The 144,179-nt window shown below is 34.3% G+C and overlaps 6 protein-coding genes across 9 annotated transcripts; 5 read left to right on the forward strand and 1 right to left on the reverse strand.

Moving 5' to 3' along the window:
* The first annotated feature begins 10,545 nt into the window (after positions 1-10,545).
* On the forward strand, positions 10,546-16,903 carry LOC114381318 (alcohol dehydrogenase 1-like). Its single transcript, XM_028340537.1, has 10 exons — positions 10,546-10,692; positions 11,559-11,695; positions 12,879-12,925; positions 14,222-14,547; positions 14,881-14,963; positions 15,051-15,126; positions 15,400-15,461; positions 15,637-15,732; positions 15,840-16,001; positions 16,544-16,903. The coding sequence occupies exons 1-10, from the start codon at positions 10,659-10,661 to the stop codon at positions 16,658-16,660; spliced, it is 1,140 nt and encodes a 379-aa protein (XP_028196338.1). The 5' UTR covers positions 10,546-10,658; the 3' UTR covers positions 16,661-16,903.
* A 20,228-nt stretch (positions 16,904-37,131) lies between these two features.
* On the forward strand, positions 37,132-43,788 carry LOC114382215 (probable methyltransferase PMT10). Its single transcript, XM_028341483.1, has 9 exons — positions 37,132-38,074; positions 39,592-39,741; positions 39,815-40,085; positions 40,739-40,849; positions 41,056-41,215; positions 41,791-42,048; positions 42,179-42,301; positions 43,011-43,088; positions 43,169-43,788. Exons 1-9 carry the CDS (start codon positions 37,439-37,441, stop codon positions 43,371-43,373), a joined length of 1,992 nt encoding a protein of 663 aa, XP_028197284.1. The 5' UTR covers positions 37,132-37,438; the 3' UTR covers positions 43,374-43,788.
* Positions 43,789-49,479: 5,691 nt separating this feature from the next.
* On the forward strand, positions 49,480-68,337 carry LOC114381326 (PHD finger protein EHD3-like). 3 transcript variants are annotated; one of them, XM_028340547.1, is made up of 7 exons: positions 49,480-49,658; positions 49,987-50,934; positions 55,738-55,923; positions 56,022-56,354; positions 65,665-65,754; positions 65,936-65,980; positions 66,900-67,050. In XM_028340547.1, exons 2-7 carry the CDS (start codon positions 50,104-50,106, stop codon positions 67,014-67,016), a joined length of 1,602 nt encoding a protein of 533 aa, XP_028196348.1. In that variant the 5' UTR covers positions 49,480-49,658; positions 49,987-50,103; the 3' UTR covers positions 67,017-67,050. The 3 variants fall into 3 exon arrangements, with proteins under 3 accessions (XP_028196348.1, XP_028196349.1, XP_028196347.1); XM_028340548.1 differs by lacking the exon at positions 66,900-67,050 and adding an exon at positions 66,127-66,876; XM_028340546.1 differs by lacking the exon at positions 66,900-67,050 and adding an exon at positions 67,058-68,337 and having other exon boundaries at positions 49,482-49,658.
* Positions 68,338-69,688: 1,351 nt separating this feature from the next.
* On the reverse strand, positions 69,689-78,102 carry LOC114382798 (tetratricopeptide repeat protein 33-like). Of its 2 annotated transcripts, none has more exons than XM_028342416.1 (5): positions 77,829-78,097; positions 76,798-76,936; positions 76,494-76,525; positions 75,624-75,710; positions 69,689-70,185 (listed from the first exon to the last, which is right to left on the reverse strand). In XM_028342416.1, the coding sequence occupies exons 1-5, from the start codon at positions 78,012-78,014 to the stop codon at positions 70,051-70,053; spliced, it is 579 nt and encodes a 192-aa protein (XP_028198217.1). In that variant the 5' UTR covers positions 78,015-78,097; the 3' UTR covers positions 69,689-70,050. The 2 variants fall into 2 exon arrangements, with proteins under 2 accessions (XP_028198217.1, XP_028198218.1); XM_028342417.1 differs by lacking the exon at positions 69,689-70,185 and adding an exon at positions 70,465-74,945 and having other exon boundaries at positions 77,829-78,102.
* A 4,947-nt stretch (positions 78,103-83,049) lies between these two features.
* LOC114382070 (gibberellin 20 oxidase 2-like) lies at positions 83,050-86,713 on the forward strand. The gene is made up of 3 exons (XM_028341301.1): positions 83,050-83,728; positions 84,443-84,764; positions 86,195-86,713. Exons 1-3 carry the CDS (start codon positions 83,196-83,198, stop codon positions 86,465-86,467), a joined length of 1,128 nt encoding a protein of 375 aa, XP_028197102.1. The 5' UTR covers positions 83,050-83,195; the 3' UTR covers positions 86,468-86,713.
* A 50,008-nt stretch (positions 86,714-136,721) lies between these two features.
* Positions 136,722-138,207, forward strand: LOC114381575 (protein MAIN-LIKE 1-like). The gene is made up of 5 exons (XM_028340844.1): positions 136,722-137,036; positions 137,177-137,540; positions 137,649-137,836; positions 137,938-138,071; positions 138,171-138,207. The coding sequence occupies exons 1-5, from the start codon at positions 136,722-136,724 to the stop codon at positions 138,205-138,207; spliced, it is 1,038 nt and encodes a 345-aa protein (XP_028196645.1).
* The last annotated feature ends 5,972 nt before the right edge of the window (positions 138,208-144,179 follow it).

The raw sequence follows: 144,179 nt of genomic DNA on the forward strand, positions 1-144,179 counted from the left end.
CCACAACTTCATAGTCTAACCCTCCCCAACCCACCGAAAGAAATGAATATCTATATCTATGAGTATAATCTAGCACAAGAGGAAAAACAAATGGAATTACTATGTCCACACCTGGAAATACTATGTTCACAGTTGTTGCTAGATGCTTTGCTAAATCAGACAAAGTTTGGAAACTTTGGGCAAAAGTCTAGAAACTTTGGGCAAGGTTGCAAATTCAACAAGTTAACATTTTTTACTCATAATTTCAAATGTAAATTATTCTATATGATATTTTTATGAGTATTTATTCCATACTTTGAAGGGAAAATTACAAATCCACTTAGTGAAAATCTGTAGTTCAACGGAAAGAGAGCTCATGCAACACGATTTTGGAAAACATACATTATACTAGCCCGAAAAAATTGCAAATGCATTGAGATAGCAATCAATATAATAGCAACTCATGTGTAAATCATCCCCCTGTCAAATAACAAGAAAAAAAAATGAGACAAATAATAAGAAAGAAATAAAGAAAACAGAAAACACCATTCAGTTGTTTCTTAAATTAGCACATAGATTCAAAGAAAAAACTACATGCATCACTTTTTTGTTTCTTAAGGGTGAAAAGAAAACAGAAAAAGAAAAAAAAAACAGCTCACAAGATACTGTCACAAGAAGCAAAGAAAAAAGAAAGAAAGAAATCGAGAAATAGAGTAAACCCAAGTGACAATTTCTCTCAGAATTGAAATATATATAGTACTAGCAAATATACTTAAATTACCACTGTTTCTTCTCAATAGCTTTTAAAACACAATATACCCATAGTATAAATTTAGAACTTCAAAGTAAATAAAGAAAAAGCATAATTAACTTGTAAGAGTTTGAGCTTTAAATTTCAATAATACAAGGCTTAATAAAATGAATTTAATTATAATGTAAAAGGTCAACGGATCAAGGCTTAATTAGAATGTCTTTTTTTTCTAAAAATAAAATAAAATTTAAAATAAATTACTAAAAACAGGATTATATATATAAATTAAAATTCATGCATGTGATCAAGGCTTTATCCTTATCCAGGATTATATATATAAATTACTAAAAAGACTCAATTGAAAAAAAATGTTAAAACTTAAAGCTTAATAAGCAATGTATAAACTCTAAGGCCACATTTAAATTTCGCTATCATCCACTAAAAACATAATGAGAAACAACAAAGATTCGAAATCAGTTAGAAAATGAAGGTTGTACTTGGTATAACACTTCATCTGCCACCCAATTTCCAATACCTGAAATATAGCTATGCAAAGATTGAAATTTCAGATCTTTTTATAACGGAATGTAGGCCTGCGCGCGGTCAAGTACTTAGAATGCCAAGAAAAAGAAAATTCAAGTATATAGAAATTGACACAGCACAATTCAGTAAATTGAAGAAAAAGTTTATTTCCCTTATTTTGCACAAGTAGAGGTATTGGAAAGAAAAAAAATAAATAATGATCAGGGAGCCAACCGCTCAACCTTCCACAGCCGTTGTTCATCAGGGTCGTGTACAGACATTTTGAGGCCTAAGACAAAATATTAAATGAGTCTCTTTTTTACAAGAATTTTAAAGAAACTTAGTATATTATATAAAATATTATTTTTTTATTAATCTTCTAGCTTTTTTAACTACAAAATTATTTATCAGAGTTTTATAATCAAGCAATTCTAACACTTCACTTTCAATAGATAAAATAGCTAACTCATTCAATCTATCTTGTAACATTGTTGATTTTAGATATGATTTAAGTCATTTTAATTTTGTAAAACTTCTTTCAACAGTAGCAACTGTTACAGAGATTGTCAATAAAATTTTATATGCAATGTAAACATTTGGAAAAGAATCTAAAGTTTTAATATAACTCAATATTTCTATTGGTTTGCTAATTTCTTCTCTTAAAACTTCTCTTAGTACTTTCAATTCTGACAGAGTATTCATTAAACCTTAAAAACTTTTCAAGATTAATACAATATTTTTTCAATTCATCCTCATCTAAAGCTTTAATTTTTTTGGAATCAAATAAAAAACCAAAAATAGTCTCATATTGTAAAAATTGTTCAAATCGTGTCTCAATAGAATTAATTGATTGATCTAATATGTATAAAAAATACTCAATAAGAAAAAATTCTTTAGGTGAATGTGTGATCTCATTACTAATATTTTCATCAAAATGAGATTTTCTATGAATTTTACGTTTTTCACAAAATTTTGGCTCTATATCCATTTCGATAGCCATTTTTTCTGTGGATTCTAAAGCCAATGCAAACCCGTTTTTCCTATAATTTTACATTTTCTTTTGTAAATAATCAAAATAAAAAAATTAACTAAATATTAAAGAAATCTAAATAAACTAAACTTTAAAATAAATATAGAAAATGATGATCGATGAACAGAACGATAGAACCTAGAATTGAAAACAGACAGAGATTTTGTTGTTTAGATGTTGTGTCAGGCGCAAGGGTCCTACGTGATACGTGTTGTATTGCTACGTACCCAGAGTCATACCCGTGAAATAAATCGTTCCACCAATCCATCGGGATGGAGATGAAAGGCTTCGTACGCGGGACGCCAAGAAGAATGCGGTTTATAGGCGTTCAGAATCCAGACAATGTCAAATTCCGAGAGGTTGAGCCGTGGAGACAAAGTTTGATCAATAGACAATAGGTTTCATTCAAAGGAAGGAGAAGAATAGATTTTTTTTTATGAACAGAAGATGAGGAGATGAAAAAACGTAAAGAATGGAATCAGGAGAGTGAGATACGTTAGTTAGGAAATTGGGATAGATTAAAGGAAAGTTAATAGGGATTTACTTTTTTGGGATAAATAAAATACTTTAAATGACATTAATTGTGATATTGGTTAAGTTTTTAAAAAATGATATTGATTGACTAATTTTTAGGGAAGAAAGAGATTCTAAATTATTTTATTTTGATTAGTTAAAATTTGTTAATAGTTAGTAATAAAAAAATTTTAGGGGCCTAAATTTTTTTTTTTTTTGGGGGGGGGGGGGGGGTAAGGCAAAGGTCTCATTGATCGAATTGATTCCACAGCCCTGGAGACTACTACTCTTGGGGTTTGTCAAAATCTCATTGGTCATGAAGGGAACATTTCTTGTGTAATTGTAGGCATGTCTAGTGGTAGACCCAAGATCCTAAGTCAATGGGGATAAATTATAAAAAAATAAAATCAGTGGGTTCAACTATATAAATGTATATGAAACAAAATACAAAAATATAAGATTTTATTTATAATTTTTAATTTTAAAAAAAATTATTAGTGAATTTAAAAAAAATGAGGAAGAGACTTAGTGCAAGAAGCCTGCTAATCTGCACTTATAAAAGAAGAGAAAAAAAAAGAAACGACACACGAAAATTTCAAGAGAATACAATTCCTTATAAAAGGCAAGGGCTAGAAGAAGGAGAAGTCATTTTTCCCTTCATTTTCTTTCTTATCTTTTTCTCATTTATTAAATATTTCTCTCTTGTAATTGTAAAGTCTCCATGACAATGAGAGGTTAAACCTCCTTTGTTGGAAACTTGGCAGTCAACTACTCTTGATGTAATTTCTCTTCCTATCTATTTAATAATATTACATTTTCTAATAGAACTGGAAAATGATATCTAGATAAAGTCATCACTAGGGATAGATTGATATTTTTTTAGTCTGTTATACATCTTTATTCTTAATGCAATTTATCATTTTAGCTCTACAAAGGGATTTATGAGAGAAAATAGATAAATTAGGTTCTTTCATGCGGAGGACCAAAGTTAGAGTATACTAGTAGATACAGGTGTAAATTGAAATAATTATAAATAGAGAAAAATCATTAACATTACATCAATGAGTAGCTCTAGTAGGCTAAGTTCCCAACATTCTCATCTTCTGAATTTACTTCTACAATATTACTAGGTTATCTAATCTTTTTGTCTTTTAATTTAAATTCCTGTTTAATTTCTCCTTTTGTTTGATTTAATTTTCTGTCAATTTAAATTACTATTTTTCTATAACCTTTCCAAATCATTTTTTTAATCAAATATTCATTTACATAAATACAAACAAAGTTGTTATGGATACGATACTCTGACTTTCATTTTAACTTTACTACTTGAGACGCATTGGTCCACTTGCCAATTCATCAACAACAACTTAAATGAGATTGTTCAAATGAGAAAAAAAAAGTTAATAAACTTTCAAATTGTGCAAGTTATTTAAAATTGAAAAATTGAAGTAAATTACATAAATTGAACCAAGCAAAATCATCCGATTCATGAAAATCCACTCAGTGAGTAACACAATTCCTTCTAAAATGACCCTTAATATATATATATATATATATATATATATATATATATATATATATATATATATTACCTAATTACAGTATCTATATGTTAGATGATGTTGGAAGTATAATCCATTGATTTTAATAGACTTATCCCATTAAGTGAGGAGACAGCATAACAGTAAGGTAGCAAAAATTATTACCTAATTATTAGTATTTTATATAACATCTTTAAGATAAGGCAAAGCTCCACTAGAGCAATAAGCTTGTTTTCTTTAGGATTTAGAACATTTATGTTGGACTAACTTAGTAGCTCATAGAATGCTTTAACTGCAGAGAATCCCTACAATATGCATAATAAAATATACATCGTTGATAAGCAGCAACACAAAAGCTTGAATGAAATTCTAATCAGATAGCAAGAGCCACAAAATCTATACCTGAATTGTCCCCTTGCCCTTGATGCTATCACCCATTTCAAGGCTCAACTCCCCTTTGACCAACTTACAAGAATTGAAAATATTAAAAGTGCAATATACTATGGTGCCATAGAAAAAGAATACAAAGCTCAATAGACAAAAACATCTAGAAACTCAATCCAACTACAACATGAAATAGTATGTAAGTCTGTGACTGTTATCAATTCTATTCTATTGGTCCATTTGACGCAAACAAAAATTGAAAATTGAAAATTTATTTACAAATTATTTCTATTTGATAAAATCAAGACCTCGAAAATGAATAATTTAAGATATTGAATTGCATCTTCTAATAACTGATTTGGATTTTAAAAAAAGAACTAATAAGCCCTAATCCATTCAAGAAACATTCAAAAGCAAAATTTTTCCATCACAAAAGTAAAAACAAAAAACAAAAGATTCAACCATTCAAAGCAAAGCACAATTCACACCCTTGAATGAAACAAACAACTTGAGAAAGCATACAAAAATTCATCCTTGAAACAAACACATTCTAATCCCACAAAGTTAATCAGAGAGTTTAATCTTTGAATGTTTGTTGAAGTAATCTTGAAAACAACCTTGTTTGATTATTTTTTGACATCATCAAAATCATGTATTCATACATTCACATTTTTTCTCTTTTTGATGATGACAATCATGATCAAGTGATTTTTTTTTAGCATCATCAAAACCTACATTATTCACATAAAATAATTAAGATGAGAATTATAAAGTAAACTGAGGGAGTAATTTTATTTTTTGTACAAATATCTTGCGCAAGATAATTTTTTAGACATCTCTAGTGGAGAATTCGGACGGTCATTAATTGGCTATTTTAGAACTAACCAACCCTTCATGTTATTGATGCCCAAATCACAATTAGAAAAGGTGAATGTACGTAAAGAAGCTTCACGTACAAATTCACCTTCGCAACTTAATTTGTCATCGTTGGTGTCTCATTCTTTTCATCATTTTAGACATAGCTAATTAGACATGACTTTACACTAGAAAGGAGAATCAAAGAAATCTCTTGAAGATCAAGCTCTTTGCCAAAACCAGTTTTAAGCTACACCTACAAATTAATTAAACCTTAAACCATGAAATATAAGGGTACGGTACCAACGGGAATGTATCCAGAAATATATCAATGGGGCAAATTTTTTATAATAATTTAAATATCTAATTTTTAATAAATAATTATTTAATAAAAAGTAAATTTATGAAAATATTTGTTATTAATTTTATGTGAAAAACTAAAAGCAAGATTCACTACTAAAAAAATTAAGCAAATTTATTAATTCAATATCCTATTTTTCTTATCATTTGTCTTTATAAATATTTGTTTCGATTTTTTTTCTCATACATATATAAAGAATCTTGAGAGAGGGGATGATCAGATCCCTGTTTGCCTCCCTAAATCCGTCCATGGATACAAAAAGGTAATCTAATCAGAAGCTTTGGTAAAAGAAGACAAATGTATATATAGACACTTGAAATTAGAAAATTTGAATCTTAAAAAAACAACACCCCATTTGAAGACTAATCTATAATATATCCTTTTTGCTAAAATCTGTAAATTAGCAACACTTGGATATCATGCAATGCAAGATTAAAACGCGCGTCGTGAAATTCAATAGCTAGAAAAAGCCATACACCGCCACGTACGTATATATATATTACACTAGAAATTAAGTTCTACTGAACACATCACTTAATTATCCTCTTGACTAAAACAAGTTAAACTACACTTAATTTGAAACGGTGCAATACGTCAAAAATTAAAGCATGCATGAGTCCGAAAGCACAGCTGGAAATTAAGAACCTTACAATTTAAGGAACTTGACATACAAAATGGAATCAAACAAAAACTTGACTGCACTACTCTTAGCTAAAACTAGTCATGCATGCAACAACCAGAAACTGTGCGATGATATATATACGCTTCTTAGATATATATGACAATATGGATTTTTTTTTTTTTATTCTTTTGGTGATATGAATAATTACACTTATTATTTTTAAAACCAGTGAGATTAGTACTAAAATTGTGTAGTATTTTAAGCAACTTTCATGGTCTCGTCGCTTTGGTGAATCACTTGAGCTTGTTTTATTATCGATCATATGATATTCAAATATTCTACTGTCTATTTTTCCGGTAAAATTTCGTTATAAAAATTTGATATAGGAGAAGTCACTTGTAAAACGAAATGCACAATATTTGTACAATTAAAAGAGAGAAAGAAAGAATTTTGAGATATAATAAAAAAAATATAATCGAGAGAGATCATAGATAAATAAAAAAAATGTTGTAGAAATTATTATACTATCTTAATTGATTTTTTTTTTTAAAATATGTCAATTGATATTGTTACTCTAGTATTTCTGCAACACGACATTACTACGTATAAATATTTAATAGAACTATTATAGAAGCTAAGAACGAAAAGAGATATAATTGTAGGCACGGAAGGTACGTATTTGAGGCGTCAATGTGCAATAATAAAAACAAATAAAATAAAGAAATAAAAATAGATGTACGTAATTTCTAAATTAAGTAGATTTAAGCATAATCGTCACTAACCTCGGAGGACGTCTTTGTATATAATTTTGCATTCAGGCGTACAATAATTATCTTATTTTATTACTTCTTTCGTTTTTATTTTTTTATAAAATAAAATTATCTAATTCATCACAATTAAAAAATTGATTAATTTAAATAACAACATTAAATTTATAACTTTTCCAAAGGCCATTCTTGGCATTGATACCCTCTCTTATAATTGTTTACTAGTACAATTTTTCTTTCCCATTTAATTAGAGATATCTTGACTTAAAAATAATTAATATAAGAAACATTATAAATTATCTTATAAAAAAAATTTTAAATTTATATCTTATAAATAAAAAAAGTGCTTAATGTTTGATAAGAGGGATTTGAGTTTGATAAATAGTTAATAAACATTTTCCTATCATGAATAATAAATATTCTTTCTTTCATTTAACGATGTATTAATTGTTATTTTTAGTTTATTAAATGAATTAAAATAAACAAATGGATATAATTTAAATGAAAGTAAATGACAATACATTCAATTTACAATGATCATAGACCAAAATTGGACAGTGATATTTAGTTAGTAATGATTTTAGCTTTTATTTTGTTTGCCAACTCCATGATGGAATAGCCTAGAGACTTTTAAGACAGCCATCGATATGATTTGTATCTTTCACCTTCCCTTGTCGCCCCGTGCTTAAAATTCTTTGTAGGTTTTTATAGGATTAATTGATAATTTCTATGTATTAAACGTCGAAATATGTTATTATTATTTATAAAAAAATATTTTTTTTGCAGAATGAAAAAAAAGAAAGAAATATGTTACTTTTTGCTTTTCAGTTACTTAAACTCTTATTTTTAAAATGTTGTAATGAAATTCTTGAATGCTATTTTTTGCTAACCCATTCAATCAATTTAAAAGCTACAAATTTTTATTTGAAAAAAAGTTATATGTTGACAGTATAAAAAAAATTAGGCAAAATTATAAATTTGGTCCCTCAATTTATCTTTAGTTTCGAATTTGGTCCCTCAGTAATTTCATTCTCAAATTTGGTCTCTTATTTTGTAAAATCGTGCAATGTTGGTCCCTAGGCCACAATGGACGTTGACCGTTAACAAGTGATGTTAACGATCTCGTGTCACATTTTTATTGGATGATGACTGACACGTGTCATGTTCTGATTGGATGTCAACTTTATGAAATATGAAATGAATTGTTGTTTTCATTGATCAATCATAACATGACACGTGTCAGTCATCATTTAATAAGAACGTGACACGTGACCGTTAACATCACTTGTTAACGGTCAACGTCCAATTGTGGCCTGGGGACCAACATTACACGATTTTACAAAATAGGGGACCAAATTTGTGAATTAAATTATTGAGGGACCAAATCCGAAGCTAAAGATAAACTGGGGGACCAAAAATACAATTTTACCAAAAAATTATACAATTATCTAATCACAATATATTATGTAGGATAAGTTTGTTAACTTTTAACATAATCATGTTAAAGTAATTCAAATAATGATTTGTGATTAAATGTAAATACAAAACTATTTAAACCATCAATGCATAAATATTACACTATTTTTATTTACTCTCTTTAAACATACTCTCCTTCTAAATTTTTGTGAAATCACAAAAACACTTAAGAGACAAAATAAACAAAAACTTAACAGAAAAATTATATAGGAAAAAAAATCATAAAAACTAAATTATATTTTTAAAAATGAGAAAATCAAGGTATTATCAAACAGAAGATTTGTGGTATTTAATAAGTATTAAAACCATATTTGGACTTATATTAAACTAGTATTTTAGTCTAATGAACATAATAAATGTTTATTTTTATACATTAAAGTTTATAATAAACAATTATTTTTAAAATATAAATTATATTTTAAATTTATGATAAATAATTTATATTGTGATATAATATTATTTTTAATTATTAATAAATTAATTTTAAAATTATTGAAATTAAATTTAGAAAATAAGGATGAAAATGATAGATAGAAATTATAAATGAATAAGAAAATCAAGTATAAAATATAATTGAGGAGAAATAATTTGAAAAAGAGAGTATTAGAGTAGAAATAAAATTGAACGTTGATTTGTTTGGTTTAAGAAAATAATATTGTAAAATTGTTTTATATTATGAAATAACAAAAATACCAAAGTTGGTCTCACATGAAAGTAGAGATTTAAGAGGATAGAACAGACTTTTTATCCCATTAATATTTTTTTGAAACTGCAAAGATGACTGCATGTTGCAGAATGGGACCACCTCACTCATTTTTATTTCTCCATTGATCATCATTTACCAAAACCTGTCTTCTATCGCAGGTAACAAATACAACCTAAATGTTTTCACTCAGTAATAACTCTTGAGACTACTATCGTTCAAGGATGAAGATTCATATTTATAATATAAGAGTAAATTAAAACACACTTTGTTTAGAGCAAATTTGATTTCTTAATATTTGCTTCCCGGTAAAATAATACATGTTTTATTATTATTGTTATTATTATTATTATTATTATTATTATTATTATTATTATTATTATTATTATTATTTACGATCTTATATATTTTTCCTCCAATTTATATTTTTTAGAATTTATTAGAATACATTGACAAAATAAAGAATTTTATGATTATGTATAATAAATTTATTAATATATATATATATATATATATATATATATATATATATATATATATATATATATGCTAAAGACTTTACTATGATAACTAATATTCTCTCATTTGAGTAAATTCATTTTTTCAGTTTTTAACTTTTTCTCACTTCTTTACTGTGCATTTTGATTTTTATCTCTTTGATCCATGGATTAGTAACATGATATCAGAGTCATAATAGTTAATTTTTTTAATGGATAATCTTTGGTGAGATCTATATATCCTCTGAACTATTTTGTTTTTTCTTAAAAGATACGCTCTCAGTTTTACTCAAAACAATGTAATGCTGATTTTGAATCTTCACATTGATAGTATATATACACTGAATGAATTTAATTTGCATAATTTTTTTTATAACTTTAAATATGCTAAAATACATTCTATCTTATCTATTGAAACTTTACTTAAATTTAAATCGTCCTTCACAATACTTATCCATTTTCATGGCTTGATGGACCAACAATTGTCGCTCGCATAACGCGCATCCCTTTCAATATATAGTGATTTTCCGTACACAAAACTCAAAATTTTTTCCCCACTATAAATAATGGCATAATCTCTAAAGTCCGAATCATCTCATTCTCATCAAGTTATTATCAAATAATTAATTAAATTCCTCGTGGAATCTTGTTGAAGCCATGTCTACAGCTGGTCAGGTCATCAAGTGCAGAGGTGAGACATGCATCATTCTCCATCTCTGCTTAATTTCTTGAATGTTGAATGTGCTTCAGTTGCCATAGTTTGCATTGTCATTTTTTCTTGTACGGCATATCATAATGGCAAATTTATTACTTTATTGTTCATTCTTTTTTATTTCACTCTAATGCTCTAACTTTTTGTTTTATTTTGGTCTTTTATATTTTTTATTTTTTTATACCTAGTCTTTATTGTTGAGCTAATAGTTTGAGGTTAATTTGAGATATTATTACATATAAGAAATTTATATTATCAACTAATTAAAAATTATTTTATATATGATTTTTTTTAAATAATTATTATAAAATTCCAATATTTTTTAATTTTGTAGCAACGTATGATTAAATAATTAATATAAAAAACTACACTGATAATGTATTACAATTAAATTATGTATAATAGTTTTAATATTAGTAAAAAAAATTCTCATAATTGACAAAAAGTTATCTGTTGGAGAATGTACTATAATTTTGAACTGATAAAAAAAGAGAAAAAATGTTAATATTAAACAGAAACTTTTACAGGATCAAATAAAAACAAAACTAATCCTACCTAGCTATAATTATACTGAAAAGGACTCTTTGTTCCTGATATTTCTAAGCATCATTTATATTATGATCAATCAACTTTATTGAAAAACCATTTCAACCATCATTGAAAATTGTCTTTCAAGTTATAAATAAGGCAAAATGATAGCTATAATTTGAAATTAAGAAGTAAAGTAAGAGTTTACTCTTTCTCTGATTTGGAGTTCATTTTTGAAAAGTTTCCAGTTTATTTATTTTATATTTCTTATGGTATATTGGTTGTGCCTTGTTTGTTTTGTGTGAAAATGCATGCAGCTGCGGTGGCATGGGAAGCAGGGAAGCCACTATCGATAGAAACCATAGAAGTGGCACCACCCCAGAAAGGTGAAGTGCGTTTGAAGATCCTCTTCAACTCCCTTTGCCGTACAGATGTTTACTGGTGGGATGCTAAGGTATATAGTATATATATACTAATAATTAACATTTTTACTCAGGACTATCGAGGCAATGCAATAGTGAGAGGGAGGTAAACTTAAAAAGAATTTTTTTATTTAAAAAAAAGTTATATGTTAAACTTTTACGTCAACATATATTATATTTTTATCAATATATGTGTGATTTTTTACTTTATAAAAACCAACAATAAATATTTTTTATTGATAAATCTAAAACATAAATTTTAATTATTTTATCTTTTTTTAATTTAATTACTCTGGTTTTAGTCTCTATGATGAGATGATTAAGATTTAAGACCTAACTCGAATATTCCAATGAGTCTCTTGATCTCTTCTGCAAAACAATCTAAGCAAAACGGAAGCCGTACAAATGTTACATGTACAATTTCAACGAGTCTCTTTCCAAAATAATATAAGACATGTGTCCTATTTGTGTATTTTACCTGCTTTACAAGGAAAGGAAAAGTGACAAGTGTTTTGGGAAATCTCTTGAAATATTTATACATTTTAATACCTTTTATTTATTAAACATCATTTTTCAATTTTTATTTATCATGTCATCATTTATTAGCCAGAAACTAAAATTTTAAAAAAAATTAATAACAAAGACAAAACAAACGAATTTAATAGAACCAAAAGGAAAGCAAGCTATATTACAGCGATTGAAAAATTATCTAAACCTATTATCTTTATTTATTTATTTTCCTCTATGCACATCGATCCCAAAATTAATTTCTCGAAATCAAAGGAGACAATTAATAAAATTGATCTCACTTTTGTTATAAAAAAACTGAAATCTTTTAATACATGGACCCATCTTTTATGGCCAGAGTGATTTAAAAACGCGGCAAATCGACACATGCAAATTTAGTATTGATTTGTACGATACACCCTTCAAAACATCTTTGACCTTTATCAATGGGAAGATTCTTCCTATGTGAGTATTAGGATTCATTCTTTCAAAACTTGATCATGCTTAATTTTAATATAAAATTGAATATTACGATCAATTTAATTTTGAAAAAAAAATATTTTCCTTTATTTTCATAAAAAATAATTTTAAAATAAAATAAAATTTATTCATGCACCAAATCTTACTTCATAAATACTTTGAGTTATGAATCGACTATCGATGTTCCTTGAGGCCTAGCATTCATGCTTTGTCGTTTTTGCTTTACAGGGCCAGACTCCGCTGTTTCCTCGTATCTTAGGCCACGAAGCTTCGGGGTATGTTTTTTTTCTTTTTGAAAGGAGCTTAGGGTATGTTACTTTTGAAAAAAAAATATTTTCAACTGATAATTGATTAAATAACTCTATTTTATGTGGGTACAAACTAGTTCCACTTTAAAACTTATTAAGTAAATTTAATAAAAGAATATTGACACTTGGCAAGGCGATCTATGATGCCTATTAAGAGTCCAACATAATATAAAAATAAAAAATAGAAAAGCACATGATGATAAATGTGTACAAAAGGGTTTCACATCACATAACTAACTGCTAAAATAGATTTTGCAACATTTTTTTTTTAAAACATATGATAAATCTGGAAACCAAATTCAATTCATACTTTTTACCTAATTCATCAAGAGTTCTGGAGTAAGTGATTCGACTTCAACTATAATATAGTGCAGGCCATGATAAAAAATTCACCAGATATCTGTACGATTCAAAGTTCCAATAAATCTAGGAATTTAATTAGAACATTTAAAGTTCAGGTCATAAATTAATGAATTTTATATTAAAAGCATATTTAAAATGATTCGTAATTTATTAATTGTGTAATTTTTTTACTATGATTATATATCAAAATTGAACTTTAAATTTAGACATCCTTTTCTTAAAATTAACAGTAAAAAGATTCCGGAATAGGGAAATTGCACCCCCCCCCCCCCCCCTCCCGCAAAAAAAAAAAACTCCTAAAAGTGTTCATATGATACATAAAAAATTTCTTAACATTTTTCCTTCAAGATTAATTATGGGCTTGATACCTTGAGTATACATTCTACTTTCTCAAATTTCATTTGCTTTTGACAGATTCTCTTGGGTTAAATTCCCTTGATATAAAATGTTTAAAACCCAACAAACCAAATCAATATATAGTTAGATTAAAAAAAAAGTAAAGAAAAAACCATCATCAATCAATGTATAAATATCAGAAAAATAGTTATGCACTCATGGTTTAAAATAGTTTTACACCATCATCCAATTACAATTTATCATGTATGTAAGATTATTGATTTTTATTATAATTACTTTAAAAGTCATATAAATGATAATTTGTGATTGGAAAATAATGTAAAATTATTTTATATTGTTAATGTAATCTTTTTTCTCTACTTTAAAAGTCATATTAATAATGATTTGAGATTGAATAATAATATAAAATTATTTTATATTATTGGTGCATGATCATTAAACTCTATAAATATTGTAAGTAATTTATTTGGTTGTGCTTACATGAGCATAAAGTGCATGCTTTACCCATTAATTTGTGGTCATGTGTTAATGAATGAACTATAGGATTGTGGAGAGCGTGGGCAAGGGTGTGACACATCTGAAACCAGGTGACCATGCTCTCCCAATATTCACTGGGGAGTGTGGTGAATGCACCTATTGCAAGTCTGAAGAGAGCAACCTGTGTGAGCTTCTCAGGATCAACACTGACAGAGGAGTGATGCTCAGTGATGGCAAAACAAGGTTCTCCAAAAATGGACAACCTATTTACCACTTCGTTGGAACCTCCACTTTCAGTGAATACACTGTTCTCCATGAAGGATGTGTCGCCAAGATCAACCCTGCTGCCCCTCTTGACAAAGTTGCTGTTGTCAGTTGTGGATTCTGCACAGGTTTGCTTTATCCTCTTTAGAATCTTAGTCTTTACAAAATGTTACAAACAATCTTGATTACTCTTTTGATTGAAAATAATTATGCAATGATCGTGTAAAGAGTTTTTAGACTATCATCCAATCATAAATCACTTGTATCATCATTGCATGCAAACTTACATAATGTATGGTAAGTTTTTTGTTTTTTACAACAACAAAAAAATACTTAGAAGTTAATACTTAGAATGATTTTTTATTAGTTTACAATTAAAAAAAAAACTCTTTATAATGTGAGTGCATATAAATTGAACACTTCTGCTAATGTATATATTAATTTTGTACACATGCATGCAGGTTTTGGGGCTACTGTGAATGTTGCAAAGCCAAAGCCTAATAATACTGTTGCTGTATTTGGATTAGGAGCTGTTGGTCTTGCTGTATGTTATCCTTCTCGTCTTTTTCCCTCAATAAATTAAGAGACTATAATAATGGCCATAGTTCTTACCTTGTAATTTGCATTTTAGGCCTGTGAAGGGGCAAGGGTTTCTGGTGCATCTAGAATCATCGGGGTTGATTTACTTACCAATCGATTTGAACAAGGTAGATTCAATTAGGACATAACTTAGACGTGATGTCTCAAAGTGTTTGTGATATTATTCTGTTATCTATATTAGAGATTTACCTTGACAATTAGCAAGTTGAATTATTGAGGTAAAACTCCAAAATTAAATAGAGAATAGTACCAAAAACACGTAAGGTATTACACCTGAGTTTTGTTCATTTAATTATTATGCATATTTTAAAAGATTAAATGGTTAATTACATTGCTATGCACTTACTCATGAAAATCTCCATTTCATTGTTTTTGGTCAGCCAAACAATTTGGGGTCACTGATTTTGTGAACCCGAAAGATCACAACAAACCAGTTCAAGAGGTTAGTTCATATCATACAACAATTTAGCTAATTAAGTTCAATTTCCCTATTCATCAAATAGTTCCAGTTTCATGATATTCATTACTTCTATTCAGCTTTCAAATATTCTTTATTTTCAATACAAAGTAATTTAATTAAATCCAAGAGAACTAATAATTCTTTATTTTGCACTAAGGTCATTGCTGAAATGACTAATGGAGGAGTAGATCGTGCTATTGAATGCACAGGAAGCATCCAAGCATCAATCTCGGCATTTGAATGCACTCATGATGTATTTTTCTATAACCCCTGAGCTATTATTATTCTTGTTAATGGCTACATCAGTATGCAATTATTAATCTTATTATTAAATTTGAACTTCAAATGCTTTCTTCTCAGGGTTGGGGTACTGCTGTCCTTGTTAGTGTGCCAAAGAAGGATGCAGAATTCAAAACTCATCCTATGAAGTTCATGGAAGGGAGAACTCTTAAGGGTACCTTCTATGGTCACTATAGACCCCGCACTGACATTCCTGGTGTTGTGGAGAAGTACCTCAACAAGGTGATCACAATGCTAGATTTTATCTTTATATCATTTAAGGACAAAACTTAAATACAGTTCTTTAGAAACTATATTTTTTTTCAATTAGAATTAGAGTTTAATGTGTGTAATAAAAGTTTGCTCTAAAGGATTACACAAATATTCTAAGTAAAACTTTATTTTTAATTGGAGAACAGCACAAACTGCACTGCACTTAAGAATATGTAAGTTTTGTCCTTATGGTTAAATGTGTTTAAGTGCTAATTTCTTGCTTCATTTTTTGATATCGTTAATGACAAAATTTAAATACAGTTCTTTAGAAACCATATTGGTTTCCAATTAAAATCAGAGTTTTAGCTCGGTAATTAGTGTGCTAAAAGTTTGCATAAAAGGGTTACACAAATAACGGAAGTAAAACTTTATTTCTAATTGGACAACAGCACAAACTGCACTTAAGAATCTGTAAGTTTTGTCCTATGGTTAAAAACTTAAATGTATTTAAGTGCTATTTTCTTGCTTAATTTTTTGGTACATCAAGTGACACTGTGTTACTGATAATGCAGGAGCTGGAGCTGGACAAATTTATCACTCACTCTGTCCCATTCTCAGAGATCAACACTGCATTTGATCTTATGCTGAAAGGGGAGGGAATAAGGTGCCTCATCTGCATGGAAGAGTAAATCAATGATGTTCTCTGCTGAACAGTGTTTGCGTGTAATGTGAAAAGAGAATTGAATAAATTTGGCATGTAATTCGGTTATTGGATTCATGCTACATGAGTGTGTAAAGAGGTAATGGGGGTGATGACTTTCTTGGTCATTGTCGTGGCTTTGTGATTTCTATTGCAAATGTTGTCTTGTAACTTTGTTGTATTTTCAGCAATATATGATATATGATATCTATCTTAATTTCTATCTTAAAAATAGAGTGGCATCTCTCACCCTTCTATGTTATATGGTATTGACAGTTTGATTAGTAGTGTGTTTGGTTTAACAGTAGTTGAGGATAAAATTATGGTGAAAGCAATTAATAATTTGTTACTTTAGAAAAGTATGATCTATGAAGAACTGACTTTAATACTATGAACAGTTCTCTGAATACGATACAAACACAAATATCAAAACTATTAATATCCAAAAGATAAGACACCAAGACACTGCATATATATTAATGACCTTCACAAGTAGAATACTTCACAATGCATTCTTTACAAAAGAAAAAAAAATCCCAATAAGATGATTTATACTTCTTAAAACTTAAAATCAATAGTTAAGTTCTATAAAATAAGTCTGAAAAGTGTTTAGCGAAGTGTAGATTGGCTCACTTTCTTAACTTGTGTCCGGGTTATATTTAAAAGGTCTTCGAATTATGTCAAAGAGAGGGATACAAAGTGTGTCCGATAAGTATCATGTTCATGCTAATTCTTCTTTTTTGGGCCATATTGGGCCTTTACTTATGGTTGCGGAAAATTTAATTTTTCAATTTCCAACAGAATATAAATAAGATTTTGTTAATTTTAAATTTAAAAAATATTATTTAATAATATTTATAAATTATCTGTACTTTTGAAAAATAATTTATTTTTTAATCAAATTTAGTACAAGTAATTTTTAATTTTTAAATATAGAAATATATTACTATTATCATTGGGATCTTAAAAAATAAAGTCCTAAACATAAGACTAAGGAATTACTTAAACTTTAATTGGGTCTTGATATCTCTCTTTCGTGTGAATTACTCAACGCATAGCATTTAAAAATTTGAACTTAAAAAATAGAAAACACCGTTATATTTGGATGATAGAGGTATCTAGCAAACCTAAATTGTAAATATAGATGTGTTACAGATCGAGTAATAGACTCTGAAATCTGAACAGATAAAATAGTAAACATTGATTTCTTGGTAGAATTTTTTATTTTAGATTTACGTATATTGTTTTTTTCATTTTTAAAGTGAGTTATTTAATTTGTTTCTGATTTTAATGATATATTTGTTTTTTTATTGAAGAAATGATACTTGATAATTATTAATGGTCTTACTAACTAGTCTCCTTAGGACATTATTAATGAATTAGAAAGAAAAAAATTATTCATCAAATGCATTAAGAATGTTGATTAACATTTTTCATTTGCTATTATTATTGTTATAGAATTTGTTGATTTGTAATATAAGTATAACATTTGTAATATTTAACTTTCTCTTTTTAAATAATTTATATTCTTTAAGAAAATTGATAATATAATTAATAGTATTAAATTTGTTAATAATTTATATTATTTTACTAAAATTATTCTTAAATTTATTGAGACTTATAATTTTTTACTTAATTACTTTTACACCTAATTAATTAATGTATACCAATATTTTTATTCAATCCTTATAAAAGAAAAAAATAAATTTATCTTTTAAATATATAACACTTACTTTAAAAGTAGTAATTAATTAAAAAACAACTTAAAAACAATCTTATAAAAAAATTGAAAAAAAATATTATACTTAGGTACCGAAGAAATATGTGTTTAATGTGTTCCTTATTTATGTGTGGTGACAGATTGATGCAGTACTAGACAGTCTAGTGCTAGTTAATGGGAGGCCGCGTTCAAATTCAAGCACACAATTATTCAGGTGATGTGGGGTCCACAAGCATTATTACATAAGCCAATTATATCTCAATCGGTGCATTGGACGTTTCATCATTTAATCACCACATGGAAAATCTATGGACGTTTCATCTTTTAATCACCACATGGAAAATCTATGGACGTTCCACGGTAGACGGTAGCCCACTTTCTACACTCACGGTGGATTCTAAAGTGAAGTAACTAATTTTGGGGTGTACCCGTGAGGCAATAAAAATAACCGTAGGATATATTAAAAAAATCTTGAATGGCTGAGATTTAAGAAAGGACACTGGATGAGCAAGTTATTTTAATACATTATTTTGTTATTTTATAAAATATTATTTTTTTTCCTTTTCTTTTTCTATCTTCCACCTTTACCATCACCATTTTTCTGCTGTTGCTAGCAATCGCGAGAGACCCAACATCAAATTTCATTCAAATTTTCAAATCAAATTCTAAAACTTAATTCATTCCAAATTTTAGATTTTGAACAAATTACACACTATCAATCTCACAACTAGAACATTACGACTATATATTGCTGAAAGAACCCAACACCGACAAAGATGTGCCACCAATTGACAACTAGATTCTTACTAAGAAAATCACCTTCCTTTCTTCGTATGGAAGATGATTGAATCTCCACATGAGGACAATAAAACACATTAGAAGGTCATATAGAACCAAATAGAAAAAAAAATAAAAATTATACATTATCGGGCAAAAAAAGGACCAAGATTTAGCTCGATCTTTAAAACAGATGTTGAGGAAAAATCTGACTTTACTCAAAATTCCATTAAAAGAGATAGTCAATCACATCCATGGGAAGCAAGTAGAGTGACCACCCTAGTTTGATGATCACTACTATGAAGTTGGATTGAATAAACTACTTAGTCTAGTAAAGCCCTTCATGAGATCAAAGAAGATAAAAAAAACATAAAAAACAAAAGAATATTTTTATTTTTTAATGATTTAATATATTTTTTTTTTCTTTCAGTTTAAAAGCTATTGCTACCGGTCGTTCTAGGGGTAGACAGGTGAGGGAGAGAGTTTTGGACTTCATCCTAGAAGCCTACACTCACTCACTATTTCTTTTGTTTTTGGCATTCATAACTCATGTGGAGAATTTGAATGGTCACTTTATAATTTAAAATCCCTAATCACAAAATAATAGTGTTAAACAAAAAAAAAGAGAATATTAGTTTTTTAAAAGTAACCTTAATAAATAAATGAAAATGAGTAATATTAATAATTAGGTTAAAAAAACTAAAGTGATTATTATGAGGATTGGTGAAAAAGAACAATTAATATTGTATTAAAAATCAAATACGATACTTATTTTGAATATTTTTTCCCAAATGCAATATTTATTTTTGGACGAAGAGAATAAGTAATTTTTCTCCCTACATTCCTAAATATAACATATTTGACTAACTTACATTTATTAAGAAAGTTAGTTATTGTACTAACTAATCTCTCTCCACTTTCATCATGACTTATCCTAGTGAAACCTTATTTTCTAGTCTAACGTGGGCCCAAATTTATGAATTTATATCCAGATATGCTCAACAATATCTCTAGCTCAATTTCAAGGTCAAGTGAAACTCTATTCTTAACTAAGCATAGGTCCATGTTTAAGCAAGAACTGATCATCGCTTAAGTGTGACAAATCTCTCGCTTAAGCATGGGCGCACACAAACTCACCATAAAAAACTATGGCTTAAGTGCAATAGAACTCATGCTCACTACTAAAAAAAGTCTTTTTTACGACGCACATTCTAAGGCAATTCCAAAGAACCGATGTAGAATGTGTGTCAGTGGCATTTTTGTAATTAATGGCAACTTAACAACGACGATCTTCGACACCCGTCTTTGTAGCCAAGTCGCGATGGCATTTTGGTAATTTGAAGACATAATTCTACGGCGGGTGTCAATAGATAACCGTCTTTGTTGATTTTTAAAAAATATAAAATTTGTTTCAATTTGTTTTTGTCGTAAAACGTTAAGTGTTTACCCGCATTCTCCACGATGCCGCGCGAAAAGCTTAGAACCTCAAAGCTGGCATTCGTTGTGTCGTTGCCTGCCTCGCCAGACTGTTGTGCCGTAGCCTGCCCCGCCGTGGTTGCCTGTGTCACAATTGGCTATTTTGCATTGTGTTGTGTGCGCCCCGTCGTGCCCTAGGCTGCTCTGCTGTCCAAAGTAGGTGTGGTGTTTATTATTTCTCACTTTACCCTTGTAGCTAGGTTGATGGAAGTACATGTTTTTTAGTATTAGTTTTGGTTGTTTGCATTGTGTCGTGGTTGTTTTTTAGTGAACTTGGTTATATGATGAAAACATTTTGTTAAGCTGAAAAAATGTCTTACCAATTGATACTATGTGTGGTTGATAATATGATTCTATGATTTTGGTTTCCTAGTTCAAAAGTTTTTAAAAAGAAATAAACAGCTTCTATGTTTCTCATACCAATTGATTTCCTAGTTAAAAACTTATATACTCTATTAGGGTTGACTATGATATCCACTCCCTTTCGTTATCTAAGGGTAGCACTGTAGATTGTTGGAGCAGGATCTACATTGGTCACTCTTTGTGTGAAAAATTGTATTTTGATGCCTTTGTGGCTTTCCAAGCCAAATTGCCTTGCGGGGTAGTTATAGCATCGTGCCCTCTGTGTATTATGAGAGAACAAACTCAAGCTGGTAAATGTGGAACCAATTTCATTTGTAACCATGATGGCATAAAAAAAAGATATAACCATAGTCTGCATCATCATAGGCCAAACCAGGGCTCACACTAATTGGGTGTAATTGACCAGAACCATAGACAAATTTTGTCTCTTTTCAATAGTCTCTATCCTCATAATTTTTCCTGTGCATGAGTCTCTAGCATTTGTTGCACTGCATCTGCATTGAGACAATCCTATAATTGCTTTATTCTAATTACCAATAAATATGGATTTTGTTGATTGATTTTCTTACCTGTTTTACTTTCCTTTTTAACAGGGGTCTTTTAGTGCTTAGAAAGGCCCCATGGGTATTCTAGTAATAATGTTAATAATAGTTATCATTCTTGGGTCTTGGTTGTATGTGTTTTTCTTTGAGTCATTCGGTATGCTTAGACTTATGAAGGGTACTACATGATCTATAAACCCAGCATGTTGTAACACTTAAGGAACAGAGTCTCACAAACTGTATGTTCCTCATTGACCATAATAGTTTCCAATTCATGTACAATGTCAATCATATTGAGGGTTGGCCTCTCTTGTTGGAGCAAAGCATCATTTTCAATGAAATTACTGATGCTCCTTTATTCTACTTCAAATGACAACCTAAGTCCTAAGGATGGCAGGCCATAATTCCACACAATGCATATTTTTCAGAGTCCTACTCCTGCCATTACCAAAATAATACCCCTTTTTCATCCAAGTCAACTCGATTGTATTGTTGTCCATTGGTTCCTTCACTGTGTAAATCTCATATAACAATGAAAATACCTGGTATTAGAGTCTCCCAGTTTAATCCATCTGACCCTGGATTTCTGAAATAACATGCTTTCTTTTTGTCTAATTCATCTCCAGATTCTTCATAGAGTAATGTTGTTTGATCATAGCATTGGATCTGACCCTCAATCATGTTTGTACCAAGCACATCCATTTCACTAAACAACTCTTAAATTTTCGCATCCAAGCCACCAAAAGTCTCCCTACTCCAGCATTTAATCTTGATCTTTAATGCCTTCATTTTGTCTTTGACAACATAAAGTTTCCAACCCTGCACATTCATTTGATTCCAACATATTGCAACCATATTTCTGAAATTAAGGTGTTCAAACTAGTAATTGAAATAACGAAATGGCTTAGGATCGGAGTTTTTAATTTCATTTTTCAACATAACATACCAATGGTCTGAAATGTTCCTTTGCCCAACCCACTGATTTGAAACTCCCCACAAGTATATAAGATCTTCTGACGTCAAAATCTGATCTTTTGAAATGTTCCTTCTTTCGGCACACTGATTTATTTATTTCAAAGAGTCAATGAGTTCACTCTTGTTGTTTCCAAATAATTATGACATTTTAATAAAATTTTTACCAAAAACCATATTTGAATACAGATTAACTGATCTTTCAAAGATCAAATATACAATTTTTTAAGCTCTTAATTTTTATCAGTTTTTAAGCTCCTTTTTAACAGTAATCGAATAAAGCTGGGGAATGTTCAAAAGTTCATAAAACAAACCCGAAAATTTAAACAAGGTTAGACTGTGGCACTTTTTATGGACTTGGTATGCAACATCTTTATAAAGGCTTGAATCTTTATTGACAGAAATAAGGGTTCATGAACAGTTCTTTTAGTTAACTTTTCCATATTCAAAACTTGAAAGCATTGAAAAGAAGATTCAAATTTCAATATACTGAAAGTATCCCTACTCAGTTTGAAAAATTCAATAATCAATATTACATACACAAACATAATAAGTTGTGAATGTATTGAAATATTATTAGTTGATTTTCTTCTGAACAACCAGAATTACTTATTTTATTTTGACTCACTTTCAATAAGTCAATTTTTTAACAAATATGTAGCACTTTACTTCCCATTAGTTATTATTAGTTCACCTGAGTCATCTCTTCCTATCCATTAAGGACTCAAACTTTTTTTGTTGTTCATAAGCTTCCCTAGATTCATACTCCTCTCTTTCACATGTCCCCAGATCATTAAATTTATCTTCCACCTTATTTTGCATCTCATATAGTAAACGTGAATAAACAAGAAGTAGCAACTCATTTCTCTACCTAGCTTCTCCAACCCCTTAAATATATTAACTCCAAAGTGCAAAATATTGTTATAAATATCCTCTCACTCAACACTTGCTTCCATTAACACTTTTCCATTCAAAAAATAACCCTTCGTCCTACGTCACTTAATTTGAAACTTCCACCTATGTACACCACTTATTCTTAAAGTTGATTACATAATAAAAATAACAACCTTTCAAAATCCATTGTTTTTCTTTGCTACAAAGCTAGCTATGAAAGCCTAGCTAGTGACCTAACTGCTCCATTCTCAATTTCACTTGATTTTTTTACAGTAACCAGAAAATTATCTCTCAAACTCAAAAGTTAAGCATATATAATATACTTTATGCCTTGTGTATAGCCCAAAAGCTTGTGTATCTCAAATCATGTACTATGTTCCAATTTTAGGATGAATTTATTAATTAGTCTCACCAAATCAAAACAAATTTGATGTTAGATAAAAAGGTGTTAAATAAGGCACATTTTCTTCCAACTGGTAGAAGAGGAACTATTAAAAGCATATATTTAATAGTATTACCACCAAGTAATTAGTCTATTCGTGGAACTATTAACTATAGGAAGACTACAGTCATAACCTAGACTGGTGCCATTTGATTTGAGGTTTGAAAGTCGATGTTTTCAAGTGCGATATGAATGCATTTATAATTAATAGTAACAAAAACTTTGGGTTGAGAACCCCAAATAATTCGAGAACATTTGGATATATCATCCCTCCTTAGCTGGCAAGGTCCCTACACTCCACCAAAGACAAGTCAACCTACATATCTATCTCTCTTGCACTCTACAACACGTTTGTAATTTTTCCCAACCACTTCCAAAGATTAGTCCTTTTGCCTACAATATTGAACCCATAATATTAAAGATTTTGGTTTACTTTTAGTTGTGTGCTTCACTGTTTTCAGTTGATTATAATGGTTACTTTTCTTGAGTTCATCACGGTATATAAATAGGACAAATAGGATTTAAGGTATCTTTGTCTTTAATTTTACCTTCTGCTAGTATCCAATGGCAGATCTAGGATCTTGAGGTACTGGACATAGTTTCTTTTAATATAAAAATTGCTAGCAGTTTTTCTCACACAAATGAAGATTAAGATATAAATGTTGTCATGTTTATGTACCATATATTTGTTGTGCTTCACAGCAGTGAAAAGCTTTTTTTGCCTTTGCCTGCAATTTTATTGATATTTTCATCCCCTGCTTATGTTTGTGTAGGTGAAGATTGAAGATACTCTTGACAATTTAATTTGTTCCTTGAACGAAGATAATTACCTCCATCTGATTTTAGCTGCCATTATCGCAGTCATCTCTATCATTAATTTTATCTATCTAGGTATGTAACTTAATCCTTCATATATTTGGATTGTTACTTTGTTGTTCATATATTACTATTATTGTCCATTTAAAATATGTGCATTTTTAGTGAACCCTAGTTTCCCATTTGAGATTCCATACCATGATTAATACGGATAGTTTGGATTACTTGTGGTGTGGAATCTTGAATTGTTTGTTTGGACAGTTTGGGGACTGTCATTTTTTACTTCATTCATACTTATAGGTTAAGTATGTTGTGTTAAATTTGATTAAATTTCGATTTATTGTTTATTACTTTGTTCTTCGGGAACATACTTGATTGTGGTCAATTTATTTGACCACTTTCATTTTGTGTACTTAGAGACCATGTGAAATGCTGCCAAAATTTCATCAAATTTCGCATAACATACTTAACTTGTACATATGAATGAAGCAAAAAAGGTTGTTCCTGAATAGGATATGATCTCACCTTCATAAGAAAAAGTGAGAATATCAAGCATACGACATAAAAAAGACCCTCTGATACAACAGAAAACATGAATCGAAGTTGGATTCAAGTACCGCGCATAAGTGACGAGTATGAAAAGGGGGTTGGAGATTTCTTGCAGTTTGCGCAACAACATACACCAGTGTTTGGTGGTAATTATTTTTGTCCATGTGTTAATTGTGTCAATGGAAGGCATCGGTCAATAGATGACATTGGATCACATCTTATTTGTGATGGCTTCAGTCGGAGTTATACAAATTGGATATGGCACGGTGAATTGCCAGACATGTCAACAACTGCCGATACTGAATCACAACATGTCCAAACCGGAGATCGAATGTAAGACATGATACGCGATCTTGGGCAAGAGGGTTTTTTGCATGCTCATGAACCCTATTATGAAGAATTACAAACAGATTCAAAGCTCCCATTGTACTTGGGGTGCACAACCTATACTCGGTTATCTGCGGTGCTAGCTTTGGTGAACTTGAAGGCCATATTTGGATGGAGTGACAAAAGTCTGACAGAGTTGCTTGTGTTATTGAAGAATATGCTACCTAACGAAAACATGTTACCCAAAAGTCAATACGAGGCAAAGAAGATATTATGTCCGGTGGGTATAGAGTACCAGAAAATTCATGCTTCTCGTAATGATTGTATACTCTACAGAAATGAGTTTGCGGAATTGCCCAACATGTGGGGTATCACGATACAAGGTGAACGACGGGGAAAACAATTATGATGTAGGCACAAACAACAATCATCCAACAAAGGTTTGTTGGTACCTTCCCATTATACCAAGGTTTAAGCGATTGTTTGCTAGTGCAGACGACTCGTCAAACCTTAAATGACATGTTTTTGGCAGAATAAATGATGGGTTACTCCGACATGTTGCTGATTCTCCACAATGCAAGACCATTGATCACTTTTATCCTGAATTTGGAGAGGAACCAAGAAACCTACGACTTTCTCTTGCTTCAGATGGCATGAATCCATTTGGTAACTTGAGCACTAGTCATAGTTCATTGCCTGTCATGCTAATGATTTACAACCTTCCTCCTTGGTTGTGCATGAAGCGCAAATACATGATGTTATGTATGATGATAGCGGGTCCAAGACAGCCAGGGAACAATATTGATGTGTATCTGACTCCATTGATTGAAGACTTGCGCAAGTTGTGGGTAGATGGGGTTGATGTGTTTGATGCGAGTGTTGGACAAACCTTCAAGTTACGTGCGATGATATTTTGCACCGTTAATGACTTTCCAACTTATGATAATTTGAGCAGCTACAGTGTCAAAGGACACCAAGCATGTCCAATTTGTGAGAAAAAGACGAGTTTCATGCAGCTTAAACATTGCAAGAAGACAGTATATACAAGGCATCACAAGTTTTTAAAACATTATCACCCGTATCAACGATTGAAGAAAACATTTAATGGAACCCATGAGACTGAAGGTGCCTCGAAACCGTTAGCCGACCATGAAGTGTATGATCGGGTCAAAGACATGGTGCCTCGAAACCGTTACCCGACACAAAGGAAGGATCATGCTGAAAAGAACATTTGGAAGAAAAGGTCGGTATTCTTTGATCTTCCTTATTGGACCAAGCTACATGTTCGACACTGTCTCGATGTAATGCATGTTGAGACGAATGTCTGTGATAGTTTAATTGGCACCCTTTTTAACATCAAAGGCAAGACAAAGGATGGTCTCAAATGTCGTCAGGATTTGGTCGACATGGGTATACGACAGCAGCTGCATCCCCAGCCTCAAGGTCGGCGAACATATTTGCCCCCAGCATGTTACACAATGTCAACCAAGGAGAAAAAACATTTTTGTCATTGTCTGAAAAATGTGAAAGTCCCACAATGATACTCTTCCAATATCAAGAGCCTTGTGTCAATTAGTGATTTAAAGTTGGTTGGGTTGAAATCTCATGATTGTCATGTGTTAATGCAATAACTGTTGCCAGTGGCTGTTCGTGGTATATTGCCTGAGAAAGTTAGGGTTACGATAACCCGATTGTGTTTTTTCTTTAATGCTATCTATAGCAAGGTGATTGACCCAAAACAATTGGATGATTTGGAGAATCAGGCAGCCATTATCCTGTGTGAATTAGAAATGTATTTTCCTCCATCGTTTTTTGACATCATGGTTCACTTAATTGTTCATCTTGTGCATGAGATTCAGTTGTGTGGACCCGTATTTTTACGCTGGATGTATCCTGTTGAACGTTACATGATGGTCTTGAAAGGATATACAAAAAATCAATATCGCCCAGAGGCTAGCATTGTTGAAAGATACGTTGCTAAGGAAACTATTGAGTTCTGTTCAGAATATATACACACCGCTACACCTGTGGGCGTTCCTGAAAGTCGTCATGACAACATCGTTGAAGGTAGGGGCACACAAGGGTTCAATGTTGTAACCATGGATCGCCAACAGCTGTCTCAAGCTCATCTATACGTATTACACAACACAGTAGAGGTCATCCCTTCATAGATGCTCACAAACAACATGTTAGTTGTATTCACCCGAAAATGAACATGATGAGGTTGTTGCAAGAGCATAATAGAACTTTCATACAATGGTTTAGACAAACAATCTTCACCAATCACAGTGCTTCCAAGATATTTAGATTGCTAGCTGTCGGTCCAAATTTTAATGTTCCAACTTGGAAGGGGTATGATATCAATCATTATTCTTTCTACACAAAGTCCCAGGATGATAAAAGTAGTGTGCAGAAAGGCGAGGTCAGTGTGGATGGTGAATCACATTACTTTTCTAGTGCTTCTGACAATAACCCCATTGAAGCATGCATGCCTTACTATGGAGTCATTGAAGATATTTGGGAACTTGATTATGGTGAATTTAGAGTACCTTTCTTCAAATGTAAGTGGGTCAATGGAAATACAAGTGTGTGTAAAGACAAAATGGGATTTACTTTAGTAGACCTTAAAAAGGTAGGTTACAAGGACGACCCATTCATAATGGCAGCGCAAGCTTGACAAGTGTTTTATGTAGAAGATCCCTGCGACTCTAAATGGGCAGTGGTTTTGCAAGGGAGAACAATTTCTACCGATCACCATATTGATGGTTCAACACTTGATGCACCTGACATGTCGCCTTTCTCCAAAGACATGCCTTCAACTATTGATGAAAAATAAGAGGATGATGTATATGTAAATCATACTAATCATGATGAGGGTTTATGGGAGAACATTCCTACGTAATTGTGTAAGCACAACCATATACGTATTACGTAACTGTGTTTTATTTGTGATGCATAAATTCCTAAGTTATTTTTTCAACTTCATGCACCCTATTACATAATTGAATTTGTCTTAACTCAATTTTGTTATTTTCCGCAGCGTGATGGCAACACCCCCAACGTCCCCGCCACATTTAGAAAACCCTCTTAAGGTTACTTCAAAAAGGACTAGACGATCCACCCGGCTCAGAAGGCTGACTACTAGAAGCTTAAATAACCCAACACCAGTTGTGAACATCAATCCTGCTACAGGTAGAGGCTCGGGGCCTTATAAAGAGAAATTTCACAGTTATTTAGGGGTTGTCACAAGGGAAAAAATTCTTATTGTCCACGCGAATTGGAATGTTGTCCCAAACGATCTAAAGAACCTAATATGGGAAGATATTTTGGTAAGTGGTTATAAATTCACGTATGCTTGTGATTTTGTTTTTAAGTTAGTTTTAAAGGAATCATTTACTTACTGTTACATAACACCTTTTGTTGTGCAACGCAAATTTGACATCCCTGAATGTAAGGATGCAAAAAAAAAAAGGTGATGTCAACAATCGCAACTAGATGGAGCCAATTTAAGTCGTCATTCACTTCTAAATTTATCTATGCTGGCAATGAAGGTAAGCAAATATCTGATCCTACGGTGAAGTATAGTCTTCATCCAGCAACATGGGCCAAATTTGCAAAAAGCCGCCAAACCCCTAATTGGCAGGTTTGTGGTAGTTGCCTTATATTCGATAATGGATTCTAACTAGTGTATATATATATTACTACAAGCTTGTTTTTTTTAGGGTATACGGAAGAAGGTGCAGGAAATTCAGAAATTCAATGACTTCCCCCACGTACTGTCTCGTGGGGGTTATGAACTTCTTGAGAACAAACTTATGGATGAGAAGAGGAAGCGTCGAGATCAGCAAGATGAGTTTACTGAAAACCCAACACTCAACCTCGACCCTCTATCCCCAGTGTCGAGACACCTTAAGTGGAAGATGGTCCGCACAAAGTGTTTTGGCCAAATGACCTCTAAAGCGGCACAACAAATTGCAGACAAAATTGTGAGTTCATTCTGCATTGCTTACAATGATTGTCAAATAATCGTTAGCTAACACTCAACTTGATTTTATTGAAATTCAACAAATATATATGCATGCAGGATTCATTAGAGGAACAGGCTACGTAGGGAAGCTTTGTTCCGCATGGGCGTCAGGACATACTGAACACGGCCATAGGCTGACCTGAGCATCCAGGACGTGTTCATGTTGCAAGGACAGGTGTCACAATAAGCCAATACTTTGGCCAAGCGTCATGTGCTTCTACCACGTCCTCACCACCAATCAGCCAACAACAGCTAGCTGAAATCATCGATGGAATTAAGGATGAGATAAGAAAGGAGGTGGAAGAAGAACATAAGCAGCAACAAGAGGCTTGGAGGAGGGCAATTGAAGAACAACACAACCGCAATTTGGAGATAATGAAGCAAGAGTTAAAACAAGCACTTAAAATAGAGTTATCTCATATTGCATCACATCAGTCAGCCCCCATTGAGCCGCCAAAAATGCAAGCTTTAGTTGCACGTGTGACCACAAAGGGTAGCTGTGCTGCACCTGAGGCACAAGGATTACCTAAAGAGCCTTATGATGTTGATGTGGATCTAATGGGGTTGTTCAAAGTTGAAGATGAAATTACTTTGCTAGTGGCCTTGGGAAAAATGTACAACAATTCATCCACCATACACAATGTTCGTTATGCAGATGACGTTGTTAGGGTGAATGTTGTCACATATTACCACCCTGACGCTGAGGTCCCTTTTCCTGCATCAGAGGTTCGGTATCTGAACCAGGCCATTGGCACATTCATCGCATGACCCAGACATCTTGTTAGAAAAGTAACTGATGAGGTTATTTTTTCCCCTATGAATCCCTTGTATTTTTTGTCCAGCATCTTTACATGTACACTAATTGGTGTTATGATAAGTGGTGTTGGTATCCAATAAGCCTCCACTGAAGTCTGTTGAACAGCCAGATAGGGCCAATGTTGTGGCCACAATTGATCCCCTGGGAGAGTTGGTTAAGAAGTTGTATGTCGTTTACCAAAAGTCAATGGAGTTGTCATGGGATAAGGCGAAATTTGGGATACCTAATTCCACAAATGGTTTTTTCATCACACATGTAGATGTAACTGAAATCATGTTAGGTGACAAATGTTTGAACATATCTATACTACAGTTGTGGATGATGTAAGTAAATTCTATATCGTAATGTAAGTCATAATTAATTGTCCACTCTATATTTGGCTAACAATATTGTTTACCGTCTTTCAAAAAGGTTTATGAATGATTGGAGTACAAGCATAGGTTTTGCTCCAGTTTATGGTTTCCTTGAGCCCCAGTCTATATGTTGCACAAAGGACACGCGTCAAGAATGTGAACAGTACATAAAAACGTGGGTCAAGGAATCATATCGAGAAGTCTACTTAGGACCTTACTTGAATCAATAAGTCAATTGATGTGGCTGTTATGAATGTGTTTGCATTTATTTGATGGATGATTTGATTTTGTTGACTTCAGGGCACATTGGCAACTTCTTGTATTGTGTCCACGATAGAATGTTGTAGTATGGTTTTGTTCTGTACGGAGAAAGCCTGATGTTCATATTAAGGCTGCAATTAACAGGTACTTGGGAAGCTTGTAAAATTTAGCATTGGTCATCAGTTGTAGCTTAGCAGTCAAAAGATTACATGTTATATACGTTTTTTGTTATTTTCAAACTTAGTGCAATGAAGAAAATATCCATTACTTTACAAGGCAAGGAGAATGGACTTCCACCTTAATGGATTGAACCAAAGGTATGTTGTAATCCCTGTATTTATGGAAATTTTAAATAACTATCATGTGTAACAAAAAATGACCAAACTTAATTGGGTATTTTCATATTGCATGTAGAGTCATGTACAAGCCGGAGCCTATGAGTGTGGATATTATGTGATGCATTGGATGTGGTGCATCGTCACCAGCGGTTTGAAGAATGAATGGAACAAGGTATGCATACTATTACACTAACTAATGAATTTGTGGAGTATGAAATCGTACCTCAATGCTTCATGTAGTAACCTTATATAGTTTTTTCAAATTTGTAGTGCTTTTCTAATGGAACACCATTAGACAGTGACACCATGACGACACTACGCAAGAAATGGCCAGCCTATTTTCTACAAGTTGGAAAGATGGATGTAAATTAGACAAATTTGGATGACATAGGAACATTATTGTTTCTAACGTAAAATTTGCATTGTTTAAGTTTCATGATTATTTGTGGTCATGACTTTTAATTCGACATCGTTATATAACTGTCTCTAAATTTTACTTCTTTATGTTATTCATTGTGCATTGCTTTGGGGTTGCGTTTTGTATTGGTCCCCATATAGGATCAGTGTTTTTGTTGTGCAACACTAATTGTATGCAGGTCTGCATTAGCCACACTATATATGGTCGTCCCTTTCAAAGTTTGTCTAACAAAAAGACAATAAGGTATGTCATATACTACCTTCTGATAGAGCAAAATTTATCAAATATACAACCATTCTTTCTTATCCAAAAGACATAAAATTATTTAAGTTTAGCTAGATATGTCAAATTTAAATTTTGTCTATACAGTAGTTCAAAACAATTTTGTCTATACAACCATTCTTTGATATGCAAGTTAGGTGGTACTCGTACAATGGAAGTAATGATTACAGTTGGAAAAATAGTTCCAAAGTTACAGGTAGAACATGGATTGGCTATTGATAGAGTTTATACAGGGTCATTTATGACTTGTTTTGTGAATCATTATGTAGTTCTAATTCGCATTATTTCATTTGCTGTTAGGTTTTTCAATTTGTATTATGAAGGATGATCCAGTTATTCTTGAACGATTACATGCTCCAACTAAAGCTCCTCTTTAGAGCAAATTAATTAATCCTTCATTGATTGAACTTTCAATTTAATCTCTTAGTGAAAGAGCTGCAAGGTGAGATTGCAGTAGTATTTTCATGGAACCTTAGGGAAAAATAAATATAAAGTTTAAAACTAACAAAGTAAATCCTAATTTTTATTGTTACAGGGAGAAAGGCATATGAAACTTTTGTTTAGATAAGAAAAGACAATATTTCGATGAGTGGTCAGGGTGAATGTGTGTTTCAAAGTGTTTAGAGGGCATGCACATTTGTTGAAACAACATGACAGTATCTCTCCCACATACTTCGAAAGGAATCATTGACCTCGAAGGCCCTATAACTTTATTGTTACATTCCCTTTAGTTACCTTTTTCATAGTAAATCGTACTTGTAGGTAACAAAGTTCAACAACTAAATTTGTAGAGAAACAAATTAACCTAAAATCAGTGGAAATAGACAACTTGATACAATATGGAAAGCAGTGTATTGTAGGAATCATGTCTCCACTATATCCACCAGTCTTTATCAAAATCATACATAAACCGAGCATAAGCAAGGTAGAAAAGAAGAAATGAAATGGAAAATTAATCATGTAGAAGGTCTGGTAAGATACATGAAAGTGGGTTTGGTTCAGCTGTACCAAGACTTTGTGGGTGTAGTATGTGTCCCCGAAGTTATCCCATCTCAGAGGCACTTATTATCAATTTGGGACATAGGTACCGCAGAGAAATGTGCATGGTGAGTAAAGATCCTCTTCATTTCTATGGTTTCTTGTATAAAGGAAATTTGCTATGAGAAATGGAGATTTCCATTTCCTATGAGAAGTGGGAAGGATTTCTACTGGAGCACGGGGGTGAATAGGGGCACAATGTTTACCTCCCATAACTACATTTTGTAACCCACCCACCCCCCCCCCCCCCCCCCCACACACACACACAAATTAAAATAAAAACTTTCTAATAACTTTGTATTGCCATTAGATGAAGGTCCCACCTGCTTCTAAGAATCCAAGTGCTGGCATGCAAGGGTTTGGGAAAATGACAAAGAAGAATAATCCTATTTCCCCACAAATTCCACAGTATGCAACTAAGTAAAACCACTAAAGAGAACTAGTGGCTTTTCTAATTTTGCTTGCTAATGATTGGCAAAGAGGGCAAAAGCACTCAACCTTGTTCAGTGAAATTTTGATTGATTAAATGATTATATTTCTTATTTTGAAGAAGCCTGTGGCTACAAGGAGAGAGTCATCTATTTTAAAGTAATCAAAGGTACCAGTTAGGTGTAGTTTAAGTTCCACTCTTCCATCCAAGAGAGATTCACTTGGCAATCTACATGTCAAAAGTGAAAGGGACAAGGCAAAACAAATAGTTGGTGGTTACAACTTGCTTTAGCATTTTTCCACTTCTCATTTTGGCATAATGGTTTCCATTTTTTGAATTGTAGTTAACTTTTATTTTCCTTTGACCTCTTCAGATAGAGTCAGTTCAGTGGCAAAAGCATCTATTCTTCAAGGTTCTCAACGTTCTATGCATAAGCCAACACTACAATCCAAATGACCTTTTGGTCCAACAGTATCAACCACGACTAGATCAGTGACTTCCACATCTTCCGGTAACAATTTATCTGACAATATTGGTAAATCTTCTTTTAGTTACTTAAAAAGAAGTTATAAGACAACCTCATGTTTCTCAGTTGTCAAAACACCTTCAAGAATTGCTTCAAGAAATAAAGTTGAACCTGACATTTCTAGTCTTTCAAGCTTGATGTCAGCCACAAAGCTTTCTTCTAGTATTTCACCTGCTAGCTCTATCAGTGACTGGTCTTCATCAAAGTCATCCTTAACAACTTGTATGGCTAAATGTGTGTGTAATAGTTCAAGGTCCAGCAATGATAGCGGGTCAAGCAGAAAGGTTTTATTGAACACTGATATAGATCAAGGTACACATCCTCAGACTCCTTTGAGTGATTCAAGCTTATTAGAAAGGCAACAGGCTTGGCATAGTGGGATTATTAGTCAGAAGGAAAGGACATCACCTGGAGAAAAATATTCATGTCTTCTATTTCGAATATTCATCTCTCCATGGATTGTCTCCCTCTCATTCTCTCTAATTAAGAAGCATGGAAGTGACAATTTTCTAACATATGCATCAAATGAATATGTAGTATCTATTTCTCTTATTGTTCTTCATATAGGAGCATCTTTCAAATTTCAAAATGCATTTGGAATCATTGTTCTGCAATGCAATATTATTGTGCATATGTGGTGTGTATATGATTTTTTATTTGTGTCTTTCCAATTATATATAAGTGGTTAACCAAAACAACATGTTTGGGTATATGCCTTTGGAATTATATGAATTCATTTTAATATGTTTTCATATTGTACTTTGCAGCTTCAAAAAAAGCAAAAAAAAACCTCGTATTCCAAAAAAAAGAAAAAAAATACATCTTACGCCGGTTATGACGTGACCAATGTAGAATGCAAAAAAAAAATTAACATTCTATGCCGGTTTTGCCGTGACCGATGTAGAATGCAACGCATTTTAAGATGATCCTTGTCACGTGACCGTCGTAGAATGTGTTGCATTCTACATCGGTCATGCGTAAAGGACCGACATAGAATGAAGACATATCTAAGACGGTTGTCGAGACACTGGCGTTGAATACTCCGCCTTCTAAGATGGTCTTTGCGATCGTCGTAGAATAGGGGACAACTTTTAACGACATCGACTATGACAACGGTCGTAGATCGATGTAGTAACCCTGTGTTTAACCGATGTAGAATGAATGTTTTCTAGTAGTGGCTTAAGCGTGACTACGACCAACAAAGGAAGAGATTAAGATAGCGTGTCTTGTACTCTAGTAAGAAAGTCGCTTCTTTCATCATAGTAGGTCTACAAACAACAAATAGTGCCCTTTTCTAAGGATCAACGTCTTCAAGATTATGAATTTCATTTATTCTTTATAGGATTTTGATAGATCTTAGAAGAATATTATCTATACAAAAGAATCGCATACAAAGAATACTAAATAAAATTCTTAAATACACTACTTAAATACTATATCAGATCATCTTATAAGTGTATTGTCTGAAAACTTCAAATGCACAAAAACTAATCATGATTTGATAGCTTATAAAATATAAATTCTATCATTTATATTTATTTACATCTAATAAAAATGATTAGGAGTTCTTATTTGTTTTTAAGACTTAAATGTTTTTTATTTATAGAAATTGTAAAGATATGAGTTGGGTCTATGAAATAAATAGGAGAGAAAAATAATTTCTCTCAAGAAAACGTAAATATGTAAATAGTGAACCATTAAAGTTGATTAGTAAAAGTAAATAATTAATGCTATTTAACCTGTGCAAACTTTCACATGATAAAAAAATCATTTAAAATTTATACTTTTTTAAAGAATTTAAAATTACTACCAATAATAGAAGAAATAATTAAAAAAATTTAAATATGTCTTTTTGTTCATCTAATTTAGTGTTTTTATTTTTATTTTTGTATATGCATTTTTTATTTTAATCTTTGTAAAATTTGATTATTTCGTTCTTTGTCTTTAAATTATTTTAAATAATATTTTTTTACTATTTAAAATACTTTAAGGACAAAAAATAAAACAATAACATTTTATAAGACTAAAATAATTTAAAAAAAAAAATAAATTATAAGAAAAAATGTATTTAAGCAAATGAAAAAACCATTTATGAAATAGCAATGCTATTTGTTAGGAACAAAAAACTTATAACGTGGAGCAATACTTTTATTATAAATAATTTTTAATTAAAAAAGCTGTAAAACTTGCTTTGGTGCAATACAAAGAATTCGTGCATCTCTACGTAAAGCATCTCATTCAAATAAGCATTTTCCTTTAAGAAAACAAGGGGTACCGGAGTATAATAATTAACACGAGCGTAGCCGCCGAAGCGTGTGAGTTGGGTGCGGTCTAGGGACACGAGACAGTACAACGCCAAATTTAAAGCAGGCAAAAATGGACCCACGCCCACGCTGTCGGCATGGCCACATAATTACTTTAAAAATGTTCACTACTCTATTTTCAGTTTAAATTATTCATAGTACTATTTTATTACGAACCCTTTATTTTTTTTATATAAAATATAAACTTAATTCTGGAAGTAATAATTAGTATTAATAAATTTAATTTTTAAAATAAGAAAACTCATTTTAGTTTTCGGAGTTATTAAATATAAATCATTTAATTTTTATATTCCTATTTCAAAAATTAAAATAATTTCTAGCTTATAATATTAAAGATAAAAAAATTCAGCAAAAATAAATATTAAAGATCAAAATGACTGTTGTTTGTTGATTTAAAGATTAAAAGGAAATTTTTATAATTTTAGAAAATAAATTAATTTACGTTCATAATATAGAAATTACTAATTAAATGCACCATATCGACAAAAACAAAAGCACCAATATATAAGATTTTCTTAACTATTATTATCTCCAAATTACATCCATTGATCTTTAAAATCAGCATGTACTACAGATTTAAAACAATTTAATGAATATAAAATAAAATATATTTATTTAATTTTGTACTTTCTTAATATTAAATATTTAGAGCAAAACTTACTACCGTGTTGTTTCTATCAAACTCAAATAGAATTATTTACAGTTAAAAAATAATAATGAACATTGACAAATGACAGCAATGGACAGATGAACGTAATTAATAACAGAACAACAATTTTGCCATTCTGAGTTACCAATTCACTCAGAATGAGAGAACCTTTTTTTTCTCAAAGCTCTTCTTTTTCACTCATCCTAGTTGTCACTGTTTCGCGCACCCAACACAACATAACACATCAACACAAGAGGTAAACACACACGTTATCCCCTTCCAACACCAACAACAACAACGACGACTTCGTTCCGGTATCGCATCATTCATTCCCGTCGCTGAATCATCTTCAAAATTCAAAAGCAAGATCCACACACAGTTTCTTCCTCTGTTAATGTTGTTGTCTCTCTCACGCACTCAAAAAGAATGAAGTCTCTAACGACGCTATGGCCTATGGATATTCTGAAAACCTCTTCTTTTGTTAGAATCACCGCCCTGTCACTCTTCTCCCTCACCCTCTTCCTCTTTCTCTTCACGCGCTTCTCTCCCACCTCTTATTCTTCCCTCACCTTCTTCTCCTCCACGCCGGAGCCACCCTCCCGGGAACAAGCACCACCACCACAACCAAATTCTCCTCCTCCTCCTCCGCCGCCGCCTCCACCGTCTCCTCCGCCGCCGGGAGTGAAAATATTCCGCGTGCCGCCGTTACCGCCGGTGGAGAGGATGGGGGTGTTGGACGGTAACGGCGTGATGACGGAGGATTTCAAGGTGGGGGAATTAGATCCCGGTTTCGAGGAAGATTCGCTAAACGACACCGTTTCGAGCGTTTCGAGTAAGGGGGGTGAGCGTGTGAGGGAGAAGGTTGAGAAGTATAAAACGTGTGATGTGAGAACGGTGGATTATGTGCCGTGTTTGGATAACGTGAAAGCGGTGAAGAAATACAAAGAGAGTTTGAGAGGGGAGAAGTACGAGCGGCATTGCAAAGGGATGGGCCTCAAGTGTCTGGTGCCCCGGCCCAAGGGATATCAGAGGCCCATCCCTTGGCCCAAAAGCCGAGATGAGGTACTTTTCCGGATTCCAACTTTGTAAGTTTTTTTTTTTTCTTTTCATTGGTCAATGTTAGTTTGTTTATGATTTTTCTTTTTTTTTTTCCATCAACTATCAAGTCAATATTATTACTTTTTTTTTTGTTAAATTACTCATAATTTTTATCTTTTTATTCCTATAATTTGAAAATTAATTTCTATAGTTTATATTTTAATTTTTTTAAGTCAATCACTTTTGAAATAAAAAAATAAGAATCATATCTTATAAGATTATAAGAACAATTGAGTAATTTAACCTATATTTTTTTTATTTTTTTGTGAATGCTTATTCTTGCTTGTGAAATGAAGGGTTTTTTTTTTCTTTGGGTGGTGAATTTGGGAAGGTTTATTTTTTGTCGTCTTGTTTGGTTGAGTGGCTGGTGAAATGGGTGCTTTCTTTACTTTGTTTGTAATTTTGGTGGCTAGTGGTTTTGAAATGGTTGCTGTTGTCGGTAGCACGCTTGACATGGAAGTTGTGAACACATTCTAGGATAATATTGTGTGTTTTGTTCAAGGAGAATGGTGGTAAGTGGTAACCAATAAGGGGCTAGGTAAGGAATTAAAGTGGGAAAGTGTTACCAATGCACACGCTTGCTGGGATTTTTTTATAAAAAAAAATTGTATATTAGTTTTTAAACCAATGTACTTGTTAGTAGGGAACAAAGCAATCGGACGAAATAAATAAAGAAATAGAGGGGCATAATATTTCATATTCTAATAAGTTGAGTATTGACATGTTTCATTAGAGTATCTTCTAATGAAATTTGAAAAACTGGGTGAATTACATTTTTGGATTTTGTTTTTGCTGAAGGTATTTTTTTCGAATAAGGTACATTCAATTCAAATAAATCATTGATATTCAATATTCATGGGAATAAAAAGAGCCCCACTAGTTACTGGCCGGGCTCTTCTATTGAAAGGAAAAATGTGTGATTTGTTGTGATACTTACTGTATTTTGGACGAGAAGATATATGAGCAGAAGATGAGCAATAACTCTGAAAACAAATTGGTGGGAGGTGATAGACATTTAACTATTAGGGATTGTGGAATTTTTATTTTTTTTAATCTGGACCTTTGTCATCAGGATAATCTAGAAACGAAAATTCTTCATCTGGAGTCTTAAGCACCAATGAGAAGAGTAGATTAGATGATTTTTAGTCATGTGAAATCGAAGACAGGGAGACCAAGAAGGAATTTAGAAAAAAAATGTAAAGTGAGATCTTATGGTAAATAATATTCCTGAGAATTTGGCTTTTGTATAGCCAACTTTATCTAGTGAGATAAGGCTTTTGTTGTTGTTGTTGTTAGTGTCTTAAGCATTTTGAAATTTGATTCATATTTCATTTAGATGCTGGGAGCTGAATCTGATTTTCTGGTCAACTTGCTGGATTTTGATTTTACAAACTCTTGAAATTTAGATTTTGTGTCATTTGACACTTTTCAATTGGTTTGGATTGGGAAGAAAGGGTTTTCTAAGTTATATGCAATTACAGGTTTGGTACAGTAATGTACCCCATACACGTCTAGTCGAGGATAAAGGTGGTCAAAATTGGATATTAATAAAGAGGGATAAATTTGTTTTTCCTGGTGGTGGAACTCAGTTTATACATGGTGCAGATAAATACCTGGATCAGATTTCTGAGGTTAGTCTCTTCAAATTCATTCTGATATTTGTTGCTAAATATACTGCGAGCTAATTTGAAATTGAATGTACAGATGGTTCCTGAAATTGCATTTGGTCACAACACCAGAGTTGCTTTAGACGTTGGCTGTGGAGTGGCAAGTTTTGGTGCCTTTTTGATGCAACGTAATGTGACCACTCTTTCAGTAGCACCAAAAGATGTTCATGAAAATCAGATTCAGTTTGCTCTTGAGCGAGGTGTGCCTGCCATGGTAGCGGTATTTGCTACGCACCGTTTGTTGTTCCCAAGCCAGGCATTTGACCTGATCCATTGTTCAAGATGCAGAATTAATTGGACTCGTGATGGTAGTTCCTCTCTCTGTTTAAACCTTTCATCTCCTAGCTTTTCTATAGTTTTTTTTTTTAAAGTTTGTGTGAAAACATGTAGTGCCTTGTGACTAAAACAATTCTTTGTTTTTTTTCTTTCCGATCAGCAATGTGACAAACAATTTATGTAAGTAATTGAGCTACACTTGGAATGCATTGTTAATAGAATAAAAACTATACTGGGTTAAATATATAAAGTAAAGGAAGACAACTCAAAGCTATTCAGGCACATGGCTACACCACAGTGGCAATGAAAGGTAATGGGGGTGCTTTAGTTTACCTTTCCTTTCTATGAAGGAAAACCAAATTTGAATATATGATTATTTGCTTCTAATGTTGGAGGGTTGAAGCTTAGAAGCTGCTAAGGTTGAAGAACAAAATGTCAAATAGGAGTTTGATTTCTTGTTTAAAGAACTCGTTTCTTGAAAGGATCTCCTGATTGTCTTGCAAAATGAATTGTTGTGCCATGTGAGATGATGACATTGTTCTTTTAACTTTTGAACTTTCTATAGATTTCTTCATATTTTGACAATGTGAATTTAAGAAAAATTAGATACAAATACAATCACAATTATGCTTAAAGGCTTTAGTTCTTTGTACTGATGTTTTGTTTTTATAATGCTTTACTGGAGATGGAATTTTGCTTCTTGAGGCCAACAGGCTCCTGAGGGCGGGTGGCTACTTTGTCTGGGCAGCACAGCCTGTTTACAAACATGAAGAGACCCTTCAAGAACAATGGACAGGTAGCTCATAATTGTTTCTGTATTTACCAAAACAGTTGTTCATCTTTCAATGGGTTGATAGATACTGAATCATTAGGGGTCTACCATTATCTCCTTTTATTCTTTCTGTGATCAATACTCCAACTTCATATGGTATCAAAGGACCTAGATCTTGAGATGAGATATTTAGTTTAAAGTTTAAACCCCATGATCTTTGGACTTAACAGAAATGGAGAACCTGACAGCTAGCATTTGTTGGGAACTTGTACGAAAGGAGGGCTATATTGCTATATGGCGGAAACCTTTGGACAATAGCTGCTACCTTGGTCGAGACATTGATGCGCATCCTCCATTATGTGAGTCCAATGATGATCCCGATAATGTTTGGTATGACCCCCTACATATTGTTTAATTCAGCCATGTTATATATCACTCATTTGTGATCTTCATGATTAATTGAACTAGAAAGCAATGGCTAGGCTAATAAGAGTCATGGCTTTTAAAGATTGATTGTCATCCCAAGAAAGTTCCCTGAAAGTTATAGTGAAGCAATTGTTGCAATTTTGGCCTTCTATATGGATTCGTAATATAATAGATTGGTTTGCCAATTAGAAGTTTACACCTGCATTGGATCACTAATGCATTCTCTTTATTCCATCCAAATTTGTCTTTCCTTTTTTCACACGAGGCTAACATTACAGTTAAAAAGAAAAAAGAAAAACCTGGTTCATTTAATATTTGACAAATTGCATAGAGATTACACCGGATAGAAAGAGCCCACAATGGAAGAGCTAGAACCTTCTTGAAGAACCAAAAACAAAATTCAAGACATGCTTCACAAAATTAGATGGTCTGGAACATCTTGAGTAATAAACTTGATAAAGCTTTAATGTTTAAAATTATACAAACTGTATAAAGTAAACAAATATCAGAACTTGTAATAACCACAAAACATTTTGCAGGTATGTTGGTCTTAAGGCATGCATCACTCCATTACCTAATAATGGATATGGAGCAAATGTTACAGAGTGGCCTTTGCGGCTTCATCAACCACCAGACAGGCTCCATAGCATCCAATTGGATGCCATTATATCCAGAGATGAACTCTTGAGGGCTGACTCAAAATATTGGTTTGAAATAATAGAAAGTTATGTACGGGCTTTCCGTTGGGAGGATTACAACTTGAGAAATGTAATGGACATGAGGGCAGGATTTGGAGGGTATGAGAGTATTACATTTCTTGCTTTCTTTTTCTGTTATATATTACATTTGTCGGTTATTAGGTTTCTGTAGAATGATTGTCTAATGTTGTTGTTATCCGTGTGTGTATTATGTCGTTGATAACTGCAGAGTTGCTGCTGCGCTGCATGATCTCCAGATTGACTGTTGGGTTATGAATGTTGTTCCTGTCAGTGGATTTAATACCTTGCCTGTTATATATGACCGCGGGCTGACAGGAGTTATGCATGATTGGTATGAAAAATTTGCTTGGATATCTGTTGAGTTATTTTTAAATGTGATTGGTGATTTCATACTGTGTGAAGTTGCCATTGTAACCGCATAATAATCTAAGCTGATTGGCAAGTGAAACTCAGAGGGCCTTATTGGTTTCTGGTGTGAGAAAAATGGTCAAGTTCCAGAAAATATGTTCTAGAATATTATTTTCAGAAGAAGCATGTGGAAAATGATTGAAACAATCTTGACTTATATTTACTATTCATTGATATTTTTTTAATCTAGCATGAAAATGAACATATTTTGTCGGGGGTTGGTACCACCCAGTAATTGTTCTCTCCAAACATACATGCTATATGCTTCTTGCTTGATTTTCATTTAGCAAGTTTATATTAAATAGAGGTGATGTGTGAATGTGCTTATTTGTGTTGGTTAAGAGCACACTATATATTAGAATTCAAAGTCAATAACACAATTCATAGCACCTACTTGCCTTATTGCTGCAACCTTGGAGGCATTTGAGCATAATAAGCAACTAAGCACATATTGGCAGAATGAGATCTACACTGGAAGAGATACATGAAAATGAATCTATACCAGTATTTTATTTATTTATTCTACTTTTAAAAATAGATGCCAAATATTTTCATGTCTCTTTTTATTTTCTTAATTTTGACTATGAGTAGGGATCTTATCCTGATGCCTAAAATTCTTTTTACCTTGACAGGTGTGAACCATTTGATACATACCCAAGAACATATGATCTGCTGCACGCTGCAGGTCTTTTCTCTGTTGAGAAAAAGAGGTGTGTGCCATCACACTTTACTTATGCCTCTATAGGCTCATGCCATTATTGGTGTTTGATAAATTATTTCTTTCTTTCAGGCAAAAGTGTAACATCTCAACCATTATGCTTGAGATGGATCGGATGCTAAGACCGGGAGGACGAGTGTATATACGCGACACCACACTTGTTATAGGTGAGCTTCAAGAAATTGCAACTGCATTGGGATGGTCAACTACCATAAATGATGTAGGAGAGGGTCCCTATTCAAGCTGGAAGATATTAAGGTCTGATAAACGGTTCTGAATTGCTCAATTGCGTCAGTAACTTATAGAACACCATATATGGTACTCCCAACTGAAATCTCATTTTGTGCCAGAAATGTTGGCCAAAACTAACCCATAATTTGCCAGAAACGGTAGTCTTAATTACAATGTTGAATCCCAACTAACAGGTTTTCTTCTAAACACTTTAAAGAACTTGCCTTGTATCAATCTCTACAGAATTACTAGATATGTTTAGATGATTTTTTTTTTTTGATAAACAGATATGTTTAGATGATTTTTTTTTTTTATAAACAGATATGTTTAGATGATAATTTTGTCTATTTGATTCTAGTGTGATGTAAGCTTAAGTTATTGTGTAGAATGGACCAAATGCTGCGGGAAATTTGTTTAGTATGTATCAATAAAGCTTCACTTGTAATATGGTCTTTCCCTTACCTCCCATCATCTTCGGGTTGATATCAGTTATGTTTATTGTTGTGACCAGATGGCTGAATGTTCGAAACCATAAGCATTTACTATTAAGAATAATAATGTGCTTTGAATTGTTATAAATTATGTAAATTATAGTAGTATTCTATTTATTGAAATAAATATGGATTTAAAAAGCAATAAATTATTTAACGTAAAAATATTAATAAACTATAATTTATTATGAATAGAATATTATATTACATATTTTGTAATTAATACTAGAACTAGCCATGTAGAAAAAATATATTGTTAATTTAATTAGTTAAATAACATGTAAATTAAAGATTAAGCATTGTGCATCTAAAAGGTTGAGATATCATTAAGGTTAAATAGTCATTTTCGTCCTTAATCAGTACTCTACACACATTCAGGAACAAAAATTACTATTTCCCCAAAATATATTTTAATATTCATCTCCTCCCTTTTTCTAATCGTTGCAAGTATAACATTACAATAAACACTTAAAAAAAAGGAAAAACATAAGTTAAAACAAACATAATATTAATTAATAAGCATGAATTGTTCGTTGCTTCGAAACTTTTATTGTGACAACATTAGGTAATGACAAAATCAAATTAAGCCTCATTTTTTTGTAAGGATTAACATAATTGCATTTTTGTTTGAGTTTCATATTTTGATAATGTACTGTCACATTAAAAATTTCAAAGCAATAGACAGATTATGCTTATTAATCAATATTGTGTTTATTATTATGTTTGTTGTAACTTATGTTTCCTTTCCTATTTTTTTAAGTACTTATTGTAATGTTATGTTTGCAACAATCAAAAAAGGAGAAGATGAAGACTAAATTATATTTTGGGTAAATAGTCATTTTCATTCTTAAATGTGTAGAGCATTGACAAATTTGTTCCTAAATGTGTCACATAGGTCCTTTTATTAATGGTAACGGACAAAAGTTAATAGATGGATGAATTTGTTGCACTTTTTTTTACTTTTGGTGACTAAAATTTGAATTTCCATTTTTCAGAAACAAATTTGTTAACACTCTATATATTCAGGGATGAAAATGATTATTTATCATGTCATTAATTTTCAGTCAAGTGAACATCTTTTTAAGAAATTGGTCAAGTGGTAACTAAGCTAACTATTAAAATAAATAAAAAGGTTGGCTATGCATGTGACCTAAACCATTACTATGAATTGAATAATGAAAAAGTTTGTCACTTAAATTATTATCTAGAACTTAGAGTATCATAATAACAATATTTTTTTTACAAAAACAAGATCACGTAATTTTATTCATAATCATAGCAACAATACACATAATAGCATGATTAAAAAACTAGAAACTAAGAAAAGATGATACAATCCTTGTTAAAGCATGAGCAACATCATTGTTTTATCTTCTTACAAAATTGAAATTAGAGGTCACATTAGATAATATGAGTCTTTTACATTCACCAATGATAATTCAAGTCTCTAACTAGGTTGAAAACAAGTCAGATTGTTCGACAAGAACCTATGACCTAACCTACATTAGGCCTAGATCATGTTAGACCTTTTTAAAAAATAGATTAGGCCAAGACTTTTAATAAAGTCTAAGCCAATCAAAAAATCTTTTAGGCCTAACCGGAAGCCTATTTAAAAAAATTATAAATAATTGTTCATTATTATCATTCTTATTATAATATTAAATATGCTATAATTTGTTAAAATTTTACATTTATTTGTCTTTTTAAATGTTAATCAAGTTGATTTCCATAAAAAGTTAAGTTAAAGTTTATTAAAAACTAAATTTATGTCATATTTAAATGTCTTATTGAAAAATATATTTTTAAATAAAGACCATGAATGTTTTATTAAATCTTAAAAATATGCATTTATCATATAAATAAGTTAGGTTTGTTTCTTATAAAGTTTCACATACATATTTTTAACTTTGTTTTAGTGTTAAGTTATTACAAACTAGGCCCTTAAAACATGCTTGTAGACCATACTAGGCTTTTATATAGGCTAGACTCATATACTTAAAAAAGCCTTTGATATGTAAATAGGTTAAGCTGAGGTCATATACTTTTAACCCAAGCCATGTTTAGGCTCAGGCCTAGTAAAACCTAGCTTGGTTCAGTTTGTTTCAACCCTTATCTCTAACTCGTCTAGAGAATGTTCAACAATCTTGTTCACCACATACTTATTATCACTTCTAAATGCACATTGGACATACCAACTTGAATAACAAATCTTAAAGTTGTGCAAAGAGTCTGAGCTTCACCTTCCATGACTCCAAGACAAGAACTGATAGCATCTGAAAACACATCACTGAAACTTCCCACACTATCTCAAAAGCAAGCACCCATACTTGATATATTCTTGTCAACAAAGAATGAAACATCGATGTTACATATGAGGCTTCCTATAGGAGGAGGAGTCCATCGATCTTAAAGAACCATTTACTGAGATTTATTGATGACTTTGTTAATAATTTGAGCTTTGGACCAATCTTGAAAAAAATATCTCCATGATGAACCATTGCATCATCAATATGAGCTTTTGACTCCCAAAGCAAACTATTTCCACACCCCATGATCTCCAAAGAAGCATAATTTATCTCTGTTTTGAATAGACCTAGAAATTCAAAGCTAGATTAGTAAATCTCTACAAATGCAAGTATTTGATCCATTCCTGGCATCAAAGCCTTACAAAAATTCAATTCAAAACTAGGATTGGAACTTGTTTCCACACAATCCAAATCCCAAAAAGCTAGGTTGATCACTCCTAACATGCATCTAAACGTAAAATTAAAATAAGATTACATTAACTATGATAATTGACCAGAAAACAGAAAATTAAATACTTTCTACTTCAATCACTCAACAAATGTGAAATTTAGCTCATTTGAATTATGAATGATTCAAATAGAACCTCAAGAGGGAGTAATAATGGAGGAAAAGAGAGACAAGAGCGAGTTCAAGATTCTATTTTTGAAATTCACAAATTAGCCAAAAGTTTTTACAAAGGATATTATAAGCTCTTTAAATTGAGTTTAAATTACATTATTTTTGTGTGTCTCAGATGAGTTTTTCTATAACGAAATTACACTTATACACTAAGTACTTTTGCACTTGATCTTCATGCTTTTGAACCTTGTTTGCTAGGGTGATTAGATGACTCGTTGTGGTGAGTTTCTTTTAATTCAAAGGTATTTAGCATTGAAAATGGTCCATGGTAAAGTGTAGCTTCATTGAGGCGAATCTCTAGTTCCAACTAATCAAGAGTCTCATTTCGCTCTGACGAGATCATGTCTACAACTCTTCATTCTTTGATGATCAAAATCAGTTCTTGTAACATCCAAATTTACACAAAAACATCTAAATTTACACAAAATTAGCCCCAATTTTGCCAAACAAGTTTTGTTTTTTAAATTAAATTTTATAACTAAAAGACAACAACTTACAACCACTCCAAACGAGACCTAAGTTGTTGATTCAGTTGCAAAAACATAGTAGATTGTGTTTATTGGTCACGTGACTCACTAATTTCCTTACATCAAGACCATTAGATGATAATAGAATTAACAAATGAGATTAAGTGTAACACAAAATGTTATACTGGTGTAGCTTAATCCCTCATTTAAAATATTTATTTATTATAAATTTTGGTTGTATAAATAAACATTTATTCTATGTAATACATATACTAAAATAAATAAATCCCTCAAGACGAGATAAATGTAAATATCTTGGTAAATGCTTTTTGAGCATGAAGACATTCCTTACCTTCGACGAGAACACTATCCTCTTCTCCTAATTTTACCTATGAAAAAACAAAATTGCTTACAAAAATATACTTAAGAAATGATTGTTACGAAACTTTGATCACTTCGGTCTCCCTAAAAAAAATAGTTTAAATTACATTTTGGTCTTTCTAATTTCTCAAATTCATAATTTTGGTCCACCTAATTTTTAATTGTAATATTTGGTTTCTCTAAATTTATAAATTGGTGATTTTGTAGGGTTGTCAATAAGGGCCACCATGACCCGTTTTGGCCCACCATAAATGGGCCAGTTTGGCCCGCCCCGTTAAGCAAAACGGGCTACCTTTCCTAGCCTGACCCGTTTCAAGCTGGCCCGCGGGCCACCCGTCAGCCCGTCAATTTATTTATTTTTCCAAATTTTGTATTATCCTTTATCGTTGTTGTTGGTAACATCAATTTAGCATTGTCCTTTATCATTGTCGGTAACATCAATTTTGAATCTAACTCTTGTCTCTTTATAATTTTTTATAACTAAAAATAATAATATACTAGTAGTAAGCAATAAAAGAATAAAACCTATCACAAACTTCAATATCTAGAATCTAGATGACCTTATCACCTTGTGTGCCTCTAATCCACATCAACAACATTGGATGCACCCTTGGAAGAAGTTGTCTTTACAATTGAATCTTCATCAAACAAATCATCATCATCTATAAAAAAAGTGAGAAGTGACAAATAATTACCAAAATAATATAAAATAAATAATGAAGTTCTTTACCCTCATTGAAGCCATGCTTCCAATTGCGAGAACAAATAATTGCTTCCACACAATCGGATGAGAGGCAATTTCTATACTTGTTGAGAATGCGAGATCCAATGCTAAATGCAGATTCAAATGCAACAGTTGTAACTGGTATGCTTAGTAAGTCACAAGCCATAATTGAAAGATGTGAAAATCTTGGACTATTAGTTTTCCAACAATCAAGTACATCCATATGTGCTATAAAATGCAAGTTCAATGCCGCTTCTTCCAAATAAGTATCAAGTTGAGATTTTCCACTAACACTAGCAACTTGTTCCTTGTACTCTATTAAATTCTAATGTAACAAATAAAAAAAAGTGATAAACATACATAATAATGAAAAAAAATTAATATTGAATTTTAGTAATTCTTTAAAAACATATATGAATTTTAGAACTTACATCAAAGAGACCAAAGTCCCGACTTGAGGATGACGGCTTAACACTAGAAGAATTTTAGTAATTATTTAAAAACATATATGAATTTTAGTAATTCTTTAAAAATTAATATTGTTTTTTTTAAAAAAAGTACTAGCCCGCGGGCTGGGCCACTGGGCTTGCAGGCTAAACGGGGCGGGCCTAAATGGTTTACGGGTATCAAATTTCAGCCCAACCCAATTATTTTGAAGAACAGGCCGGGCCTGTCCATTGGGCCTGACCCGGTTTGACACCCCTATGATTTTGGTTCCGTGATAAATTATTAAAAAATAATTCTGATTAATAGAATAATTAATTTAATTATAAATTAACTAGAACCATTAATTATTACAAACTTTAATAAAAAAAATTATTAATCCTAAGCATCCACAATATTATGCTTCTCCTTTTCTCCACAAACACATCTTTCATTTTTACTGCGCATGGGACTCCACCAACAATACCATCATGTTAGAGTTAATAATCTTTTATTAATCTTTAATGATTAATAATTTTATAATCATAATTATTAGTTAATAATTTATTAGAAATTAAACTTATTAATTTATAAAACTAGAGAAACAAATATTATAATTAAAAATTAAAAAAATCAAAATCATGCATTTAATAAATTAAGAAGAAAAAATTATAATTTAAAAAAATATCAATTAATAAGAAAGAAAAAAAGAAGAAAAGAAATGACGGCGAAAGAAAGCAAAACGGTTGCATTTCAAAAAAACAAAGAAGGATAAGAAAACCAACTTCTTCTTCCGCTTCTGCTGCTGCTGCTGCTGCTGCTGCTGCTGCTTCAACTTCCCGACAATAATTTCACCGCACTCTCTCTCGTTTCTTCCAATTCGCGTTTCTTAAAAGCCACTTTCTCAAATCTCAGTTACCGTAAGCTCTTCTTCTCCCTCTATTTCCCTTTCGTTTCCCAGTAACTCACTTGTCATGTGGTAAATAAATAAAAAAAAAGCTTTTGGAGTGCTTAGTTTTTTTTTTCGGTTTTGTTTATTTGCTGAATTTTGTGGAACGAAAGGATCTTGTTGTTTTTTTTTTTTTTTGTTTTTGTTGGTTTCTGTTGTGTTTTATTTTTTTAATTTTTTTCTGCTTACACTGCATGCATCTTGATGGTGATGATTGGAGTGAGTTTGCGTGTGTGTATGTGTGTGTGTTTTGAGTTGAAGTGTGCTGGTAACTTTGGTGTTTCTGTTTTGCTTTTCAGTGTTGTTGTGGTTGAAGTTGGTGAGAGACGAATCTTGGGGAATTTTGGATCTGTTTTGCTGTGAAACCCTAATTTCTTTCTTGCCGTTGAGGGTTTGGAAATTGGGGTTCTGTTTAGATGGAAGCTGAGGAGGGAAGTAGCAACGGTGATAACGGTGAAGGGGTTGGGTTGGATTGGAGGTTGGGTTCTCAAGATGGAGATAATGGGGGGAGAATTTTAGGTGGAAATGGTGTTGCGGAGGGCGAAGGAGATCGGGGCTTGAAAGATGGAGCTGTAAATAATGGGGTGGCAATTGAAGCTGAAGAAGTTTGGGGTCTGAAGAAGGAAGCTGTAGATAATGGGGTGGCAGTTGTAGGAGGAGATGGTGTTGTAGAAGGTGAAGAAGTTCGGGGCTTGAAGAATGTAACTGTAAATAATGGGATGGCAATTGAGGGTGGAAATGGTGTTGCTGAAGGCAAAGTTTGGGCCTTGAAGAATGAAGTTATAAATAGTGGAGTGGCAATTGCTGATGGGAATGGTGCTGCTGAAGATGGAGAGGTTTCAGGCTCAAAGAATGATGTTATCGGGGTGGCAATTGCTGATGGGAATGGTTTTGCTGAACATGGAGAAGTTTGGGGATCAAAGAATGAAGCTGTAAGTAATGAGGTGCCATTTGTTGATGGGAATTGTGTTGTTTACAGTGGAGAAGTTCAGGGCTCTAAGAATGGAGCTGTAAATAATGAGGTGGTAATTGCAGATGAGATTGGTGTTACTGAAGGTCAAGAGGATCACTGCTTGCAGAATGGAACTGTGGATAATGTAGTGGCAAATGCAAATGAAGGGAACTCTGGTTCAGTTGAATGTTTTCAAACATATAAGAGGCGCAAGCATGTAAAGTTGAGTTCAGAATTTGAAGTCCAGGAGAACAGCAGAAAACATATGGCAGCTGCAAGTCAACTGTCAGAACAGGTTTTCTCTACTGCTTTTACGACATGTGTGCCTGTGATGGTTCTGTATTGCTACTTGTCACTCTGTATAAGAGATTTCATGTGTTATGTATGTCTTCTTGTGGAATTCTTGGAGGTGCAAGCTGCTAGATTTTTATGTTTATGTAGAAAAGAGGTCAATCAGCTTGCAAGATGCACATGTGCCTCTAACTTGTAGTTATGGAATAATTTACAAGAGTGCTGATATTAATGGGCATTCCTGTTTGGGTTGGAATTGCAATTATTTATATCTTTTTTTCTTGGAAGGCAAAATTATAGTATTATTAATATAGAAAACATACAGTACCAGAGGTACTGAATGAAACAGATACAATGCACTCAAGGTGCCACCTTCCAAAAGCAATCCCAACAAAAAACCCCACTATTAAGGATATAATACAAATTAACCGAAGGACTCCAGAAGATTGGTAGACCACTGGTTAAAAGGAATATTAAAGCCCTTCTCCGTAGCTTTAAGCCAAGACCACGCATGAAATAAAGCATCATCCATCACTTTGTGAGGTTGAAATGGGGTGCCCTTAAACAGCAGGGAATTCCTATGCTGCCAAATAGTATTAGTTAAAGCAATCCACCATACACAACGCCTATTGTGATTCCTCTGTGCCCCAAACCCATCACAGAATTGGATAAAATGTGCAGCAGGGTCATCTGAGAAAACTCCCAAAGTCCGGGTCCAGTTCATGGATTCCCACCACAACCCTATAGTCATTCTGCAATGAAAGAAAAGGTGCCCAGCCTCCTCCTGGTGATTTCCACAAAGAGGACACATAGTATCCTGTAAAGCCACATTTCTCCTAAGCAAACTAGCCCTGGTAGGGAGCCTATCTCTAAACAACCTCCATGAGAACAACTCAGCCCTTGGGGGAATTTTAAGCTTCCATAGAATCTTGAAGTTCCTACTGTGCTGACCAGGTCTGTTGGTAGGTAGCAAGAGGCTATATGCTGACTTAGTAGAGTAGATCCCAGTAGGGTCTGCTTTCCACAACATTGAGTCCTGCAGCTGCTGATGAATAGAAATAGCAGATATATCATTCATGAAAGCTATTGCTTGCTCATTCTCATGATCAAAGAGGTTCCTTCTCCATTTAAGATTCCAATTCCATGTATTCTGATAGAACTTTCCCATTTTAGAGATGGGAAGGTTTTGCTGTATGCTAATAAAAAATAATTGATTGTACTTCTGCTGAAGGCTGCATCCCTGTCCCAGCCATGAGTCTTGCCAGAATCTTACCTTATCCCCACAACCAACCTTCCAGATCATATTCTGGTGAATAATTTGAAATTCAGGATGATGATAAAGGTTTCTAAGGTCCTTCCACCATTGGGAGTGCCATCCTTTATCCCTACCATTCTGCAAATCTGACAATCCTCCATATTTAGAAGTTAGAATTCTGGCCCACAGCTGCTTATGATTGGAGGCTAGGTCCCAGATCCATCTTCCTCTCAAGGCTGCATTAAATTTGGACAGGTCTTTGATTCCCAATCCCCCATCAATTTTTGGAGTGCATATGTCAGCCCATTTGACCCTAGAAATTCTATTATGGTGTTGATTTCCCCCCCACATGAATGTTCTTTGAAGAGACACCAGTTTATCTACTATTCTTTGAGGAATCTTGAAAAAAGATAAAAGATAAATAGGAAGCGCATTGAGGACAGATTTTATCAAGGTGACCTTGCCACCCATAGATAAGTACTTCTGATTCCACTTGGAGAGCTTAGCTTTAAACTTGTTAATCAAAGGCTCCCAAACCGTCCTGCTGGAAGCTTTTACAGCAATAGGCATTCCCAAGTAGTGGAAAGGAATGTCCAGCTGCCTACAATTCAGAAATTGGGCTGCATCATGAGCCCAATTGGTCTGAAAACCGACAACCCCAAACTGGCTTTTTGCATAGTTAATCCTCAAACCTGAAACCATTTCAAAGCCCCTAAGCATGGACTTCAACACAATAATATTATCCCAAGAAGCCTCTCCAACAAAAACTGTGTCATCAGCATATTGCAATATATTTATAGGCACATTTTGCTTCCCAACCAAGAAACTTCTATAGAGGTTTTTATTCAAAGCCTCTCTCATCATGCCAGTAAGGCCCTCAGCCACTATATTAAATAGCATAGGAGCCAAAGGGTCTCCTTGTCTCAGTCCTCTAGATGGGACTAGTTCCTTTGTAGGGCTCCCATTTACTAAAATTGAGATGGTGGCTGATTGAAGGCAAGCAGAAATCCACTTCCTCCATTTAGGACAGAATCCTAGCCTTGCCATCATATAGTCCAAGAAAGACCATGATACTGAATCATAAGCTTTTTCGAAGTCCACTTTGAAAATCATAGCAGGCTTCTTTCTGTGAATAGCTTCATCCACCACTTCATTGAGAATCAGAATTCCATGGAGAATGTGCCTATTTTTTATGAAGGCTGTCTGCCTTTCATCAATTAACTCATCCAGCAGAATCCTCAACCTATTTGCCAAGAGTTTTGCTATTACTTTATACATGCAGCCAATGAGAGAGATGGGCCTGTAATCATTTAGAGTCTGGGGTTGAGATATCTTAGGAATAAGAGCCACAAAAGAGGCATTGCTGCCTCTAGGAAAGCTTCCATGAGCATGGAATTCATCCACAAATCTTCGAAAATCAGGTTTGAGCAGCCCCCAAAACTCCTTGATAAATCTAAAATTAAAACCATCTGGCCCCGGACATTTATCACCAGCACAACTCCAAATAGCATCTCTGATTTCTGAATCAGAGAAAGGGGCAGTCAGCCCCTCTCTTTGATTATGATGAATCATAGGAAAATTGACCCCATCCAGGGTAGGTCTGCGAAAATTCTGTTCAGTGAATCTTTCATGGAAGAAGGTAAGCACTGCATTCTTGACAAGATGAGGCTGCTGAATCCATGCACCATCAATGAAAATTCCAGGAACAGCATTTGAACATCTTCTGAAATTAATCAGCTTGTGAAAATAAGCTGAATTATGATCCCCTTCCTTGATCCATTTGGCCCTAGACTTCTGTCTCATCAAGGATTCATAGGCATTTGCAGTATCCCACAGCTCTTGTTGCAAGGCTCTCTTGTTCTGAACTTCACTTTCAGATAGAGTTCTATGGGAAGCAAGAGTCTCCAAATCAGATAGCTTCTGCTTCAACTGCCGAATCTTATTAGCTTTAATGTCCCCCTTCTCTTTACTCCACTGTTTTATGGAGTTTCTCAAGTTCCTCAGCTTGTTTTTAAGTGCAATTCCACCCCAACCACCCTGCTGATCTGCAGTCCAAGCCTCCTTAACCATAGAGTGGTAGCCTTTTTGATTCAACCACCAATCCACAACCCGAAAAGGCTTAGGGCCCCAGTCCACCATTTTTGTCTTCAAGATGAGTGGGCAGTGATCCGAGAAGTCTCTTTGAAGGACATGCTGTGAGGTATTAGGCCACAAAGATAACCATTGATTTTAGTCATACAGTTGAAAGTATTGACTGTGGAGTGATATTATCCTTCCTTGGTTTTTATAGCTGATTTTACACTGGCTATATTTGAATGAATTTAGTAGTGGTTGTTTCTTTAGTTGCATCCTAAGGCATTTGTTCTAACCTAAGATATCAGGTTTTTGGTGTTTGGTTTCTTACAGTGGCTTCTTAATCTATGGTAGTGAGTATTTGTAGAAGATTTATTAAGTTGAGGGATACATAAGAAACATAAAGCAGAATGCTAATGTTAAAGTAGAACTTTAGAAGAAATACTGAATACTGCTAATATTTATGTTGTAGTGCTCTTAAGTCTTAATTTGTAAATGCTTCAAAGATATGGAGTTACTCAGACACAAACACACATACAATCTTAGTTCAGTAAATGGACTAAATGTTTGTAAGATGCCGTAACTAACCCCACCATGAGCTTCATCTGTTTGTAGGACTCTTGGGTAGGTTATTGCTGGTTAAATTACTGAATTTATGGTAAAAAATGATGAGGACAACATCCACACACGAAAAGAATCTGGATATTGTTTTTCTTCACGTTTTGTAGATACTGTGCTTAAGAGCAGCTATGCCTTTTAAGTTAAAGTTTTATTATGTCCAAAATGGAGTTGCAACTTTAAGCAGTGTATCAGAGTTCAGACACTAGGGAAGGATGTATTTTGGTCGTGGATCGTAATTTACATTTCGATGAAAAGAAAGAACTAATTTGCAAAGTTAATGTTTGGCATTGCTATTATGCTAAGATCAAATCCTCCTGCATGTACATTGTTGAATGAAGATTAATTATGTACATAAATGAAGCTGAGTTGCAACCTTTGTGCTGTATTGTATGTTTATATTAATAATGGTAATACAACATTCAAGGTTAAGGAGAAAATGATACTGATTGTATGTTTTAAGATATAAGATATTTAATTTGAGGAATGGGTTGAGAAAAATACTGATTGCTTATTTTTAGCAGAAATTGTAATTTATATTGAGTAGAATTGACTATTTTTTTCGGGTGGTGGGGGTGTGGGAAGAATGATGGATAATTTTTTTCCCTATTGCTATCTTACATTATAATAATCTTTTACTGCATGTAATTAGTCCAGCCGGTGGGGTTCAATTTTGTCCACTCATTACTTTGCTTACTAGTAACTATTATAGTAGTATTTGTATTTGATGTGTGGGAAGAGAGAAAATTTGGCTGTAATGTGATGATTCTGGTCTTGGCCCATACATGACTTCAAGCACACTAAATACTCTTTCTTGGCTCTTTCTGCAAAGCTGTATTTGAAATTTTCTCATGATTGCAGGCAGTGAAGAAACCATTTGATTTAGCTGTAGGCAACACTTCAAAAGATCATTCACATGACCATTGGGGGAATGTTGTACTAAAGCAATTATATCATTCATTAGGCAATGATAATGGTGGCATGGAGTGGTGTATAAGGGAAGCACTCATGAGCCATCCTAAAATTAGTTGTGCCACTACAATGACGGTTGGTTCTGCAGTTAGAACTACACATATTCTGCGTACATTACTTGCCCTAATTCACTTTTGTTCCTTCTGTTTTACTTTCCTCTTATTTTTCTTCAGGAAACTCTTAATATTGTCAAGGATGGTCAGGAGTGCTCTCCGCAATTAGAAAGTTTGTTTTATAGATTACAGAGTGAAGCTAATGGACATGAAAATGTTGTGAACAATGGATTTTCTAGTGAGTCAAATGGCCATGGTGCAACTGGCAGGTGTCAGCGTGTGTTCCGTGATATCTTAGCCTCTGAGAAGTTCAGTTCATTATGTAAAGTGCTACTTGAAAATTTCCGAGGAATGAAACCTGAAACTGTATTTGACTTTAGTTTGATAAACTCAAGGATGAAAGGGCAAGCTTATGAACAATCCCCTACACTTTTCTTATCAGATTTTCAACAGGTAATTTATAATAATAGCCTCTCTACTGACAATTTTTACATGGCTATATGATTTTTGATTTTACTTGAGAAAATTTGAAAAATTTAAATAACTGAATGTTGTTTACCTTAGTGTCATGATGATGGTGTGCTTGTTCTGGCTTGCTCTTTTTTTTTTTTTTGGTGAAAATCTTGTTCTTTAGATGTAGTAACTAGTAATTCACGAAGACTCAATCAACAATCATGAATATCTTTTGCATCCAATTAACTATTATCTTCCTCAAAGAGATCCTTTCATTGGGAACTAAACAGGTTTATTTTTTAATCATAAAGCACAGTGAAAACAAATCATATATCAATTTAAATAATCCATTGTTAAAGCAAACCCCCTATTTAACGCAGAGAAAGAGTTCCTTGACTGTTTGCACTTTTTAAAGATCTCCCTATTAACGGAATTAGTGTAAAATTGAGAAAGTTAATTTCCCCCCAATTGAGAAAAAACAACGATTGCAGATCAATTTAAGAAGTATTGAGTCAGTTGCTTGAGGAAATGGTAATATATTAAAAATTTGAAAACTTGAGGATTACTAAATATTTTTTTATATTGCTTGATCCCTAAAATTCCAGTGGGTTGACCTGAATTTGGGAGTTTTTCTATTGGATTCATATAGTTCTGGGTTGTTTTTGTCTTTGTTGTTTATCATTGATCTTCGGAGCTACTTGGTGACTAGTTATCTTATGTTTATTTATTAATTTTTTTCAAACTAAAATGGTGCTCGGTATTCACATAAACTATTAAGTTGACCGGGTTAAGTTCTCATGTCTTGCTTCAAGGGTTAGTATCTAAAGAAAATTTTCACTGTTGTTCTCTATTTTAATTGAATGATATGATATATAAAAGTGAGAAGTGATGAGAAGATTCATTCATGATTTCTTGGCCCATATATAGAGTGCACTTGAATTTGATATAATCGGAATATATTGAGATAATTAATGGAGGAGACAAGCCTAGCTAAATAAGGGAAAAACTTAGGATCCTAAAATTATTATCTGATTCAGGAATCAATTATAATAATTCCTATTAACCTGATGTCCTTATCAGAATTCAGAACTGTCCATAGTCTTCATTGCCTAATGATAAGCATCCATAATCTTCATGTCCTCTCAAGTTAGGACTAGATGTTGATCAATCCCAGCTTGGAACTTAAGTTTTCAAAATTGATACTTGGTAAAGCCTTTGCGACAGCAATTTGAAGGTTTGAAAGAGTATAGTTAGTGTTGGGACTCCTTCTTCAATCTTCTTCACAATGAAGTGTCTATCTATCAATCTCCACATGCTTTGTTTGTTGTAAAAAATTGAATTCTTTGCAGTGCTTATTGTTTGCTTGATTGTTACAAAATAACTTTTTTGGTCCTTTGCCTTTGATCTTAAACTCATTAACCTTTTTTGTCACATTCCCTCACACATGCCATGTGCCATTGTTTGGACTTCAGTTTCAGCACTATTGCATGCTACCATTGATGGCTTTTTGCCTCTTCATGTTAATCATATGTGAGATCTAGGGTATGTTAGAGAAACACTAATGGGAGTTGCATAACTCCTTTTTTAAAATAATGAACTATTTCATTCTGAATATCATCAATAGAGTTGTTTTAGTTGCAAGTTACACAAGGAACTGCATCCTCCGCAAAAAACCTTTTGAAATTATACAACATAGCCCCAACAGTTAAGGTGTATTGTGACAGCAACAAATTTAAGTACCCAAAAAGATAAAAAAGCTCAATGTGCGGTGAGTACCAAGGCTAGCACATTCAGCCATATCCAAATCCTTCAAGTGCAATCCCAACGAGGATCAATACCAACATGATCAGCCACATGTTGATGTCTAGCACACTCCTTTTTCCTTTTCCTATCTTTATTCAGCCATATCCAAATCCTTCAAGTGCAATCCCAACGAGGATCAATACCAACATGATCAGCCACATGTTGATGTCTAGCACACTCCTTTTTCCTTTTCCTATCTTTTGTGCATTAGTCTGTTGTTTGATGTACAGCAGCCGTGTGGCAATGAGCCCACCAAAATATATGCTTTGAAGGGTAGAATGCCAGTGGCAATGAAAACAAACCCTCCCTTGCTATCCCATTCTAGAACCAAGGGGTAAAACTGTTAGTATAGAACAATAAGCAGAAGAGAAAGGAATAAGGAGAAAAGAGAGAAGACACAAAGTTTTAACGTCAGCACATAATGTATGTACCTACATCCACGGCTACACTAAGAGAACTTTTTATTACTTGCATGTTTTAAAGCTTACAAGGTGTCTCTATATATAACACTAATGAGACACAAGTTTTACAAACCATGCGATGTGGGACAAAGGAACTAAGACCACAAAACTCTAACAATTCTCCCACTTGGGGTCTAAGTTCCAAACTCTATCAGCTCCTTGTAAGCAATGAGTTCATCGACTCTTTACCTAGTGTAGCGCCTTCGTCTTTAATTATCCTCGAAGGCTAATTGAGGCAATGCAAAGCCTCAGCTTGTCAGTTGTAACAACTTTAGTCAACATATCTGCTGGATTCTTTGATCCTAAGATCTTCAGCAAAGATAAGTCTCCATCATTTATCAACTCCCTGATAAAATGATATCTTAATTGAATATGCTTGCATCTAGAATGGAAGATTGGATTCTTAGCAGGACTTATAGCACTTTGACTGTCACTGAACATTGAAGCATTATCTTGTTCTTTCCCTAATTCAATGAGAAAATTCTTTAGCCAAGCTGCTTCTGAGATAGCTATGTGCTCGGCTTCCGTGGTTGAGAGAGCAACTCTAGGTTGAAGTTTAGACTTCCAACTCACAGCTGTACCTCCCAAAGTAAAAATGTAGCCTGTGGTGCTTTTCTTGGCATCAAAATTTCCTCCCAAGTCTGCATCTGAAAATCCCTGTAAAGTGAGATTGCTTTTTCTGAAGCACAAACACATCCCTGAAGTATCCTTCAGATATCTGAGTATCCACTTTACGCCTTCCCAATGCTCCTTTGTTGGATTTGATAGGAACCTACTGACAACTCCCACTGCATGTGCTATGTCAGGTCTGGTACACACCATAGCATACATCAAACTCCCGACTGCTGATGCATATGGTACTCTTGACATGTAACATTTTTCATGCTGCCAAATCCAATTGATCCCCTCATGCCTACAGCTCCTTCATGCTGCCACAACATAGCTTAGAGAATCCTCTCCTGCTGCCACCATTACATAGGTGCCTACTAGGTGCTCACCACTTGTGCCTGCAGCACCTGTGCGAAGGACACGCCAACATGATCTGGTGACATCCTGAAAGAGAAGAGTTCAATGGCACTGTCCTATACATGTTTGACATCACAGATTGAAGGGACAACTTTTGTGGTGGGGGAGAGAAAAAAATACAAGACAGATCAAAGGTAGATCTAAAGAGGGAAGGCTTTTGCAGTTTTGACTTTTGAGAGATGAAAGGTTAGAGGTGAGTAGCTAGGAGATTGAAATGGTGAGTAATTGGAGTAGTTGGAATTCTGCATGGAAGTTATTTCTTTTGTTGGAATGGGTATAAGTCAATAAAATTGGGAACATTAAGATCTAAATGTTAAAAATGGTGATCATTAAAAAAATTCTACCTTTTCACTTCTACGATAAAATTGTGAATGCTATAAAGTTTTACTGTTAAAAATTGTATATATAGTGAATCAAGTAGCAAGATAATTTCACAACTCAAACCTCAAATTTCATTCATTTTGTTCACTTACACTCTTTTCAATTCCTTTCATTTGATTTTTCCGAATGGATCCTAATCAATTTATTTCTCTTTTAAATTTTATGCAAAATTATCAACCTCTCCACAACCCATTTTAAAAATCTTCCAGTTTTTCAAATTCACAAAGTACCCAAAGATCAGAAATTTTCAATTTTATATGTTGCCAGTTGCATATCAATTTCCCTTGTTTAAATCGCCATAAACTAATCTTGCCATGTTTTATGGCTTTTTTAAGGGTATAAGTAGTGAGCAGTCCATTAATCTTGCCATGTTTTATGGGTTTTATGGGTTGGGTCAATGTTTGAGTCTCAAGTTCCACCATTTCCATCCAAGTTGGCATGGAAAAATTTTATGTCGGGGGAAGGAGAACGGTAAAATGCTCAAAAAATTTAGAGCAAGATTCATCATTAAGGAGGATACACTTTTCATTTAAACATGACCTTGTGTTTGAAAAATGCAATTTTGGGCCTTGACCAAAAGACATAGTTTTTGGTTAAGGATCGAAGATAATCATAATGAGAATTGTGGTAATTTACAAGAGGCAAATGATCCCACAAAAATCTCAACAACATAGATTGAGTAACATCTTAAAAGTTTGCAGGGTGCTACAAACAAGCCGTTCAAAGAACGGAAGATGCCAGCTTTGTTGAGAAAACCATCATAGCATGTGCGTGTAACATTTATGCCCAAGATGAAGGTGGACATCATAGAGGGTCCACTTTTGGATACTGCACTTTGATTGGAGCAAATCTAGTTTACTTAGAGGAGTGAAAATCAGTGTGGTGGTTAGGAGTAACATAGAGGCAGAATATAGCGAATGTCACAATTGATTTGTGCATAGCATCCTGAGCAAGGTGCCTAAAGGCAACTCCAGGGAGAAATTGGATACTGCATTTTTGTTGGAGGAAATCTAGTTACTTGGAAAAGCGAAATAAAAAGTGTGGTGGCTAGGAGTTGAATATAAATGGATGGAACAAGTTAAATATTATAGATTGATAAGTTACACTAGGAGCTGAAATTTCATGACTCCATCAATAAGACTGTATACAGACAACAAACCGGCTTAGGGTCTAACTCAATCCTTCAAAACCAGCTTGTAAGGTGAGGACTGTCCAAGCTTTATAAGCTCTATTTAAGCCATATCTTTAGTTGATGTCGTACTAAACCACCACCCTTGATGTTGTAATTAAGGCAGCCCCCAAAGAGGCCGAAACTAAGGCTGGCTTGGGGTATCCACAATTAAGGCAGCTTTCCAACAATAATTGACAAGCTGCCCATGGAGGATATCTCCAAGAAAGCATGTTTTTTTGAGGGGTGGGGCAGGGGACTGCTAGCATCCATCAATAAATGTTTTGATTTTGTTTTATTTCTGTAAATATTCTATTTTATAGGTTAGAGTGTGAATATTCTACAAATTAGGAAATCAGCTCTATAGGATGCTGTGATTAAGCTAGGAATTTTTTACTTTCCTTTTTTGTAGTAATTTTTATTTATGGTTCATTGTTTCTCCCTGTTCATCCTCTCTGTAACAGGATTTGTATTTGAACTATTACAAAAAACATATTCCCAGTGTCTTTGATATCTATGTCAATTGAAGTGTCTCATTCCTTTAAACTTGATTTTTAAGATTGGATCTACTTGCATATTTGTTGGTTTGAACCTGAGTATTCTAGTTTTCTTCAGTAAACCAAGGATATATTTTCTCTGTGAAATGGAGGGCCTGTTTGATTTCTATTTTCTTGAACAACTTTTTTGTTTTCAAAAACAATCATAAAAATAATTGTTTGAACATTTATTTTTTGCTTGATTGTTATAAAATACTGCTTCTCATAATCTGTTTTAAGAATAGAAAACTAAGGGGCTGTTTACTTATGTTGAAAACCAGAATCAAATATCTTGTATTTGTCGTATATCGTATTTGAAGGCAAGTAATCCAATTTAGAGGAAACAAAATCTCCTCTAATTTATGTGTATTTAATATCTATTTATTGTAGTAAGCCAATATAAACCTTGCTCTGTGTTGTCATTTAAAAACACGGATATAAGAAGCAGAATCAAATATCTTGTATTTGTCGTATATCGTATTTGAAGGCAAGTAATCCAATTTAGAGGAAACAAAATCTCCTCTAATTTATGTGTATTTAATATCTTTTTATTTTAGTAAGCCAATATAAACCTTGCTCTGTGTTGTCATTCAAAAACACAGTTTTCAGTAAATATCCTCTCTCTCTCTCTCTCAACAACTTATACCGTTTTCTGTTTTTATTTTTAAAAAATAGAAAATGATAAAGAAATTTTAGAAAACAAAAAGCATGTCACACCTGAAAGTCATTTTGGGAAAACAAGCTCAAAATTTCCATTTTTGGAAAACCTTGCTTTAGTTGCTTAGATATTTTCATTTTCAATTTTAGAAAACAAGCTCAAAATTTCAGAAATTTTATAGAACACCTGAAAGTCATTTTTGGAAATAATTTTGAAATTTTCATAAGTCCCTTTTATGGTTGTGGTGGAGGTCCCCATTCATTCCCACTAGAGTGCACAAAAGCATGTCACACATGAACTTCTTCTCTATCTCCATCATGTCATGAATTGCCTTCAAGTGCTCCTTGCTCAGCTTCTTCTTGAGGAGAATACACGAGGGACATGGAGTAGCAATGAAGCCCCTCACTTGCAAGATGAGCTTGTTGGAGATGGTGAGACTTGGCATCAAGCTGTGCTTCAGTGGTGGAGGTCTTTGTATGGTGTTTAACAACAGTGGTTTGGTTTGGTTTGCATGGACCGTGGGTTTGATGAGAAGTTGCACTCAATAATAGTAGCCAAGGAAATAGTCCCCACTTAGTCTATTAAGAGACTATATATACATGGATGATGCAGAACCTAAGAACTACGTTCTCTTTCTCTTAATAACAAAGCTTTACCTTCTCTAAGTTCACCTTTTTTCTCTAAATTCTCCCCCTCTAAGTTCAATTAAAGGCATGATATGTAACAGGTTGTCATAGCACTAAGATATACAATGTTGGGTGTGTGACCATGTGCTTTTCTATGGGAAATGGAAATATCAAGATCATTAGTTGATTGTAAATTAGGAACATTTTGTGACTCAATATTTCTTAAACTTGCTGTTGTTAATATTAATGTGAAGAGGATAGTTAGGGATTGTCTTTATGTAATTACAAATATTCTAATTACTGTAATTACATAAAGAAAATTCCCAACTATCCTCTTTAGAATAACTCTAACATATGCAAAACCATTAAGAAGGATTTAGATATCAATAGTTTGTCTATTGACATGATTCACAATAGAAAAAGCTTAGTTATTGTTGAGTGAAATTTTTGAAACATAGATCTAGCTCTGGATTTTCCTTTTATAGGATACACCGAAGTAACACTTGTTTGATCATCTACTAATGTGATGAACCACCTAGCGCTTCACATCTGTAATACAGGATGGCCTCCAAACCTTGAAAAGGGACAAGAAGGTTGATAAGTATGTATAGGTAGCAAGTTTTTTGTGTGTTTAGCTAGTTGACAGAATTCACGAATAAATTTAGATTTTTATGGACAAACAAGGATGGAAACAGCTTTGCAGGATACATGATCATCAATCTAAAATGCCATAACATAACATCATCAAGGGTTTTGACAGAAGCAGACACCCTACTACATGCCATTGGGACAGAAGCAAGTGAGCTGTTCAAGTTTGAATTTATGGTCATTGTGAATTTTCTAATAGATAACAAGCTGCATTACAAATTTGGAACAAAGAGGACAGATTCAAGTGTTAAATCTTCAGAACCTTTGAGAGTCAGAGCAGGAAACAGTGGGTCTGACCCATCTGTAATATGCACTTTATATTTCCCTGGATAAGGGAAAATATAGTTGAAAAAAATGCATAACCAGTCATATAATCCGTGGCAATGGAGTCAATCACTCAGCCACAACTATCTCGGTGAGACTGTGACTTGTTGGGTTTCCAGTCAGCAGTTTGCTGTGAATTTTCCGACTTGTATCCACATTCCTTAATTTGTCCTAGACTCTGGAAAAGGTCACATGATGGTCTCCCTTTCCGTGGTCTACCATCACTTCCCTGATTCTGGTTTACATGAACAGCAAGAGCAGAATCTTCGGCAGCAGAAAGAGGCCCTTGATTTCCCATTATCCCATCATGACTTCTCTTCTGCTTTATTCTCTTCTAATCTCTGCAAAAGTTTCATGGAGGGATGTGTGTTCCATGAATTCTTCCTTGTACTTCATCAAGGTCATTGACTCATTATTGAGGCCTATAACAAAATTGAAGATCTTCTCCTCCATGATTTTATTGTATATTTATTTATCATCTTGGCAGTTCCAACTGTCAGTTTCAAAATGTATCAAGTTGATGCCAGTGCTGAGTAAGGACATTATAATATTCAGTTAAAGAGGTTTCACGTTGCTGGAGGATGTGAAGGATGCTTTTATCTTGAAAAATTTAGGAGTATTCACCTGGTTGAGTGGGTTTCCTTGATGCTGCCCTAGATTTCCTTTGCAGATGAATAGAACCTAGAGTTTTGACCTATTTTCAATTTCATGATGTTGATCAACCTATTCCCAAGTTCCTCGTTGGATTTGGATCAGACTTGGAAGGAGGATCAGCAGTGCTGGTAAGGTAACCACCTTTGCCTTTACCACTGATGAAACGGGAACAGATGGACACCACTGGAGATAATTTTTGCCAGAGTCTTTGCCCAGTGATGAGGATGTCCAAAACATTCAGATTTCATATTAGATCAAGAGACAATGCCCATATTGGAGAGGTGATGTTGGAGTGGCTGCTGGTGTCGGAAGTGATGGCAGGCATAGAGGGGTTCTTTAGTAGTATCTGACAGCACTTTGATACCATAAGGGGTTGTATGATACCATGGAGAGGTGATGTTGGAGAGGCTGCTGGTGTCGAAAGCCATGGCAGGAATTTAGGGTTTCTTTTGTATTTAAGAGCACTTCGATACCATAAAGAATTAAATGAATGAATTCACTTCTCAGTTGTAATCCTAATGGCATTAATGTTAATTTCACACAATATTTTATTAATTTATTTTTTATTTGAAGAACATTTTTTCTTTTCCTGTGGATGGGTGCAGCCACAGGCACTTACTCTAGTATAGTGATACAGTGTATACAATTATACAATACAATACAGGTGGTGAGAAGATTCACCCATGATTTCTTGGCCCAGATTTGCTACACCAAAATCAGATATAATAAGATCATCCGGAGCCTAATTAATGAGAGGAGACAAACCTAGCTAATTTATTAAAAAAAATAGGTCCTAAAATTTTGATGTGCTACAATATTTCCTAAACCGAGTAAGTTATGATAATCCCTATCAACTTGATTGCATCATAACCATCTTATATTATTTGCCTAATCAGAATCATCCATAATCTTCAGTGTTGTTTGAGGGCATTTGTTTAGAGTGCTCGTTAATTTATAGCCTCTGAGCAGGTGACAGGAGAATTAATTTCTTATTTTACATGACACGGTGTTGTTGATATTTCTAGGTTTGGCGAAAGCTTCAAAATACTGGAAATCAGATTGTTGCTATGGCCAGGAGCCTCTCCAACATGTCAAAAGCTTCCTTCTGTGAGCAGGTAAAGAAAACTCTTGTAATTATTTGCTACAGCACTAAGTTCCATAGGCCCTCCCAGAATGAAAAAGAAAAAAAAAGAAAAGTTCCATACTTTTTTCTTTGCTTCTGAATTTTATTCTTTTTTAGCTATGCATTATGTTTTTTCTTGTCTTTTGTTGACCATATCTTTTCCTTATTGTCAGGTGGGAATTTCAGCGCAGAGTTCCTTTGAAGATGAAAAACAAGTGGTAAGAGTATTAAATTTTTGTTTTGATATTTCATGTGCTGATAATGCATATATCTGGATCAAGTTTAATGAATTTGATATTTAGATAAATTTTGCTTTGGTATCAGAGTTAAGAAGGCTTTGATAATTGGATAGTTTTTTTTGCAGATTCCTAATCCTCTCATACCTCTGCCATTATTCTATGCAACATGTTCAAGAGACTATTATTTTTTATCGTAATATCATAAGTTGCAGTTTTTGTATTGTAAGTTACAGTATAAAATAGAATACATGCATATATGCCCTGGTATTTTTGAAAAAAAGAAAAGAATAACTATGTTTCAGTTTTGTTAAAAAAACATGAAATAAAATTAAGAAGCAAACCCTGCTGAGTCTTTTAGCTCAAGTGACAGCAAATCTCTATGGGGACATAATGCAAGGTCCAAATTTTGCTGGGGCTGCTTTTCTTCAACTTCGGCTTGCTCTCTCTCCCCCACTTGGTTGTTGGTATCCTTTTAGTCATTAAGAATAAAGAAACCAAAGTTGCAACCCTTTTTCCCTTTGTGCCTTCTAACTAATTTGACAGTGATCGAAGCTGTCAGTTACATGACAACTAAATGAATGAAGAATGAGTTGTGGTTGTATGGCCAGAGTTTATCCCTTATCAATCCCGTGGTAATAACCCCACCCTATTTGTCTTGGCAATTTCTTAGGTGAAATACTTGTTACATATAATTTTATCTTCATAATTTGATGTGCAAGAATGAAAAGATTAATCCCTATGTATTGAGATTTCCCCCTACCTTTAAAACATTACTTTCCTCTGATTGAGAAATAACGATACAAGAAGTGTAGTTAATTTTTCATCTGGCATCTAAAAATTCGCTGTAATAAGCAGGCAGGGAACTTGTTTGATTTTTAAGAACTATGTATCTTTCTAGGTTTTCCAAGCCTTAACAATCAATTGTGGACATGATTGTTTAAACTGCAAAAGCCCCGTCTTTTATGTTGCTCAATCAGTAGCAAGTGCACTTCATTCAAATGGAAATTTTGCTTGAGATTTGTTAAACTGAGTTGTTTTTATGGTCATGTCAAACAGCTCTGTAACCAGGAATCCATCTCTCACATGAAACCAGAGCAGACAGTAGAATGTGTTGCATTCAAAGTTGGCAACTGTTGGCATTGTGGAGACAAAGCAGATGGGATAGACTGTTTGGTTTGTGATTCATGTGAGGAGATGTATCATCTGTCCTGTATTGAGCCTGCCGTGAAGGAAATACCCCGCAAAAGCTGGTTCTGTGCCAATTGTACTGCTAATGGAATTGGATGTCGACACAAGAATTGTGTGGTGTGTGAACAGTTGAATGTCCTGAAGACCCTGGATGACTTTGTTGGTGAGGAAAACTTCCCTACAAATGAGGAAACACTAAATGAATTGGAAGAGTATTCAAATTGTACTTATGATGGGATTCAAGTTTCCACAGATGGGAGAAACTCATCAAACTGCAAAATTTGTAAAATGGCGGTGGATGGTGAAAAAGTAAAAATCTGTGGTCACTCTTTTTGCCCTAGTAAATACTACCATGTAAGGTGTTTGTCAAGTAAGCAGCTAAAGTCATATGGTAACTGTTGGTATTGCCCTTCTTGTATATGCCAAGTTTGCCTCACTGACAAAGATGATGATAAGATTGTACTCTGTGATGGCTGTGATCATGCATACCACATCTACTGTATGAAACCTCCACAAAATTCTATTCCGAAAGGGAAATGGTTCTGCATAAAATGCGAGGCAGGGATACAGGCAATACGCCAGGCAAGAAAGGCATATGAGAGTAAAAAAGGCAAAGTTGGTCAGAATGATTCAAAGCCAAATGAAGATATTGACAAGAAATGGAACAAAAAGCGAGGACGGGAATCAGACAAAGTTGGTGGAATGATGGACATGCTTATAAATGCTGCAAATACTCTGAATTCTGAAGAGGACATGAATGCAATGCTGATTGACTCAAAGAAAACATTAACATGATGGCGTATGTGCTAACTGCTAATACCTAATGTTTTCTATTTCCTGCATTTGTTTTAGTCTTTAGATAACTGATTTTATTAGGTTGTAAAACTGTGGTAGATTTTGCTGACTTTTGGATACATGCCGTTGGAGAGAAAGGATTAGAGGCCAAAGAGCTAAAAGCATCAATAGAAACTGTGATAAGAGAAGTATGGGATATTTTGCAGGCCAGATACTGATGCAATATATGTGGTTGATATGAAATTTAATTGGCTGCTTTGCTCCCTGCAGAGTATAATATTTTGGATTGTCATGATTATTTGAGCAAATATTTCTTCAAATTAGAATAATATCGATGTCCAATTTTTGGATAATCAAAAGGGATGGTTTTTTATCCGTTTAGATTTCAATGTTTCAGTACCAATTTTGCACAAGCCTTCAACAGCATTCTGCACTTGATTTTTTTTAATCCGTTCAGTGAATGACTCTGCGGGTGTTTGAAAGAGTTTCTTCCATTCTCAATTTAGTTTACAAAAATAAATTGACCTTTCTGTAAGCTTTTTTTCGGCTGATTTCCAAGTTTCCATAAGTTTCACGGTTAAGTTTATGAATACGTTCTCACGAACTTTTTAATTATTTTTAATTTTTATATATTTTACTTTTAACTTTGTTTTCCTAAAGTCATGAGTGGAATCACTTCTGCCTTATGTCTTAATCTTTTATTCCATTTTTTTATTTGACAATTAATTTATTTAAAACGACTTCAATTAAATTAAAAAAATGAAAATGGTGTTTTAAACCACAAACTTCTTTAGTAAAGTCATGGGTCAAAATACGACTTACTCATTTATGTATTTTTTTCCAAAAAATTTACCCTCCCGTAATTTTGAATAAAAACTACCCTTTTGTAAAAAATCCGACCAGGGAAAAATAGTGTTATCGGGGAAAAATGGAGACTTGGGCATAAATTTCTACTCAAAATTTGACAAAATCAAAAGAACTATTTTAAAACAGTACGAATCATTGAATCTGTTAAATCATTAAATTTTTCACTAATTTGTTGAGTCAATTTTTGTCTAGTTTTCTTTGTTCTTAATCGATTTTTCTGGTCAGATCGACGACCCCATCTAGAAATCTAGAAATTGTTATAAAAATTTAACCATCTTCCCCTGGATAGTTTCTTCCACTCTGAATAATTCTATATAAATATAAATAATAGTGAATTATACTATACACACAAAAGCTAGCGTACCACTTGATCTTGTATTAAAAACTATGCATTGCCACTCAACTTTTTCGCACAAATTCACATACACTCCTACAGGTAACACATTTATTGTATTCTTATAGTTTATTTCTTCAAGTTTCCCTCATACAACCCAGAAGAAAAAATGGCACAAGCTTTACACATTCATTTACATACAATCCATAAAAGGATAATGGGCAAAAAAGAACTGACCCTTTTACCATTTTAGGATGCAGTTGGAGGCTATTGCTTCCTGCACTCCCTTTTTGCCTTCCAAAATGGTCAATTCAGAATGTAAAATTACATTCCCAAATGCACTCCCTTTTTTGGCTTCTGGAATGACCAATCTGGAAAGAGTGCAGGAAGCAACTTGGGAAGTGCAGGAAACAGTAGCAGTTGGATTGATTTACGTTATGGGCCAATTTACATAGAAGTTTATTTTACTTTCAGGAACCAGTGCATTTCAGTAATCAGTATTCTCCAGCACAAAGTCTTTCTGCAATTACTAATCTATTGGATCTGCAACAAGTTATCATTATTACACTATCACATTAACATAACTATTACGTGACCTATACATCCTAATCAACTTTGTTGAGCATTGAGCTGCTGAACAGTATACAACATGAAATTTCCTATGTCAACAGAAATTCAGATAATCAAACATTACTAACGTGTTCGGTTGCACGTTGTCGATGTGACTTTCCATCTTTAACCAGAAGCTAATAGTTATAGCTTTCACGTTTTTGGGCAAAATTGACGAGATTCTTAATTTTTGACGAGTTTCCAAACATGCACTACATTGGAACATTAACATAACTTTCACACTTGTTGTGTACATTTACTGGTTTTCATCCTTTTCACCAACCATATAACGATTTTGAGTGGCACTCAGGCCAGATGAGTGAAGTTGCTTTCTCTTCTTAACAAGACGTGATGCAGTTTTCCTATCATCTTGAGCTTCCTCATAATCAGGCTGCACAAAACAATAAACTTTGTTTAGAGTCCATCTGAAAATGGATGGAAAGTTACATCCTTTAGTGATTCGGCTTAAGCTTCAGAAGAAAACGTGCATATACCAGTGGCAAGAACCCAGCTTTCCCAACAATCTCACAAGCCCAAAATTAAAATGTGATAAAAGTTGTCATTTAGTTCTGCTAATTAAAATATTGAAGTTGGGATCAATCAGTGATTTTAGGTTTCCGCAAATACAACCTGCTCTTTCAGACTGAGTGAAGAGAAAAGAGAGAGAAAATGTAGAGAAAGAGAACTGATACTATTAAACCTGAAAGTTAGTTACAGAGTTAGTTACAAGGGAGTATTTATAGGCCTCTAATGCTTCAAACTAAGTTTGTTAATAGACTAACAGCCTGATACTAGTGAGGTGCTATTAGCAAAAGCTAATAGCCCTTGCAAACTGTTTTCACAATTATTCTTACATATACTCTAATACCCCCCCTCAAACTCAAGGGGAAGAGTTTTCAGAGGAAAAACTCTTCACATTGAGTTTGCCACTGAGAACTTCAAATCTTGATGAAGAAAGAGGCTTGGTCAGCACATCTGACCACTGATCCAGAGCTGGGATGTGTCAGACTGAAAGCTGCTTGGCCGGAACCTTTTCCCTAACAAAAAAGATATCGATTTCCATATGTTTCATGCGACTGTGGAACACAGAATTATGAACAATGGATACAACACTTTGATTGTCACAATAAAGAACAAGAGTAGTGAAGGGAACTCGCAATTCTGTTAAAAGAGCTTGAATCCTTGTCAATTTAGTAGAAGTTTGAGTCAAGTTGCGATACTCAGTTTCAGTATTGGACCTCGCTGTGACATTTTGCTTGCAAAACCACCATGATATCAAGTTTGGGCCAAGAAAGATGGCAGCCCCTGAGGTGGAACGCCTATCATCCACATCAGATGCCCAATCAGCATCACATAATGCATAAAAAGCCAAGGGTTTCGCAATAGAAGCAGGCTGAAGTAAACCATGAGACAATGTACCCTTGAGATACCTTAAGATCCTTTTAACCACTACCCAATGAGAGTCTAGAGGACTAGCCATAAATTGACAAACTTTATTAACAGCAAAACTGATTTCAGGTCTAATGAGAGTAGCATATTGCAGAGCATCCACTACTGATCTGTAGAGAGTTGGGTCATGAAACAAATCAGCATCATGTCTGGATAGCTTATAATTAGAAACCATGGAGAGGAAATAGAATATGCTTTAGCCATTTGAGTTTTGTGAAGTAAGTCATGAATATATTTGCTTTGAGTCATTAGTATAGAATTATTAGGAAGGTATTTGATCTCTAGTCCCCAAAAATAATCCAAATGACCCAGTTTCTAAAGAGAGAAGGTAGTGTTTAGTTTGAAAGTTAGTAGCTGAATAAGAAACAAAACTGCTTGTGATGATGATATCATCCACATAGACTAGAAGTTAGACAGTATGCTCCTGATGTGTGTAGATGAACAGAGAATATTTCAACCTGTCAAACCAGTGCCTTGGGGCTTGTTTTAAGCCATAGAGAGCCTTATTAAGCTTGCAGACTAGGGATTTATCTGCAACCTCAAAATCATGAGGCTGTGTCATAAATACTGATTCCTCAAGAAATCTATTAAGAAAAACATTGTTGAAATCAAGCTGAAATAACTCCCACCCTTTAGAAAGAGCAAGAGTGAGAACAACACAAATTGTAACAGACTTGACCACAAGAGAAAATGTCTCATAAGTCAAAACCATGAACATGATGAAAACCCTTAGCAACCAGCCTGGCTTTAAACCTGTTGATAGAACCATCAACATATTCTTTTACTCTGAAAACCCATTTGCACCCAATAGCTTGTCTATTAGAAGGTAGGGGGACTAAGTCCCAAGTTCTGTTTTTCAGTAAAGCATCATACTCTTGTTGCATAGCTGCAAACAAATCTGAATTTTTCCAGGGCCTATTTAACAGTCTTGGGTTCATGAGCAAGAAATAATGAAGGATGGAATCTAGGATTGTGAATTCCAGACTTGGACCTAGTTTCCATAGGATGAGTGTTAACAGGAATTGAAGTTGGTGCTGGAACAGACTCACTGTGAGACCTGGCATTTGATGATTGAGGATGGACAGAAGTAGACTTAGATGAGGGGTTGATTGGAGACAGGAGAAAAACCAGGAGGAATAGAGGGAGCAAAGGGTGAGTGGAAGGGAGACAGTTGAGAAGGTTGGGATGTAGGAATTACAGAGGGGGAGACAGGTTAGGATTAAGGTTGAAATAGGAATCAAGGTTCTGTACTGAGCTAGAAGAAGAGGGAAATGGGTCAGAATAAGGAAACCTCAGCTCATTGAACAAAACATCTTTGAAAATATTAATTTTGCTAGTTGAAGACAAACATTTGTAACCTTTATGAGATGAGGAATACCCCAAAAAACAAACACTCTTGAGAACGAAAATGAAGTTTGAGTATGATAAGGTCTCAATAAGGGAAAGTAGGCACAACCAAAAGTTTTAAGAAATTAGAAATCAAGATCCTTGTTGAAAAGAGTGACAAAAGGAATAACAACGTTAAGGAAAGCAGTAGGAAGTCTATTAATTAGATAGACAACATTAGTAAAAGCTTAGTCCCAAAACTGTAAGGGTTAAGATGCATGATGTAACAAGGTAAGGCCCAGACCAACTATATGCCTGTGTTTCTTTCAACCACACCATTTGATGATGAGTGTGGGGACAAATTAGTCTGTGAGAGATATCATAGAAGGTTAGGAGAGCAGAGAAAGGTCTGTATTCACTACCCCCCAAATCAGATTGAACACTTTTAATTTTAGTATTAAGCTGCAACTCAACCATGGGTTTAAAAGCTTGAAAAACAGAAATAGTTTCAACCTTAGTTTTAATAGGAAATATCCAAGTGTATCTGGAAAAAGCACCAATAAAGGATATATAGTACTTGAAACCAACATAGGAAGTTAAATGAGATGGTCCCCACAAATTTGTGAAAATAACTTCTAGGGGAGAGTACACAGAAGTAGAAGAATGAGATGGTAGTTTGTGTGAGACTTTCCCATACAACAAGAAGCACAAAAATCTGAAATTATTTTATTAGATGAGGAAATATTACAATGGTTGAAGACTAGCTTCATTACATGACTATTGGGATGGCCTAACCTAGCATGCCAAAGGCTAACAGTGCTAGGGGGAGAAACAATAGAAGCTACACTAGAATTTTTATTAACAGTAGGAGCTCTATTAGACAAGCAATTATCTTAAGTAGAAGTTGAGGTTGACAACAGCTAGGGAAAATTATCTTGAAGCTTGATGTTATGAAAAGAATAGAGACTATCAACACCAACAACTCCCTGAAGAAGGACCTTATTGGTCTCTTGAGATTTCACAAGACATAAGTGAAGATGAAATTCAAAGAATACAAAGTTATCTTTAGCAAACTGACTCACACTTAACAAATTTTTAGAAATTGAAGGAACATGTAATAATTTGTGAAGTTTGAAAGTTATGTGAAAGTCATTAGGAGACACAAAAGAGGAGGAACCAGCACTAGAGATACTTAAACCTTCATCATTCCCTATGAAGATTTGGTCAGGTCCATCAAAGTGTGCAAATTGTTTGATATGTCGTGATTCACCAGTCACATGAAGGCTAGCCCTAGAATCTGGAATCTAGGTTGAACTAGCTTGACCATTGCCCTGAGAGGACGAGTTTGTAAGCATAGCACTGGGTTGATTGGATGGTTGAGCAAAAGACTTGGAATTGGGATTAATCCAAGTGTTTGAAGGTCTAGTAGAACCAGACAAATAAGGAATGGGTTGAAGTGTGGCATGATCAAAGAAAGTAAGTGACTCATGAGGTCGAAAGTTCATGTCAGAACAAAAATGACACACATTTGCAGCATGTCCATATTTGAGACAAATTTAACATTGGAAATTGACAAATCGGCCAACACCGCAATTAGAAGGATTTCCATGACCACCATTGTTGTGGCCATACGCTCCCCTAGAGCCACCAGAATCACCAGATTTATATGAATAGGAGTGTGAATAACCTTGAGTATAATTCAAGGATGGAAAACTCAACACTTGAGTGTTTTTGTTGTAGCGAACAAGGCGAGTTTCATGACCGTAAAGTAGAGCTTCAATCTCAGATATGGACGAAATGCGTTTCTTGCTTTCGATAACTGAGATCATCGACGCGTAATCGGACGGGAGACCTTCAAGGAGTGTGTCAACATATTCCTTATGCCGAACTGGAACTCCAACACCGGCAAGTTCATCAACATAGCCTTTGATCTTACGAAGGTATTCATCCATCGATTTACCTTCAAGCGAAACTGCATGCATCGCAGTTCGCAGCTGGCACGCACGAGATTTGGTGTGAAGGCTGAAATGCCCGTGAATCTTCTCCCAAACTTGATAGGAGTGATTTGAGCCAAGAACACGCGAGAGAACAGACTTTGAAAGAGTGGATCGGAGTCAAACAAGAAGCGTTTGGTCCTGAACTTCCCATGCTTCATACTCCGGATTCATGCAATCAACAATTTGATCATCTTCCATGAGATATTGAGGCGGAACAATAGGATTAATGACAAGCCACTGCAGTTTGTGTGATTTGATGATTGGTTCAACATGTCGCCAGTGGAGATAGTTGGAATCGTCGAGCTTCTCGGCGATGGAGTTCGGAAACGAGTGCGAGACGAAACTCTGAGAAGCGGAAGCCATGGATGTTAAAGAAGATCTGGAAAATTGAAAGGGGAGAACTCTATGACAAATTTGCTCTAGATACCATATCAGACTGAGTGAAGAGAAAAGAGAGAGAAAATGTAGAGAAAGAGAACTGATATTATTAAATCTGAAAGTTAGTTACAGAGTTAGTTACAAGGGAATATTTATAGGCCTCTAATCCTTCAAACGAAGTACAAAACAGAATTAACAAATAGGAGCGAAAATCTGTTAATAGACTAACAGCCCTTGCAAACTGTTTTCACAGTTATTCTTACATATACTCTAATATGCTCCAAAGTGTATTTAGCTGCATTTTTTTCTTAAAATTATTTACCACTTTATGAATCCAATTATAATGGAATGCCAATTCTAACTAGTCAATCGTCTGGTTCTTGATGTTGTAAATATAAATACAAGCTCTATACAGGATTATCTAACCTGCGACTGCCAAGCCAGCATCATGAAGACACTAGAAAAAGGAGACTAAGTACTGAATATTATTTTCTGAAAATGAGTGCAAGGTGACTACACGTTCGTATTGGGAGACTAATCTTAATAGTTATAGGTTATAATTATGCTGTCATAATCACAGTTAAAAAGGAAACTAAATTACAAGTAAATAAATCGATACAAATAAAAAGTGAAATAATTAAATATGGAAAGGAAATTATGTGCTCCAACATCGACTAACCTTGAGAGCTAGAGCACGGTCAAAGCTTTCAATAGCATTATCAGGCTCACCAAAATTAAGTTGTGCTCTGCCAAGTGTGACCCATGCCTGGAAGGATCAAGATTGAAATAAATGCATAATTAGAAGACTGTGAAATGAATTAGCATTGCTCTACTTGGCATGACCATTGGTGATTCAAAATAAAACTTTGGCATATTTTTCAGTTTAGACTATATGTCCTACAAATACAATCTGCAAAGGATTTGGTATAAATATAAGCAGTGATCTTATACCAAATTTAACACAGAAATAGCATACAAGCCAACCTAGCATCGAAGAGGGTGAATCAACAAAACATTTGCAGTTCAAGTTAGAGCATTTTCTCTTGTTCACAAGAAAAATATAACAAGGTTCTAGATCTTACAACTTGGAATTGCAATGCTAATTCCTTTACAGCATTGACCACATTCATCACTTACAGGAATAATGTGAGTCGGGTGAAAATGATATTGAATTTCAAATACGTATTCGTACTACTACTAGCTATTTTGGATACACTAAAAAAACAAGGCAAACCAATGATTGTCTCAAATTGCAACCTACATTTGGACATCAAAATGAGGAAGACCAATGTATGCATGAAATAGATTACATATGCACAGGTCAAAGTTTTTCTGAATTTAACAAATTTCTGAAGAGAATCTTTCAAATTCCCCTCACCCATTGTTAAACTATGATTATGTATTTACTTAGACATAATTACAACTTGAAACTACTCAACAAAATTGCAGCACAAAATTAATATACAGAATTATCATGAGTAGGAAGGAATATTGCAGAAGTTACAATGTTAAATTTTACATGGTGAATACAAATATTGTAGTATCATACCTCAGCCCATGATGGGTCCAATTCAGTAGCTCCTGTTATGTAGAGAGCACCATTATCAAATTTCAAGCACTAAACCACTAACAATTTAAGTTATACAACAATCAGCAGCAGCAAAACACAAACAAATAGATTTAGAAATTGGAACAGAACAGTTCTTAATTTGGTACTGAACACAGGGGACTTACTATATTCAAATCACACCTCAGGAAACAATTCAGTTGTTACATTTAGTTTAGTAATTTAAATTATCATCTAATATAGATTAAATAAACATGATTGAGAAGAATAAAGCGCATGGACGCACGAGTAGCAGCCTTTAAAGCATTCCAAGCATCTCCAGTTTCTAGTAAAACTTGGGCCTTTTGTTCATGCACAACTGGAACATCAGGCGCCAACGCAAGAGCAGCTTCCCATTTACCTAGTGCTTCCCGGTACTTCCCATCCTGCAAGAAAGAATATGGAATTAGCCACGCACCGACAGACATACATGACATGGGGAACACACCAAATTTTAATAATTGCACGACAAGAACATGGCATATATGCCTATATATAATTGAAAACTTAGGAAAAGGATAATTTACAATAAATAAATCATATATATGAGTTTCAAGATTACAATAATTTATCTTGTTATATGTCAAATTGTAATGTAGTCAGGGAAAATGAAATTGAGACTTCAAAACAAATCAAATTGATGTCTAGAGGTAAACATATCTAAACTAAATCTCAAAGATTCGGACAGACTAGCACTTGCATAGACTGAGAAAAATCTAGGCAAAATGAGAGTTCTTTTGCTTGATAGTTTCATGACAAAGGGTTGAGATTGTTTTCAACACAAATTCCAAATGTCTTTTATCAAAGTAAGATATTTTTGCCATTCCCTCCACTAAACATAGTTTATCAAGGTTAATACTAAGTCCACATAGAATACCGAAAAGTTATCAAAGTTTTCACGGTTGTTAGCTAGAGAGGACTAATTTGAAAATTTAAAATCCTTTACACTGCAAAAACTTATTAAAAAAATTTAGTAAGACCATAAGGACCCGAGTAATATAATCAACATTATATACATATAAACTTTTAGCACTCAACATTCAGGTTCAGAAAAGCAAAACAAAGCGGAACCACTTTTTCTGCAAAATCATAAATTGAGCAACCCTTGTCTCATTAAATTCATCAATGTTTACAAAATCAATGCAATTGTACTCATATTTACTCACCCCAATTCATAATTCAGTGTTTCCTAAGTCCACCCTTCCCTTCCCCAAAAATAAATAAACAACAGAACCTAAAACAAACCACATGGGTATGTGTAAGAATGAAACATGATACCATAGCAAGCTTGTCTCCTTGAGCTTGAAATTCGTTAGCCAATTGTGTGGCGTCGGGAACATGCGCGCCATCTTCAGCGTCGGTGTTGGAGTGTTGTTGATGATTATGCTCAAAGGGAAGGTCAGTGAAGTGTGACAACGTGGGTAAACAACGTTTCTTCTTCTTGTTCTTCCAAGTCACTTTCATTTTTCACCGCCACTTTTCTCTTCCAACGTTTTTGTTTGTCTGTGTTTGTTATGGCTTCTCTCTTCTCTTCTACCAAATAAACTCTTAATTTTCTTCTTTACACTTTGGGCCTCCGTGTTTGTTTGTAGGGAGTTACTAGGTTATTATTGGGCCATTCTCATTGCTATGGACCCCTATGTCAAGGGATGGATATTTTTCTTATTCCAAAAATATCTTTTCCACATAATTATGATTTGTTGTATAATCACCTATAAAATTCACAAATTTATAACGGAAATGTGTTTTTGTTGTATTATAAAGACAAACAAATTATACAATAAAAATATTTTTATTTTGAATTTTATATGCAAAAACATGTTTTCATCAAAATTTTGTATGCACTCCTGCAATATGACGAAAACACATTTCCGTTCTACGCATATAATGGCTTACAATTAAACCAGTTTTAATTAATTGTTCTTGGTTACTTTGCAACGTACCACATGTACCATTCAGGATATGGACTTCCTGCATTTGAATATAATCTAATGGCTCTCTATAACTGTACACATAAATTATTCAATATTTTTATATAAGTACATGCTTAATATCACAAGGGCTAAGATTTATGTACGTATTCAGAAGACAACTGCAGAGGACCTGATTCATACCATGATAACACAAGGTCTCTCTAGTTAGACTGTTAGTACGTCATATAACTTCTGAAGGATAAAATAATGGCTAGATAGTTAGATATAGAGAGAGAACGCAATCTGTGGTAGGAACAGCTGCAATATGCTCACTCACCAATGCATTCATATTGAATTCATCATTTTTCCTGGTCACTTTAATTTGTTTTACCATCATCTAAATCACAAAGTCTTTTGCAAAACGACCCTTTGTACTTAATGAACATTCCCGCAATTATCATTACATTATTAGAGAGAGAACAAAGTCTTCAAAGTGTAGGACCTAACACGACTCATGTCAAATATGAAACTCTAGGAAAAAAAGAATTTTAATTTTCTTCTCGATCATTATTCGTCATTAGAATTATTTAATTTTATTTTCTTCATTCGTCAAAGAGAATGATTCTCATTAAATATTATTTGATTTTTTTCTCTTCCATTCGTCAAGGAGAATCCTCATCAGATCATTGAGGGTCCTATTGAAAAATGTTATGTAATCTAAGTGTGGAAGAGTGTTAACACTGCATCACACAAGATGAGAGAGAGAAAACGAGCAAATAAAAGTTTAGTAGTTGGACTACATGCTCATCCACCATACCTATTTCAGTCAATGACATTACAATTAACAATGAAGGCATATTTTACGATCTATATAATGATTGTGTTAGGAATTTTATAATTCTTAATTAATTAATTAGTGTGAGTTACATATTATATTCATCATTTATATTAATTATTTATATTTATGGGCTCAATAAAAGTGAACTAATCTGATGAACTTATAAGACTATCATCAGACATTAATATGAGTCTGATAAGCGGAAACCAATTTGGTCCCGTTAGAGAATAATGAGAACTCTAACAGGTTAAAACCTAAAGCAAGGTTGTGATCCCCAATACACTAAAATCAGAAATTATATTCTCCTTCTCCCATCTGACGAAAAATCTAAGGTCCCAAAAGGAAAACGGTGATTTGGTTGAAGAAGAATACACCAACAGTTCATCAGACTCATCAATTCCGCTGCTTATCATGGATCCAGGTATTTTTCACAATCTCTCTTGATAATCTAACGTAATATGTTTCCGGTGATTATTGATATTTTATTAAGATCCCTAAAATTTCAAACAAGTGATATCAGAGTCACCATTATTGTTAGATTATTTTAGAATTAGAGTTATTTGGTTTGTGTTATACCTGTATTTATATTGTTACATGAACTCTAATTTTATTTTGGGATTTTATCTTTGCAATTATAATTATGAATGTAAGTTTGGAAATTTCTTTTTTTCTTTTCGATCACAATATAATAATCATCATATGCGCATTCATGTTTTGCGTTCGAATTCCATGAGAAAAACTATTTTTTTTCTCACTTCAGAATAGTCATCCATTTTTGTTTTTCGTTCACGTGTTTGTTTTTTTTTTTTTATGGCTATTGGTTTTGTTTTCTTATGCATGCCATGACATGATATACATGTGATACATAATCTTTGGCTTTATTATACCATCATAAGAAAACCCCTGTTGTGTATCGTTAAATGCAATTTGGCTTTTGCATTTTATTTTTGTTTTCCTTGTTTTTATTTGTGAATTATGTGTATTAATTGGTGATTCCCATTATGATGTGAACCTGAGTAGGAGCGGATCGCTTGATACAGGCTACGGAGGTTTGGATGACGCCACTTCCGGTGAAGGAAGATAAGTCAGGGTAGACGCCACAAGGATTACCTTGATAAGTCTGAGATTGGTTCAACAAGGAACTCAGAGAGAAACTCTCACCAAATTTTATCAAATGTCAAAAGTTCTCTTATTCAAAACAAAAACCCATACTTATAGTGTAGCTAAACAAAAAGATAAAAATAGACATGGGCCTTTTAAACAGTTTGGGCCAAAATTACAATAAAAATAAATTATAACTAAAAACTTATTTAACTTGGGCCTTCAAATTAGTTTGGGCCTTCAGCAACAATTAATAGTCTTGATAGTGTCTCTGCCTCTGGGCCTTCATCCTTCTCCACTCGGGGGCTTTGTCCTTCTCCACTTGGGCCTTTAGCCTGTATTTGGCCAGTTTCATGATTCTCATCACATTATGTTTTGGTATAAATTCAGAAATTACAAACCCTCAAAATTATTCCTTTTTTTATGTCTGGTAACTTTGATTGAGTTGATTGAAACAATATATTGTCAAAGCAATCTCTATTCCCTAAATTAATTTAATTAAAATTGCATAGATATTAGTATAAAATTATTTATACGAATTGTGCTCAGCCCAAAGGAAGACACAATTTGACCAAATAATTTTGTACTTGTGATAATAAATGTGTGACAATTATAAGGTATTTTCATGTGAATTATAGTCGGTCCAAAGAAAGACTATAATTTGACAGAATTTATTGTCAATATTTGATCATTGCGTTGAGAGTACCAATTACAAATTAATTTCTCTATCAAAAAACTATGAATTAATGTTGTGCTGGGTATCTTGTGATGAGTTTGTTATGTGAACTATTTTGCACATGTCTTGTTTTATATATATATATATATATATATATATATATATATATATATATATATATATATATATATTATAACTTATTGGCTTAGTTGTGAGCATGTAATTATTTTTATTTTTATTATTATTCTGTTCCTGTTGCTAGTGCTGTAGTGCTGCTGCAAATGTATCTGCTCAAGTGAACAATATTCCAATGCTGAATGGGACAAATTTTAAGGTCTGGAAGGAAGCCCTAGAAATTTTTCTCGACTGTATGGATATGGATTTGGCACTGAGAATAGAACGATCCACTTCCACTCCAAAAGCCTCCAATGAGGTATAAATTGAGAGATGAGATCGTTCCAATCGAATGTGCATTATGATCATGAAGCGCTCTATTCCAGAAGCATTTCGGGGCTCTATTTCTGAGGGTGAAAATGCAAAGAAATTTATTGTTGAAATTGAACAGTACTTTGCCAAAAATGAGAAGGCAGAGACGAGTAACCTTTTGGCTAAACTCATCTCCATGAAGTATAAGGGCAAAAGTAATATAAGGGAGTACATAATGGAAATGTCTAACTTGGCATCCAAACTGAAAGCACTTAAGTTAGAGCTTGGTGAAGACCTGCTCGTGCATTTAGTTTTGATCTCACTTCCTGCACACTTTGGGCAATTCAAAGTGAGTTATAACGAAAAATGGTCCCTTAATGAACTTATATCTCACTGTGTGCAAGATGAAGAGGGGCTGCAGAGAGGCAGATCTGAAAGTGCTCATTTAAGCTCCACCACTCAAAATAAGAAAAGAAAGAAAACTAAGGGTATTGTTGAAGGGCCTTCTCAGCAAAAGAAACCAAAGAAGGATGAGGAATTTACCTACTACTTCTGCAAGAAGTCTGGACACATGAAGAAAGAGTGTCCCAAGTATGCCACATGGCATGTAAAGAAAGGTAAATCTCTTGCTTTTATTTGTTTTGAAGTTAATTTAGCTTTTGTACCTAAAGATACATGGTGGGTAGATTTTGGTGCTACTACTCACATAAGTGTAACCATGCAGGGTTGCCTGTGGAGTCGAGTGTCAAGTGATGATGAAAGATTCATATTTGTTGGCGATGATAAAAAGGTTGCGGTGGAGGCTAAGGGACTAAAAGTGAATTTTGGAAAAAATTTGGGACCAAAAACATAATTAACCTTAAACTATTTCTTATCCATGCAGAGAAAACTTTTTGAATCAATCATGGGTTGTTATTGCTCTAAGAAAATTTTGGATATAAAAGAAATCAAACACAAACTTTTTAGTTAAATGAATTATTTCTTCACATGTGAATACAATGAAACCTTATATCACCGCACAAATTATGAGTTCCTTTCATCCTTGTTTTTTACCATGACTCTGAAAATAATATTTTCCTCACACATTTTCACTTTTTTTTATTAAGAGTAAATGATAAATTCAGTTATTGTATTTATATTTTGGTTTGATTTGTCTCTAAAACTATTTTTTTAAAATAAGTTCCTGATATTTTAGGGACAAAATCAATAGTGAAATACAAATTTAGGGATGAAATGGAGTAAAACATGTAATAATGTGATACAAACTACTAAGCTCAAGCCTCAAAATGGGTCATAAATAAGTTCCAACGACGTACCTAATTGGAGCAAAAACAAAATACTTGAAACAAAAAGTTATCCACGTACCTGAAGACGCGTGAGCTGCACGCACCACCCACAAAAGAAAACAACCCACGCATACCCTACGTTGTACAATTGTAGTATTGCACGCTCCATCAATTTGTTTTTTCATTTTCAGTTCTTCATTTTTCTCATTTTAAACCCGATTCCTCTCCAAAGGTTTTCTTGTTTGTTTGTAGTGATTCACAGTCGCATTATATTCCATGTCTCAACTCTACAAATACATGCCACTCCTTGGCCTATGTGCTCTATCTCCACCAAGCTTGTGAAAACTAAGTCCCTTCTTTACTTATTACACCTACAATTTTCATTTCACACACCAACGTGCCATCATGGATTCAGGTTTCTACTTGGTGTCATCACTGAACCACCAAGAAGTAGTCCAAAGCCGTTTCTTCGATCCCTCTTGGCTACAAATGCAACCCCACGTTCCCATGAGCTTTGTTTGGCCCAAAGAGTGCTTAGTGGACGCGAACGAGGAGTTCCACGCTCCAATGGTGGACCTTGGAGGGTTCCTAAGGGGTGATGATGACGAGGCCACAAGCCGAGCCGTTAGGCTCGTGCGCAAGGCGTGCTCGAGCCACGGGTGCTTCCAAGTGATCAACCATGGTGTTGATTCCCGTCTCATCAGGGAAGCATATGATCAAATGGACGCTTTTTTTAAGCTTTCGATTCGTAGAAAAGTGAGTGCTCGAAAGACTCCAGGTTCAGTATGGGGATATTCTGGTGCCCATGCTGATAGGTTCTCCTCCAAATTGCCTTGGAAAGAGACCCTCTCTTTTCCCTTTCATGACAACAATGAGTTAGAGCCGGTTGTTACTAGGTTCTTTAACAACACCTTAGGGGAAGACTTTGAACAAGCTGGGTAAGACTAGTTTGGTTGAATATAATTGTTGGATTTTTTTTTTCAATCCATGGATGTGATTGTTTTTAAATGCACCCACGTATTATTAGAATCTTAATTTATATTTTAACAGAAAAAATGTTAATTAGTATGAAATGATTATTTTCATTATATCCGAACGCTTGCATGGTGCATACACCCGCGCATATATTTTTCTTTTCTTATCACGTCATATACTACCTATTATATTTATATAGCTTGTCTGGTTGTGTGTCACTTCAGGAAAGACTCTTGTTTCATTATCACATTTATATTGAAACTAATTTTTACGGCTTAATCTTTGAGTTGCGATGACGCACAACCAAACATAAACTTATTAATTTTATATATTTTAATTATATATATATTTTACAAAAGGATTCGTGCTTGTAGTGTTGTATTCATAATACATCTTCCTCCCCTTGAAAGATATAAATTTCTAACAGTAATGATTTTCTTAAGAGATTTCTGAGAGAAATTCAAGAAAAACATTTATATTTTCAGAAGCAGTGTATCCCAAACATGAGCTAAAAGTTAATTATTTACATCATGTCATGTACTTTTCGTGTCATATTCTCTTATAAATTGTGGAATGTCATATGCTCTTATAAATTGTGAATATTATAGTACAAACTATATGTAGACTAATTGATCAACTAGTTAAACTAAGTATATATTTTGTTGTGTATTCGACAGAGTGGTATTCCAGAATTATTGTGAAGCCATGAAGCAGTTGGGGATGAAGCTGTTGGAGCTTTTGGCGATTAGCTTGGGAGTGGATAAGTTGCATTATAAGGACTTGTTTGAAGAAGGTTGTTCCGTCATGAGATGCAACTTTTACCCATCATGTCAGCAGCCAAGTCTTGCATTAGGGACTGGACCACATTGTGACCCAACATCTCTCACCATTCTTCACCAAGACCAAGTTGGAGGGCTTGATGTGTTCGCCGACAACACGTGGCAGACCGTTCCACCTCGTCCCGATGCCCTTGTAGTTAACATTGGTGATACTTTCACGGTGCGTAACATTCGTATAAGAGAAATCCAAATAACACATATTTTATTATTAAATAAAATTTCTTAAAAATTCATACAAATTATAGATCTCACATTTTATTCGGTGACTCTCACTCAAAATTTTATAAATTTTAATTAATAATGGAATGTATTAAGATGAAATGTATGTATTAGAAAGTATGTTGCTCATAGCTTTTTAACTTATTGTAACATATGCCTAACAGTTACAATGTTCTTCTATGTTTGCAAATCTTTTTGGCTATCAAATACCGTCGACTGTGGCCTTATTATCTTTTTGCAACGTGACAAACCCATCAATTAAAAGCGCAGATACTTTTGTGCATCAAGTTTGGTTCTCTGTGTTGGATGTCTGACATGATGAGTCTTAATACTGAACTTGCAATGGATTAATAAGAAAATTGTTTTGTCAACATTCAAAAAATTCGTACAAATGGTAAGAGAGTCAAACCTCACGCTCTAGAGCATACTAACTCCATATATATTTTTATATATTTGATACAATTCTTTTTCTTTAACACCTATAATGTGTTATCCTTTTATCCTATATTTTTGGCCAGCAATCTTCATACCCACGGATAAACGTCACTATTATTACGCCATTGTTTTTGTTCCCGGAAACAAGGGGTAGACAGAACAAGAAAGCCATTATTATTTTTCATTTATAACTCTGGAATCAAAAAGCTATGGGTGCCAAAATTATGGTTAGTAAAAGAATTTAATTTTAAGAAACATATATATTGTTTTCACAAAGTCTAGGTTAAGGAACAAACTCAGCGGCAAAAATTAATTATTTTAATATTTGATTAATAATATAAGGTCACCATCAGAAGGAAACGGTTGAGAGTAGAGACTAAAGAAGTTGCAGTTCCAGGTATGTATGGGGAACCCTTAAAATGACAAACTAAGGCCCTTGCAAGTCACGACAAGCAAGAATATGCTCCAATAATCTTGAACAGACACTTTGTATTCCATATATGGAGCTGATGAAAGCAAGTTTTAGATAACATAAGATTCTTCTACCTATAAAAGTTTATTCAATTAATAAGAAATAAACTCATATTTGACAAAAACGTGAGTTTGATTTCGGTTGTTAATATAATAACATTACCTAATTAATGTGTAATTTGTAAGTATTTTTTGAAGTTTGAGATTAGTCCTAATTCTTGGAGAACTTTCACGACTCAACTCACTTAGGGTTCGTTCAGTAGAGAGGAAAGAAATGAAAATAAAGTGATTTATAAAGTTTTAAATTGAAATAAAATGTAAAGTGAGTCACACATAATTTTACTGTTTATTTTTCTTATTTTCTGCTCTCTTTCTGCTCAAATAACTTAAAACTTTTATGCAACATGAGAATCTGGTTAGAAAAGGGTATATCATATCTTAACTTATTTGTTGGTTATTGTTCAGGCATTATCAAATGGGAGATACAAGAGTTGCCTGCACAGGGCAGTGGTTAACAAGTACAAAGAGAGGAGGTCCTTGGCATTCTTTCTGTGCCCCAAAGAGGACAAGGTGGTGAGAGCCCCAGAGGATATTGTGCGTAGGGATGGGACAAAACAGTATCCAGATTTCACATGGTCGAGTTTGCTTGAATTCACACAAAAGTACTACAGAGCCGACGAAGCTACACTGCAGAACTTCACCAAGTGGTTGCTATCCTCCAAACAACAAACCCTTTAGGTTAACCAACAAATAGATTCTGTTCCGCTCCTTTGCTTTTACTAGAGGGTCCAGACGCAGTGCCGCATTAAATTACCCCCTGTTCGTTTCCTACCGTCCAAAACGTGAAAATTTTTATGTAACTTATTCCACTACGTACGGCGTGTTTCAACTTATTGCTAGGAACTTTGTGGTGGATTATATATATAATATCTATGCAACTAACGTTTCTGGTTGACATAATTTAGACACCAATCCTAGAAGATACAAAGAAAATGGTTCAAATGCATTCTAGCTCCCATTTACATATGACCAGTTTTTTTTTTGTTTTTTTTATCATTATATTGGAGTAATTTTCATAAGTCGTGAGTAATTTTCATGGGGGACCGTAATTGCATACATGGTAGACATTTTCTTCCTAACACAATTTATTTCATATTCAAAGACAAATAGAATTCAAACTGTTAAAGACTTAAAGTGATCAACTAAGGCCTTGCAAGTCCCGCATGCAAGAATATGTGTGAATATAATATTGAACACAAACTTGTATTCCATGTGTGGAGGTGATCAATTAGTGTTTTATTTTTCCACTCATAAAAAAAATCATTTGCAACGAGAAATTAATCTTTGTATAGATAGTTTTACATAAAAATATAATAATATTTAATGTTTTAAAACTATATATAAAAAAATTCATTATGTAATAAGTAGGAAAAGTATGTTAGAAAAAAAAATTAAATAACATGTTAATTAAGGGCCTAATCTTGATTTAATAAAATAAAGGGATCTATTGGCAAACATGAGAAGTTAATAAACTTATGTAAAGTTAGTAAACTTCTGATAACTAACTTGATGGAAGTTTATTAATAAAAGACAAAGCGTTCTATCTCTATCATAAGAGTTTTTTCCCTCTAATTAACCATCAAGAACGTGAGAGGAAAAAAAAAGAAAAAAAAAGATAGATTGAGATAAAGAAGATTGAAGAACTTATGTCTTTCATGGATCAAGGTAAGTTCTACTTACTTTCAAATTGTATGAGAGAATCATAAATTCTAAAATCCTTACAATATGTAATAGATTCATTGAATATAAATGTATGGAATCTATAACTAACATGTATTATCAAAGCCATTAGGTTATTGAATTTTTGATTCTCCATTAATGATGTTTCTTCCACACATTGTATGAATCTATTCCAATTGGCAAATTATTCAAATCATTTTTGTTTTCCGTTGTGCATATTATAACTGTTCTCAAGTTTGGAATGCCCTGAATCCAATATCTCTCTCTTATGTACGTCAATTTCATTTCAAAAATTGATCTTAAATTTACTGCAATTTGAAATGGAAATATGCCGAATGCCTTCATATGGTGAATGTAATATATTGTTACCCCATATTAGGATTGCCTTTAAAAATTCGATTTTGGAAATATAAAAAAATTGTTATTCAAAATTGGATCAAGTAAATGAATAGTTACATACTTGTGAAGCAACTTGATTGTAATTGTAGTAATTTGGATTAAATGTATGATAGATTTGTAATCACTAAAGTGGTCAAATCTTTATGTTTTGTTTAATTTTAAATTAGTGAATATTTTATTTCAATAACCCATAGAATGGATGTTAAATTATAGATTATTGGTTTATGGGTTAATTGAAGTTCATTATTATAAGACATTTATGGATCACTGTTCGCATCTTGGTACTACTTGTTTTTGTGGATGTTAAATCTAACCGACAAGTGCACCGGGTCGTCAAGTAAATAATTAAAATGGTATGAACTAAGTATCGAACTCAAGGAACTTGTTTTATTTGGTAAATCATCATTCAGTAAATAGACATTTGTGTAAAGAATTGATTATCATGAAGTAAAAACAAAAGTAATTCTATTTTAATTAAAAGCAGTAATTGTGAGTGAATGTGAAAACAGATATGTAAAAGTGTTGAGTCCTTCTACTGAGATACTTGATGCAATGAGGGTTTTCCTTTATTTGAAATTATTTTTGAGTTCTATGCTGAAGGCACAAATACCAAACCCCGATGTCTCGCGAGTTTGGCCTAATTCAAATTAAACTTCGTTCTCAGATGTCTCTTGTTGAACTTAGCCTAACCGAACAACATTATAATTACAACATATTAAAAAAACTAAATTACTGCACTCCGTGTCCGGTAGTTCGATAACCTAGCCTTGCTCTATCCAATTCTGAGGATGCAGTACATTTTTCAATGCTAAAGCTCCTAACTTTACACACAAATGGGTGATCAAGCCACAAGCATGCATAACATAAGCATAGATAGAAACATTGAACACATAAAATAACTTCAAATAGATAGTAATAATATTTACTGTTAGACATGTGGCCTCAGATATCTTAAGAAGGGGGGTTGAATTAAGATATTACATACTGTTTCCCCAATTAAAAATTCTACTTTGATTCTAATGCAAGTTCCAAGTTCCCTTAAAGATGAATTTCTAAATGATGATTCAAATTAAACAATTTGAATGTAACTATTAAGCAACAATAAATAAAAGAGATTAAGGGAAGAGAAAGTGCAAACACAGTTTTTATACTGGTTCGGCAAAGTCTGTTGCTTACGTTTAGTCCCCAAGAAATCCACTTGGGAGTTCAACTATCTCGTAATCCTTTACACCTTCTGAAACACACAAGGACATCCCTTCCTTTGTGTTCAGATGCCTTACAACAAGAGACTCTCAATCTCTTAGCCCCTTGATCAGAAAGAGAGGAAGAAGAAATGATCTCTCTTGAAAGAGACAGATGTTACAATGAAACACTCAATTCCTTATTGAATGTCACAAGTGTTTGGCCAATGAATGGTGAAGATAAGATGATTTGTATTTGAGAGGATAAGAACTTTGAACTCAGTGAAAAACTCTCTTAATCATTTGAGAGGATAAAAATTTTTGGGCAATCAAAAACTCTCTTAATCTCTTGAGAGGATATAACTTTTTGGGCAATGAAAACTCTCATCATCTTTTGAGAGGATAAGACATTTTTGAACAAGCAAAACTCTCATAATCTTTTGAGAGGATAAAAAATTTTGATCAAGCAAAACTCTCTACCAATTTCGTTCCCAAGTCACTAATTTATAGGCCTTTGATGGCCATTCAAAATTCAAATGAAAAGTTCTGACTGTTGGGAATATTTTTCGAAACTACTCACTGGTAATTGATTACAATCTTGGTGTAATCGATTACACAGTTATTTTTCTTGAACAATTGTGACTCTTAATTTAAAATTTGAATTTCCAACGTTCAGAGTCTCTGGTAATTGATTACAATATGTTGGTAATCGATTACACATTTTTGAAAACCTTTGAAAAGTGTTTGAAATGATTTTCAGAAAGCTTTTGTACTTCTGGTAATCGATTACAGTCTCTGGTAATTGATTACCAGAGAGAAAACTTTAAAATCATTTGTTTTGAAAGAAGAATAACTTGGCCAAATCTTTGTGCTTTCAAATCTAACTTATAAATCTAACTTAAGAATTTATCTAGTCAATCTAACTTGAATATCTTGGATTGCTTGATGCTTACTTGAATTATCCATGAAGACAAATCTTTCTTGAAATCAAAATCTTCTTGAGTTGTCTTGGATTTGCTTGACTATTGGAATCATCTAAATCTTCTTGAATTGTCTTGGATATGCTTTACTATTGGCATCATCAAAATCTTCTTGAAGCCTTGCTTCTACATGTTGGATCAAGTGGCCTCAGAATAATTAAGAAGGGGGGGGGGGGGTTGAATTAATTATTAATGTACCTTGACTAATTAAAACTTATCCTTCTTAATGTTACTAGACTTAATTAGGCTTTAATACTAAGTTATGTAACATAAACAAAAGTAAAGCGTAAAAGTAAAGTGCACAGCGGAAATTAAAAAGTGTAGGGAGGAAGAAAATAAACATAAGAATTTATACTGGTTCAGCAACAACCCGTACCTACATCTAGTCCCCAAGCAACCACCGATTCTTAAGATTTCTTTCAACCTTGTAAAAAACCTTTACAAGCAAAGATCCACAAGGGATGTACCCTCCCTTGTTCTCTTTGAACAACCAAGTGGATGTACCCTCCACTTGAACTGATCCACAAGAGATGTACCCTCTCTTGTTCTCAGGTACAACAACCCAAGTAGATGCACCCTCTACTTGTACCACAAAGGATGTACCCTCCAATGTGTTAAGACAAAGAATTCTCAGATGGTTAGTCCTTTGAATCTTTGTAAGGGGAAACAAAAGATATCTCAGGCGGTTAGTCCTTTGAAATCTTTTGTTTAAGGGAAAGCGAAGAATCAAAAGAATTCTCAGACTGTGTCCTTTTGAATTCTCTTGAAAAGGGAGAAGGGAGACACAAAAGAATTCAGGCGGTTAGTCCTTCGTTCTTTTGGAAAAGGGAGAAGAGAGACACAAAAAGAATTCAGGCGATTAGTCCTTGTTGAATTCTTTTTGGCAAAGAGAGAAGAGAATGAAAAGATATAGCACACTTTTGTTTTCTGCAGAATTGGAAGAACAAGGTTTGGAAAACAGAAAACTTAGAAAGCTTTTTGGGAAAGGAAGAAGAAGAAGAAAGATGAGTAGCAAAGGTTTCATGATTTCTCAAAAGTTGTTCAAGAAATTGTTCAAAAAGTTTTATGAATGCAAGTCAAGGTCTTGCTTTTATAGACTCTTCATGTTTGGTCAAGAAAACCATTGGAAGAGTTACATCTCTTGACCTTTTATTCAAAACTTGTCACTAGTAATCGATTACCATAACCATGTAATCTATTACACAATGCTTTTAATGAAAAGATATGACTCTTCACAATTGAATTTGAATTTCAACGTTCAAATACACTGGTAATTGATTACCAATATATTGTAATCGATTACACCATTTAAAAATCATTTGGAACGTTGCAAATTCAGTTAAAAGCTTTTTGAAATCAAATTTTAACACTGGTAATTGATTACAGGAAATTGGTAATCAATTACTAGAGAGTAAATACTCTGGTAACTTAGAAGAAATTTGAGAAAACTCTTTTGTAAAACAAAACTGTGCTATGCTTGGTTTTAGAAAAATTCTTTTCAATACTTCCCTTGCGAAGTCTTGACTTGTTGCTTCTTGATTTCTTCTCTTGAATCTTGAATTCATCTTCTCTTGAATCTTGATTCTTCTTGATGTCTTTTCTTGAATCTTGAAATCAATCTTGATCTTGAACTTGTTGACTCATTCTTGAAATCATTCTTTTGGGTTCTTTTGGGCTTTTTGTCATCATCAAAACTACTTGACTCATACTTGATTCATCATCATGAAGCTTGCTGCTACACTACATTTACATCAAGTACTCAGTAAAATTTTCCAACAAAGGATTTTAGCCCTCCATTACAAAGGCCCACCTTTCACAAATAGGAGAATGGTTTAAGAGAAAATACCATATTACAAAGCAGTGGGGATGTCTCCTCCACCTCTAAGAACCTAGAAATCACTCCTAGACCTAAAATCTACCCAAAAGTTAGGGCCTTTTTCATCCTTGCTCAACTTTTCCTCTGTTCTTCGTTCTGCACAAAGCTCACGTAGTCTATTCAGACGTCTCTTTTCATTCTTTGCAATTCAGGCTTAAAAAAAGCTTTCTGTCTGCGAAGGCGCGCTTAGCGTGAGTAAGTGAATTTTCGTTTAGCGGCATTCTCGTGCTAAGTGCAGAAAAGACAATAATCTTGCTGAACAAGCTGATACCATGCTGAGCGCGTGACGACATGGCAGATTCTCTTCAATATTCTTCTCACTCGCTAAGTGGCTGATGTCTCACTTCGCGGTTGAGTCTCGCTAAGTGCACGGTCCAGGCTTAGCGAGACAACAACTTTTGCACCTTCAATTTTTTCTCCTTTTTACCTGAAATTGAAGTGAAATTTACATTAAATTCATATGGAAGGCTTCTACTGAGCAAAAATAAAAACTAAACAAGAAATATTTACAATCCTACCAAAAAGAACCATAAATTGGGAGAAATATATACATTTTGGAAAACTTTTCTATACAAAAGTTAGTCGTAAAAGACAACTAACAAACTTCCCCAAATTTACAGTTTTTCTTATCCTCAAGCAAAGAAAGAACATTTTACTTGTCCTCAAGTGACAAACTCACAGTGGTTATTCACAAGGTGTTTGTTCCAAAGAATTCAATCACATGTCATGAATGGCACACAATGTTTCAATCAACCGCTTCTTACAAGACATGCAACTTTTCAAAGATATGAACATGATTATTAAGCATCACAACTGAAATAAGCTTGCAAGAATGACAAGTATCAAGGAAGGATCATCAATCAAAGCCTCACGGTCACTATTTCACTCAAGCACTAGTGTTTAAGCTTTCCATCAATCAACAACCGACATAAGTCTCAATCTTTGCACTTCATCTCATGCCATACAGTCAAAAACACACAAACTGAATCTGAAGGACTTTACTAGGCTTGTAATGAGGTTGGGCTGCAAATAAATCATGGTTTTCTAGGATGCTAAAGCTTAAGTTCTAGGAGAGCATTCATCCTTAGATAAACTCTTTCCTTTTTATTTTCAACTTCAATTACTTGCCTTAGAGAACTTAGCTTCACTTTTTCTTTAGATAATAGCACACACATTTTTATTTTTAATACTTACATTTTTTTATTATAAAAAAGCACTAAAAACAGTAGCTCTTTACTTGCTGCTTATTTTTGCTGTGTGTGCTGTTATTTTCTTACCATTAGAAGCTATTACCAAATAACTCCCCCAAATTTGGGACAAATTTGCTTTGAACCATAATGCTCTCCTACAACCTAAGACAAGGTAGATGGAGATATAATCCATAGGCTCAAGGTTCAATCAATCAAATTTTCAGCTCAATCATGGGTGCAAAGGATATGATATTCATTACAAGGTAAGCTTTTTGGCTAAGTGGCTAATTCACACAAAACATGGCCTTCATCATCTTCAAACTCATGCATTCATTCCATAATCAGAGATTCATGCAAAAATCATTACTTAATGCTAGTCGTTCTTTCACAATTCAAGATCACACACTCATCGGGTTGTGGTTAATGAGTACCTTCACAATCAAACTGTCAAACTAACTAACATTTTCATTTAGGATCCTAATCCATGTTCTTTCTCTTCTAATTACTACATACTTATTCAAAACATATGATTTACGCATTCCAATTCACTCAAATCATGCAATCGATCATCTCAAACCAACAAACACTGATTTTTTTAAAAAAAATCAAAAACATCAACCACTTTATAATATAAAATGTACTGTTCAAACTAGCTTTAAACAAGCTATCATGCATACCAAAAACTAAAATAAAAACTATAACTAAAATTTAAAACCTGAAACATAAATATAAACCAAATTAAAAGTGTACTAAAAATAGAATAATAATAAAAGTGTTCAAATGACAGGAAAGTAGAAGTCTTGTCACTGGTCCTGCGGTGGGTCCTGATCCATGGCCTCATCATCGGTCAAATGCAACACAGGCGTGCCTGCTGGTGATCCTTGTGGGGTGTTCAGCTTTAGCACTGGTGTAGATACTGGTGATGCCTGTGGACTGGCCTCCGCAATCATTGGATCGACCTCTGGATCAGTCTTTGGTACAAATGACTCTGGGGAAGTGGCCTCTGAATCATCTTCCTGAGCAGTAGGGGTAGTCTTCGGATCTGGCTGAGGCTCCTGAGCTGCGAAGGCCTCACCTTCTCCATGAGAAGAAGGATGGACTCTTGGCCAGGCCACCTGCAAAGAAAACTCCTCCATAATTGGTTGATGCTGAGCCAAATTATGTAAACTCTGCATCACCAGGATTTGACCCTGGTGAATGCTCTGCAGCATCGCCATCATGAGGTTTGTGCTCTGTGTGGAGGAACCAGAAGTAGCTAGAACTGGTGGTGTTGAAGGAATAGGAGCTGGTGCAGTAGAAGGCTGGTAAGCAACAGAAGATAGACCTTCAAATCCTCTAGCCCTGACTTTGTGGGTCCCTGAAAAGCTGACCGTGGGGTCGTCCAAGTTCCAACAATTCTTCTTTATGTAAACTAAGTTAATGGCTGGGCTAAGGGACTCAAAAGTCAGAGAATCTGAAGTGACTCCTTGGGCCATGCATTAGATAGTGATAAGGGCTAGAAATCCAATCCTCGAGGAGTTGAATTGAGCCATGAGAGTGATCTGTCCAGAGATGAGGGCTCCAACATTCATGTCCATCTTCATCACTAATCCATAAACCAACCTTGCCTTGTCCAAATTCAGATCAGAAATGTGTGATGTAGGGGCAAGGTTGAAATAAGACAAGACACTCCAAGTATGTGCTAGAGTGGTAAGGTCCTTCCCTAGCAGCTTCCATGGAAGGCCCTCAGCATTTAGAACAAATCCCCTACCACAGATACAAAGTCGGGTAGCCAGCTCCTGAGGGTCTGGTCTCAATCAGCAGAACCTGGAGTAAGCAGGAAGGGTCTCCCCTGGAAGGTGTTGAGGGAATCAACATCAAACTTAATCAAATGCCCTCTGACCCTAACCTGCTTCGGAGACTTATCCTCCGGGTCATAAGTATTAGCATAAAATTCCTTCACGTGAGCCACATCTATGCTCCTCTCCATGAGGTTGGCCAGCATCCTGTGCCAGTTTCTTCTAACCAGTTCTATCCTGAACTCATCAAAATCTGTAACAAAAAGCTTCATGTTCCTTTTCGGAAGGATGTTCTGGCCAAGAACGTTGTCAGTGTAGCTGTTCCAAGCATCCTTAGAAGTAAATCTATGAGTGTTGTAGTGAGGCTGGGGCCTGGAAGTTGTGGCTTTATTTTTCCTAGAGACCATTTGCACAAAAGAAACATAGAAACCAAGTTAAAACAGGTTTTATTTGAAATGAAAAACAGAAAAATAAAACAGAAATTCAGACTGGGCGCTTAGCACGATAGATGCACTTTGTGCGCCTTATGTAAAATTACTCATGCGCTTAGCACGACAGCCACGCGCTTAGCGAGTTGACACAAATCAGAATTTCTTCACAGAATTGGCTTAGCGAGTAGGCTCGCTGAGCCCAATTCCACAACACAAACCAAATTGCGCTTAGCGCAGCCAAGCATGCTTAATGCGACAACACTACTAGTCATAAATGGCTTAGCGAGCAGGCTTGCTAAGCCCAATTCCAACAATTATAGAAATAGAGAGTAAATTGTGCTTAGCGCATAACAAAACATAGAGAAAATCATGAGTGCCTTGGGCTTAGCGAGATTGGCTCGCTTAACCCAGCCTTATTCAGCCAACATGACTGAGTGGCTTAGCAAGCAGGCTCACTTAGCCACGAACACGAAAGCAAATTTTTTTTCTAAGTGTCTGAAACACGCTACTCGCTTAGCGAACAGCCACGCTTAGTGAGTGCATAAACATTCATGCATTCATCAGAAAAGATGAACTCGCTTAGCGGGATAAGGTCGGCTTAGCGAGTTCATCTGGAAATCTAGATATTCATAAAAAAGTGATGAACTCGCTTAGTGCAGCAAGGCGTGCTCAGCGCGTTCATCGTGATTTCCAGAAAAATTGGGGCTTTTTCAGCCCCTCAACTTAGGCCTCTATTAGGCCATCAAATCCTAACCAAATCATGTACATTGTACGAAAACATAGTTCTTAACACTATTCTAACTATCAACTATCCTAACACCATGCAATCAAAACAAAAATCAAAGCTTTAAAGTAATAAACTAAGTTAACTAACCTAAGGTTTAAAACAAAAATAAAAACAAAAGCAAGGTTAAAGGAAGCTTACTTGGATTGCTGAAATTGGATGCAAAGAAGGAAGCAAGGAGAGCAAGCAAAGAATGAGATCACAGTGCAGAGAAAGAGCACAAATGAAATGCCAAAGTGCAGTTTAAAAGCACAAATGAAAATGTAACTACCAAAGGCAGTTATGCCTTATTTTTGGCAGTTTTGAATGCCTCGCTTAGCGTGTCAACTCGCTAAGCGAGCATACATGACGTTTAAATTTCCACACTCACGCACTTAGCGGGCAAACTCGCTTAGCCCAATGCAAAAATTCAAATTTTCCAGAGAAGACTTTGGGCTTAGCGCGAAGAGTCGTGCTTAGCAAGTTCTGCAGCTCTGATTGGCCTGCAACTCTCGCTTAGCGGGCCATGCCCGCACTTAGCGAATAAACATGCTCCTTAAATGCAGTAGTGGGCCTTGCTTAGCACGGATGGCTCGCTTAGGGAAATTCAAAAGAATTAAAGTCTAGAGAAGTATTTGCGCTTAGCGAGTCCGTGCACTTAGCCCAATTCGAAAGAATTAAAATCCAGAGAAATATTTGGGCTTAGTGTGAAGAGTCGCGCTTAGCAAGACCGCTACAGCCAATGCTCAGGGGTCAAAGCGCTTAGCACTTGAAAGAAGATTCGCTTAGCGAGAGGGTGACGCTTAGCGAGTGGACTGCTGAATTTTTTTTTTCTAAGTTAAATTTTCGTCCACTGCTTCAAAGAAGCTTTTCAACCCCTTTTATGCAATACAAAACATGCTTAAAATGATTTCATGCAACCACAAATATGTTGGATCAAGTGGCCTTGGAATAATTAAGAAGGGGGGATTGAATTAATTATCAATGTGTCTTGACTAATTAAAAACTTATCCTTCTTAATATTACTAGATTCAATTAGGCTTTACTACTAAGTTATGAGAAAGTAAAGAACAGAAACAATAACTTAGACAAAAGTAAAACGGAAATAAAAAGTGCACAGAGGAAAAGTAAAGAGCGTAGGGAAGAAGAAAGCAAACACAAAATTTATATTGGTTCGGCCACAACCCATGCCTACGTCCAGTCCCCAAGCAACCCACGGTTCTTGTGATTTCCAATAACCTTGTAAAATCCTTTACAAGCAAAGATCCACAAAGGATGTACCCTCCTTTGTTCTCTTTGAACAACCAAGTAGATGTACCATCTACTTGAAGCGAACCACAAGGGATGTACCCTCCCTTGTGTTCACTATTACAACCAAGAAGCTACCCGCTTCTTACATAGAATTCTCAGACAGTTAGTTCTTTGAATTCAGTGTTTGGGCAAAGAATTCTCAGACGGTTAGTTCTTTGAATTCTTTTGGCAAGAGGGAAAAGGAATGAAGAAGAAGAATAACACAAGTTTTTGGCCAATGAACTTTTCTTGATAAAGAAAGTATTGAACAAAAACTCTTAGAAGAATGCTTTGAATGAATAAAAGAAATCTATTATGCATCAATTTGAAATTCGTGCCATGGTCACATATTTATAGCCATTTGATGAAAGTTAAAAGTTTGTGACCCTTGGCAATTTCTTCAAAACTAGTCACGTAAAAAGTTGTGACTCTTTTGAAAACTAGTCACTTAAAAGTTGTGACTCTTGAAAAAATCTTCAAAAACAAGTCACTTTAAGAATTGTGACTTTTGGAAATTTAATTTTCAAAATAAGTCACTGGTAATCGATTACCATCATAGTGTAATTGATTACACATCAATAGATGTGACTCTTCATGTTTAAATTTAAAAATCAAAACGTTTAGAAACACTGGTAATCGATTACAAGTATTGTGTAATCGATTACACAAATTTGAAACTATTTTATCACAAGTTGACTCTTGAAATTTGAAATCTAACATTTTAAAACATTGGTAATTGATTACATGATTATGGTAATCGATTACAGCTTTGTAAATCAGTTTGAAAGAATGTTGGCTACTGGTAATCTATTACTGCCTTCTGGTAATCGATTACCAGAGAGTAAAACTCCTTGGTAAAAGATTTTTCTTTTTGAAAAATTCTCTTGAGAAAAATTGTGCTATTCAATATTTTGAAAAACTCTTTTAATACTTATCTTAATTAAGTCTTCTCTTGATTCTTTACTTGAATCTTGAGTCTTGATTGAACGACTCTTTGATTCTTGAAACTTGCTTTGATTGAACGGCTTTTTGATTCTTGGAACTTTCTTGACTCTTGATTCTAGACTTGAGTCTTTGGCATCACCAAAATAATCTTGGAAAGCGTTGCTTCCACAAAATAAACCAACTCTAAAAAATGCAATGAAAACAGAATTAAAAAGGACTGGCTTGCCTCCCAGGAAGCGCTCTTTTAACATCATTAGCTTGATGCATGATACCTCAAGGGTCTGGATCAAATTTGGTTCCTACCTTCAGAACCTCTTCCTCAAACTCCTTCACCTTTAAATAGGCATTTTGGTCCAAAAATTGTTTTTCTTCATCAAATAGATCAAAACTGATCTTCTGATCTTCAATGCCCATTTCTAACTTTCTTCTTCCCATATCTACCACACAGCTTGCGGTTAGCATGAACGAACGTCCTAAGATCAATGGGATATCAACATCTTCTTCGATGTCCATGACCACAAAGTCCGCTGGGAAAGTGAAGTGCTTTACTCGGACCAAAACGTCTTCTATCACTCCATACGGCCTGGTGATGGAGCGATCAGTAACTGCAACATCATTCTGGTTGGCATTATCTCCAGCTCTCCCATCCTCTGACACATAGAGAACGACATCAAATTTATGTTGGCTCCTAAATCAATAAGAGCCTTACCAACTGAAACTGCATCGATGGAGCAAGGTATAGTGACACTGCCTAGATCTTTGTGCTTGGGTGGAAGGATGCGTTGAATCACAACACTATAGTTTCCTTCCACAATAATGGTGTCACTATGTATGTACTTGTTCTTTCGAGTTAGCATATCCTTCAGAAATTCAAAGTAGAGTGGCATCTGTTGTAGAGCTTCTCCGAAGGGCATGGTGATCTCTAACTTCTTGAAAATGTCAAGAAAACGTGCAACATGTCTTTCTTTGTCCTTCTTAGAAGGTACCAATGGGTATGGCACTTCTTTCCCTTCAGCTGGAGCTACTTCTTTCTTTTTGTCTCTTGCAAGCTCACTCTGACTCTTTTTCTTCTCTTCTTTTTTATTCATTTTTTCAGTTTTTTTTCTTTTTCTTTCTTTTTCTCCTCACTTATTTATTTTTCACTCAAAATTATTGGTGTCTCACTCTCTTGGTCATCTTCCTCATCTTCCACCTCCTCAAGTTCACAAAAATTGTCCTCCGGTTCAGGTGCTGGTTTAGTTACCAGTTGTTGTTTATCTCCATCCACTATCTTCTCATCCTTCTCTTCTTCAACCATGGTTGCCATTTTTCCATGGGTCATTGTTAGTCGATGAATACTACTAACTTTTGTGTATAAAACTTGTGTAAATTGTATCAAACTCCTTTAATTTATGGTTATTCTCTATTTGAAATTATTTCTGTGTTCTATGCTGAAGGCACAAATACCAAACCCCGATGTCTTGCGAGTTTGGCCTAATTCAAATTAAACTTCATTCTCAGATGTTTCTTGTTGAACTTAGCCTAACCGAACAACATTACAATTACAACATATTAAGAAAACTAAATTACCGCACTCCGTGTCCGGTAGTTCGATAACCTAGCCCTACTCTATCCAGTTCTAAGGATGCAGTACATTTTCCAATGCTAAAGCTTCTAACTTTACACACAAATGGGTGATCAAGCCACAAGCATGCATAACATAAGCATAGATAGAAACATTGAACACATAAAGTAACTTCAAATAGATAGTAATAATATTTACATCAAGTACTCAGCAAAATTTCCCAAGGATTTTAGCCCTCCATTAAAAGGGAGCACCTTTCACCAATAGGAGAAGGGTTTCAGAGAAAATACTAGATTACAAAGCAGTGGGGATGTCTCATCCACCTCTAAGAACCTAGAAATCACTCCTAGACCTAAAATCTACCTAAAGTTAGGGCCTTTTTCTTCCTTGCGCAACTTTTCCTCTATTCTTCGTTCTGCACAAAGCTCACGTAGTCTATTCAGACCTCTCTTTTCATTCTTTGCAATTCAGGCTTAAAAAGAGCTTTCTGTTCGCGAAGGCACAATGTTAGTTGATGAATACGACTAACTTTTGTGTATAAAACCTGTGTATATTGTATCAAACTTTCCCAATTTATGGTTGTTTTGTAATACTATAAGTGCTTTTTGTTAAATATAGATAATAGATAATTTATACTTTTGTTTTGTGCATTTAATAATCAATTTCTCTCTATTTCAGGTTAAATAGGCAACTTTGGCAAAGCGCTATTTTTTACTCTTTCGCTATACCAAGCTGATGGCTTAGCGAGAATTCGCTAAGCGCAACCTTCAGTGGCTAAGCACGAGGAAGAATCCAGAAGAAGATGAGTTTTCAAGTTCACTAAGCGCACCGCTTCAACTCATCCGCTAAGCGAAACAAGCACGCTAAGCCAAAATCCACTTATGTATGCTAAGCGATCCAGATCTGCGCTAAGCGCACGAGCACGAACAAGGCCACCTATTTAAGCCTGAAATCAGATTTGAAAAGGGAGTTTGGCACTTTTCTTGAGAAGCTCTGCATGCACGAAGGTTCTAGAGAGAGAAAGGTCCAAGTTCTAGAGAGTTCTGAGAGATTTTGCTCTGTGAAGATCTGCAGAGACGCGAGTTCGAAGCGGAAGCCGTTCTGAGAGCTTGAGATGAGTTTGTGAGTGATTGTGAGATCCTAGAGGTGAAGGAGATATCCTCACCACTTGTGTTTTTGCAGTCTTTCATCTTGCTCTTCTCTTTGTTGTAAAGGAGGTTTCCGGACTATGGAAAGCTAAATCCTCTGTTGGATCTTCCCTGTAGGTACCTGATGTAAATATATTTCTATCTATGTAATGATGTTTTGTGTGTTCTCTATGCTATCTGATTTTCATTCCAGTGTGCTTTTACCTTGATCACGTAGATGCATGCTTTGTTAGGGTCATTCAATAGTGGAAACTGGTTTGATTCTAAAGTCCTTGATAGTACGGGACTAAGTTGTTGTGCTATCACGAGGAATCGGGGTATAAGAACTTAGTTGTGTATGTGTGTCTTAATGCGGTCTTGGTTGAGTTTAGTCTTACAAGAGGAATCTGCGGACGAGGCTTGATCAGGACTAGGCTAGGCTATCATGAGGAATTGGGGTCTAGCAGTCCAGGAGACAACATAGGAACGCATGAGCATTGTTAAATAGAGAACATCCTTTTTAGCATCAGGAACCTATGAGGAAGACCAATGCATTCTCTACTTGTTTTTACATAGTATTTCTCTTGCGTGATTTTCTTTCTTTTTGCCTAGATAGTTTAAATACATGTTCATAACCATAGTGATATTTGCATACCAGACGCCTATTTATCGAAATAGCTTGCCAAATAACACAAGTTCCCTGAGAGTTCGATACTCGGTTCTTACCGTTTTATACTATTTGTGCGATCCGGTACACTTGTCGGTTGCGAACAAGTTTTTGGCGCCGTTGCCGAGGAACTTCTTTTTATTTGGGAAGTTAGCTCGTTTTTAGGTGTCTATTCTTTATTTGTTATTCTTTGATTGTTTCTGTGAATATTTGTTCTTTAAGTTATATTTATCTTCTCTAATTGAACTGGATAACCACTGCTCTGTTAGTACTGTTTATGCATAGATCTACTACAGGCACTTTAGTTCCTTTGGACTTAGAAATAGAAGCTACACTAAGAAGAAACAGGGCTGAGAGGAGAAGGAAATTGTTGCAAGACAGAACAGTTGCGTCCATTCTTGAGGAGGAGACTCATTTTTCTGATTCATTATCACCTGATTCACCATCATCAAGGGAATCCGCTAATCAACATTCTGAAGTTGTTACCATGGAAAATGAGCATGATCTGAGGACTACCCTAGAGGACTATTCAAGTGGCTCTGTACCACAATTTTTCACTAGCCTTGCACATCCTGAAGTGCAAGCGCACAACATCACCTACCCACATTCTTTGATCCATCTGATACAAGGGAATTTATTTCAAGGATTACCCAATGAAGATCCCTATGCACACTTGGCAACATTTATAGAGATTTGCAATACTGTTAAGATTTCCAGTGTACCAGATGAAGCTATCTGACTCAACCTTTTCTCATTTTCACTGGCAAGAGAGGCCAAGAGGTGGCTCCACTCATTCAAAGGCAACAGTCTTAAAACCTGGGAAGAAGTGGTGGAAAAATTCCTAAAGAAGTACTTTCCAGAATCTAAGACTACTGAAGGGAAAACAGCAATATGTTCATTTCATCAGTTCCCTGATGAATCCTTGAGTGAGGCATTGGAGAGATTCAGAGATTTACTGAGAAGAACTCCCACCCATTGATTCTCCGAGCCAATCCAACTGAATATGTTCATAGATGGGCTAAGACCACAAACCAAGCAATTACTAGATGCTTCTGCTGGGGGAAAAATAAAGCTGAAAACCCCAGAAGAAGTAACTGAGCTCATACAGAACATGTTAGCCAGTGATCATTCCATCATGAGGGACAGAAACCATCAACCCACAAAGAAGAGCCTGTTGGAACTAACATCACACGACACCTTATTGGCATAGAACAAGTTGCTATCTAAGCAACTTGAGATCCTAACGGAAACACTTGGTAAGCTGCCAACTAAATTGTCGATTGGACAACCTACACATTCTTCTATTTTGCAAGTCACAGGTTGTACCATTTGTGGTAAAGCTCATAAGACAGGACAATGCATTCCCATTGACGATAACACTCAAGAAATTCATTTCATGGGGAATCAGCAGAGGCAAGGGTACACTCAAGGTGGGTTTTCAGGCTTCCAGCAAGGTCCTTATAATCAGCAAGGACAGTGGAGGACACACCCTGGCAACCAGTTCAATAAAGACGAAGGTGGATCCTCAAATAGGCCAATTCAATAAGGGCCTAACATCTTTCAGAGGACAACTAAGTTGTAAGAGACATTGACTCAGTTTATGCAGGAAACGATGTCGAATCATAAGAGTATTGAGTTAACACTAAAGAACCTTGAAGTACAGATGGGACAACTGGCCAAGCAGATAGCTGACAAGTCATCAAACAACTTTGGAGCAAATACGGAAAATAATCCTAAGGAGGAATGCAAGGTTGTGATGACCAGGAGTAAAAGGTTTGTGGAAGCTGAGGATGAAGAAAATGTGGTAGACAAGGAACAACTGAGTGAAAAGACAGGTGTTGAGGGTAAGAAAAATGATGTGAAGGATAAAGAGAATCAGGAAAAAGGGAAGAAAATAATGGTCCAGAATAAAGAGATGGAGGACCAAGAAAAAGAAAAAGAAAAAGAATAAGAAATAGAAAATGAGAAAAATGAAAAAGAAAAAAATAAGGTTGTAGAGAAGAGTAGAAGTGGAAAGGCTGTGGAAGAAAGTGTGGAAGTACCATATACTGTGGTGCCTTCCAAGAAAGAAAAAGATCGTCATTTGGAAAGGTTTTTGGATATTTTCAGGAAACTGGAAATAACCATGCCCTTTGGCGAAGCTCTACAGCAGATGTCACTCTACTCTAAATTTTTGAAAGATATGTTGACAAGGAAGCATAGGTACATTCATCAGGAAAACATCATAGTGGAAGGAAATTGTAGTGTTGTAATCCAAAAGATCCTTCCACCTAAGCACAAAGATCCTGGGAGTGTAACCATTCCTTGTTCAATAGGAGAAGTCAATTTGAGAAAGACTCTGATTGATCTGGGAGCCAACATTAATTTGATGCCACTCTCCATGTGTTGAAGACTGGGAGAGTTGGAGATTATGCCCATTCAAATGACTTTGCAATTAGCTAACCGCTCCATTACCAGGCCCTATGGAGTGATTGAAGATGTGTTGGTCAGGGTAAAGCATTTTATCTACCTAGCAGACTTTGTGGTCATGGATATCTATGAAGATATTGACATCCTTGTAATCTTGGAAAGGCCGTTTATGTTGACTGCAAGTTGCATAGTTGACATGGGGAAGAGAAAGCTGGAGTTAGGTTTTGAAGACCAGAAAATTGATTTCGACTTGTTTGTGGAAGACAAGCCTGCTCCAGAACACAATGTTTGCTTGCAGGTAATGGGAGAAGGTCAAGAGGTTTTGAAGGTGAGAACCAAAACATGAGATTTCCCAGAAAGGTAAAAACATCAAGCTAATGACGTTAAAGAAGCGCTTCTTGGGAGGCAACCCAATTTTAATCTTTGTTGTGTTTGTTTCTCATGCATTTGATCATTAGGAACTTGCTTAATAATCTTTACATGCAACGTATCAACCTCTCTTTGAATGTGAAATTAAGGGTTTTAATTTCTTGGGAAATGACTAAGTTATAACTAAAAAAAAAATCTTTTTGAAAATTAGTCCTTTCGCTAAGCGCCTACTTCTCGCTAAGCGCATAATCACTCATGTGCTAAGCCACGAGTTCAAGCGCTTAGCGCACCACCCTGGCACCTAAGGTTGATTATTTCCGCTAAGCTAGCCAAGGTTTGGCTAAGCCAAAATCAATTCGAGTTGAATTCCGCTAAGCGACAAACTGATCACTGAGCGATGGCTTCCCTTGGCTAAGCGCAACCCTATGTCGCCAAGCGCTATTCATTATGGTCAGAATTGAGGGCCATGGGGCTGAGCGCGTAATCTGCTGGCTAAGTGGATATTCTTGTGATTTAAACTGGATTTAGTTTAGCTTAGCGCCATTCATATCCGATAAGCTTAATTGCTTGCGGCAGCTTGTGTGCTAAGCGGATATCTTAACCACCTAACGCTAGCTTCACTGCATATAAAATACATGATTTTTGCTAAGCGGGCTCAGATATCGGCTTAGCGAGAGTTGCAGGTTTCCTGATCTGAAGATCTTGCTAAGCGGTAGCTTTAACTTGCTAAGCTAAGTATTTATGTGCTAAATAAAAACCCAAACGACTCTCCTGCTTAGCGCGAGCCCCGCTAAGCGGTTGGCCTTGGAAAACAAAACGACTCTCTCGCTTAGCGAACGCTTCGCTAAGCGGAAACGTCAAAAAAACATTGGTTAAGTGTAACTTCAGCACAATGACAAGTGCTGAGTGTAGGGACAGCTGGAGAATGCTTCGCTAAGCGGAAGCGTCGAAAAAGCATTGGTTAAGTGTAACTTCAACACAATGACAAGTGCTGAGTGTAGGGACAGCTGGAGAATTCTACATAAACCATATCATCTCTTTCTCCCTCTCTCATTTAATCCAGCATCTGCATTGGGTCAACTATATCAGCGATTCAAGTAAGTTCCTCATGATCCTTATCTTTGTTATTTTGCTCAACCTTAGGATAGACAACTTTTAAAACTAGCTTTAGGAATTATAGGATTGTAGTATGTGTAGGAGTAGCTTAAGTTTAGGTGTCTATATAGGGTGTCTGTTGATAGGTATGTAGGAAACTTTGCATACATAATTTATTTGTTAGAGGTTTCAATTGTAGAAGAATATGAACTGTGTTTTCTAGAAATTTGCAATGAACTCGCTCAACGAGCCTTCACCAGCCTACTACCTAGAGGATGGTTCAGACTTTTCTAACTAAATGGACTAGTGAGGAAGTTGTGGTCCATCTTGACAAGAATGTGGATATTTCTGGAGATTTTATGCTTCTTGTGTTTGAATTATTAGTATAACTTTGATGTTAGTACATTAGTTACTTTTTGTTAGTTTTGTGCATGAGTAGTATAGTTGCTCATGTTGAAGCATCGTGAACAGTTTAACTTAACTTTTGATGGTATGACAGTGAAGTAGTTTATTTATTTTGTGAAAATGGTTGTATGCCTTGTTTTAAACTGAATGCATGCTTATGATGAAATGTGTGTTTCCTTTCATGAATTTGAGCAAATGTGCATGTTGAACAAAGAAAGAACAAGAGTGTGAACTTATAATAGAATGGTTAGTCACTAGATAGACTAATTGTGAAAGAAAAGCTTGAACCAAAAACCTGTGAGAGTGTGACCTTACTCTGTGAGTGAACGACTAACTGTGAATAATGATCTTTGCATAAATCTCTGAATTCTAGAATGATTTGTATAACTCAAAACATGATGAAGGCCATGAATTGTATAGACACAAGCTCTTTTGACCACTTAGCTTACCTTGAATGATACTTGTATCTTTTGCTCCCTTGTATAAAGCTTATTGATTTGTCATTAACTGAACCCTGAACTTTAAATGATTATCTCCTAATACCTTGCTTAGATTCTAGGAGAGCATATGATTCAAGACAAATTTACTCTAAGGGAGAAAAGTTGAAAAGAATGAAAAGAAAAAGGTTAAGCATCAGCACACACAACAAATAAGTTGTATGTTAAAAAAAAAGAGAAAATAAGTTGTGTTGTTACAATAAGGTCAAAAGCAACTTAAGAAAAGGGAATAGTGAGAAGGCTATATGTAAAAAACAAGAAAAGATCATTGGGATTAGTCTAGGACTTGTGCTTTCTTACAATCTAAACTTTTGAATCCTAGAAAAACCAGTGAATTTTTTGTAGCCACAACCTCACTACAAGCCTGAGAAAGTCCTTCTAATTCTGTTTATATATTTTTGACTTGATGGCATGAGATGAAATGCAAAGATTAGACCTCCTGTTAGTTGTTATCAATAAATAGCTTAAACACTTGTGCTTGAGTATGACAGTAGCTGTGAGATTGTGGTTTGAGCTACTTTCCTTGAATCTGTCTTATGATTAACCTCATCTAATTGTATTGTTCACATTTTGTTCTTCTCTTTGTCTAGCTGCATATTCTGTGAAAACAAGGGATATGTACACATTGCTTCATCTTTCTCATCATGCAATCAATGAATTTTGATGCATACACCCCTGTACATAATCACTACATGTTTTACCACTTGAGGACAAGTGATCTGTTCTCTTTTGCTTGAGGACAAGCAAAACTGTAAATTTGGGGGAGTTGTTAGTCAATGAATACGACTAACTTTTGTGTATAAAACCTGTGTATATTGTGTCAAACTTTCCCAATTTATGGTTGTTTTGTAATACTATAAGTACTTTTTGTTAAATATAGGTAATAGATAATTTATACTTTTGTTTTGTGCATTTAATAATCAATTTCTCTCAATTTCAGGTTAAACAGGCAACTTTGGCAAAGTGCTGTTTTTCACTCTTTCGCTAAGCCAAGCTGCTGGCTTAGCGAGGATTCGCTAAGCGCAACCTTTAGTGGCTAAGCACGAGGAAGAATCCAGAAGAAGATGAGTTGTCAAGTTCGCTAAGCGCACCGCTCCAGGTCATCAAGCGCACTGCTTCAGCTCATCCACTAAGCGAAACAAGCGCGCTAAGCCAAAATCCACTTATGTGCGCTAAGCGATCCAGATCTGCGTTAAGCGCATGAGCACGAACAAGGCCACCTATTTAAGCCTGAAATCAAATTTGAAAAGGGAGTTTGGCACTTTTCTTGAGAAGCTCTGCATGCACGAAGGTTATAGAGAGAGAAAGGTCCAAGTTCCAGAGAGTTCTGAGAGATTTTGCTCTGTGAAGATCTGCAGAGACATGAGTTCGAAGTGGAAGCCATTCTGAGAGCTTAAGATGAGTTTGTGAGTGATTGTGAGATCCTAGAGGTGATGGAGACATCCTCACCATTTGTGTTTTTCCAGTCTTTCATCTTGTTCTTCTCTTTGTTGTAAAGGAGGTTTCCGGACTATGGAAAGCTAAATTCTCTGTTGGATCTTCCCTGTAGGTACCTGATGTAAATATATTTCTATCTATGTAATGATGTTTTATGTGTTCTCTGTGCTATCTGCTTTTCATTCCAGTGTGCTTTTACCTTGATCACGTAGATGCATGCTTTGTTAGGGTCATTCAACAGTGGAAACTGGTTTGATTCTAAAGTCCTTGATAGTACGGGACTAAGTTGTTGTGCTATCACGAGGAATCGGGGTACAAGAACTTAGTTGTGTATGTATGTCTTAATGCGGTCTTGGTTGAGTTTAGTCTTACAAGAGGAATCTGCGGACGAGGCTTGATCAGGACTAGGCTAGGCTATCATGAGGAATTGGGGTCTAGCAGTCCAGGAGACAACATAGGAACGCATGAGCATTGTTAAATAGAGAACATCCTTTTTAGCATCAGGAACCTATGAGGAAGACCAACGCATTCTCTACTTGTTTTTACACAGTATTTCTCTTGCATGATTTTTTTTTCTTTTTGCCTAGATAGTTTAAATACCTGTTCATAACCACAGTCATATTTTCATACCAGACGCTTATTTATCGAAATAGCTTGCCAGATAACACAAGTTCCCCGAGAGTTCGATACTTGATTCTTACCGTTTTATACTACTTGTGCGATCCGGTACACTTGCCGGTTGAGAACATGCACTTAGCGCGAGTAAGCGAATTTTCGCTTAGCGGCATTCTCGCGCTAAGCGTAGAAGAGACAATAATCTCGCTGAGCGAGCTGATGCCGCACTGAGTGCGTGATGACATGGCAGATTCTCTTCAATATTCTTCTCACTCGCTAAGCGGCTGATGTCTCGCTTGGCGGTTGAGTCTCGCTAAGCGCACGGTCCAGGCTTAGCGAGACAACAGCTTTTGCACCTTCCAATTTTTCTCCTTTTTACCTGAAATTGAAGTGAAATTTACATTAAATTCATATGGAAGGCTTCTACTGAGCAAAAATAAAAACTAAACAAGAAATATTTACAATCCTACCAAAAAGAACCATAAATTGGGAGAAATATATACATTTTTGAAAACTTTTCTATACAAAAGTCAGTCGTAAAAGATGACTAACAATCACCTAAAGGTTGATTAGTTGTTCTTATAATTTATGGATATGACTATTGGTAGTATGTATGGATGATTTGTTTTATTTATATATCCAAAGATAATAATTATTTCTAATTAATGCATAGGCCTTACTAAATAATGTTAAAATTATTAGCATCAGTATGTTTTTTTTGTGTATTTATGTATCACCCAAAGGAGAACATTAGTATACATAGAATGTTTGTTTGTTGTTTGAATCTATATTGTATGTTTAATTTATGACTCAAAGTATTAATGTTAAGCATGTGTTAATTGCAGTATCCCTTCCTGTATCTTTTCATTCTCTTGGTATGCCTGTTCTAGTGTTTAATAGGTTAATTTCTCTGATTGGAGCGAACAAGTCCAATTTCACTTAGGTGTGTTGGATCTTGATTTGGCTCTTCAAGTTGAAAAATCTACTACTATTACTAATACTAGTAGCAATGAATAGAAAACCCATTATAAGGCTTGGGAAAAGTCAAACAGAATTTATTTGATGCTTATGCAAATGAGCATAGCAAATAACATTAAGTTTGTTATTCCCAAAACTGAAAGTGCAAAAGAATTTATGAAATTTGTGGAAAAGAACTCCCAAACTATTGATAAGTCTCTTGATGGGACATTAATGAGTACTTTAACCACCATGAAGTTTGATGGTTCTCGCACTATGCATGAACATGTCATTGAGATGAAAAATATTGCAACAAAACTTAAGTCTCTTGGAATGGTGGTGGATGAAAATTTCCTTGTGTAGTTCATTTTGAACTCATTATCGTCTAAGTATGGTCCCTTCCAAATGAACTATAATACCATGAAATACAAATGGAATATGCATGAATTGCATAGTATGTTAGTTCACGAGGAATCTAGACTTAAGAATCAAGGAAACCACTCCGTTCATTATGTAAATAATTAGGGAGTAGGAAAGAAAGTCAATAAGAAACATGGAAAGGAAAAAGGACCATTAAAGATTGTCGAGTCCTCTACTAAGATCCAGAAGAAAAATGACAAATGTCATTTCTGTGGGAAATCTAGACATTTCCAGATAAACTGCCCAAAATGTAAAGCTTAGTTCGAAAAGAAAGGTGAGCATAATGCTTATGTATGTTTTGAATCAAATTTAACTGAAGTTCCCCATAATACTTGGTGGATTGATTTTGGATGTACAACTCATGTTTCTAATATGATACATGGATTCCTTACAACCTGAACCATAAACCCAAATGAGAAGTTTGTCTTCATGGGGAATAGAGTGAAAGTTCCAGTGGAAGCTATTGGGACTTATCGTTTAATCCTTGACACTGGATTTCATTTAGACTTATTTGATACTTTTTATGTACCTAGTATTTCTAGGAATTTAGTTTCTTTGTCTATACTTGATGTTGGCGAATACTCTTTTAGGTTTGGGAATGGTTGTTTCAGTTTGTATAAATGTACTTGTATGATTGGATCTGGTACACTTTATGATGGTTTATACAAATTAAATCTTGATAATTTATATGTTGAAACTCTTATGACCTTGCATCATAATGTTGAGACTAAACGTAGTTTAGTGAATGAATGTTCTACTTACTTGTGGCATAAACGTTTGGGACACATTTCCAAAGAAAGGATGCAAAGATTAGTAAAGAATGAAATCCTTCCAAATTTGGATTTTACTGATTTGAATGTATGTGTGGATTGTATTAAAGGCAAGCAAATAAAACACACAAAGAAAGGAGCCATAAGAAGCACTCAATTTCTTGAAATTATACACACTGATATATGTGGACCTTTTGATGTAAATTCTTTCAATAAAGAAAAGTACTTTATCACTTTTATTGATGATTTTTCACGTTATGGGTATGTCTATTTACTGCATGAGAAATCTCAAGCAGTGGATGCCTAAATGAAGTGGAAAGGCAATTAGACAGAAATGTGAAAATTGTCAGATCAGATAGAGGTGGTGGGTATTATGGAAGATATAGTGAAAGTGGACAACATCCTGGTCCATTTGCTAAGTTCCTTGAAAGGCGTGGTATTTGTGCTTAATACACAATGTCAGGTACACCACGACAAAATGGCGTGTCAAAAAGGCATAATTGAACCTTAATGGATATGGTTAGGAGCATGTTAAGTAATTCATCTTTACCTGTATCATTGTGGACGTGTGCTTTAAAAACTACCATGTATTTGTTGAACATAGTTCCTAGTAAGGCAGTTCAAAAGTTACCTTTTGAACTATGGAAAGGTAGGAAACCCAGTTTGAGACACCATGTTTGGGGTTGTCAGACAGAAATTAGAATATATAATCTACAAGAAAAGAAATTGGATGCAAGAACAATCAGTGGATATTTCATTGGTTATCCAGTAAAATCAAAAAAGGTATATATTTTATTGTCCAACCCATAGTACAAGAATTGTTGAAACTAGAAATGTCAGGTTCATTGAGAATGGTGAAACCAGTGGGAGTAAAGCTTCACAAAATGTGGAGATTAAGGAAGTTAGAGTACAAGTTCCTTTAACTAGTGCTTCTACTTCAAGAATTGTTGTCCTTATACTGTTGAACCAGACAACAATCAAGAACAACAACAAATTAATGATCTTGAGGTTAACAATGAACCTATAGTAGAACAATCACAAGAAATAGTATTAAGAAGATCTCAAAGAGAAAGGAGATCTGCTATTTCAAATGACTATGTGATTTATCTACAGGAGTCAGAAAATGACTTAAGCATTGATAATGATCCAGTTTCATTTTCAGAAGCCATTAATGGTGATGATTCTGGAAAATGGTTAGATTCTATGAAAGATGAGCTTAAATCAATGGCACAAAATGGTGTATGGGGTCTTGTGGAATTGCTTGAAGGATGCAAGAGAGTTGGGTGCAAATGGGTCTTTAAGACTAAGCGTGACTCTCATGGCAATATTGAACGACACAAGGCTCGACTTGTTGCTAAAGGTTTTACTAAAAAAAAAAGGGCATTGATTATAAGGAAACATTTTTTCCAGTTTCTAAGAAAGATTCTTCCAAGATTATCATGGCACTAGTAGCTCATTATGATCTTGAGTTGCATCAAATGGATGTTAAAACTGTCTTTTTGAATGGGAATTTAGAGGAAGATATTTATATAGACCAACCAGTGGGGTTCATTGAAGAAGGAAAAGAACACATGGTGTGTAAACTTAAGAAATCAATATATAGACTTAAACAAGCTTCCCGATAGTGGTATCTTAAGTTCAATGATACTATTACGTCCTTTGGATTTAAGGAAACACTATTGATCGGTGTATATATTTGAAGGTCAGTGGGAGAAAATTTATATTTCTTATTTTGTATGTTGATGACATCTTGCTTGCAATTAATGATCTTGGTCTATTAAGTGAGACTAAGAAGTTTTTCTCTAACAACTTTGAAATGAAAGATATGGGTGAGGTAGGCTATGTGATAGGAATAAAAATATTTTATGATAGATGACAAGGACTATTAGGCTTGTCTCAGAAATTATATATTAATAAAGTTTTAGAGAGATTCAGAATGGATAAATATTCAGCATCTCCCATTCCAATACAGAAAGGAGACAAATTTAGTCTCATTAAACGTCCAAAGAATGATCTAGAATGGAAACAGATGGAAAATATCCTTTATGCACCTGTTGTTGGGAGTCTGATGCATGCTCAAACATTCACATGGCCAAATATTAGCTTTGCAGTTAGTATGCTTGGTAGATACCAAAGTGATATAGGATTGGATCATTGGAAAGTTACAAAGAAAGTCTTAAGATATTTGCAAGGCACAAAGGATCACACACTTACTTATAGGAGATCTGGTCATCTTGAGGTGATTGGATATACAGATTTAGATTTTGCTGGCTGTATAGATACAAGAAAGTCTACATTTGGTTATGTGTATCTTTTAGCCGAAAGAGCGATTTCACGAAAAAGAGCAAAGCAGTCAGTCATTGTTGCATCCAACATGGAGGCTGAATTTGTGGCATGCTTTAAGGCCACGATTCAGGCTAATTGGTTGCGGAATTTTATTTAAGGACTTGGAGTAGTTGACAGTATTGCCAAGCCGTTGAAAATTTATTGTGATAATACCGCAACTGTCTTTTTTTCTAAAAACGACAGTATTCTAAAGGTGCAAAGCATATGAAATTGAAATACTTTGTTGTTAAAGAAGAAGTTCAGAAACATAGAGTGTCAATAGAACATATTAGCACTAATCTAATGATTGTTGACTCTTTAACAAAAGGGTTATCACCCAAAGTATTTACTGGCCATGAAGTGAATATAGGCATTATGTCTGCTAGTGAATGTTGAATGCTATTATTATTAATAATGTCTATTTGACACATTGAGCTCATTATTGTGTAAGTTTCTGAAAGTTATTATTACTCACAATAATATGCATATTTAAAGTTTAAAACAATGAAAATAAAAAACTTACCTCCCATGAAGGGTCTCTACGACTCTGACAAAAGAAATGCAGGACACCTTACAAGTAACCCATAAAGGAACAACTGATGTAAAAAGATCTAGAATAAATACCCTAATCCATGAATATGAATTTTTTAGAATGAATCAAAATGAAACTATACAGGATATGCAAAAAAGATTCACACATATAGTAAATCATCTTGCATCATTAGGAAATATATTTCCTAATGAAGATTTTATTAACAAAGTTCTAAGATGTTTAAGCAGAGAATGACAACCAAAGATAATGGAAATTAGAGAATCAAGAGATCTTACTAACCTATCTCTTGCAACTCTTTTTGGAAAGCTTCAGGACCACGAAATGCAACTCATGAGACTACATAAACATGAAGAAAATGTCTAGAAATAGAAAGGAATCACACTTAAAGCTTCTTCTTCAATTCAAGAAGAAAGTGATAAAGAAGACTTGAATGAAATAGAAGAAGATGATGATTTAAGTTTCTTCATAAAGAGATTCAATAAATTCATAAGAAACAAAGGAAATCAGAGAAGATCAAACTTCAAACCAAAGAAAAGAGGAGAAGAATCATCTTCTATTCCAAAGTGTTATGAATGTAATCAACCAGGACATCTGAGAGTTGATTGCCCTGGTTTCAAGAAAAGAATGGAAAAATATGAGATAAAAACCTTCAATGATAAGAAAGCAAAGAAAGCTTACATCACTTGGGAAGATAACGATATGGATTCATCTGGAGACTCAAAAAATGAAGTTGTGAATCTAAGTCTTATGGCAAAAAATTATGAAAGCGAAGAAGAGGTAACATCTTCCAACAATAACTTATCTATTTCCTTTAATGAACTTCAAGATGCATTCATTGATTTACATAAAGAATCAGTCAACTTGCAAAACTTGTTTCATTTTCTAAGAAAACTATTTCAAACATAGAAAAGGAAGTTTTGAAATTAAATGAAGAATTAGAAAATCTTAGAACTGAAGTCAAAACTTTAAAACCAATTGACACAAATCAATCTTCTACCATAAAAGTAATACAAGATAGTAAAGAATCATCTAACTCATGTAATTGCTGTAGCAAGTTTATAGAAGAAATCAAGGATTTGAAAAATTCTCTTGCCAAATGTACTATTGGAAAAAATAATTTAGATATTATAATAGGAAAGCAAAGATGTGTGTTTGATAAGGCTAGATTAGGATATAGACCCGATAAACAACAAAAATTATATAAAAATTTATTTGCATCTACTCAAAAGAATAGTTCTCCTTTCTTAACATGTTTTTACTGCGGAAAGAAAGGACATAGTGCATCTACATGCTATTTTAGGAAAAATAGTAATAATATTAAAAAGATATGGGTTCCAAGAGGATCTTTTATCAAAACTGACATTCAAGGACCCAAGAAAGTATGGGTACCTAAGTCATAAACATGATTATATAGGATTCTTTAAAGAAGAGTTGGTACATTGATAGCGGATGCTCTAAACACATGACAGGAGATGCATCAAAGTTTATTTATATTTCTCCCAAGAATAGTAATGTGACTTATGGCGACAACAATAAAGGTAGAATCCTTGGATTCGGAAAATAGGTACGAATTCATCTACCTCCATTGAAAATGTTCTACTTGTTGATGGTCTTAAGCATTATCCAAAGTTATTATTACTAACAATAATATGCATATTTAAAGTTTAAAACAATGAAAATAAAAAACTTACCTCCCATGAAGGGTCTCTACGACTCTGACAAAATTGGGTTCACTTCTCCTTGCTAATGCCGTACTTTTCATATACAGTATCATCAACACCATCCTTGCTGGCTGCAAGTGCCCATTTTGACGTTAAATCAGACTTAAATTGTCTCTGCCACTCGCTTATGGTCTAAAATATTTTCTTTTTCGTCCTTAAATCTGATGCTTCAAGGATATCAATTTCAGTTTGACAAACAAAAATTAAATTTTATTGTTAGTAAATTACAATTTTATTGTTAATGAACAACATGAAACATTTAACTAAAATACTTGAATATCTTCCCATATCAAATCCTTCTGGGAAGCAAGGACTTGTTTCCAATTCTCGTATGTCACATCCACCTTATAGCAAGGACTTGTTTCTTTTTGAGGGGACTATCGACTTTCCTATTTACAAGATCCACATGGACTAGGGGTCTCTCTTCCTCAATTGGTCTGCTAGCCAATAATCTTAGTCGTGTTTCTTTTCTTGTCCACTTCAAGGTAGAAGGGGAATGTGATGTTGAATCAGTAGGAGGAGGAAGAGGTGAGATGGGTGGTGTAGCCATTTGCCTGCTAAGAAAAAAACATTAATTTTAAAGAAGATCACAAAACTATATTATGTTATGTAACTGAATGGATTGAAATCAAGTACATATACAAAAATTAGATTAGACGATGTTAATTAATTCTTCTTCATCATGATCATTAGGATTTGCATGAATGTCTTCAACTTCTTCTTCTCCGACGACGTTAGGCGAGATTTGTGTGGACAAAGGATTGACATAAATATCAATGAGTGAATCATCATCTTCAACATTAACACCAATTGTTTTCCCGTGTAGAACCGTTGACCACCTTTCATCACTAACCACGTTTCATCACAAGGGTCTTGAACATAAAATAATTTTTGAGCTTGTTCTACCATGATGAAAGGGTCACTTTGGTAAGCGAGTTTGTTAAGATCTACCAACATAAACCCTAAATCATCGGTCCATACACCGATATTGTTGTCTACCCACTTACATTTGAAAACATTGACTATGAATTTGACATAATTAAGCTCCCAGATTTCTTCAACAAAACCAAAGTAAGGGATGAAAGCTACATGGGGGATTATCATCATGTTGAGATTTAGCCCTTCGAGTAACCTCACTGTTTTGTGTTGTATTTTTTCTCGTCTTCTACTTTTGTATAGAAGAAATACTTGTTTATATCATATCCTTGCCAAGTTATAACATTTCTTTTTGGCTAATCTGCTAGCTTTCTTAATGTTTCAGAAGAATTATCGTCACCAAAGATTGTATCTTTAAACCAATTTAGGGAAGTCTTGTTATGCTCTTTCAACACCCTATTCTTCGACATTTTTGGAATACTTTCCTTCACTAAACCTTCACGGCGAACTATGTATGGCAAAACTTCATAACTATTATACAATACATACAAATGAGCTTGTTTCAAATTTTCTAGACTTGGAGTGATAACATGTAGTCCTCTTGAACCCTTACCTCTGACTCTTTTGTCATGCTAAGACTCGAAAAGCCCAAGTGGTTTTTCCTTATCAATGAACTCTGAACAAAATTCAATAGCTTTTTCTGCAATGTACCTTTCCACAATAGAGGCTTCATGATTGTGTTGTTAAATAAGTGGTCTCAATAACTTAAGAGAGGGGGGGGGTGAATTAAGTTTCAAAATTTTCCCCTAACAAATTTTAATTTTCTCTTTAAAAGATATATGTAGACTTAATATGAAAAAAAAGAAGCAATGAACAATTTATTCGATGCTCTTTAAATGTGAAAAATAAAATTAAACTGCAATAATGTAAATGAGATTAGGGAAGAGAGAATTGCAAACTCAGTTTATACTAGTTCAACCACTTCCTGTGCCTACGTCCAGTCCTCAAGTAGTCCACTTGAGATTTCCACTATCCTTGTAAATTCCTTTATAACTTCTGAACCACCTAGGGGTACCTTTCCTTTGTGTTCAGAAAAGTTACAAATCAAGAGACCCACTTCCTCTTGATTATAACAACAATTTCCTTTTGAAGTTCAGAAGTTTTTTTTCTCTCTCTTTAAGAGAAGAATAATACAACTTGAAGAGCTTAGAAGAATCCTTAATTGATTTGCAAGTGTTTGGAAAAAGGTTTGTTTTTGAGAGAATAAGACAAAGAAGTTCTGAAAAAACTCTAAATATTTTTTAACACAAGTCACATATTTATAGGCCTTTGGTGGCTTTTCAAATACTCGTGAAAGGATGTGACTTTTCAGAGTTATTTTTGAAATTTCTTCACTGATAATCAATTACAGATCTTTGGTACTCGATTACACAATTAATTATTAGGGAGTCATGTCTTCTCAGTTTGAATTTCAAAAATTTCGTTATTGGTAATCGATTACACAAAGGTTGTAATCGATTTTAGCCTTTAAAATTCAAACTTTCTGAAACAACTTTGTAAAATCAACTTTTGCTTATGGTAATTGATTACAGTTTCTAGTAATCGATTACCAGAGAGAAATATACTATTTTTAAAGGTGTAAAAACACTTAAACCTTTTTATAAGAGATTTTGAAAATTTAAGTATTTAAGGCCAAACCATTGAAAATTTTGAAATCTCTGCACACATACAAACACTAAACATTATATCAGGTCTACTTGCAGATAAATAAAGAAGAGATCCGATCATACCTCTATATTTCTTTATATCTATTGACTGACCAGTTTCATCTTTATCCAGATAGCAAGCAGTACTCATAGGAGTAGCCATGTGTTTAGCATTTTTCATCCCAAACCTGTGAATTAGGCATTTGCAATATTTTGACTAACTAATAAATATTTCATTCTTTGTTTTATTTATTTGCAATCCAAGGAAAAAGTTTAACTCACCCATCATTGACATTTCAAATTCATTTTGCATATCTTGAGAGAATTCCTTGCAAAGAGAATCATTAGTTGACCCAAAAATGATATCATCAACCTTTGCTAAGAGTTTATCATTCAATTTTCTCTTAATAAAAAGGGTGGCATCAACCTTTCCTCTTGAAAACCCTTTTTCTAAAAGAAATTTTCTTAGACGTTCATCCCAAGGCCTAAGGGCTTGTTTTAAACCATATAAAGCCTTTTTCAATTTAAAGACATGATTGGGCTTTTCTGAGTTTTCAAAACTAGGTGGTTGATCAACATAAACTTCTTCTTGGATGAAACCATTTAAAAAGGAACTTTTAACATCCATTTGATAGAGTTTAAAGTCGATTATTAATGCAAAAGCTAAAAACATTCTAATGACTTCTAATCTGACTACAGGAGCATAGGTTTCCTCATAATCTATTCCTTCTTCTTGATTATATCCTTTGGCCACTAGCCTAGCCTTATTTCTAATTACTATTCTATGTTTATCCAATTTGTTTCTGAATATCCATTTAGTTCATATAACTGGATGATTATCGGGTTTGTCAACTAATTTCCAAACTTTATTTCTTTCAAACTAATTTAACTATTCTTGCATAGCTATAATCCAGTGTTTATCAATTATGACTTCTTTTAAATTTATAGGTTCAATTAAAGAAAAAAAAGTCATATTATTGCAAACATCTTTGAGAGAGTGTCTAGTTGTTACCCTTTAGATATGTCACCGATGATGTTATCAAGAGGGTGGTATCTTGAAGTTCTCCACTCTCTTGGAAGATCTGTACTTGTTTTTGTTTCATCAATGTGAAAGTCTTCATCATTTCCCTTTCCTTTGCCTTTGTGCTCTTCACCATGAATATGCATACCTTCTAAAGAATCTGAAATATCATCAAGAGTTTCCTTTCTTGGCCTAATTTGGTTTGTTTCATCAAAAGCAACATGGATAGATTTTTCATTGATTATAGTTCTTTTGTTATAAATTCTAAATGCTTTACTGTTCAAGGAATAGTCAAGGAATATACCTTCATCAAATTTTGCATCAAACTTACCTAAGTTGTCTTTGTTTAGCACAAAACATTTACATCCAAACACATGAAGATTAGAAATGTTCAATTTTCTTCCGTTATACAATTCATATGGAGTTTTCTTCAAGATTGGTCTAATTAAAGCTCTATTCATTATATAGCATGCAATATTTACAATTCATATGGAGTGATGGAAGCTTGCTTGTGGGTCTTATATGGAGGATGGATCTTTGAGCTTCAATGAGGTCCTTTAATGGTGATTTTCCACCATGGAGATGCAGCAGAAGACAAAGGAGAATAGGTGAGAGGAGGCGCCATCCACTAGGGAATAAGCCATGGAAGAAGGAGCTTCACCACCAAGATGAGCCTTGGATAAGAAGCTTAGAGAGGATGCTTCAATGGAGGAAAAGAAAGAGGGAGAGAAAGAGAGAGTGGGGAGCACAAAATTGAAGGAAGAAAAAGGGAGAGAAGTTGAACTTTGAGTTGTGTCTCACAAGACTCTCATTCATCAAAGTTACAACAAGTGTTACACATGCTTCTATTTATAGACTAGGTAGCTTCCTTGAGAAGCTTTCTTGAGAAAACTTCCTTGAGAAACTTCTTTGAGAAAACTTCCTTGAGAAGCTAGAGCTTAGCTATACACACCCCTCTCATAACTAAGCTCACCTCCTTGAGAAGCTTCCTTAAGAAGATTCCTAAAGAAGCTAGTGCTTAGCTACACATACCTCTCTAATAGCTAAGCTCACCTCCTTGAGATGAGAAGCTAGAGCTTAGCTACACACCCCCTATAATAGCTAAGCTCACCCCCATGACAAAAAACATGAAAATACAAAAAAAAGTCCTTACTACAAAGACTACTCAAAATGCCCCGAAATACAAGGCTAAAATCCTATACTACTAGAATGGCCAAAATACAAGGCCCAAACGAAGGAAAAAACTATTCTAATATTTACAAAGATAAGCGGGCTCAAACTTAGCCCATGGGCTCGAAATCAACCCTAAGGCTCATGAGAACCCTAGGGCCTTCCCTTGGATCTCTAGCCCAATCTACTTGGAGTCTTCTACCCAATGCTCTTGCGGGATAGGATTGCATCATGGAGTTTTCTTCTAAAGATCTATTTTTCCTCTCAACTACTCCATTTTGTTGAGGGGGTTCTAGGTTTAGAAAAATTGTGTTCAATACCATTTTCATCAGAAAATGATTCAAAATCCTTATTTTCAAATTCTCTTCCATGATCACTCCTAATAGATGCAATTTTGATATTTTCTTATTTTGAATGATTTTAGCAAGTTTCTTGAAAGCATGAAAAGCGTCTCTTTTATGAGTGAGAAATAATTTCCATGTGAATCTTGAGTAATCATCAACTATAACAAGAGCATAGTAGTTTCCTCCAAAACTCATAGTTCTAGAGGGGCCAAAAAGATCCATATGCAAAAGTTGTAAGCGTTGAGTTGTAGACACAATATTCTTTGATTTGAAGGAAACCCTTACTTGTTTTCCTTTTTGACGAGCATCACATAATCTATCTTTTTCAAATTTAAGTTTTGGTCAACCAATAACTAATTCCTTAGAAATTAGTTTATTTAAATGTTCCATGTTTATATGGGCAATTCTTCTATGCCATAACCAAGAATCATCATCTTTACTAAGAAAACATTGATAATGATTTGATGTTTTATGTAAATTTATCATGTATACATTATTTGATCTATAGCCTATATGTTTTATATTTCTATCATGTTTGTTTTCAATAACACAATTATGAGAGTCAAATGATACTAGATAGTCTTTATCACATAATTGACTAACACTTAGTAGACTATGCTTAAGACCATCAACAATTAGAATATTTTCAATGGAGGTAGATGAATTCGTACCTATTTTTCTGACTTCAAGGATTTTACGTTTATTGTTGTTGCCAGAACTCACCTGTCTGCTATTCTTGGGAGAAATATGAGTAAACTTTGATGCATCTCTCGTCATGTGTTTAGAGCATCCATTATCAATGTACCAACTTTTATTCAAAGTATCCTATATAATCATGTTTATGACTTAGGTACCTATACTTTCTTGGGTTCTTGAATGACAGTTTTGATAAAAGATCATTTTGGAACCCATATCATTTTAATATTATTACTATTTTTCCTAAAATAGCATGTAGATGCGCTATGTCCTTTCTTTCCACAGTAAAAACATGTTAAGAAAGGAGAATTATTCTTTTGAGTATATGCAAAGAAAGTTTTATATAATTTTTGTTGTTTATCAGGTCTATATCCTAATCCAGCCTTATCAAACACACATCTTTGTTTTCCTAGTGTAATATCTAAATTATTTTTGCCAATAGTAAACTGGGCAAGAGAATTTTTCAAATCCTTGATTTCTTCTATAAACTTGCTACAACAATTACATGAGTTAGATGCTTCTTTACTATCTTGTATTACTTTTATGGTTGAAGATTGATTTGTGTCAATTAGTTTTAAAGTTTTGACTTCAGTTCTAAGATTTTCTAATTCTTCATTTAATTTCAAAATTTCCATTTCTAAGTTTGAAATAGTTTTCTTAGAAAATGAAACTAGTTTTGCAAGTTTGATTGATTCTTTATGTAAATCAATGAATGCATCTTGAAGTTCATCAAAGGAAATAGATAAGTTATTGATAGAAGATGTGACCTCTTCTTCACTTTCATAATTTTTGGCCATAAGACTTAGATTCACGACTACATTTTCTGAGTCTCCAGATGAATCCATATCGTTATCTTCCCAAGTGATGTAAGCTTTCTTTGCTTTCTTATCATTGAAGGTTTTTATATCATATTTTTCCATTCTTTTCTTGAAACTAGGACAATCAACTCTCAGATGTCCTGGTTGATTACATTCATAACACTTTGGAACAGAAGATGAATCTTCTCCTCTTTTCTTTGGTTTGAAGTTTGATCTTCTTTGATTTCCTTTGTTTCTTAGGAATTTATTGAATCTCTTTACGAAGAAACTGAAATCATCATCTTCTTCTATTTCATTCAAGTCTTCTTTATCACTTTCTTCTTGAATTGAAGATGAAGCTTGAATTTTGATTCCTTTATTTTTCTAGTCATTTTCTTCATGTTGATTTAGTCTCATTAGTTCCATTTCGTGTTCCTGAAGCTTTCCAAAAAGAGTTGCAAGAGACATGATAGTGAGATCTCTTGATTCTGTAATTGTCATTACTTTTGGTTTCCATTCCCGGCTTAAACATCTCAGAACTTTGTTAATAAGATCTTTATTAGGAAATATCTTTCCTAATGATGCCAAATGATTTACTATATGTGTGAATCTTTTTTGCATATCCTGTATAGTTTCATTTTGATTCATTCTAAAAAATTCATATTCATGGGTTAGAGTATTTATTCTAGATCTTTTTACATCAGTTGTTCCTTCATGGGTTACTTGTAAGGTGTCCTACATTTCTTTTGCATTCTTGTAGTTTGATACTCTAAAATATTCATCCATGCCTAATGCAGATGTAATTATATTTTTTGGCCTTTAAGTTATATTGTACCATTTTCCTTTCTTCTTCATCCCATTGTTCCCTGAGTTTTTCTATAGTTGCATTTCTTGCTACCATAGTAGGGATGTAAGGAACAATTTCAATGGCTTCCCAAATGTTTTAATCTATAGCCTTTATGAAGATTTGTATACGGATTTTCCAGTAATGGTAACTCACACCATTGAATATAGGAGGCCTATTAATAGAATTTCCTTCGGGAAATAGAAAGTTTGATGAGGCCAACTATTCTTGAAGTTTCTAAACCTTATACAAGAATTAAGCTTTGATACCATTTGTTAAACAAGTGGCCTCAATAACTTAAGAGGGGGGTGAATTAAGTTTCAAAATTTTCCCCTAACAAATTTTAATTCTCTCTTTAAAAGATATATGCATACTTAATATACAGAAAAAGAAGCAATCAACAATTTATTCGATGCTCTTTAAATGTGAAAAATAAAATTAAACTGCAATAATGTAAATAAGATTAGGGAAAAGAGAATTGCAAACTCAGTTTATACTAGTTCGGCCACTTTCTGTGCCTATGTCCAGTCCTCAAGCAATCCACTTGAGATTTCCACTATCCTTGTAAACTCCTTTACAACTTCTGAACCACCTAGGGATACCTTTCCCTTGTGTTCATAAAAGCTTACAAATCAAGAGACCCACTTCCTCTTGATTACAACACCAGTTTGCTTTTGAAGTACAAAAGTTTCTTCTTTTTTAAGAGAAGAATAATACAACTTGAAGAACTAAGAAGAATCCTTAATTGATTTGCAAGTGTTTGGCCAAAGGTTGGTTTTTTGAGAGAATAAGACAATGAATTTTTTAAAAACTCTAAAGATTTTCGAACACAAGTCACATATTTATAGGCCTTTGGTGGCTTTTTATGTACTTGTGAAAGGATGTGACTTTTCAGAGTTATTTTTGAAATTTCCTCACTGATAATCGATTACAGATCTTTGGTACTCGATTACACAATTAATTATTAGGGAGTCATGTCTTCTCAGTTTGAATTTCAAAAAATTTCGTTATTGGTAATCGATTACACAAAGGTTGTAATCGATTTTAGCCTTTAAAATTCAAACTTTTTGAAACAACTTTGTAAAATCAACTTTTGCTTCTGGCAATTGATTACGGTTTCTAGTAATCGATTACCAAAGAGAAATATAATATTTTAAAGGTGTAAAAACACTTAAACCTTTTTATAAGAGATTTTGAAAATTTAAGTATTTAAGGCCAAACCTTTGCAATCTTTTATGAAATTCTTTTAACAAATAATGGACTATTGTGAATCTTTTCTCTTGATCTCTTGATCTCTTGATCTCGACTTGAACTTGTAGTAAACTTTGAATTGCTTCAATCTTTGGCATCATCAAAACCTTTATACAACATATGCATGTGTATATTCTTTGTATACCCTTTTAAAATCTTCATGTATCGCTCAACCAGGTACATCCACCATAAATAAACAGGACCACAAGATTTGATTTCTCTCACCAAATGAACAATTAAGTTAACCATGATGTCGGAGAACACAGAAGGAAAATACTTCTCCAACTGACACAATATTATGGCAACCTCATTTTCCAGCTCATCTAACTTGACAGGATCAAGGACTTTGTCTCATATGGCGACGACTAACAATTGTTGCATGAAGACGTGGCAATTGTGAGACTTTAAGCCTACTAACTTTAGATCTTTCAATTGCACAAGGCTCTTAATATTTGAAGAGTATCCCTGTTGGACTTTGACACAGGGTAGACACTAACAAAAACTCATCTTCTCCTTTTAGGACAAAGTATGACAAGCTGGAGGCAAGTATATTTTGTTACCATTAGTCCTTGGATGTAACTGGACTCGTATACCCATCTCAACTAGGTCTTAACGAGTATTCAAACTATCTTTTTCCTTACCTTGAATGTTAAGTAGCGTCCCAATGACACTATCACATACATTTTTCTCTACATGCATAACATGAATACAATGTCTAACATCTAGATTGGACCAGTAAGGAAGATCAAACAAAATAGACCTTTTCTTCCATATGCAACTCTTACTTTTATCCTTCTGTTGCATCTTTCCAAAAATAGTATTCAAGTGTTCAACCCGCTGAAAGACCTATTGACTAGTTAATGTTATTGGCGCACTTTCATGCTCTTGACTTCCATTAAAAGCTTTTTTCAATCGCCGATAAGGGTGATAAGTTGTCAGAAAACGTCGATGCCTAGTGTATGCTGTTTTTCTACCATGTTTCAGTTGTACGTAGCTTATGATGCAATCCTACCCCCCAAGGGCATTGGATAGAAGACTCCAAGAAGATTTGGCCAGAGAAGGCCCTAGCGTTCTCATGAGCCTTAGGGTAGAAAACTAGTCTAGGTGCCCTAAAATACAACGGCTGAAAATTCCTACATTTCTAGGGTACCCCACCTACATTATGGAGTCCTAAATACAAGGCCCAAATATAATGAAACCATGGTCTAAGATGTACAAAGATAAGTGGGCTCATACTTAGCCCAAGAGCCCGAAATCTACCCTAAGGCTCATGAGAATCCTAAGGCCTTCTCTTGCATCTCTGGCCCAATCTTCTTGGAGTCTTCTATCCAATGCCCTTGGGGGGTAGGATTGCATCAACTTGTGTCTTCTTCATAGATGGGACATGTACAACGGCCCTTAACACTGTACCCGCTCAAATTCCTATATGCTGGAAAGTCATTAATGGTACAAAAAACATTACACGTAAATCAAAAGTCTCATTTTGAAATCCATCAAACACTGAAACCCCCTCGTCCCACAACTTTCTCAAGTCTTTAATCAAGGGACTGAGATAAATATCAATGTCATTTCCTGGCTGTCTTGGGCTCGATATCATCATAGACAACATGTATTTTTGCTTCATGCACGACCAAAGAGGCAAGTTGTAAATTACTAACAAAACTGGGCACGAACTATGTTGAGTCCTTAAACTGCCACATGGATTCATTCCATTAGTGGCAAGTCCAAGCCTAAAATTTCTTGCCTCTTTGCCGAAATCCAGATACAAACAATCAATCTTCTTCCACTAGGAAGAATCAGTCGGATGACAGAGCATTCCATCACAGTTTCTCCCATTTACATGTCATGTAAGGTCTTTTGCGTCGTCTCCATTAGCAAATAGGCGCTTATTGGAAGATACCATAACACCTTCGCTGGGGGGGCTTTTCTTTGAGTTTTTGTCACTGCTACCCTCGTCATCATGCTTTACATTGTACAGTGATACCCCACACCTAGGGCATTTATGCATTTCTTCAAACTCATGTTTGTACAATATGTAATCATTAGGGCAAGCATGAATCTTCTGATACTCCATAACCATCGGACACAATATCTTCTTCGTCTAATATTAACCTTTTGGCAATGTGTTTCCCTCAGGAAGCATTTCGTGCACTACTTGAAGAAGAGAACTGAAGCTTTTGTCACTCCACCCATATCTAGCCTTGACATTAATCAGACTTAACACCGCTAACAACAACGTGAATGAATTATTGCACCCCGAATACAACGACTTCTTTGAATCAGATTGCAATGTATCATACATAGGAGCATGTGCTTGCTGAAAAGACTCTTGTCCAAGATCACGAATCATATCCTCTAGGCAATCTCACATTTCTATATCAAACGATTCAGATTAGGACCCGTCCTCAATTCACCATGTCATATCCACGTTGTATAATTCTTCTTAATCCACCACACAACAAATGTTCCCGTATGTTGTCGAGTATTTGCCGTCTCCCGTTCAAATAATTTATATAAGGACAAAAAAAAATTTCGTCCTCATCCGATCGGCTTCTTTCTTGGGAAAATTGCAAGAACTATTCCACGGCTTCCTCATACACAAGGCTCATGTAACTTTCGTTCATCCAAATTTGATCCATCTAATTAATAACTCCATGATACTCACAAAGTTATTCAATGCATGAAAATCTCACTTTTTCATTAAAAGTGGGGCCCTATCCCATTTAGGAAGACATTTTTTTTATGTTAGACTCATACTTCAAGGTTAAGTCTCTTTTGCTAAATTTGATGATATTTCGGTAGCATTTCACATTGATCTCTAGGTACACGACATGAAAGTGGTAAGATTAATTCCTCGCCTATCAAGTATGCACTCAGAGAACAACTAGAAATGCATTGCACCAAAATTTCATCAAATTTAACAAAAGAGACTTAACCTTAACGCATGAATCTGCCATTTAAAAATGACTCTTCCTAAACTGTCCAAACGAACAATTCAAGATTCAATACAATGATTAATGCAAACTGTCTAGAAGAATCATTGTATTCAATCTCAAATGGGAATATAGGGTTTACTCATGATGAACATTAATTATATACAAAGCAATAGTCATTAATCACATAAAACAATGTAAAAAAGGACTTATAACAAAAAAAAACCCAAGAAAAGTATGTTTTGTATTCGTACCTGTGATAATGCTCAATAAAAGTCTCCAACAATGAATATCGTGAATCACAATGCAAACAACAAAATGATATGTGCCTACAAAATACCATGTCGATCCATGTTACCCACTAAATCTACTTTATACCTTGTCCATCTTATACATTTTTCTTTGCTCAATAAACCACCAAACTAGACATGCCTAGTTTATAGTTAACCCACATCACACACATTTTTCATACAAAGGATTCTTTAGGCACTTAAAATAAAAATCCATATTGGTGATAAAGTATCTTAGATAATAAGTAGAAGACCAACCATTTAGTAGTTTTAGAATTCCCTACAAGATATCAAAATGAGTGATCATCCCATGTTATTGGCTCAAAGACTTTGATGCTTATCTCCAAAGATAAAAACTAATTAGCCACCTTTGTCCCTCTCTGTCTCTCTGTCTCTCTCTCTCTCTCTCTCACACACACACACACACACACATGTTTGTACACTTAATACATCTCATGGTATAAGAAAAAAAATAGTGTGGGGCTGAAAATGAAAGTCAAATTTAGTATATATAATTTAAATTCAGTTTTGATTGTTACTTTCAGGGAAAAATGATAATTTCTTTTTAAAAAGTCTCTAAAATATTGAAAGTAAAAAAACCTCTATAAAAATTAGTTAAATTAATTATACACACACTTTCAAAAAACTAATTTTGGTACAGACAATTTTTAAAATTTTGAAAACAACACAGTGCTAGTTTCTGGACAATAGAGGCAAAGGGTGAAAATGGGTAATATGTGATGAGTTCATAGCCTAGCTAGAAGATTATTACAACTATAATTCATGAAAGATACTATACACATGATAATAAACTCTTGTTATGTTGCCAATTGCCAAACTAGCTAGCATATATATGTGTGTGTGTGTGTGTGCATCCATTTTATAATGGAAAAAGAAAGAATTAAGGTGTTGTGAAAGCAGTGACAATACCTGAATTTTAGGCAATGGCCAACCCTTGGGGATCATTGGTCACCACCTCAGTGTAAGAGCTTAGCTACTTCAAAAGCTTGATACATTGATCAGGATTTCAAGAGATAATATAAAGTGGGCTCTTTCTTCATCCAAAGCATTTATTATTTATGTATCTAGATATATATTGGTCTCTAGCTATAGCTATGTACTATAGTACACATACATAATTCACAACTACAATAATAAGTGACGCATCATATGCATGTGACAATGTTTTTAGTACTCAATAGAAAGGTATCATCTTTAACTCAATGCAGCAAAAAATTAAATATCAAATTCGTAACTTATTGATTCCCAAACTTCTTATTGAATTAATTTGCATAAATTTATCATCTATTAATGTCCAACTTTACCTTTTAGTTATTTATGACACCGACCTCTAATATTCACATGGTGCATAAGTGCTAAAGGATTCCTTCCATAAGAGCTAGAGCAAATAAATGGAACTCCATAGAAAGAACAAGAAGAAGCTAATTAATACAATAAAACACTTTGCAAGATGGGTATTGATCCAGAAACTCACAAGCCAAGGACAGACTTGAATGATCTCACGAGTCTTTCTCAGTTTCTTCGCATGTCAATCTTGAGCAGTGCCATTAACACTAGTTGGGGCAATAACCCTCTAGGTTTATAGCTAGATATCACCAAACTAGCCAAAATACAACTTTTGCAAAATCTTTTGCAACTTATGAACAACAATTCATTTGTTAACAGAACCAAACAAAAGTCATTTTGTTATCACCTATAACTCACAATGCCTGGTGTTCATAGAACCACACAAAAGTCATTTTGGTTCATAGATAACAATGGGCGTCTAACATGTGTGTAAGAGAAGCTTACCTCGACGCCAACAACGACAATGGTAGCAAGACTGGCTACAAGTGGTAGCGAGAACGACACCGGAGCTTGACACGGAGAGTAGCGACAAAGAGGAAGATGTGAAGACGTGAGAATGGGATGTTGTGAATCGTGAATTGAGGAGCTATGACGGAGAGGATGACATGAGCAACACCAGAGTTGTGATAGAGACGAAGGCACACAAGAGAGAGTGAGTGAATTATGATGTGGAGGTAATGATATTTTTAAAAATAGAGATTGTTAACATTGGTTTTCACAAAAAAAAAACCGATGTTAACAAAGTGATGTTAACATTAACATCGATTTTTCTAAAAAAATTGATGTTAACTTATCATTTACCAACATTGGTTTTTTCAAAAATCGATGTTAAGGAAGTGATGTTAACATCAACATCAGTTTTTTTTGAAAAAAAAACGATGTTGGTAAATGATAAGTTAACATTGATTTTTTTTTTTTAAAAATCGATCTTAAGTTATCATTTTCCAACATTAGGCTTTCAAAGAACCGATGTTAACGAAGTGATATTAACATCAGTTTTTAAAAAATTGATGTTAAGATAATGTGTTAATATTGGTTATTTAAAAAATCGATGTTAACAAACTCATATTATTTACAATTATGTCACTACGTTTTTGTTGATATCAGATTTATCAAAAATCGTTGTTAACTTAGCGATGTGAAATCTACATTTTGTAGTAGTGGTAAAAATTAATAACTATGTTTCATATTTTTAAAATATTAAGATTTGTAACATCTTGAACGCAGACGAGAATGGGGAGTGGTTGCTGATGCAAAAGAGAAAAGGTATAGACAAGGAGTGACTCCTAGTAGACTTTCAACACGAGGAATACATGAATGAATTGTATACATGTGAATGAGAGGAATCCATAAATATTGCAAATAAGGATACCTTAAAAGAATTAATTAGTATTACTTATATATCAACAAGATGTATCTATTTTTTGGTAGTTCATCACTTAAGAATTTTATAATTAAACGTGATTGACTTAAAGTAATTATGAGATAAATGACGTTTTGAGAAGTCTTGTAGAAAGTGTGTTAGTGAATGCAAAACACGCTAAAAATCTTGTTTACTTTGTTTGTGGAAACAATCAGCAATCTTAAAAGTAATAGAGTTATAGAATTGATCAATAAATTATCCTTATTAAAATTAAAAGTTAATCTGATCTGGATCCAAGTTTTAGTGAAATAACTTGTAAATTTCAGTTATTCTTTTGTGCTTGAGTTTTGAATTTCTGTTTTTCAATGTCATTAGTAATTCTATGAAGAATGAGTAGTCTATTATTAAATGATTCAATAAATAAGTATTCTGGGGTGAAAATGAAAAAACAGAAGCTATAAGTCGTAAACTCAAATGCTAAAATAATTTTATAAATTAGTGAGATAAAGTCGTTTCTTAAAAACCTTGATTTTGGTGAAACAAACATATAACCTAATCAAATAACTAAGGTAATTACAATGCCACAATTATACCTGTAAGAGAGTTGGACTAATTATCTTTTGCCATGTGATTCTGTTTACTTGTGGTAGGCTAAGACAGGTGTTATCTTTCAAAATGGTCCTTTGGATATTGTTCAGCTACTAGATAAGGCTGGCTTAAGGGCTAAAATTGGAGGAACCAACTATTAATTTTCTTATTTGATGAATTCATCCTCTTGGGTGTGTAAATGGATGACCATTCTTTAGCTTTTTCCATCGTTTTGATTTAGGCTATAGAATACCCTTCTTACTCACTTCAATACCATTTTTATCTGCCTACAAAAAATTATATAAATTCTTGCCAAACATATTCTTAACATATATTTGCTTGCTTAAGACCTGCTTACTAGAGAAATTGAGTACTTCCATTTGATACTATAGTATACGTATTTTTTTCAAAAAGTTTTCAATGTTTCATAGTACTTAAAAACACATTGCAAAGAAATACATTTTGTAAGCGAGTGATTGTTCTACGATAAACAATCTTTTCTTGATTAAAACTACGTGTATTTTTTATGGAAGATAATTTTGCTCAAGTTGAATTTAATAATAATAAATAGTAAAACTGGAAAGTTACTTCAAATAAAATCAAGTAATACAATATTACACACGTGCATGAAGATTTATGAATATTGAAAACACGTATGATAATCAAGAGTTACACATTATTTATACTTTCTTTTCTACAAAATGATTTTCAATTTTTTTTTATATCCCGTGTCATTACATCAGATGTTTTTTTGTGGTACAAGAAGACTACAAATAATATCCCAGTAGTCCCTTCAAAAAATTTGGAGCGAACCTGTGAAGATAATATGAATTCTGTGAAGCTATCTACATCTTAATTATCTTCTGGTCTAATATGCCTGCATTATATGTTCTCACCAAGAGTCATGATGTCAATGTTCAACAAATTCTTTGGTGTATCTAAAAAGTCTGCAGGTCAATGATAAATATAGAGATGAATAAAAATCAAAGAAAACAATTATACGGATGTAGATAATATAGATATAGATATAAACTCTGTCAAGTAATGCAGGTGTGAGTGGGTAAAATATATGTGGGTATTGTTAGAATGTTGGTGGTGATCATGTATAAGGGTTGAGATACCTCTTGTACCCCTTATCAAATAAACTTTCTCTGGCTGACAAAAAAAGAAAAACAAGAGTCATGGGGGTGTCTAATCTTCTTCACCGGAGGAAAAGCTAAGTCCAAATTAAAGAAGAACAACCATATAGACAATTAACTGCACAACTGATTTAAGAGTTCGATTCAGCAATGATATTGTGTGTAAAAGATAAGTTTGAACAAAGGGTTAACTAAGCCAACAAAAGTTGATCTAGATGATAAAAATCAAACTAATTTTACAAGAATGTGGATTTGATTCTCGATGCTAATATGAAAATCTTATTGGCAAGTAATCTATAAGTACAATTAATAAGTGTTCATTTCATTAAGTCTTGAGACATGTCCTAGTTCTGATTAATCTTCGGGCCAAACTCATTTAAACTTATCGCTATAAAAAATAATTACTATCCAAATCCAATACATACTTATCGTTAATTTTCAACCCGTACTTGTCCTTGAATTAAGTATCTATATATATCATTAATATGCTAAATTGAATGGACATGAGTAGCATACAACGACAAAAGAAAAATGAGAAGGGTGGATATTTCTTGCAAGACAGAAGACAAGCACTATAAATGATAAGCTGAAAACAAATGTACACACATACGCTTTTACATCCTTGTGAAAAGAACTACTCGTGTCCTTTGTCACCCGTCTACGTACTTGAGATTTCATAAATAAAATTGAGAGGATGATGTTTCATTCTCAAGGTTTCCTTGATAAATGTCTAAGTTTTCCTACAGTTTTCACCTCATTCCAAAGACCCGTACTTGAAATTGGAGGAACTACGAGACAAAGTTTGTACAAGAAACCACCAAATAGAGGTGAAGATGAGGACATGACTAAGGACAAGAAACAGTAATTGGTTGGTATGTCATCGATCAAGTAGATGATATATAACCATAGAAAAACAACCATATATATTGGGATTGAAAGATTATGGATTGGACAAGGGAAAATGTTGAAGGGGTCGGATGGGGACTAGCTATTTTCCATGGACCACTTTGCATTTTGCACAATAATTTTATAGAAAAAGATAACTGGCCCTATACTATTTGGGGCATGTTTCCTTTGTCCCATGTCGTCGAGATTGTAGGAAAATTTTGGGAGAAAGATTCGTATTATAGCTAACCTATTAGCTTTTTAACTTTATGCATCCATCATGTTTTTTGAAGAAACTGATATATATGTAAAGGCTAAAATATCAATATAGTTCCGAGGTTTTTGGTCAATCCGTGTCATTCATCATGAAATAGATGAATTTTGATGAATTATATCGTGGGCTGCGCCAATTCAATTCATCGATTTCTGCCTGTGAATGTACAGACACAATGAATTCAATATCTCAATTCAAGAAAATAATTCCTTCCTTAAAGAGATTTTTAATTTCAAACATTGTACATGTGCATGTACTATGAATTAATTAATGAGCGTGATAGTGGTTAGAGCACTGTATATTGTTAACCATTTCAATAAAAGTGTTCTTAAAAATCTTCCTAGGAACTCTAAACTAACTACTAAATTAATTAACCTAGTAAGGTCCATGTGACTTTGGTATAAAGATGTTGATCCTATTCTACTCAGAATCCCTCAATGCGTGCGTCTTGACGGTCTGAGGTTTCCTCTTTCGATTCACTTGTGTGGGCCTCAACCCACATTTGGTGGGCCAATCGAGAGCATAAGTGGGCTAACTGACGTCATGGTTCATAATAGGGTAATGCTAGGTGCACCTAGCATTATTGTTGGTGCACCCAACACTTAAGCGAAAAATACCTAAATACCCTTGCCAATTTTTTTAAAATATTTGTACGCCCAGCAGTTTCTCTTCCTTCCGCGCTTGGACTGTTTTGCTTCTTCTTCCTTCCGCAACCTCACTTCGTCTTCTTCTGCATGTTGTTCCCGGCGGCATGGTTGTTGCTTCTGTTGCGTGTTCTTCTTCAACATTGTTGGCGGTGTGGTGGTGGTGCTCTTCACCTAGGCTTTGCACATTCTTCTTCTGGTTGTGCTGCTCCATCGACGTCGAGGTAACCGCGTTGTTCCTTTTGAGTTTGTGCTTCCATTTTTGGTTTTGTAGTGTACTTTGTATGATATTATTGATCCACATAGGGATTTAGGTCATTCGTAGTTGGCATAGGTTAGGATTTAGATGATCCGTAATAGGAAATAGATGATCCGTAAGGAGTTTTGCCTCGCAACAAGGTTACGAATCAAGTTGATCTGTAAGCTTCATGCAGTTCAAGTTGATTTGTAAGATCCTATTTTAATTATATAAAAAAAGAAAATTAGGTTAAAATTGATGAAATATATTTTGATTAGGGTTTAGGGTTAGTTTTAAGTGTTTTAGGCTGATGCAGAATACAAATGAATAATGAACTAAGTTTCATATTATGATGTAATTTTGTGATGTTGATATTGCTTTGAATTTTGATTTTGCTACATTTGACTATTGGCATTGTTTGGTTTGTATTGTACTATTTGGATTGTCTGATGATGAACATGTTGATATTGGTTTGAAATTTATTTAGTTTGTATTAGTTTTGACTTCAAAGAACTAAGATACTAATACTAGATAAGATTAAAATTAATGATAAGTTAAAATTTTAACAGTTTGGCTCTAGCTTTGAAGCTGGTGCCCATTTGTTTCAGCAGTATTCTACAGCCACAACCACATCTATATCTAGACAAGCCTATATTTGGCTTTGGCATGTTGGTGAATCCTTTCAACTTAGAGAATTAAAAGCTACAAAACACAACATATCTAAACTGTTTTTACCACCCCATAGACAAAAAACCGAAAGAAAAGTCCAACAATCCTCATAGGAAATATACACAAAGTTACTCCTAAAAAAAATAAGATGCACATCAATGTTTTAAGAGTTTAATTTGTATGTATTATCAATCAATTAGAAATCATTATCCTATATGTCTTTCGATTTAGATACATCTTGACTAGGCGCTGCAATTTGTGTGCTGCCAATGCACATGATGTAGCACACCACAAGATTTGAATGCCATAACAAATGTCATATACAATGACCTTACAATAAGATGTAAAAGTCAAGATTGATGGTTGCCTGCCTGAGAGAAAATGTAGAAGCAAAGCTTCATGGTGAATCAAGAGTGATTCAAAGATGTTTTGATGATAACAAGGATGATAACAAAAGATGATGACAAAGGTGATGACAAAAAACTCAAAGGTCAATCAAAGAATGAGTTCAAGATATTCAAGATAGAATCAAGAACACTTCAAGATTCAAGAGGAAAGTTGAATTCAAGAATCAAGATTCAAGAGATCAAGATTCAAGAATCAAGAAAGGGCTTAATCAAGATAAGTATGAAAAGATTTTTTCAAAAACTGAGTAGCACATGAATTTTTCTCAAAACATGTTTACCAAAAAGTTTTTACTCTCTGGTAATTGATACCAGATTGTTGTAATTGATTACCAGTAGCAAAATGGATTTGAAAAAGTTTTCAACTGAATTTACAACATTCCAATTGATTTCAAAAAGCTGTAATCGATTACAATGTTTTGGTAATCGATTACGAGTGCCTTTGAACGTTGAAATTCAAATTCAAATGTGAAGAGTCACATCCTTTCACATAAAAGCTTTGTGTAATCGATTACATTGATTTGGTAATCGATTACCAGTGATTGTTTCTGAATAAATCAAAAGAAGTAACTCTTCAAATGGTTTTTGACTTTTTCAAATTGGTTTTAAGTTTTTCTAAAAGTTATAACTCTTCTAAATGGTCCTCTTGGCTAGACATGAAGTGTCTATAAAAGCAAGGCTTTGATTTGCTTTTCAATAACTTTTCCAATCAATCTTATACAATCCTTTACAAGCCTTGAATCTCTTTGAACTTCTTCTTCTTCCTTTTTCCAAAAGCTTTCCAAAGTTTTCTGGTTTTCTAAACCTTGAAAACTTGTGCTATTCTTCTTTTTCATTCCCTTCTCCCTTTGCCGAAAAGAATTCGCCAAGGACTAACCGCCTGAATTCTTTTGTGTATGCCTTCTCCCTTGTCAAAGAATTCAAAACGACACAGTCTGAGAATTCTTTTGATTCTTCCCATTCCCTTATACAAAAGTGTTCAAAGGACTAACCGCCTGAGAATTCTTTTTTATCCCCATTCACAAAGTATCAAAGGTTTAACCACCTGAGATCTTTGTCTTAACACATTGGAGGGTACATCCTTTGTGATACAAATAGATGGTACATCTACTTGGGTTTGACTGAGAACAAGAGAGGGTACATCTCTTGTGGATCAGTTCTAGTGGAGGGTACATCCACTAGGTTCAAAGAGAACAAGGGAGGGTACATCCCTTGTGGATCTTTGCTTGTAAAAGGATTTTTACAAGGTTGAAAGAAATCTCAAGGACCGCAGGTCGCTTGGGGACTGGATGTAGGCACGGGTTGTTGCCGAACCAATATAAAAACTCTTTTGTCTCCTTCTTCCCTACTCTTTTAATTTCTGCTTTTACTTTCTGTTAAGTTTCTCTTCTACTCCTCATTCTCTTAACAATTTAGTAAAAGCCTTAGAAGAGTAATTTTTAATTAGTAAAGGTTTAGGAATAATTAATTCAAACCCCCTTCTTAATTATTCTAAGGTCACTCGATCCAACAGAAAATATGTTCAGTAATGAGTGAGCTAATGGAGCCGATAATTTTTACTAGACTTGGACCAATAGAAAGCACATAACAATTAAACTTGAATATGCCAAGTCAGCTAATATTGTAATAGACCACGAGAGATATATGCATAGCAACTTTTGGAAAAACCAAATAAGTAAAAGATTGTTGAAAATAGTAGACACAAATAAGCCAATATTTGTCTTCTTCACCCTCAAACCAATCACACTTAAACATTAGAAACTTGAAGTGACCATAATAGTCTAACTCAATTATATCATTGATTGCTCCATAATAAGTGTTACACCAAATGTCTGAGTCAATGAAATTCTTAGAACTTGCATGAGTTTGAGTCAATGAAATCAGTGTTACACCAATGAAATCAATGAAATCCTTAAACATCCTTAGAACTTGCATGGCTTTGAGTCAATGAAATCAGTCATGGAATTTGTGGTACACATTTACAGATCATGGTTAGGACTAAAGGCTTAGGTCATGCCTTAGATAGGGTTATTGGCAGAGCTCTAGGGAGAGAGGATCGTCATAATTCAGATGATGCTCCCCAGCGGCGAAGGCCTACAGCATCGGCCCGTAGGCAACGGGAATCTGCCCCTATTGCCGAGGATAAGCCTGTGGTACCTGCGGACGAGCCTGTGGTAGGTACATATGAGATTGTGGTAGTTGCGGACGTACATGCACCTGGTGCAGAGGCTACTGCAAATGAGCCTAAGGGATTTCCAGGTGGACCGAGCGACCCATCAGTGCTTACCGAGTATGCTGAGCATGTTGCAGCCAGCATATAGACCGGAGAGGTATTTATAATTTTTAATTTAAGTTATTTGTTAAGTATGTTTTATTATTGAAATTTGTGTTCCTTTAAAATATTATGTTAATAAATTGTTTGTTCCTTTATACTTCAATTCAGGAACGTCTTGAATTGAAGTTATCCTCCCATGGGAGGAAGGTGCAGAAATTAGGTAGGCTTGTTCCTGCAATTGAGGGGCTAGTTGTTGGCACAGGACTAAGTCCTTTGATCGTGTGTTCAATAGACACTGGCAATCGGGGACTTATATTCTCATTTGTGGAGAGGTGGGACAGGGAGACTAGTAGTTTCCATCTTCCCGTGGGGGAGGTTACCATCACCCTGGACGACGTGGCATCTCTTCTTCATCTTCCCATTGTTGGCACCTTCCATACCTTTCAGCCTTTGCACGTCGACGAGGTGGTGTTGATGTTGGTTGACTTACTATTGGTCTCAAGAGAGGTAGCCAGGGTCGAGACAGCACATTGTCATGGACCATACGTACGCCTATCTTAGGTACGAGATATATATCAACGCAGATGTCAAGCCGGACATTGGACAACTGCATCTCATGCCTATCTTCTTCATATTCTAGGTTGCACTCTTTTTGCTAAAAAGAGTGCAACTTATGTTCATGTTGTCTTCTTAGACACTCTGCATGACCTCAGTCAGACTAGGAGGTATGCATGGGGAGCTGCTGCCCTAGTGCATATGTACGATCACTTGAATGGTGCTTGTATTAGCAGCAGCCGACAGCTTGCTAGTTACATCACCCTCTTACAAGTAATTAATATGTTTTTCATAAGTTAATTACAACAATGTTTTAATTAGGGTATTTTAGACGTTCATTTGAAATTTGTATGATTTTCATGTAACCTTTGTAGTGTTGGGTATATGAGCATTTTCCATCAGTTGCAGAGTGCATCGCTGATCCAGACTATGACGAGGTGTCACTACATGCATGTCGGTGGATTGCTACTAAGAAGACTGTGAAGATCATATCTACAGAGACGTACAGGTAGCGTCTCGATCGACTCAGGATTCCTAATGTCTACTGGATGCCTTATGGGGTGCATTGACTGGTCTGAGAGTTTCATTTGATTTCATGCTTTTTCAGTCAGCTCCACTGGGGGCCCATTGCTGTCAGACACTGACCAAAGAGGGTCATGCACCAGTTCGGATACGTCCAGAGTATTCCTGCACAGCCTGTTGATTCATGGGTGTCATTTGATGAAATAGATGATAGGTGGATGCACTACTCAGACCATCTTGTGCCAGCAGGTGAGATGAGTGTTGTGTCAGGTTAGTGTGTGTCCAACTACATGGACTGGTTCTTCGTCATTTCTCATCCATTCATGACCATGGCACAACCATCAGATCCACCACGAGATGCACCTGTGTCGCATGAAGCCGCATTTGTGGAGCCACATATCCCTCAGGTCCCATAACCAGCAGCAGCATTGACACATGCCTGTTTTGAGGTGGAGCAGCCCAGACATGCAGTGGTAAGTTTTACTACTTGCTTAGTTGTATCAAATGTCATTTACGCCAATTATTTTAATACTAATTTGCCAAATTGGTTTGTTTTCTACTTAACAGGAGGCTTGCCATGCGATTGCTGAAAGGTTGGAGCATCTGCTCAACCTTAAGATAGTCACGGAAGGCACAGAGACACACGAGGTCATGGAAGAATGCATTAGGATTGCCAGGGGTGTCACAGAAGACCGCATTGTGTATATGAGGTCTCGACGTAGGCGTCGCACGAATCAATCATAGTCTTTTTACATGTTTTATATTATCATATTTGGACGATGTATATACTTTTCTTGTATTTGAAAACATTAGTTTTTTACTGAACATTTTGTATATTTTTTTTATTTTGGTTTATAATATTAATGTTTTCGTTTAAATGTTATTTTTAAATAAAACCTAATGTCGAGTTCATAATTGTCTGCCTGCTTGTTTCTCCCAAGAACGTCATACTTTGTTCTAAGAATTGGGTTAGGGGAGAATGTGTGATTTTTTACAATGTTCAGTTGTGTCATATATATAGATGAGTTTAGTATCACTACTTCAATTTTTTAAAATAAATACATACGCGTGCACATGGTTTCTGTTAGTGTTGTCAACTACACCAATTATGTGACATGCTTTATCTTGCATCAGATCAGAATGTGTAGTCAAGTCTTACAATGTCTTGTCATGCTTTATGTTAACATGCATGCATTTCACAATGTATTGTAGACAACGATTTATCATACATGTGTACTTTATTTGAGTTGCACCAATTAATGTTTTTCTTAACGCAAGAATTAAGTAATAATTTTTTTGTTAACGCAACAAATATCCAAAGATAGATAACTCTAATGTGAGATTCAAATCCATAACGCAACAAATATCAAAAGGTACAAGTTCAGTCATCTTTTATGTCAACATAGTCTCTTTTGAACATCATGAAGCTTCTGTAATGCTGCATTCTACTAATATATAGAGTTAGTCACTGCTTCGCTTGAGGATGAAAATTGCTAGACCATAACAATGCTATAGGTGGTAAAGGACAACGTTCTTTTAAATAAACCTGTTGTACATGCAAAAAAAAAAAATTAACTCAATCATACACAACTGATTGCATAAATATAAAAAAAACACTTTGTATCTAGAATGTACCTGAACAAAATGATTGTCATACATGTGACCGATACAAATTATGTGATGAACTGAAGAATCTGGTGGTGGTTGACTTCTAAGAGGAAAGAATGTCATGCTTTGTTGTTGAGACAAGGATACAAGGATTACATTATACCTTGATGCAATGGCATATCCAATATCGATTATATCCGTTCACTTATCCATAGTCACCTTAATGAAACAAATATAGACCTCAAAGTTAATTTAAAAGTTAAGTCTTAAAAATCAAAACAAAAATTACATACCTTGGTTAACCCATCAACATGTAGTGACATCCTTAATTCCTCAAATCTGCCTGTGCCACCAAAGAGCTTGATATATTTATCTGAGAATTTGCCAAGTTCATTAGGCAGATGGTTGCGGACCAATGACTTAGAGTCTTCACCCATACCTAATAAACTGGCAATTTACCAATATCCACAGTTTCATCCAGCTTTGACATCAACAATGTTATCAATGAAGTCGTGGATAAATGGCTGAAATTGATCCAACATAGGCATGATCCTTCTTGGATTGGGCTGCTCAGAAGATGATGCACTATGCCTTACTGACGAATTGCTATTTTGTACAGAATGAAAAGCATCTACATACTCCCAGTAAGATGGATCACGCTTTATTGACCTTGGGTTTCTGTTCATCGGTTTCTTCGGTGCACCTTTTGTGTTAGCCTTAGCTGGAGGAGGATATGTCAAATTTTGGTCAGGGTATGCAATTTCCCAAAGTTGACTCTTTAGAGTAAACTTACCACAAACATCAAGTTCTTCAAATATTTTGGATACGGTTTCCATCTCTTCCTTGATGCTCACTTCGGGCTTAGATAACCCTTGGTCTAAAAAACTGAGTCTCCTCCAGAACATATGGATTGAATCCAGTGGGACGCAACCAACAACATATTTAAATAGCTCACAAGCACAAGGAAGACCGTGCGTGGTTCTCATGACACAACCACAAGTTGAAGGATTCTTGCCAACATAATGAACACGCTCAAATTCAGCAGCAATCTGATTTAAAGCATAACTTGAAACCATTCCAAGAAGTCTCTTGTATAAGGTTTTTTTTAAACACATGTCCAACCACATGTGTACTTGTTTCAAATGATGCTTTAATTTTTGTGTGTTGTAGCATCATCATGTTGTTCATGACATCCAGACACTGCATAAGTCTCCAAGGCTATTCTGTAGCACTCTTTTTAAAGCCTAGTGAGTTGATTCAACCCTACATTTCAAATACACAAATAACAATAAACATATACAACAATAAAATTCCATCAATTCATCAACGTTAATAGAAATAATTGAACAATTTGATACCTGTTTGTTGTTGTGTTTCCTAAGTGCATCACCTTATTTGTCCAGGCGGTAACAAATTTTTCCTTGTGTGGGATTATCCATGTTTCCTTCACATAGTCAATAAACATTGGCTAAGGTGAACAAACCATTTCAAACTTCTTCAAGCACTCATCAAACTGCTGCTCCGAAGGACAATCAACCAGAGTTCCCCAGACATCCATGACATACTCCCAAGCATTTCTTTGACCAATTAATGATTTACATTTGGCCTTCACATTCTTGTTTATGTGAGAGCTGCACAACAAATTTGTACACTCGGGAAATATAGTTTTCACTGCATTCATCAATGCTAGGTCTCTGTCAGTCACAATAACTCCAGGGAGGGCATCATGTCTTAAAAATATACCTCAGAACCGTTCTAAAGCCCAAACCACATTATTAAGACGTTTATCCTCCAAATATGCAAAACCAGCAGAAAATGTCGTCCCAGTTGGTGTCACCCCAACAAAATCGAGCAGTGGGAGTCTATACCTGTTTGTTTTGTAGGTAGTGTCTATCAAAAACACCAAATTACATACATGCATTGACTAACTTCACTGCATCAGGGTGACACCAAAACATATCATGAACCAAGTCTTCATCCTTTAATCTATGCCATTGAATATACTGATCTCGTTCAAGAAGCTTCATTAGATGTTGCATTTCAGTATCTCTTCCTCTTATGGAAAAACGGTATGCACTTCTTGCATTGTATATTTGTTTTATGGTTGTACAACTATTGGCATTGTGCTCCTTCAAAGTTAGCAAAATGTTTCTTGGTTTCTCCATTGACTTCGTCATATCAACAATAAGTGTCTTTTAAGCTTTAGTCAATCGCCCAACATATGGATGTCCAACTAATGACTTAGCCAATTCATGATTATGAATCCCACATATCAACTTTACCATCCAACCTTGTCCTCCAACCACTGGCTTGCCACAAAGCTTAAAGGGACACCCACATTTCCTAGTTCCAGTATCTCTTCTAACAAATTCTTTCTTCCTACACCTATACTCGCCACTCCTTTCACAACCAATTAACACAAACGAAGTCCTTCCTCTACTACCAGTGTTTGTGTCAGACCTTATAATGACTGTCACAAATCCATTTTCATGAGCAATGGATCAAGCCCACTGCAAAACATCATCTCGGCTGTCAAACACCTACAATGCAATCCAGACAATTTTAGATTTCTACAATACATTCATTTTATTAAATCACTCACAATAATGAACATTATTACCTGAGAAGTATTGAACGCATCCAAACAATCAACTTGTCGTTCATTCACACCACATTCTTGTTCATTTTGATCATCCATATCAACTTCTTCAGACATTATAGTGTCATATATCCATTGATTTTCGTCCATCTTAACAATAAGTCATAAATTTCAACACAGACATACAACACCTAACCGCACTATACGTATGATACAAATCTCTACATAATAACTCATGATTAGTAACTACAATATACATATAGCACACCTAATCTTTTATTATCAGTCACAATAACTCATCATTAGTAAAATGCAAAAACCCTATATCATTCTACACGTATAAACAATTAAATTATTTTTTAAAATGACAATACAAACAAAGTAATAATTAAAAAAATTAAACTTAAATAAATGTTACAAAATCAAAATCCGTATAAGCTTATGGATCAAGTTGATCCATAAGGCTTATACGGATCAAGTTGATCCGTATAAGAATTAAGGATCAAGTTGATCCGAAAGGCTTATATGGATCAACTTGATCCGTATGTTTAAAAGCAACATACGGATCAACTTGATCCGTATCAGCCTTACGGATCAACTTGATCCGTATGATTTATGAACCATCCCACTCACGCACACCCAGCAAAAATGCATAAATACATACCCGTTTGCCGCCGACGTCGATCCAACCACCACAATAATGGACATCTGCCCCTTCACCTTCACCGAAGCTCACCTATCGCAAGAAAATGTCACACGGAAAAGAGAAACGCAAGAAAAAAAAAGCTTCTCAATGAAAAGCATTGTGCACTCAACTTTTTAAAGAATAAGGGGCAATTCTGGCATTTTTTAAAATGTTGGATGCACCAGCAATAATGTTGGGTGCACCTAGCATCAACCTTCATAATATAGTCCTAGAGGCCTCGAGCAACTTGGCGCAAGCATTTATTTCATGTATTCCTACTATTGTATTCGTCACCTCCCATTACATTCTGGAAAGTCTATTTTAAAATGTAAATTTACATTCTAGAATGAGTTTTCCCATACACAATGGGAGACACAAGATGTAATAGTGGAGGTGTAGGATATAATAGCCCTTGGCTCAAAGTAGCTTGAGCTTAAGTGGGTTGACCAAGGGTTGTTTTCACAAACATTGTCCTAAGCTATAAACCTCAATCAACTGGGTGTAAATTGGCTTTAGCATAAGTTGGTTGAACAAAGTTGTTTCCTATAACAGGGTTGTTGAAGACATTGAATGTGTGTGTGGCACAAAATTCTTTATGTTTTTGGGCGAGAGCTGACATGTTCAATTTTTGACCGTTAAGATGAAGGTTGTGCTACGTTGGGCATTACTTTTTCAAGGGAATACTCTTTTTAAAGGAGATGAAATTAAGTAAGGAACTAACAATATGCAATAGAATTTTTTTTACTGAGGATAAGGGACTAAGTTTCTTCATTGTAATCTCTTGTTGGTGCATATTGTTTAGGGTAGTACTTATTTCTACCTTAGTTATGATAAGTTTATTGAAGAAATTTGACTGACCTTTGCTGGAGCTATCTTAATATGTTCCATTAAAATTATTTGTTAAAAGCATAGATTACAGGTCAAAGCAAATACAAATCTACAACCCTCAAATTCACCTTCCCAACCAACTCATAAGACATAAAACTCGACAATTCATCTATTTCTCTTTCTCCATTTAAAATTCATTATATTAAATGACACTCGTGGTGTTTCCTTCTTCCACTGCAATTTAATATCTTGCCCAATTTTGCAACTTGGAATTGATGTTAACTTTATTTTGATACAAGCTAAGAATAATATCTTGCACCAAGGTGAGTGATGTCTTGATGAACACTATGGGTATGGCATGGTCCAAGCCCGAT

This window comes from Glycine soja, chromosome 13 (genome assembly GCF_004193775.1).
Source record: "Glycine soja cultivar W05 chromosome 13, ASM419377v2, whole genome shotgun sequence".
In the NCBI taxonomy this organism is placed as follows: domain Eukaryota; kingdom Viridiplantae; phylum Streptophyta; class Magnoliopsida; order Fabales; family Fabaceae; genus Glycine; species Glycine soja.

Coding starts and splice junctions, on each gene's coding strand:
- LOC114381318 (XM_028340537.1), top strand. CDS start 10,659: ATGTCTACAGCTGGTCAGGTCATCAAGTGCAGAG. Junction 12,926..14,221: donor TTAGGCCACGAAGCTTCGGG/GTATGTTTTTTT, acceptor AATGAACTATAG/GATTGTGGAGAGCGTGGGCA. Junction 16,002..16,543: donor TGGAGAAGTACCTCAACAAG/GTGATCACAATG, acceptor CTGATAATGCAG/GAGCTGGAGCTGGACAAATT.
- LOC114382070 (XM_028341301.1), top strand. CDS start 83,196: ATGGATTCAGGTTTCTACTTGGTGTCATCACTGAACCACCAAGAAGTA. Junction 83,729..84,442: donor GAAGACTTTGAACAAGCTGG/GTAAGACTAGTT, acceptor TGTATTCGACAG/AGTGGTATTCCAGAATTATT. Junction 84,765..86,194: donor ACATTGGTGATACTTTCACG/GTGCGTAACATT, acceptor GTTATTGTTCAG/GCATTATCAAATGGGAGATA.
- LOC114381326 (XM_028340546.1), top strand. CDS start 50,104: ATGGAAGCTGAGGAGGGAAGTAGCAACGGTGATAACGGTGAAGGGGTT. Junction 50,935..55,737: donor CAAGTCAACTGTCAGAACAG/GTTTTCTCTACT, acceptor TCATGATTGCAG/GCAGTGAAGAAACCATTTGA. Junction 55,924..56,021: donor GTTGTGCCACTACAATGACG/GTTGGTTCTGCA, acceptor ATTTTTCTTCAG/GAAACTCTTAATATTGTCAA.
- LOC114382215 (XM_028341483.1), top strand. CDS start 37,439: ATGAAGTCTCTAACGACGCTATGGCCTATGGATATTCTGAAAACCTCT. Junction 41,216..41,790: donor GATGATCCCGATAATGTTTG/GTATGACCCCCT, acceptor AACATTTTGCAG/GTATGTTGGTCTTAAGGCAT. Junction 42,302..43,010: donor ACAGGAGTTATGCATGATTG/GTATGAAAAATT, acceptor TTACCTTGACAG/GTGTGAACCATTTGATACAT.
- LOC114382798 (XM_028342416.1), bottom strand. CDS start 78,014: ATGAAAGTGACTTGGAAGAACAAGAAGAAGAAACGTTGTTTACCCACG. Junction 76,937..77,828: donor AAGGAGACAAGCTTGCTATG/GTATCATGTTTC, acceptor TCTTTCTTGCAG/GATGGGAAGTACCGGGAAGC. Junction 75,711..76,493: donor TGGACCCATCATGGGCTGAG/GTATGATACTAC, acceptor TGATCCTTCCAG/GCATGGGTCACACTTGGCAG.
- LOC114381575 (XM_028340844.1), top strand. CDS start 136,722: ATGGTTAGGACTAAAGGCTTAGGTCATGCCTTAGATAGGGTTATTGGC. Junction 137,541..137,648: donor CAGGGTCGAGACAGCACATT/GTCATGGACCAT, acceptor TTCATATTCTAG/GTTGCACTCTTTTTGCTAAA. Junction 138,072..138,170: donor ATATCTACAGAGACGTACAG/GTAGCGTCTCGA, acceptor ATGCTTTTTCAG/TCAGCTCCACTGGGGGCCCA.